This window comes from Stegodyphus dumicola, chromosome 2 (assembly GCF_044657685.1).
Source record: "Stegodyphus dumicola isolate Sdum_Otavi_A_Nest chromosome 2, ASM4465768v1".
Taxonomy (NCBI): Eukaryota; Metazoa; Arthropoda; class Arachnida; order Araneae; family Eresidae; genus Stegodyphus; species Stegodyphus dumicola.
Window position 1 is genome coordinate 175,350,212 of NC_140769.1, and position 121,692 is coordinate 175,471,903.

A 121,692-nucleotide genomic window follows, 5' to 3' on the forward strand; every position below is an offset into this window, starting at 1 on the left:
GTATATGAAAGAGGTGTGAAAAGGTTAGCGTTATATAAAAGAATAGCGGCATATAAAAGAATTAAAAAACGCTATAAAGCAGCTGGGTAAAGCCTGATGCACTCTTATATTAAAATATAAGGCTGCAGAACATCGATTGGTAATTATCTTCTTTTCGTGACACATAACATCATTAACATTTCCAGAATTCATAACCTTCATTAACGATTAATAATAAAATTCATATGGAAACCTATTTCCCGATCTGTCTGATAAAGCAAAAAAATTGAAATTATGCGATGATAATTTCGATGGTTAAGAAATCATATGTCCAGGGGAAAAAAATCGCTTAATTCTGAAAGAAATTCTAAAAAACAAAAATTTGAAAAGTATTTCTGGGCAATCTGGGGGCCAGATTGCTCATTATAGGTCCTTCTGCTCTATGGTATGATAAATACAATGTGACAAATTCTTTCTTTTATTAGCTTAGAAGCTAGGCTTTCTAACTCTTGTAGAGCTTCTTTTGAGATGAAAACATTAATTTAAGAGGATCTAGTCAGTAGTTAAACATTGATTAATCTAGTCAGTAGTTAAACATTGATTAATCTAGTTAGTAGTTAAACAAGCATTATTTAAAAAGAACTGAAGAACTTAAAATTAGGCAACACAGCAGTGTTATATTTGGCGCAGATTTTAATGAAAACTCTATCGATTTCGAAACCGATCAAGTATCTCTTTTCGTCAAGATCTCTTTTCGATCAAGTTCTCTTTTCGTCGGAAAGAAATATTTCTACCAAAACATTCAGGCTGATTGCCATCAAAATCAATAGAGTTTTGATTGAAATCTAAGTCAGATATAAGGTTTCTCTTTTGCCCAATTTTGCATTTTGCACTATCATGTTTCTCTTCTCTCTTGATTTTTTGTTTTCAAGAACCAAGCGTCAAGCTGATAGTCATTCGGCTTGGATTGCTCAAGCTTAATGACCAAACTAATTTCTGCTAATAGTTGCACAACTATTTTCTTATTTATTTAGTTTTAATTTTCATTCAAATTCGAGTATAGAGGTTCCTAGTAGCTTTATTAATAATTTAGCTTATTAATAATAATTTTTTATTAATAATAATTTATTAAGTAATCATTTCTCTTCGTTATTGTCAAACTGTATTTTTAGACTACTCAACTACGTTTATCCTTTTAATGCTGAATGCTTTACATGGAACAATCATACATATGTTTATTAATAAACGCATATAAAAGAGTAATCTAGTCTACTTATCAGAAATAAATATGTTTAATACACATTTTATTTGAAATTTTCTTAAAAACGCATTTATTAATTTATTGGAGGAATTAAAGCAACAAGAATCAATGTAAATTTGCAGAACTATTTCCGAAGGTTTAAATAAAAAGAACACATTCATTTGCGATATGTTTAATTCCCCCAGTAACCTTTATTCAGAGTGTTATTTTAACTCAGATTTTTATTAGTTATTAGAAAAGTAACGTATCAAATATCAGCTTCTAGTATAGTTTTCTGATTCCAAATACTTTCCCTCTTTTCTGCATACTTTTACGGTGTAACTGTAGTGCACTTGGCACGTATTCCAGAGGTTCAGGTTTGAGTCCCGGTGAGGGAATTGCTCATTTTTCATGTCTCCTGCTTCATAAATAATCTAATGTCTTTACAGTGTGTTAATGAAGAAAGAGTATGATTGTTTTCGAACCCCATGCAAAATTCACTTTCATCTTCATTTCATGAAGCACGAACATGTGATTTCATATATGCACGTTGTATTCTCAGCAGTTATTTATCCCAGGGTTTCCTAAACTGTTGGATGCGACCCTCAAGGAAGTCGCGGGACCTGCAGCAGGGGCTCGCCAAAAATGTTAGCAGTTTTGATATTTAACTTATTATAATAATTTTACAACTACCAAATACTTTAACACAATGTATCAGAAAATAAATAAAGATAAGACAATGCAGATAAAGAAAACGACGCATTCTTTTTTTAATATAAACGTTCATTTTCCTTGCATTGCATTTCGTCTGTTACTTATTTAAAAATTTCACATTGTTCTATGTCTTAAACTTAGAAATTAAAGTTAATGATCTAAAACTGCAGTAGTATATTACAGTACAAGTGAAAAATTGACAGTTTCACTCACGCGTGTGTTTGCGGAATACTTAAGGGGTCCCACAAAATTTTTGTAAATATTATGGGGTCCTGGCGGTCGCGAAAATATCTTAGTGATAAAAAGGGGGGTCGCGACTGAAAAAAGTTTAAGAAACCCTGATTTATACTTTGCTGCCCATGACATCTATTTGATAGAATTGTTAATAACTTGAATTTTGTTTATCTCTAGAAATGTTTATTCCGATACCTGATAAGATAGTTCTGAGAAGAATTGATTGCTTTAATAATTAATATGCAACAATATTTATATTTCACAAAGAAATGTGTTATCTAGTTACTCATTAAGGTGAAAAAGATATTGTAATACTGATAATATTATAACACTAATTATATCATACCGGCTTTAATTATCATAATGATATTAATATATGTCGAAATGATGTGACATATTTCCATTGACCCACATTTGAAAAGAATAACAATCTTTCTGCATCAGAATGAAATGCTATTCCTATCTTTTGCGCCTGAAACATAGATTTTTTCTTGACAGAATTTACATATGCACCATGTAAATTTAAATGCCACTCGAATATCGTAAGACAATAGTTTTAATATGACGCAAATTATTATTTTTAAAAATGAAAACTTGTATACATAATAAATTGTTATTGACCACTCGTAGTACGCGCCAAGTGTGCTACCATTACACTACAAAATCATGCTAGAAGGAGAGAGAAAATGCCTTATGTGTTCCCCCTTTTAAAGGGTGACTAGTGTTTAGAGCATTCAGTCGTCAAATCCTGGTGATGACGAATTATCGTCCACCACCCTTTTAGTTCGGGCGCCACTGTAGAGTCATTAGGTTTGTTTTGAAGCAGGAAATGTGAAAAATATGCAATGCTTCACCGAGACTTGAACCTAGATCTCTCGAATATGCGCCGAGTGAGCTAGTTACACTACGAAAGCATATTGGAAGGTGAGAGAAAATACCTTATAAACACATAGCTGTACGTTTTTACTTCTAGGTACTTCTATTTGATATGAAATAGAGCAAAAGAAGCAATTAAAGTCTTTTATAACATCAGAAATATCACTTACACTACTAAAAGGCGTTTATTTAAGTTAAATACATTGTTGTGAACGTTTACGTTAAGTAAATCGCTTTTTACTTATTATCGAAATATCGAATTATAGAAATATTTGTTCTTTTATACTTTAGTTACGTATAGGATGAACCAAATTTCAACCTTTCAAAAATTTAATTACCTTAACTCTTCTTACTATACCATTCACATCCTAACATAATTTAATTGAACAAATATTTTACTATATAAAAACTATGTCTACATTTGCTTCTCTTTGTTATTTTAGTCAACGTAACTTTCTAAAGAATTTTCGAGTCACGGTATTTCGTAATACTACCGTCATCAATATTGATGTAGTACGTAAAGGAATATTTATTTTATTTCATATCTGAAATTTCTTTCCCTTAAAACGTTATTTATATGCGTATTTTAATTTCTAGGGAAACTATCTCATATTTATGTTATACAGGTTTACGTATTGGTGTAGAAGTGTGAGACTTACTTTTTATTGCAAGAACAATTTTTAAGTTTAAAGAATATGTAAAATACTTTTATTTATATAAAATAAAACAGAAAAATCACTCTTTTTCTATGATAAACTAAACAATTTGAGTATTTTTATTTGCCAATGTTCATATTGCTTTCTCTTTTTAAAGTGAATTTATAAAATAATGATTTTTTACGTTATATCTTAATTAAAACTATTATACTGCCGTTGTTCTTTTTCCGAACTAAATTAAAAAAGAATTTACTTCTTAATGGAGCAAAATAAGACTCATAACATATTTCTATTCGACTGAATGAAGCTCAAAGCTTGTTTCTTTGTCGATATAAAATAATAATGTGTAGGTAAATAACATAAATCCATATGAAATAATGAAAATACATTATTTGTGTTCAGCAAACGAAAAAATTAAAAACATAAATAAATTAGCTGTTAGTTGTTATTAAGTTGCCAGTTGTTTGTTATAAAAAACTATGTATATAACAATAACTGGGATTCCAGAATCTGGAGTTTAAATAAATGTAATAAAGAAAACATAAACACAAATACATTTTTTCTGCTGCAATGTGCATACAATCTTATGATAATTGCTGGAGGAAATCTGCCTCGGCCTTTGAGACGAATATAATCTAGATATTAATAATTTACATTATTTTTCTACATTCACCAGGTGAAAAATATGATGTGTACATCACATGACTTCCTTGTACGGAATATTAAATTATACGCATTTTTTCCTGCATTTCATTTAAACTTATTGAATTCTACTTCGCCGATAGCGCGTAAACCACAATCGAATAAAGGCACTCTTTAAAATTCACTATATATATTTACCATAGCGACACTCTGCCACTAGGTTCACTTAACAGCGTTACATCTTATTTATTTTATAACTAAGAATGCAAAACGAATATAACATCTGAAGAATTATCTATTCGTTGCCACATGTTCTATTCAAATAGTTATAATAAATCCAAAACGATGTGTAAAAGATATTTAAAAAATATAAAAAATTTTAAAAAAAGTTTTTCACAGCAGTTTTTCAGCGCCGCTTATCTAATGCGCATGCACTACTCGTAAATATTCTCCTCTGTCCGAAACAGTCTAGCGGCAATATTTGCTACTAATACAAAGCACTTATTTCCTCGAATTTCGTTAGAGATATATTTCTTGTTCAATTAATTCAGTTCTTACTTCACAGCAAAGTAAAAATACATAAAAACTCAAAGTATCTTCATTAAAAATTGAAAGATACAGAAAAACATGAAACAACAAATACAGTTAAAGCAATTTAAAAAAATTACAATCAAAATAAGATTTTCTGCGCAAAAACAAACAATTCGGCCAGCAGGCAAAAAGGCAGAATTTTTAAGTGCACAAAAGTAAAAGTTTCCTTTTGGTCACACACGGCAAAAAGACACTGAAGGTGCAAAATATGAATTCACTATTCTGCTATGGTTCAAATGTGAACAAATATGGCTGTTATGGTTAAAACATTAGGCTTAGCCGCACTGAAACAACTCTTAAATTGTTGATAATTCTACAGCCATTAAATTGTTGATAATTCTTCAGCTATGCAGATAGTAAAAGAATAAAAACCCTTAACCGTAAGATAAGAACAACATAATTCAATCATTTTTAAAGCAAAAAATGCACAGTTTGCCAACATATAAGAATAAAAAGACAGCTCACCGAGCCGAGTAACAAAAGTGAGTATATATATTTATATACTTTTGTTCGTGCCGCCGATTGCAACAAAAAAGAGAAATGCATAACTATGTGTTATAGCAGTCCTATATACGGAATTTCAACGTTCTGAGGCTATTCATTTTTTAGCTATGCAAGATACATACATACGTACGTACGTAGAGACGTAACGAAAAAATCTCTTTTGAATCCACTTTAAATATTTTTGCAATCCGTTTTGGGAAAAAGAGACCTTTATTCGGTCCTTACGTACAGATGTCCCGCTATAATATCGTTAAATTGCATTCGATAGCTGTCAAAATGGATATTTTCGTTGAAATACGATGCCCGCAAATTTTCGCGATTACAATATATACTTTACTTCGTACAGAGAAATTGAAACAGGAATTATTTAAAAGAAATATATAATTTAATAGTATTTAATCATTATATTTATGTATTGCTTTAATGTTTTTTAGGAATGTTCACACGATTTTCTCAAAAATAGGAAAAATTGATTTTAGTGAAATCTTTTCTCAGTATCACCGGAATAAAATAAAGCATAATTAAGTGATGATATTTTTCCTATGTGTGCTATTTATTTCCTCTAAATGTTAAATCCTCCATATTGTGAGACTGTAACAGTGAGTATTTTGTTTTTATTTGAAAATAAGAGGCATATTATTCATATGGCTCCTTGCTTGCTTTCTTTCTGGCTTGTTGAATTCAAAATCCGTACGCTTCCTAATTTACATTCTCATGTTCGTAATTATATTCCATGAACACCTACCAGTAAATATTTCACATCAGGAAAAGGAAAAAAAGTATTTCAGAGGAATTAATTCTCTTTATCATGCATGCTAATTTATAACACATTCCAGGTATTAAACAGCCTCACTCCTTAATTTTTTATCTCCGCTTTTAACTTTTGATATCCTTTGCCATCACTTTTGTTCATTTATTTTTCCAATGGCGGGCACTTAGCCGACTTAGGCTAGGCCACTACTAAGACAAAAACTTGGTGACTATTTTATTGTGGAGGTGCCTAGTAGGCGGCCACTGTTGTCTCGTATGAAGGGACGGACAGTTACAACCAGGCCTTATCCGGGATTCGAGCACTTTGGTATTGCAGTGGTTCCCGTAACCACTGTACTGCCTGAGCGGCTCACTTCCCTATGAAGCAGGCGTTTTTGCAGGCGTTGATGTATGTGCTATGATAGAGGTCTTAAACTGATGGCCCTCGAAGCAATTTAATGCGGCAAGCGAAAACATTTCAATTATGAATTTGTTCTAAGTGTTACGAAGATTACAAGATTTTAATTATTTGAAGTCCGAGTTTAGATTATTTTCACGCCCATTAATAATTAATAAGAATGATGCATCAGAAGATAAATGGAGTTTATTAATTTAAAATGTAATATAAGTCTCATTCAGAAATCTAAAGCCACAGATTTCATTAACTTTCATTCGTATTTTTCAGAAAATACATTAGTTAAGAATTCTTGCATTAAGAATTGCGAATTTTTTCATTAAGAGTTTGTTAGGAAGTGCATTTATTGTTCTGCTAAGAAACGTTTTTCTAAAAATGTAAAGTTTTTCTAATTTTTTTCAGTTGAAATTAAATAAGATATTTAATGGTTAATTAAACATACTAGAATTATTTTAAATAAACAGTAACCTGAAAATTTAATATGTAGCTGTCAATATATTTGAATTACAAACTGTAAGCAATAAAAACGTCTTACAACTACCAAACTTTATATTTCAGACAGAAAATAAATATGCTTAATTTTTTTCCCTTTGCAATATTTTTATTGTTTATGTAAGATTTAAAGAATATTTAGCAAGCGAAATTTAAAATTGATTTAATTTTCTTTTTATTTTGGTAAAAAATAAAAATGTGGCCCGTCAGCTGTTTAGAGATCGCGCATGCGGCCTACTGGCAATTTAAATTACAGACCGTTTTCTTGACACAGGGTTCACAGGCTCAAGTATTATAATCAAGGCTTGAGAAACCTGGACGATCGCCTTTGTTGATAGTGTCTGTTGTGTCAGTTTGTGTAAAGAGAGAAAAAACGTTTTTATGAATTTTGTAAACTTTTTAATTATTTCTTTTGTCTATGCATTATATTTTCACCTCATCCAAAAAATAAGGCTTGAATTTATAAAAAATTTTAATTAAGATTTATTTCTGTTTTTCGTATTTTGTTTCCTTTTTTATTATTATTACTTGCCTGTTTTTAATTTGCGAAAATTATATACATAACACATTTTAAAAGTCAAAAATTTTATGAGATAACTCAGCTGCAAATTGTTGCTGAAAGAATTTTTTTTAATTATTTACTTCTATCTTTGTTGCAAGGCCACGTAGAAATCTAACAAAAAGAAAATCATTCCTGTCTACTGCCACAAGCTGCTTTGCTGTGAGCAAGTACTTGAAGGATTAAATCCCGCAAAGAAATTCGGATGCCAAAATGAGTGTCTCTGATGCATTCGAGTGCTTCCTTGATTGTCAGCTGACACCATTTTGTGGCCTTTTCATAAGTACTTCTTTTAATTATTCCGCTTTTAACCCCATGCTGAGATACAGATTGAAAAATGTCTATTTTCGCTTTATTTGGATACACTACTGACCTCATATTTCCGACCAGCTTGATGGACTGTATACATTTCCGGTTTACACCCATAACATGCCCGGAAGAAAAAATGCTATTTTTAGTAGCAACGCGTCAAAATTTTAATTCAATGATAAATAATTCCATTTTTCCCCTGCGCTTGTTAATATGATTTTTCTTACTAGATAAATCAATCATTAATATTTACCTTAAGTGCTCCTTTAAGGACAGCACTTTTAAGAAACGTAACCCACATTCAAGAAGTATTTTAAAACAGAAAATGTCTCAATGTTTAATTCAGGGATTAAACAAATGAATCTTTTTGTAGCTTTAAACTAATTAATTGCCAACCTACAGTCAGTCAACTCATATTAAACAATGATTGATTAACCAATTTGCAATCAACTAAACCTGTCTATATGCTTGTTTATTTCGCAACGAGTGAAAAATTACAGTCACAAACCGTCAGCGTAAACAAAACTGACCACGAAAAATTCATATTGTTAAAGAAAAAATACATCTCGAGATAACAGCAAAGGTGAGATGCTATATTATATTATTTCAGTGTCGTTTTGCCCGCAGCAGTACATAATTTAATTGTATGTAATATGTAATATATAAAAATTGCCCATTAAAAAATAAAAAAATCAAACCAACGTTTTTACGCTAGTTTGAACTCAATGACATTGTTCAAGTTCTGTTAGGAATACTGTTCTTTAATAGTATTAACAACTTAGTTTTTTTCATCGATAATGACATTTTCCCACCATCGGCCGAGCACTGGTAGTCGAGCGCTAAGTTGTTAAATACTGGTAATTTGGTCGAGGTTTTAATCCCGCAAAGAGGCTGGCTGCATAGGAGGTCTTCGTGATTTCCCCCATGTGTAACATGTTTACGACCCAGTTCCCCTCAGAAAGTCCTCCACGAAGGCATAGCTCCCCTTAATCAGATAGCCCTCGAGGTCTTTGCCACAATCAAACAAACCAAACCGCTAATGATATTTACTTTTGCAGCGTGTTATTTGTACCTTTAGTTCTGATTCAATTTAAACAAATGAACCTTATTCTCCAAATAAAACTGCATGAAAATACAAGGTAAATTATCAATAATGCTTTGCATTAATTATAAAATGAATTATTTTGCTTTTCTGTTTGTTTAACTGCCCTCGGTTTAAGCGTGATTTTTACTGTCCAAGGGCATGATACCAGTATTACGGCGTAATTTGGAAAGTTCATGTTCTGTTATTAAATTTGAAGACTGAACTTTTAAATTCTGAAAATTTAAAATTAGAAAGATCTGCATAGGTTATGCTTTCATTTCCAGATTCTTACAGTAATAAGGTTTCATATAGCTATATGAAATATCATGTTTCCTATAAATTGGCCTTTAATGCAAACAGCTGCATATCTAAAACTAGGCCCTGTATTCTATGGGTAATACATGATTGAGATATGATACAGCTTTTGATTTTAACTCATTTCGAACACCTATGCCTATCAGTTGCCTGTACTAATGGATTTGTTGCGTTAGCTATCGGGAAAGGTTAAAAACGTTTACGTTGAGCTTAATGTTTCATTTTAATGTGTTGCGTTATATTACGTTTCATTTTAATGTGCTTCGATCAGATTGTATTTACGCTTAGCTGAGATTTAGATCTCCGATTTTAAATATTCTCAAACCATCACTGTAGAATTTTTCCTAATCTTTTTCTCTTCGTCATAAAAACAGGGTGAGATAACATCAGGAACTTAAAATGAACTGTTTCTAAAACACCACACTGTCTCAATTAGTGTGGGTCTGACTACTGCAAAAAATAACTCATCATAGTTACTAATCTATCTATATTCATTTCCATTATATATAACTATTAATAATCATATTCGTTCTATCCGGCAGAATCTATCTACCATTTTATTATAGGTCTTACAGTAACACTACATAAGGAATGTAAAGGACGAAAGTGGTAACTGAAAAATATTTTTATGTTTTATGTTTTGCTTATTTTTTTAAAATCACATCTGTGAGATAACCACCGTGCTTTGTTATGCACTGAGGGAGTAGACGGAACTATTCATTGCTTTCAGCAGTATTTCAAGTGGAATTGACTTGACCTCTTCGCTGATGCGACGCTTCAGAATCTCTAAGCTGCCGACACGTGACGCAAACTTTCGGCTTTGAGTTATCTCCACAGAAAGAATCGCAAACACTCAGCTCGAGATATCTGGCTTGTCACGGTATATCTCCAAACTGTTTGCGAACACCGTACGTAACGTTGGCGTCGTGTCTCGAGCGATATGCGCAATTGCCATCTGACTGTAAATAAACAGATGACAAATCAACACAATGTCTCTATAATTCAGGAGTTAGAAACTCACCAGTAGGCCTCTTTAACGTTTCAAATTGACTGGGACTGTGTTTCCTTGATGATCCTCAAAACAGTAGGCTCAAATAATCCCGGAAGCCGAAACACCTCACCAAATCGTGATCTTTTCACTCTGAAGTGGTTTTCGTGAAGTTCTTATGTGGATTCACATTATCCCGTGCCGCATGTTTTGTTTATTGACATGGCCTGTTAGTTCAAAGTGCGCCTCATCCGAATCAGATTAAGGCGAATATCGTATTCTTTTCTAGTCGGTCAATAAGGTCTTTACTGCATTGTTTTCGGAAGCCATAGTTACGTTCGAATAATTTATGGGTCACCTGCATTTTGTACGGATGATAACTTAAATCGCTGTGGAGAATGTGACGCACACATCTTTCACAGAAGTGTTAAACTACTGCATGTTTGTTTATTGAACGCCTAGGACTGCTGTTAATAGCATTCCATACCCTCTCAAATGGTGTCTGCATTGTCGTCGGTTTTCCTAGTGGTTTCTTATTAGTGGCACTTGCAGCAAAAAGAAACTGATCAACCCATCTCCGAATTCTGTGACGTTCTGGTACTCTTCCATATCTCCCAATGTTAAATTACTGTCGAAACTTCCGATGCGTAGCTACCACACTGTCATCAATTTTGAAATATGCTTCAATCACCAAAAGCGAGATGCGTCTTGGTCCAATGCTTCATTGTATATAAAACAGTACACTTCCTTCTCCACTCTACCCTGCTCAGTTTATACTTATTGTGGGGCCGTAAGAGCTGCCAGCAGTTTAAAGTGGTAGTTTGCTTTTGTTGGACCTTAGGTAACTAATAATAACATCATCAGGCAAGTGATCTTTATTAACAACAACAGCAATAATAATAATATCACATATAATAGGACAAATGAGCAAAAAGGCTTCGAGTTCTACATTCTACGAGGTACTTTAATTTAGATAACATATGCTGGTTCCTTTTCATTCAGCTGAAATTTATTACTTCAGTGATAAATACGGCATAATAATATTAAATGGATTTTTAACTGAGTTCAAGTTGTGATGTCATGTCTTAACCGGTTTTTAAAGTAAGTCATTTGAATGTTTTATTTTAATTATCTTATGAAAAATAGTCATTTACTGATAATGGAATAAAACATGTAATTACAATATCTTTGCAAAATTTGGAGCGAAGACTCCTACAGGCCAGTTGAGATACGTCCTTTTCAAGGTACAGAAATCTTCTGTTGAGTTTTACGAGATGGTCTCTATAAAGTTCCAGGCACCTGCATAGCCGTCGGTCTTAGCTGACAAATAGCAGTTTAAAATGAGCAAAACACTCAAACAAAAGTCCCTGTTTTCTTCACAGCCTGTTTGATAGATCTTTTATCTACATAAATTGATTATCTAAGTTTTCTGTATGCTGAAATTGCGTTGAATATTAATGGAAAATGGCTAGAAATTGTTCTTAAACTCCATGTCCCATTTTGGGTATGTTTCTAAACTTCTTGCAGAAACAATAGCCAAGCATTTTGGGAACATTTATGTGAGCGAAAGTTAATTAAATTAATGTGTAATGTACCTTTAAATAGATAAAAAAAACACTGAAAATTTTTCAATGCTTTTATACTAAAATTTTATTTCTTACAAGCATTTTAAACAAATCTCACTAATCAATAGCAAAATCAGATTAAAGTTTTGCTGTTTAAAGAGCCAGATGTTTTGTTTACATTTTCATTTCAGCAAATTCCTTTCATTAAATTTTGCTGAATTATATACTAAGCTGCTTCTGTATACAGTTTATAAATATACATATAGTTAACCAGGATAGAACATTTATTTCATTGGCATGTCTGTATATATATTTATTATTTTAAGAAAATAATGTGCTTAAAATACTTTTAAATAATTTCATTTTTCAATTAAGATTTCAGAAAAATGTGATTTTCTTATTTGTGTGCACAATTTCTCTGAAGTCGCTCATTCGAATTTAAACCAAATTTGATTAATTGTATGAACAAAATACCTGTATAAAATACTCAGTTACTAAATAATTAAATTTGAAATCATATGGAAATGTTTATTTGTCACTTCTCATTGTCTCGGTTAAAATTATTATAATTCAGTATCAATACATAATTGCTACTATTAATTGGTAAGTATAATTTTATATGTATTAATATTAAAAAAATATTGGTATATCTGAAAAGAAATTTTAGCTAATTGCATAAACCCTGTATAAGTATAAAGTGACCAACTGCTGTGCTTTCAAACATTCTGAAAATAATTTTTAATATTATGTTAAAAATAATTGACATGAGGTATCAAAAATAAAAGTTGCTATTTTTTAGGAAAATACGCTGCCCTCCAAAAGTTAAGGAACAGAGTGTTTTTTGCATCTGATTTGAGAATAAAGCAACATAGAAATAAGAAATTTAGAGTACACGTTCATTAAATAGTTTTTTACTGAATGTGATATAGAATGTCTCTAAAGTTCTACACAAACATGAATTACGACAAAAAATTGCACTCGTGGCATAGAAATCTAGTCTAGGAGAAAGATTACGTGACAGTTCTTTAAGGGGAAAATGTGGCGGTAACATTACAAAAATGGGTTCTAAGAAGGAATATGTCCACCCCTAACTACAATACATTGGCGGCAGCGACGTTCCATTCGGTTAATCAAGTTGTCGGTCAGTGAAATGGGACGCAGTGACCAGACACGAAGTAATCCCTGTTCAAGTACATCAACGATCTTGGATGAGAATTTAAAGCAGCAACCTGTCTCCCAAGTTAGTCCCAATCAATGATCTCCTCTAAATATAACACACCGGTCAAAGTTTATTCATGGAAAACATGCATGTCAGTGTGACCACCGAGAGAGATCCCAAACCATTATTCCACCACCTCCGTAACGGTGTCTTTTTACAATGTAAGATTATTTGCACCTGGTGTGTTGTTCTTTCCAGACCAGCTGACGTCTAACGTCTTGAATCACTCTCCAGTGTGAGCATGAACTCGTCTGTGAAGAGAACAGGCACCAAGTGTTGACTGATTCAGGAAATGTGTTCTCTTGCCCAAGATAAAGGGGCACATCTGTCCAAGATAAACAGAACAGGCACCAAGTGTTGACTGACAGAACAGGCACCAAGTGTTGACTGATTCAGGAAATGCGTTCTCTTGCCCAAGATAAAGGGGCACATCTGTCCAAGATAAACAGAACAGGCACCAAGTGTTGACTGATTCAGGAAATGTGTTCTCTTGCCCAAGATAAAGGGGCACATCCGATCAATGGAACACAAACAACTGGCCGTCTTGCATACAGACCTGCATTGTGCAGACGACTACGCGCTGTAGTATCTCAGATTCTTGTTCCTGTTGCCACTAAATTATCTGTCATGAAGCTGGGGCACAGAAATGTTGCTCTTCCCTCGAGCCGAAAGAGATAAATAACGCTATCCCGCAGTCGTAACTCTTGATCTGCCTGTAACATGCTTCGGAATCCTCGGATTCAAACTCATTCCATAGCCGGTAGATCCCACTACGACAGACATTGAGATGACTAGCAACATCAGCTTATGAGATCCCATTTCAATCCATCCCATCGCCTGCCACCTCAACGAATCGGGAAAACGACTTCTACTGAACACTGATAGATTGTCCTCGATACTCTCAATGAAACTGCTAATAACAACTGAAGATCAATAGCGCGAACAAAACTTTCAATTTTTGCATCGGATCGGATCGGATCGTAAATTTAAAGTCTGGCCTCTACTACAAAGAGTAATCACCAGTAGATATCTTGGCTCTTGGGCTCTTACTTTATTTTTTTTCAGGCACACTGTCTTGTGTGCCGCGTCCTGGGGACGAAAAAACTAAGAAACACTGGTGGCAAATCAGGAAAATCATTCCTTCGTGAAAGTTCAAGCATTTAAACAAAGATGCTGAAATTAGTCCATATAAGCAATAATGCCTTCGTAAATACATGAGTAGCTACGTGAGCGTGCATAGAGCAGGAGAAACAAGTACATCGTAAAGTCACATGACATAAAGTAAAATTCAGGTTGATCCTTAAGCGGTTATGATGCGCAGCAGAGCGGTTATGATGATGAGACGTAAAAAGCTGATATCTAAAATACATGTAATTTTCAAAAAAATTTAGCTGGGATTATTCTAACTGAACTTCTGAGAGTAAGTAATTTCCACGTTCGTAAATATTTAAATTACACAGTTCAATGGCTTTGCAAAAATCAAAGTCCGTTGAAGAAACACGAAAAGCACATTTTAAAATAACACCAAACTTGGCTATACACAAAAACGGTGCACAGTTCGCTTTGTCAAGGTGATTTATAAAAATTACAAAGTCCTTGGTGCAAAACACTAAACACGAACTAGACAAAAAAGTGAGTAAATAAGATTCAATTTTTGCATTTTCTCAAACTCCTATATAAGTATTCATTTCTATAAAATTAAAGTGGTAGCAATTGTTTTTCAATGTGAAAGTAGTAGCTATTGATTGTACACACTTACATGATACACAGTAATTTTAAATTCACAGAATTCGGCTTTATTCCGAATTTAATTATTAATCCAATCAATCATTATATTATTTTGTCTTTTAGCTCTCACTTTTCTAAACTACTTCATTTACTTTAAAGTTATACTAATTAAAGAAATATGAAAAAATACGAAGTACACGATCCCGGTCTAAAATGCTGTCATTCTTAGCAGGTCTGCAGCTCTTACCCAGCTATGCTCGTTTTACTTATTTTTGAAAAGACGGCGAGTAATCGATCAGTCCAATATTATAGCACATTTTTGTCTCTTGATGACACTAAGTCAGGCAATGTGTCATTTGGATGATGAGGAACAATACTGTAGTGTTTTGGATTTGAAACGTTTCAACTTACCTCAAGGAAGCTGCCAAACGATAAGAAGCGGCTGAGATTCTAACACATTTTAGCTTCCTTCTAGTAAAATGCTTTCTCCTTATGAACAGAAGTTGAGAAGAATTATTTTATTTGTATGATACAGTAGATACTTGCCGTTAAGAATTCAGTGAGAGACAAGAACGTTTTCTCCAGGCAACAAATACTATTACTATTTTTTGCTTACAAATACTACTCCAATACAAATACTATTTTTTGCTTATTGCAAAAGGAAGTATAACTATTCTCAACCATTCACCATATGTGTCATCTGCGGATTGCTTTATGTTCCTTAAAATGAAAAATCACCTTCAAGGACACTCTTTTGAAAGCGTTTTAGAAGTTTAGGAAATCGTTCGCTCTTATAATGTCATAATATATAGAGAAAACGAGACCCTAATAAAGATGCTTTCTTCACGTTTTGAGCTTCCATGATTGAACGCCAAAACTTTGCAAACATATAACGTCGTTATTTCCATTCTTATGGAATAATATATCACAACCGTCAGAATTTGTACGGCATTTGTAATCTACTTTTTTCAGGCTTGCTTTGTTTCTTCAGGTTTCAGAGCCATGCGCATTGCAGCAGTCGAAAGAGAACATAACTGTTGCAATTGATGACATTAGACGCAGTTGAAAATTTATGTGTTTGGAAAACTGAAGGCCTGGATGCCAGTTGTCTGCTGGAAAGAAGCTGTCTTTTTTATTTATTGTAATACGATACCTTAGACATCTGCTAAGATATTTACTGCTACCACCAAGTTATTTTATCCTTTGTGTTATGTCCATGTCAAAACCAATAGCTCGAAGACTCTTAGGAAAGATATACCTTTAATATTTACTAAAAGATGTCTAAATTGCTAAAGATATTTACTAAAAGATAATGGAATAAGTGATCTACTCGTTATATTTCTTCTAATACATCTTTAATATTACCTGTCAGCTACATCAGAATTGAAAGGCAACAATAGTAATAAATTTCCGCAACAATTTGCTGACAAATTTATCCTATGTATATTGTCTCAGACTTTGCAGTTTCACAACATCTCTTTAATTTAGATATCATAGATATTCAAAAACGAAATGTGAAAATTATTGAGCTTCACAGTAAAGGGATGTTTGAGATAGAGGTTTTCATCATAATTTCTCTATATATGAGTAATTCACCTCTATGTCAATTCTGTTGTCGTTCTCATTGTCGTTTTGCTGTGCAGTTTGTTTACAGTCACCTTACAAAATTATTTGTCTTGAGTCTCAAGCCACTACCAGCCATCTCAGAGACATCATCGTTCGTGTTATAGTAACGCATTCAAAGGATATTCTTCATAACTGATGGGTCCAGATATGGGAAATAACGTAGATGGGGAAGTGATGTGAAGCCACAATCCACCAGAACAATTTGCATGGCAGGATGAAGAAGAAAACGTTTCTAGATACATAAATGCTCCTTTCTCAATTTTCCCCGGCCTCTTTGTTTCTATCATCTGCCTTTCTAATATATCAGAAATCTAATATACCAGTCTTCTTTGTATACCAGATTAAAATGATATTCCCGTTTGATAATGAAGCCTTTCATCACAAAATCAGTCGAAATTAATCCTTCTTTTTCTCCCTTTTGTACTCAGAATTTAAGTTCTCTTTTGTTCTAGATTAAAATTTCTGGAGATCAGTCGAGCCGACCCTTGTGCAAGGACAATTTTTGAGTCACAGTTTTTGCTTTACACGTTTGGTCGAAATCTGCAGTTACTGAAAGTACTCACGGGTTCATCTAAAATCTTTCGCATCCACTTTTGAAGTCGGCGACCTACGGTTTAGCAGTTGCCAAATATTCTGCCTCATTTCCAAACATCTATATCATGTCCTGGTGAATTTATGTTTCAGTGACCCCTTTTTGAAAGATGTACCGAATCATTGCTTTGTCAACCGTTCTTTTATCTAATATTTTATTCATTTTCCACTTAAAAAGAATATAAAGAAGACAACACGTCATTTTCATTACATTTCACGCAATGTGTTACAAACCACCAATCTAAAATCCAACAATTTATTAACAACTTGCGCCATTTCTTTCCTATGAAGCTCAGAACTTTTCACGTTTTCTTCGATGGCAGCAAAAATACATTTTATTCTTCACAAGTATTAAGAATAATGTAACAGATAATACTCAAAGATTTTATTTCATGGCGCTTTAAATAAAATCCCAGTTCTAAGAACAATGAATAACTTCATGTTTTCATGCAAATTTATTAAACTACACAGCTTATTTTGCAGTAATATGTAAAAAAAAGTATATGTTTCCATCCGAAACTCAAACTTTTAAGTCTTTATAGCAACCAGAGCAGATTTGAATAGTTTCATTCATTACTTTGGGGCATCCAGCTATAACAGTGCCCCAGTTGTGCTATTACGGGTTTTAAAATTTGTCCTTATCTAATGGACATTTTGACAGTCCATTAGATAAGCATAATTTTGAGAAGATTAGCATTACAGCGAAAATGAAACTGGGCATCTTAAAAAGAGACAAGAAAAAAGGAGAAAACGTTAATAAATTAACATGGATTTAGGTGCTAGATGAACTACTACAAAAAGATGGAAAAGGAAAATGTCCCAAATCGAGTCTTAGAGTGCGGAAAGAGTAAATCCTGATAGTTTAAAGGAAAGGAAATATATGAAAGGTGGCGAATGCGATAGAGTGAATGAGACATTTTATTTCTAGTTCAAACAGCAAAGGGTGAAAGTAACACCCATTTCAAGACACATTTTGCAAGAGAAAGCTCTTAAATTACATGAGGAATTTCAAGAAGAGTCCAAACTCACTGCTACTTTTGTCTGACTTGACATGTAGAAGAAGCTCTAGAGTATAAAACAAGTAAACTTTTGTGGGGAAAGACTATACACTAATTTGAAAAATGTTAATAAATTTAATCATCTTTCCATAGATTAACTGGAATGGAGGGTTACAAGTTTACAACTGTGGTATGCCTGATCTGAAATTTCAAATATTGCCTTTGAAAACGCTCGCATTCAATGAAGAAAAATCTGGTCAAGCTGTGAAAGAAGTAAAGAAAGAATCTCAATTGTAGCATGCAGCAACGTAACAGAAATTCATAAGCTCAGATTAGCGTTTATAAAGAAATGGGGAAAAAATCTCCAGAAGTTTTAAAACGTAAAATAAGCAGTAAGCAGTCTGATACTTTCAACAATCAATCTGTTTGGCACAGTCAATTCAGAGAGAATACCAGTAAATGGATGAATGTGGCCAGTAACTACTGATTACTGATTTTATCAGTAGTTACTGGTTACTTTGATAGAAAATTTTCTAAATCAAAAAGAAAGCATTTCTTATTCTCGATAGTGCGTCAGTCCATCCTGATCCGACATAGTTGCGGGACGAATGCTACAAGATCTATATTTCTTCTCCCTTTCAATTTGAAAGCATTGAAGAAAGAATGCAGTTGTAAACTTCTATCATCTCTGCCGCTCAGATGTTATAGTGGCTAGGAGAGCCTGACTGCGATACCGAAAGGCCTGGGTTCGAATCTCGGAGAAGGCATGGTTGTATCTGTCCGCCCCTTCATAGGAGGCAATGGTGACCCACCTATTAAGTGCCTCCATAATAAAGACATAGAATATTAGTATCACTACATAGAATATTAGTATAGATTAATGGACTCTGTTACAAAATTGTAACTGTTCACAATCTGCCATTGAAAAAAAAAGTTCTTTCATCTCTTGTCTTAGGCATAAAGGAAGGGTGTGATATGAAAAAAGAACTAAAGAAAATAGACGTGTTGGACTCGTGGGGCGAATATATGAATTTTCTCATGAAACCAAGCCTATCAGCCATCATGAGTTGCTGGAGAAAAATGCGGGGCCATTTAAGAAGAGAAGAGGTAGAAGATGAGGAAATAGTGTATTTATCTAACAAAATTCAAAGTTGCGAATAAGTACTGATGGTAATGGTAGGGAATGGATCTAGCAGAATGCAAAATGTGAACGTGTAGAAAATAAGAAAAAAAAATTGTTTCAGATAAATACAACAAGGATATAACTGAACGTAAATCAAATTATGAAGAGGTAGGAAAAGCTGAAGTGCATGAAGACGAAATGAATTACAGAGAGGCAGTTTAGAATCACTAGAAATTTTTTACTATGTATTCCCAGGCATTTCTTTACTTTTGTGTCTATGATTTGTTTTTAACTTTTAACAGTTATTTTAGATATGCTGAACTTTTCCATGTATTGTAATAGAACCTTCATGAGAGTAATATACGGTAAAATATTATGATTTGTGATTAATCTAACCTACCATTCCGTAAAATTTAATATTTTCGGTAACTTGCCATCCTCTCAATTGGCAATTATGCCGAGTTTGCGAGAATTTACTGTACTATTTCTTTCGAAAAAAATCGTTATAAAACACCTCCTGTATCCAACACTTTCGCTCACCAGACCTCCGATATGTGAAGGATGTAAAATCAGCATTGCAAGATCTTTTTTACTCTGAATGAAAAGAGCGTTGTCGGCGTGGAAGAAATTTACCACCAGAGATATGGCAAGATGCCAAACAAAATGAAGTAAACATATTAAATCCAAGATAGATTAGTTTTCGTGTTCTTTATTTTCTCTTCCCATTTAAAAAATGTCTGTGCTCTGAAATCCGTAAATTCTCTTAAAATATTTATGCTACTGTCTCAAGAATGATGTTCCATTTATTAAGTTTATAAAAAGTTCTCTTTTAAAAAAACGCGTTGAGATGCTTAAAATGTACTTTTAGTAAAAGAAGACAGATAATAAGGGCAATTAAATATTGATCACTAAAGCGCAGTTACTCAAATCCATCACCACTGTGTACATATATAAACATAAAAGTTTGTCCCGATACTAAAACGCCCTTTATATTCTTCGACGGCGAAGAAACCGAAAACGAGAAAGAAAGTAAAAGTGTGTCAAAATGTTTTCTATACTCCACCTTTTTTTTCTCTTCTCGCACTTGGATGGGCAGCGGCAAAGAGGGAGAATAATGTTATGTCATGAGCCACAGTCGTAGTTCTGAAGCATTTTAGGTTACGTCACTCGTATTGAATTGCAACCGGTCTGATGAAGAATAAAATGGACAAGCAGTTTTCTTTTTCTTCTTGCTTCTTTTATATTTACGTTTCGCTCTTTCATTTTTTATTTTCTGGTTGAGGTCTTAAGAGGTGAAGAGGAGAAAGTGAATTCCGCAGATTTGAATCTTGTTCCGGCGGGGAATCGGAAGAAAAACTTTTCCTCGGAGAAAGCCCGCGTGTAATTGTCGACGTCTAAACATAATTTTGTTAGAGAAAATGAGATATCTTGCCGGCACTTTTGTTTTTATTGCAATATTTGCATATGTTAGTACTTTGTGCATTAAAAATGATACAAACAACATTTGTCACCATCTTCGGAAAAGAAGCTTGAGTAAGTTTTTCTTTGTTTATATTCAATCTAATTTGTTTAAAGCTTTTAAAACAAATTTCCTTCGTTAATATTGCTTAGTGCTATATATTTTGCAATAAGACATAAATAATTATCGTGGAAATATTACGTATTACCATTTCCTTGTTAAAAATAATCGAAATTTCTAGAGATATGTAATTCCTTATCAGATATTTCTTGTTTTTGATCCGTTTCTGAATGCTTCTTTATAGAAACCAAAAATGTTAAAATGAATTAGATAAGATATGAAAAATTAAAGAACTCGGTACTTTGATACTTAACGAAAGTGCATCGTTTCGTGAAGAAAACTCATGAAAGTAAACAAGATTTCCATTAAAGAGAAGTGTGTTAAATGCTTTCCTTTAAAAAAAAAGATGAATTAATACAATGAATTAAAAAATGAAGGGCTTTTTCTCTCTAAGCCTCATTATATCATTCTAGCAAGAATGAATAATGAGGTGTAGAGAGGGGTTAGGCAAAAATGTAATCAAAGTTAAAATTTTAGCAAACTTGCTTTACTTTCTTTCTATGATTCTCAAGAATGTTCATATTAAAATAATCGACAACCCATTAAATGTTTTATATAATAATGGTAAAAATGAATTTTAATCGTTTTCTTTCTGGCCAGCTGCGAGAAACTTTTAAATAAAAGAATCTTTTATTCATTTATTTTTTTAAAATCAAAGTATTCTTATTATTCTCAGTATCACCATAGTCTTACTCTATTTCCCCTTCTCTTTTTTTTTTTTTTTTTTTTGTTTGTTTGTTTGCGTTGAACTAAGCATTTTTCAGTTTTATCTTAGAAATTTTATGATTGCTCTAGAATAATAATATGAACTTAGAGAACACAATTAGGATAGCTTTACCGGGTTAATATGCTTCTATTTCTTTTTTGAGCTCAAATTTTGAACTCCGAAGTTTTCAGCTGGGATAACATCCTTTGGATTAATTGAGCATAATTTAATAATGATTTCTCCACTAAAATATTTGGTCAGCTAAATATGAAGTATTTTATGTTATTTTAATATTGCCTAATTTTTTTTCTGATATGTATATTTAAAGTTGTCATTTTTTACAAGTATGAAATAAAATTGTTGTATACTCTTTTATATTTCTGTACTTTTGCTTTAAATAAGAGATTTAGCATTTCTATTTCCGAATTATACAGACCCGAGCCATATGGAGATTTAATTGGAAGAGAAACATGCCAATGTAATATTTAAAACCGGGCAAAAAGACAACCTTTAGATTTGGAACAAATCTCTAAAGATTTAGTAAGCTATTAAACATAGCTCAGTACTTTAGTTCTTCTCTAAAATACTAGCTGCTTGCGTAGACTAGATGCATGCCAGTATAGATTTTAAAACTAGACAAAAAAATGAAATCTTTGATTTTTACTAAAATTTAGATAATTTCGAGAGTTATCATACAGTTTGGTTTACGATACCATCGAAATCGATGGAGTTTTGTTCAAAAACCTACGCCAATCTGTTTTTCTGCCTAATTTTTAAACATGAGTTTCCTTTCATTTTTAATAATATAGGAGCAAAGCAATGCTCAATCAATAGAATACTATATGATAGTCTTCTGTAATTATACATTCTAATTTATTTTATCCAATTTCAAAAATTTGTAAATGTGGTTCTGTGGGTGTTAAAAATATATTTTATTAAAAAATATTAAAATATTAAAAAAAAGAAAAGAAAAGGGATTTTTAAGGGTAATTATTAAATGCTTGGATAATTCTAAACATTATCAGAACAATTCACTGGTTACAAATATTGAATAATCTGGAATGTTCTGCGTCTTTTTTTATAATTATAAAGCAATACAAAAACATAAAAATATTTCATGGAATGGCATTAACACCTTTTTGTTCGATGATTAATTTTCCATCTCTCTAGGATATTTTTAAAATTTACTTTTTAAAAAAAGCTCATTAGATTTACTCATAAAAACGTTATTAAAGCGCTGTTTGACAGTCACTAAAGACATCAAACCCAAGCTATTCAAAGAATTTTGAAATGAACTGAAGACATTAAAATTTAAAGACGCAAGATCTGGAGAATATGGAACATAACACGAAACATCCACCCATGTTCAGTAGAGTCAAGCAATATGATAATGGAAGACAAAACCTCGACAATTAGACAGTTACAGTTCTGGGAGCTTTGCTTCAATATCTACTTTTAAAACTGCCATTTGAGAACAGTATTTTTCGAAATTTATAATATGATTTGGTGACAAAAATTCATAGTATACAATTCATTTGTAATCTCACCGCATAAAACGTCCCTTTCGATGTTACTAAAGAAGATTAATTTGACTTTCTCCGTGATCTTTTTCTTGTAATGTTATTCCATTATTCCATTGTATCCATTTCTCATCTCTAGTAATGATCCGTTTCAAAAAACGGAGTTTTGTGTTTTTTTCCAGCAAATAGTCCCGTCCGAATCTTGAGCAAGCATGTTCTGCTCTTTTAAAGAATAGAGTACCCATACATCAAATGAACTTACATACCAAATTTTTAAATGGTAATGTACTGTATTTTTTTAGACTAAGTATTCTATCTGATAGTTTCTGAGCTGTGTCATTTTCAGTGACAGCTTCTTTTAATAGGTTCTTCTTTATTTAATGGTCGTCCAGAACGAGCTTCATCTTGAAGGATGAAATTTCTGTGCTTAAACTTCTCAAACCACCTTTGAACTGTGTTATCAGGAACTGGACTTCGTTCATATATAGTGCAATTGTTACAAGCAGTCTGACTAGCTGCATAATCTCGCAATAAAAGGATTTCTGAGTTCTCTAATCTTAGCCATACACTGAAACAAAAATTATGCTACAATACATGCTGGAATTAAACAATGAGTGCAGAAAAAACTATGTTAAAACATTTGCTCCGATTAAGGTCCCTCGTTATCAGCAGTAACAAAATAATTATAAGAAAATGCACATCGATTTGAAAAACCGCAGAACTTTCCGGATGACCCAATGCAAGATTTATGGATAAAGCGAAAACAAATTACAATTTTTTATGTCTTATTTATTATGCGTTGGACTCTCAGTGCCGGGAAGTTGCGTTGGACACATAATGCAGGGGTTCCTAACCCGCGGGCAGCATGGCGATCGCCGATCGTTTAATGTGTGCCTGCCGCTGTGCGATCACAATAAAAATGTTTTAAATGTTTTAGTTTTCAATAAAATTATATGTAAAAGTTTTCTCATTTTTAATAAAATAGAAATTCCTTACAACGCGTATACGAGCACAAAGCGAAATACAACAGATTTCGTTTTTTATGTGCTTGTATGTGCTCCATCCAACTATAAATTCACGTTGAAGACGTAAATGGCGCTCGCCGTCCAACAGATATTCTAGAATGCGCTGTGAGGGACAAAAAGGCTGAGGATCTCTGCCTTAATGTGATTACCCATGATAAATGTCACTTAAGTGAGTTTCTTTTAAGCTTTAAAACTTTATGGGGAAAATGATTAATAGAATGTTTATTGACTGCTGTTAATCTAATCAATCGGAGGCATTCAGTGCTGTTTATAATGTAAATTAAGGCAAATTTCTCATAATTAACTAAATATTTAGGTGTACCAGCTAAGATCTTGAATACCAGCAAATTACCATTGATCGAAAGTCTTATTTGTAGCATAAATTGTTTGTTAACAGGTATTATTAGATGAAAATTTCGTATAATAAAGAAATTTACATAAAAAAGGAAAGATATTACAAAGAAAATGAGTAACAGAAAATACTTTTATACTTAATATATTTGATGTATCATGTATATATTGCAGTGCTTGATAGATAATTCCTATATCTTTGCACATACATTGTTGACAAATGTGACACAGAATACTTTGAACTTTGTACTTATTTTTTATTTCAGATATTAAAATATTTCAATAGGTTTGTGTTTATTTAATGAGAACAAAAGCTAAAGTAAACATCTTACACACTTATTCACGGTTATCAAAATTATCCTTATGCTTTTATATATTTCTAGAATAGATAAACAAACGTCTGTAAATTTATCGCATTCTCGGAAGGTTAAAAAGAAAGGTCTAAATCAAAAGATTCTACGGGGGAAAAAATTAAAGCTCAGCCTTGCAACTGTAAGCATTCTTCGAGGACCAGTTATATATGCTGAGTTCATGGGGAAAATTCTGAACAAACAGCTTCAACAAAATTAACAAACATCAAAAATTAAATGAATTTACCAAAACTAGTAATCAACTGCTTTAAAATTAGGTAAGGAAACAGCTTTATTTTTGCGTAGATTTTGAGGGGGTCAGAACACAGGTCCCTCTTCTTCACAAGCAAAAATCATTTTTACTGTAACTTTGTTTTGCAACTGAGTGTTCAAGCGATTTAAAATTTATTTATTCCTAATTCTTTCTAAATAATCTATTGTAAGACTAAAAACCTTCGTACCAGGTAAAATCAGCGTAAATTAAAATAAAACTAAAAACTGTCGGTATTTGAATGTGAAACTTAAGGAGTAATATGAAGATTAAAGATTTGCTTTTAACTTGTTGTGCATGTAGTTTACGCAGGCGTAGAAACCATGAGTCATAATTCTATTATTGATATTAAAACAAAATTATCCCTCACTTTTACGCAGCCTCAATCCATTTCGAACCGCTCTAATTTATCTCCCATAACCGAATTCCATTTATTCTAGTTCAAAATAACAGTAACTGCTAATATTCACATCTTTTGTTTTAAGCGAGAAAATTAATATCAGACTTAATATATATAATTATTTTAAAATGTTTCTTTGATTTAAATGAAATAAAAAGTTAATATGTAGAGACATTAGGATTTTTTGGTAGCAAGAGAGATTGAAAAATGACCAACGCCTTCACCGCGAATCAAACCACGGACCTCTGGAATACGCGCCCAGGGTGCAGACGACCACACCACGAAGGCATGCTAGGAAGGCGGGAGAAATATCTTATAAATATACATTACAAATTAAAAAATAGTGTTAAATAAATTTGTAAATGGGCCTAGAAAGCGTTCGACAATTATCTTTCTTATAAGCATGAATAAAAAGCAGCTACTTCTTCTGTGTAGGCCTACGTTTCTTTGCTTATTCTTTTAAATTGATGCTTAGCCATAACAAATGCATCTTTTCTAAAAACAGATTAAACTTGGGTAATGACACACAGTTAGTCTATTGACAGGGACTTTTCTGTCTTTCTGTACGTACCATAACTATATACAATCAGTGACGTAGCACGAGTCTTACGATGTATGCCATGGTATTCTTTGCGTTTGCACTTTTTTTTCTTTAGGATGATGCATCATTTTTGTCCTCTGAATATACAGAGTCAGTTAATGTACTTTAAGAATGATTTAAACAAAGGATTAAATAAAAGCAGTGCTGCGAGTTGAAAATTTTTAATTTATTGTGGAGAATTTGCAGCAATAACAAGAGCAAATTTTGGCTACAGCGCATGTTTTGAAATAAGAAATATTATCTACTGCCATTAAATTTATTTTTTCAAACTCTCTCATGTACATAAACCGCGAAACGAACCATATGTTATTTTTTCTTTCCTTTCACTTTTTATTTTGCACCTCAAAATCTCAGTGAAACGCACTGCATTAAATTTTCCAGTTCTAACATAAGCAAAATTATTAATAAGGGAATTAAAACTGTTCTTCATTATTTTTACAAGGAATGAGCTGGAAAGGTACATACTGTTTCTAATGTTTCTAAAATGAAGTTTCCAGTAATAACAAAAAAACCTGGGATACAGAAATCAATTATAAACTCTGAAAACATATGTATCAGCAATAACCAAATAATTAAAATATGTTTATTTACGGCTTAAAAAATATAAAGTCTACTGCCTTTAAACAAAGCATGTAGAACGAGGAAAATCTACAGCGCTTGTACACCACAAAACGAGAGCTGAATGAAGCATGAATTTATCTAGTTGACTGCAACTGAAAACGTTTATTATTTTAAAAATAAGAAGAAAAAGATTTACAAATTTATTTTCAGTAATTCAAATAAAGTTTCAATGAACGGATTAGGGTTGCTGCGGGATTCTCCCACAGTTGGGAATTTAAAATAAGGAAAGTGGGCCTGGGTGCCGTACCGAAGTGCCTGGAATCGAATCCCGAAGAAAACGTGGATATTTGTAAATGTATAGTCTCTGTGCTGCAAGGAGGCACTCGAAATATGTGGCGAGCTGAAATTCCTCTCAAAAGGTTGGTAGTAGGGTAAGAGGGGTGGGATACCCTCGGAACCGTCAACCCCCCGAGGGTGCTTTCCTTCAAAATTGGGGCAGAACTGATTAAAGTCGGGCTGTTACCTGTTTGATGCCCAAGGCTTTTGCCGATGACACACGCAATCTTGCCTCCTTGCCACGATGAATTTCGTGTGCTTGTTCCGATGTCAGACAAGCGAGATCAGTCATAAAATCAACAGCATCATCATATTACTAGATATCTTATGTCTAATATTTACACTACAAGAATATATGCGCAGGATACCAGAATGAAGAAATTTTGTTTCTTTATCAGAGACTCTCAGATATTAAAACTGCTTTAAGACAAAGCCACTAGTCTTACCTCAAAAGCTACCACCACTTTCTTCATAAACAACGCTTTAGCATGACTTTCACGGGTATACCGTTTCAACATATTGCTGCAAAATTCTATGACATTTTACCTATGCATTATTGTGTTTTGGCTTGCTAAAAACAGCTCTTTCTAAGTGAAAACGTACCTTGGACTTCGGAAGATGGGGAAAAGAAAATGGAAAGCATTATCTCTGGAAATAGTACAACAAACCTTTGTATCCTAGGAAAAGTACTGACGATATGTAATTATGTAATTCAGAAAATCCCATCAGATTGATATCAAATATATAATAAGTTTTATATTTCAAACATTATATAAACTTTCCTGGAAGTATTGTAAAACGGGGAAGCTACACATGTGACTGACGCAGACGAATCACGACCAACTTATTTTACTTTGTTATACAATTCACCCATAGCGGTTAACTACTCATGATTGTGCGTGGTACCGAAATAAAGTATAATTAAAACATTTTTAAAAAATTTTCATTTGCATTACAATAAATATCTATTTGATCTCTAGAGGAACAAAATACCAGTTCTTCGTGATTTTCGGAATATCCGATCTGGAATACTTAAGACACTGTGGTCCAGATGTTTTGATAACTGCAATTCAACCATGTTTTCTTAATGATATTTCAAATCGATTCCAGTATCTAGGTGTCAGTGTTCAGTGTCTAGCTTTCGGAATATTTTTCTATACAGGAATAAACTGAACTCAGCGATATCGACATTAATCTGCATTGAACAAAAATGAGAGTCAACATTTCCTAAAAATATTTTCCAAATTTTCTAGGTCTCTGTTACCTCACCTCTGCTTGGTTGCATTGTGTCTTCAAATTACCTTTCCAAAATACGTGACATAAGGGCGTTTAGCATAATTCCGCCCTAAACCAGAAAACCACGCCTTCCCAAAATGCCATGGCTCTGAAACGTTTGTAGCTCTTTTCGGTATCAGTAATAGTAATCTCTAGATGAAATGGTAATTAGTACAGTGATCCTCCGTCTTAGAGCATTTTTTTAAATAGTATGCTTTTAATCTACGCAGTTCAAAAATTATACGAATGTTAAAAGGCATACTGTGATACTGGTAAATATACATGCGAAATATGTCATCTAGCAATGTTTAACTTACCAGACTGAGACACATATATATTCCTCACATATGTATCGGGATGACATGATATTCTAACAAAGTTTAGTAACCTTTACCTACAACCTTGTAGTTATCAGTGCAGTGGTCTAGGCATAAAAGGGGAAAACATGTATTCAAAGTACATAAATACTGTCTTTTATGTAAGAGTTTTGCATGGCACATAAACAGTTTCATAACTGTTCGAGAAGTTCAGGCGTTTGAACCATACATGGGAGGAGTAACTGCTTGATCGCATTTAATAGCATATAAATATTATTAACGTTTAAATTCATTTAAAATTGAGAAAAATTCAACTTTATATTGATACTGTAGTGGAACAAAATTAGTTTCTTTTTTAAAGTCAATGTTAACGTAAGGCGAATTTTATTTAATTTTAAATATTAAATTGTGATGTTTTCCTTCCGTATGAATATCATCTACTTAAAAAGCATGGAGCTATTTTTCGTTCCTCCAGAAACGATGCTTTTTGCGAAAGAAAATATCTTTGTAAAATTATGTTAAGGAAACACAAATCATGAGTCCTAAAAGAGAGGTGTACCTGGTTCGTTTTATGGTTTACCTCGATGAAATAACATACTGGTTTGCGACTGTCACTGATGATATCTTCAAAGTTGTATAATAATTTCAATGCTCTGTTGAAGGAAATAAATATCGTGTGGAGGTTTCCTTGGACAACCCTTTTCAGACTTTTTGGGTCCTTTAATGAAGGTAATTAAGTTATGGTCTAAAATGGTAATCATCATGCGCCCTGCTTAGCTTTTGTTGGCCGGGTTTCATTCATTCTCTAGGTCCTCCACCAGTTTCAGAAGAAATATATATGAGACATAAGCAAATTTTTGCTTTCATAAATAAATTCATACCAGATATCCAAAAGGAGAATACTGCGTTTCCAGAAGTATAAAGTCAATTTTAATGTTCTACAACAACTTAATTACTGAAATGCCTAACATAAATTCTCGCACACATTACTCAAGTTTACTCACAGTGTAAATATCATTACGCTCTTATTAGTCCAAAGGGACTTTGTCCCTGAGGGACTATTGTTTTCCTTTTGTGATTTTGCGTCGAATCACTCTGAATGTCCGTTTCACTTTTCAAACTGTTGCCACCAAATATTATCGCTCTGTATTATATTTGAAGAAATTAAATAATGAAGAATCTGCATAAATGTATATATGTTTCTCGCATTGTGATAAAACAACGGTACCTAGAGCCAACCAATTCTGAATGACGTAATCCTACTGCGAATATGGGCATCTGAAAGTCCAAATGTGAAATTTGAAATTTGGAATTTGTTTTATTACGATTTCATATTTTGTAAAACTTGAATGAATTTTTTATTAAAAAACTCAAGGATTTCAAAGCGAGCTATGGCAACGTTGTACAGGAAAAACGCTTTTATCTCCAGCGCCTGAGATTGTGTATCGGAAATTCTAAAGATATGCTCGATTTGAAATTACTTTGCGATATTGCTCTTGAACTGAATTTTATGGTTTAAGTGAGACGACCATGATATATAATAAATAAAGGTAACACACAAAATGTTAAAAAGAGCCCCTTTGGACGTAATTTAAAATCTGAAACCTTTCAGATTTTCTTTTTTTCTTTTACTTTCTTTTAATATTTTTAATTATTATTATTATTTCTTTTATATTGAATAAATGGAAGAAGTAATTTCTGGAAAAAATATATATTATTCTAAAATTTTATATTAGGTGCCATATGTCACCGTTAGCTTCATATAATACCAAAGTAACATTTTTGTTTTACTTTTCTAAAAAACATAATAGTGAATTACGTCTATTGCATTGTGTAAGAAAGTGAAATATTGAGCAGCATATACGAAAGCTAACGTACACTACCATAATTATGCTTAACACAGAAAACTTCCTGTGTTTTCATTTATAGTATAAAGCAATTTCTCTCTATAGAGATGTTTTCTCACTTATATAAGTTTCATGACGTTCTACCTTGAGTTCAGCTAGGTTTTTAGTACCTCAAATTATTTGCGTACCAGACGTTGTTTCATATACGGTAATTGTGTTAAACAATACGTAGGGCAGAATTTCTCGTTTGACAAAATTATTTGTTTGCAGCATGCTTACCACATTCGTGACAGTTTGGCGTTGGAGTGATCTCAGACACAATGGCTGGCGTGTCACATAGCAGATGTTATTACTAGAATAATGCTTCATGTTAGCATTATTACGAGAAACATGTTACAAAGTGCTCTAGAACATACTATTGCGTGATTTAAAGTAATTTATTAGAAGGCGGACTACACACTAAACGTACTTTTTCTTATAATTATTCATATTCTATGCCTTCTTTTTCTCAAATTTAAGACTATTTTATCTGAAACACCATCTGATTTACTTTTTTAATTCATTTATATGAATTAATTATTCAAATATTTTATTTCATTCGCTCTTTAAATTCAAACTCAAGATTAAGAAAACGGCTTTGAAAATTTCGACATTTTAATTCGTTAGATAACATGTTTTCGTTTATTACAGAGTTATTACAGTTTTGAGTAATTATTACAGAGTACTACAGTTTTGAGCAAAAATTAAATTTATACTTTCCAAATACATAAATACTAAAATTTTCATCATCAAAAAGAGAATGCAATACTTTATCAAATTTAAAAATGAATTTTTGAATGAAAGTATTGTATGTAAATAAAAGCATAATATATGCAGTTTGCGAAATAATCATTAATTTTTAGCTAATTAAAATGTCTACACAAAATATGAAAAAAGATGTATTTGAAACATAATAGCATTTTTTTCTCTTTAATAAGATGACCCACTAGCACCTGAGGGGTAAATTGGCTGAACACTGATAGTACGGTCCGGGGTTTCTAATGTTGGCGAACGGGATGGATGCACGGACGTTTTCATGTTTTTCCCAACTTTACACGTTGGGAAAAGCATGAAAGGTTTCTAAGAGAAAAGGTTGAAAAAGGAAAAGTTGAAAGGTTTCTAATGGAAACGAACCAGTTTCCCTTAGAAAGTCCTCTAAGAAGGTATTTCTCCTCTTAAGCAGATAACCTTCGTGTTCTTTGCCGTAATCAAATAAACCAAACCTCTTTAACACGATTTCAATTTTCCGATTATTGAGTCGAATATTTACAACTTCTAGTTTGTACGCTGTACTAGATTCTATTGTTTTCCATAAATACAGTTGTGCATAATCTTGTTTTTGACTTGTATGGTATTGTCAGATTTGTATGTCTGTGTTATAGTTATAAAATATTTCTCCCTCCTTCCTAGTGTGCCTTCGTGGTGTAGCGGTTCTGCACGCTGTGCCGGTATTTCAGAGGTCCGCGGTTCGATTCCCTGCGAAGGCGTTGCTCATTTTTCATCTGTCTGGCTTTTCCAAAAATCTTAATGTCTCTACAGTGGCGCCCGAACTAAAAAGGGGTGGATTTTGATTTTTCCCCACCCAGGATTTGGCGATTGGGTTTCCTAAATACCCCAGTCGCCCTTTAAAATGGGGAGTATGTAAGGTATTTCTCCCTTTTTCCTAGCGTGGCTTTGTGGTGTAGTGGTTCTGCACGCTGGGCCGGTATTCCAGAGGTCCGCGGCTCGATTCCCTGCGAAGGTGTTGCTCATTTTTCATCTCTATGGCTTTTCCAAACATCCTAATGTCTATACATAGTTATAAAGAAATTTGACAGTGAAATTACATCTTCAATCTTCAAGACATCATAGTGCGTATTCAGTGTATCTTGAGAACAGAAATCATAATTTAGTTTCTCGGTTAGCTCAGTAATTTATTTAAATGGGCTTCCTGCATTAGCTTAAGATTTCTTTAGTGTTTCATCTTCTTCTAAACTATATTCAGGTATTCCTCTTTAGCTATGCATTGGGTATCGAAACGGAACACTGTTCACCAACTTATCTATTCAGTCTTGTATCATGCTCAGATATCCTAAAACATTTTATGATTATTTTTATTTTAACTTCTATTTATTTAAGATACTGTTCATCCCCCGAGACGTTTTTGTGTATGTATAATTTGTTCGTGATCCGAGATAACACAGCATCTGGACAGAACTTCGAATCATACAACTTATTCCACTGCAGATATTATATAAAACATGGAGATGTGCTATGTATGTACAAAACTTTATACATGGCATGTACAAACCATAAATAACTGTGCAATGCAGACCGTTTCTAGCCATCTCTTTTTACAGTCACGTGCAAAAGTTTATGACCAGTAGCCGTTTTTCTGTATTTTAACATATTGCATCCTTTACGCTAGTGATTACGTCATCTTATGCGTTCATTGCAAAATACACTTTCTACTGCTATAAATATAACGTGGCTACTACGGCCATGCTTACGGAACAGCTTTTGAAAATTTTGCGTTTAAGACAGTAATTTATTTAGGCTAGTTTATAATTCAGCGTGCCTTCCTATAATGAAAATTGAGGTAGAAAAATGTTGTTGACGCTAAGGCTAGACTAGCAGGTAATCGTTCGTACTAGTGGAATTTTCTAAACTCTCTTTATATAATCCGGGACCACAAGCGTAAATCCACGAGCATTTATTCTAACTAAATGTTGGGAAATTCCCAGTTTTTGATAATGAAACACAACATTTCTGAGAATGCACTCATGTTACTAATTCAGCTCCTTGCAATTTGTCTCGGCTTATTTATATGACATACTGTTCTCCTTAGCTCATTATTTATTACGCTGAAATTAAGCTCACTAGTCATATTGAGAAGTCATAGACTGGCCGGTGTTTCTCCGTACATTTCAATGTTCGAAAGTCAATTTTCCGTTTAAAATCAGTTTATAATTTTTTTAAAAAAATAAATTCTTGTTTTGGCTACTCTCTTAACTGTTCAGCTGTGCCTTAATAGACTCCTCTCGCCTTGATGTTCCTTATTAGCCCAAAGAAGCATTTGCTCAGAAGGACTATTAATTTTGTTTTGGCATTTTGCGTCGATTCACTGTAAATGTCCACATGGCTTTTCAAACTGTTGCCACCAAAAATTAACGCCCTGTGTTATATTTAAAAAACTAAATAATGAAGAATATGCATAAACGTATGTATGTTTCTCGCATTGTGATATAACAAAGGTACCTAGAGCCATCAAATTTGGAATAACGTAATCCTCCTCCGAATATAGACATCTGGAAGCCCAATTATGGAATTTGGGGAATTTGTTATTATATTAAATGCATTAAAGAAGTATCTAAGAGCTCTCAGGGTAACCGCAACTACTAAGATTTTCGTATTACAACTAGTAATGTTTATAGTTTTAGTATTTTACTTTAATACTTTAGTTCGTTTAGTGTTATATCTAGTATTTTCTTCCTTCCAAGTAACAACAGTAAAATTATCATGAAAATGTTAATTACACATATTAAATTATAGCTCATCTAACGAGTAGCAGAAGCTGGTATTTAACAAAAGAAATCAGTTTTAACTGTACTAAGAAGTCTCTATTCTTCTTAACATTAACTGTGCCAAAAGTTGCGAATCCAAATTTAGATTACTACTTTCGATTAAACGTTGCCTTTTTTATTTACTTAGTATCGTCTTCATTTTCGTTAAACTGGCCTTTTCATTACTCAAGCACAAAAATAGAACTGAGGGAATTATAAAACATCATTTTAATATTTTTTGCTTAACTCTCGTTGACAAGTCCTGGAACGAAGTGACGTACAGTTCGGCCTTAAAGAAACTAGGCCAGATTGTGTTCCAGCCAAAACTTTTAAGGGCTTTAAATAATGACGACTCTTATCTGTGGTATTGTGTCTATAGGCTAATCCATACACTAGTAAGTTTACAATTAAACGGTGAAAGAGGTTTTAGAGAACCATGAAAATGAACTCGGCAAAAAATAAATGGGACCTTCAAAAGCAATTACAAAGGGCGATTGTGGAGGATTGCGCTCGGTGATAGAGGATAAAAGAGAAGATGTATTCTTTGATCCGTAAAATTGTGCAAATTGGGATTAAGTGGTGCAAGTTTAATGCAGTGAATATTATTCTGATAACACAGAAGCTGATACTACTCTGATAACGCAAGCTACAGCAGAGAAATTTTAATGACACTTTCACTTTCCAAATATTTTAAAGCGTAACCTCATTGGACATATTTTGAAGAAACGAATGCCCATTAAGGCTCAAGCAAAGTTGAATGGCGTTAAGAAACAAAGAAGGGGAAAAAAACGCTTCAGAAGAACAGTTATCTGATATTCTCATAAAAGAACCTTCTCATCCATGCAATAGCATATATTTCCTACCCTCTTCTTCATCAATATACACTTATATTGTCTACATTCATTCATAAAGTTAAGTTAAAATCAAATTATATTTTCCTCTACAATATCTGTTTAATTTTATGTTGACATTTTTTTCTTGGATATCATAATTTCAGTTAGTTTTATGTTATGAACTTGTAAGCCAAGAACTATTGTAAATTTTAAGTAAGCAGTCACTTGTCGTCCAGGAAAGAATAATTCTATTTTACATTATATCCTACGAAGAAATTAGTTTTGAATGATAAATGGCCTACATGAATGAATTAAATTCATAAAGCAAGGTTTCATTGTCTTTCGTATGCATTTTCTTTGCAACAATATAGCTGCGGAAATCCACTATGAATTATGGCTCTTGGACTTACGATACTAGGCAGATTACTTTGTAGTCTTTTTTGCAGCTTATAGCAACCATTACTTCTGGTGAAAACATTTCTATGCATTTCCTACGTTAAGAAAGTCTTATTGCCTAGGATGTTAATACATTTGCTAGGATTTGCCGTAATCGAAAAGAGGTAGCTGAGCCTCACCTTAATGTGCCAACTTTATTACCACCGTTTAGGTGCTCTTTCGTGCGTTTCCAATACAAAAGCATCCCTTGGCAATACTTTTCGACTGCAGAATGAAGACATGAGATGTTTGAATTTAACAAAGACATATCTATGTGGAAAATGCGACTGATTGCAGGCTGTAAACTAACTAGATATTTTTCAGTGCTTTACAGTGTTGGAAGTTCGTCATTTAAAACATTGTTTGCCGACACATTTTTGACTTCAGCTTTTAAGATGTCCGAGCTCAAGGATATGATGAAGTAGAAGATTTTGTTAGAGGATATGAGTAATTATTTCCCAAAGAAATGATCCAACTTCTTCGTAGATTTACTTTAGTTTGGGCGCCATTGTCTACAAAGAAGTTTATTTGATTTAATTCATTTAGAATTTTTTAAACCAGAAAGCGTAAAAAATGAGCTGTGCTTTCGGCGAGATTTGAACTCTCGACTTTCTGGCTGCTAGCCAGACGTGCTTTTCAGTTACAGCACGAAGGAGAAGGGAGGAAATGACTTACATAGTTTTTAGTTAAATGGTCATTGAGTTACGTTGAGGATAGTTTTAACATTGTACGTCGCTGTAACTATTACTTACTTCTTATAAAATTAGATCATTATTGATGATTTTGCGTCATTAAAAGCAAGAAAAATTAATTAAGTCTGACAATTAGTGACATTTATATTATTAATAAATTTTGTTCAAATAATATTACTCAAAATATTTCAGTATAATTTTTTTAATTTTGAAGAAGTAAATTAGAAATGCGTTTCTCATTTTTTCTATGCTCTCGATTCTTATTAGTTTACTGAAAATAAAATACTACTATTATGCTTTGCTATATGTTACGGTATTATATATGTATGCTATTATAAGTTATGATATTGTGACTTGAAATATTTGTCCTTAAATTTATTGGCCCTAAAAGTCTGGAGTTATGGTCAATTTTAATTGCACATAATGGCTCGCACATTTTTGTTTACCTTAGGTGGAAAAATATCTAGGCAAGATTCTGCATATTAGTTTTGCACATTTACTTAAAATTAAATTACCTCTAGAGTTATCTTGCCTGTCTTACCTGTAGAGTGTGTGCTTTCTTTAAAAATTAATAATTAATCATCTAGAATCGCTCCTTTAAACAGTTCCGAATTAATAGAAATACTTGGGGAACTAATTCTATTAATTCGGAACTTCTGTTAAGCATTTCTTTCTTCGAAATAACCAGTGCTGTGAAAATAGCCTGGTTTTTATGAAGGCTGTGATGCTCAAGTTATTTCAGAGAGAATAAATAGTTTTTCGCTAATCAGGAATAAATTCGGGGATATTACTTTTCCCTAATTGATAACTAACTTAAGGCAGCATAAAGCAGTTGAAAATGACGAAACATTTAGTTTCATTTCAGATAGATGACATAATAAAACCTGTGAAATAAAAAACGAGTAACTAGTTTTTTTTTTTTTTTTTTTTTTTTTTTTTTTTTTGTGTGTGTGTAATTAAAGTATGAACTTATATAATTACGGGCTTAGTCATAAAGGGTAATAGTTACAAAAAATCTGATATGTACACCACATGACTACCTTGTACGGAATATTAAATTATGCGCATTTTTGCTGCATTTCTTTTAAACTTATTTCCTCGAAATTGATTAGAGATATATTTCTCATTCAATTAACTCAGTTCTCAATTCACGACAAGTAGATAAAACACATAAAACCTCAAAATATCTTTATTAAATTTTAAAAAAATAAAACACCAAATACAGTTAAAAAAATTAAAACACATTTTTTACAGTCAAAATCAGAATTTATATGCAATAACAAGCAATTTTGCCAGCCTTTCCACAGAGCAAGAAGGCAGATATTTCGGTGCAGAAAACGTTTCCTTTTGGTCCCACTTGGTAAAAAGACACTGAGGGTGCAAAACCTTCTTAATTCGCTGTTCAGCTAAATTTCAGATGTAAACAAATATGGCTGCTATAGGAAAAAATTAGGCTTAGTCGCACAATCTTAACCGTGTGGTGTAGTGTTAATGCTTCAATGGTGTGGTGTTGAACTCCAATGAAAACGCTAATGATAAAACACCACATGAAAATTTCATTGGACGCCCAAAAAATGGCTACAATCAACAAGAGAAAGACCTAAATCCTTTTTCTTAAAATCAAATTCTATACATTTTAAGTGCGAGAGCAATACGTGGCTCTCGACACATTAACATTGCCAACAATTTAATTATTTTAATAACAACTTTTCTCTGCTTTCAAAACACAAGCGGTAACCATTTAAGTGATAAGAGAGAAGCCAGTTACATTACCCTGCACTTATTTCTAGATAACATAAACGCATAAATACAACAAAAATAATTTAAACTACTCCTAATGTCTGCCTCATACAAAGCACATTCCTCAAATTTTTCAAAATGCTAATACTTAAAATAAAACATTTAATTGTAACATTTTTTTTTTTTTTTTTTTTTTTTTTTTGAAAATGAAACACACAATGCAAACACTTTTGAATCTACACAAATATAATTCCAAAACTCTACAAAAATCCTTTTCACCCAATTTCATTATTTTTTCCTTACTTTGTATCCACTAGTGATATTCAGTCACTACACTAGGGCACGACTCGAGCCATCTGCATTACCGTGTAATTTTCCTGGCCTATGAACAATTTCAAAGTTGTACTGTTGGAGACATAATGCCCAGCGAGTCAAACGAGAATTTTATCCCATCATTTTATTTAAAAAAGTCAACGGATTATGATTCGTCTGGATCTTGAATTTTTGTCCGTCTAAATAATGATTTAGTTTCTTCAGTCTATAAATAATGGCCGCTAGTTTTCTTTCACTGGTGCTATAATTTCGCTCCGCTTTAGTAAACCTTTTGCTAAGATACAGTATAGGGTGTTCCTCCCCATCCTGAATTTGAGACAACACAATACCTGCACCATATAAGCTGGCATCTGTCTGCACAATAAATTCTTTACAATGATCTGGTGCAAATAAAACCAGACTTTTTACTAGTTTGGTCTTCAGTTTATTGAAAGCCTCGTCGCACTCCTTTTGTCCAAATCACTTTTTCTTTTTTGTTTTTCCTTCAAAGCGTCTGTCAAAGGTGCCGCAATACGGCCGTAGTCTTTTATGTACCTTGCATAGTAGCCTACAGTACCAAGGTAGCTACATATCTGTGTTTTAGTAGTGGGGATCGGAAAATCTCTGATTGCTTGAATCTTGGCCTGACTAGGCGACCTTTCCTCAGACCCTACTTCATGACCCAGGTCTTCATGACACATGGTCTTGTGCGAATTTGCATTTCGAGGGCTTGACAGTCAATTTAGCCTCCTGAAGGGGACTTAAACCCACATCCAAATCCTTCATATGCCTGACCCAAGTCGGCGAAAAGACTGCGATATCGTCAATATACGGTATAACAAAATAGTCCAGCCCTCCTAAAACTTGACCGATCAATTTACAAAAATATAAAGGCACATTTAAAAGCCCAAACATCATTTTCTTCGGGATGAAAGATCCAAAAGGCGTCACAAATGCGGCATACCTCTGTGCACGCTCTGCGAGTGGTATCTGGAAGTATCCTTTGGTTAGATCCATGATTGTGATAAATAGAGCTGCGCTGACTTTTTCTACCACTTCTTCAATATTGGGAAGAGGGAAAAATTCGGTCATAGTTTTTGAATTTAATTTTCTGTAGTCTATACAAGGACGAGGATCTTTTCCTGGGACCTCTACCAAGATCATAGGCGAAGCATAATCAGATTGCCCGACTTCTATGACTCCTAACTCAAGCAACCGCCTAACTTCCTCTTTTAGGATGTCGCCTAATTTCCTCTTTTAGGATTCGGTAAGGCCTTACTCTAACCAGAGTCTCATCCAACAATTTAATATCCATTTCGACCAAAAACGTACAGCCGGGGTCGGACGAAAGCACCGCTCCATACTCCCCTATAACTTCCTGGAATTTTCCTATTTCCTCTGCCGAAGCTCTTTCTTCTAGCTTACTATCTCCAACTATTTTCCAAAAATCTACTTGAGTTGGATCAGCCAAGACATAAGGAATATCAACTTCTCCCTCGATATCCTCCATTATGAGATTTGCAAACTCAGGGCACTGATGATAAGGTTGAATCAAACTCCCCTGACAAATGGTATCACTGTTATGCTTACCCGGAATCTCTACGGTATGGTTGGTTTCATAATTCACACTATTTACTTTCACATCTTTTCCGTTTTCTAAGCACAAAGCTTTCGCTACTGTTTTCAAAGTGAAATGCAACCTTTCAACAGAATCATATGAATTGTAAACCAAATAGAGGCCTTCATGACAGCACCCAAAGTCAGTTATTGCAAGTCTAGGGGAGGAGGGTCCATACTGGAAATCTAATAAAATATTGTCAGTCTGTAAATCCTGATGAGTAATATCATTTTGAAGCAAGTGTACTAAAGCTCCCAAAAGCTGAGTAAACAATAGCAATGCTGTGTGACCAGAAACATCTATTCTTTTCAAATATTCTTTTAAATTGCAATTGTATCACTTCATAACAAGAAATAGAGTCATATTTCTACCGCATCCATTACTCAGAAGGCGAACAGGAAGGGCTTATGGATAGTTAGTGAAGGAACCAGGAAGCAGAGGTGTTTAATCAGCAAAAGCAAAATACGTTTAAACTATATTTGGATGAGGTCCCAATTTCTTTTTCCTGACTTTATGTTTTGTCATTTCACCCAAAGAAAACTCTCCAATGGCTGGTAATGTCTCCTTATACATTGCACGCCATATAGCATATGCATTTGATTCAGCATTATAATTGAACATCACTTTTACAGCAAGACTATTTGGAAGCAATTTCTCAGAAGAAAACGTCTTGATAGAAGTGGGTTTTTCGAATATCGAATTCTTCAGATCTTGTTTTCCTTCAGTATGCGATGTAATAAATTTTGTTTGGTGTTGAACATTATCATGAGTTTCAGTTGCTTCTGCTTCCGAGAATTCTACTGGCGAAACATCGCAAGGATAGACCTTTCTTCTAGACTGATGTCTGGAATTTTAATGGCCTCCTCTGCATTACTACTTAACTTCCTTTCTTCCGAAAGCTCATTATTCACAGCCTTTTCACTTTCTATCCCTTTCTCTTCTTCCGATCTGCAATCTAAGTCTTCTGCACTCTCTCTCTCTAAACTCCTGCACGCATGCGCCTGACTACGAGTTTCTACAACATTCAAGAGAACCGGTCGTTCCCTAATTGCATCTATCAACTGTGCAGTTTTATTTCCTAACAAACAGTAGTACTCTATATTTACAAGAAAAAAACATTAGTAATTCTTTAGCCCACCTCTGGCCCTAATGCAAGCTATTATCCGGCTGGGTATGCACTCATAGAGTTGGTGCATGTCCTCCTGCGAGGCTGCTTGCCGTACAAGTGTCAAATGGCGAGTTAGACGTGCTCTTTTGGGGATAGACCTAGGGATCGTGGCATTCTGACTTAAAGACACAGGGACAAAATTCATAGACCCTGTATATAATATATATCTGTCATCGGCAATTCAGCCCATTTTTATGTATGACAGCTCCCAACCTCATTAACGCGCCTGCGAACCAGATGCCCGAAGGAGAATCAATGCAGCATATGAAATAATCGGCATGCATCCTGGATCTCAACTGATGAAATATACTTGGAACACATTGGATAGATGTGTTGCTGTTAAACGACAATCTTTGTTTAAGGAACTTCAGGTGCAACGTCCTACCTGAAAGTATTCCCTAAAACTTCATTGAACACCTCATTAATTTAATCCTACGCAGGTGTAATGTCGTCTTCCGTGTTCAAGGGGGTTACAAGTCTTATTACTCAGAAGACAAATTTCGTCAATACTTATTTTCAATTCTCCAAAAGACATCAGCAGCAAAGTGTGTTACTACACTAGATAGGTTTCTTATAAATTTGTCTTTCTTTACTTTAAAACGGGTTTTTTCCCTTGCATGATACTTTACTTTCTTGTCCCTTTCTAAAATATATTTTTATATTATGATGCAAAGAATTTTTAAAGTTCCATAAATTTGGCTGTCTACTGGTATAATTGTTTTATATCAACATCAAAACTACTATGCTCAGTATATGATAAATTAGGAAGTTTAAAGTTTTAATTTTTTATGGACAGTAAGAGCATCTGTTGTAAAAGAAGTTCTCATCTGTTGACTCACCTAAAGATACACCGATTAGTATCTTTAACTGAGCATTCTTGAAGTCCTTCTGATATGCAGGAAGCATAATTTACACCCTTCATTTATAATTCAGAGCATCAGGTATAAATAAGAAACTGAATATGAATTATTTGTTTGCAATAATTGCTAAATAAAACATTTACCGTCACACAAGGTAGTTGTTACTTCTATTAAATTTTTCGTTTAGTAAAAATCTCAGGTTATAATAATCTTGTGATTCATATCATTTTGTCAATTTAAATTATATTCTTTTTATGATCTACATATCAATGATAATAGTAATGCACATAAAGTCTAGAACTTAACGATGCATTGTTCTCTGCATAATAGGATGTATAAGCCAATGACAATACATAAACCAAATGTTGCTTATTCAAAGAAAAGCGTGACTGTTGAGTTTTACGGAAAAGAAGTAATCGTTTTCCGGGAAGGTTGAATGAAAAATAACAGGGGATTTTGTACCATTATTAGGGATTTAGATGAAAGATTGGGCATTTGTTGCTCTTTTGAATTTGAAAATGTTTGCCATCAAGTGTTTACAGGGCTATACAATATAATGCTTCGAACTCTACAATAATTCTTGCATAGGATAAATGTACCTATCAAGAATGAAAAGTGGATTCAAATTTTTTTAAACATTTCCTTCTACTGAGGCATTTTGTGAAATATACGTACATAATATGCGGATATGAAACTGTTAGTGTCCTCTGCTTTTTATAGCTGTAATAAGGAAAAATTTATTTTAAAAATATATATGTGTTTTACTCTCATCTGTATATTTAAAACCTCTAATAATATGTAATGGATATTTTAAAAATATAATTTTCAAGATACTGATACCATTGCTAATTATGGCTGAAGAAAAAACTCGGCAGGAGAAAATTGAAAGTGGAAAAAAATTGATTTATCGATTTTAAAATAAATTATTTAGAAATGAAATTCATTTCTATTTTCGGGTAGTTATAGTATTTTGTTTTTATCCTTAAGGAGTATTGTTATATATCTAATTTTAATGTTTTTATTTTATAGTTATACTAATTTGCACGTCTGAAATAATCTTTTTTATTAAACATACATATATAGCTTTGTATACTTGCTATAAAATCCGCTTGCAAATCTGCGAAATGAAATAGAATTTGAAAATTAATTTAATCTTCTAATAATGGCAAAAGTTAGATATTATTATATTTAATTAGAGAGGACAGAAAACAAAATTTAATTAGTTAATTATAGAGTCATTAGTTTGTTTTAAAGCAGGAGACGTAAAAATTATGTAGTGCCCTCTCCGGGCCTCAAACTCTGGACCTCTCGAATATGCGTCGAGGATGCTTCGAATTACATCCCGATGGTATGCGGAAAGGAAGGAGAAAATACCTATATACTCTTTCTTTTAAAGAGTGACTGGGATTAAAGGCTCTATTCGCCAGATCATTGGGATGAGGAATTATCGTCCACCACCTTTTAGTTCAGGTGCCACTTGCAGAGCCATTAGATAATTTTGAAGCAGGAGACTTGCCGGGACTTCGACTCCTGACCTCTCGAATACGCGTCTAGTATGCTTCCAATTATGCCACGATGGCCTGCAGAAAGGAGGGAGAAACTAACTTATATAATTTTTTTCAATAGCTTATAATTTTTTTCAGTAGCTTATGATACAAGATTTAATGTATTCGTAATGTTATCAGAATAAAATAACATTTTCACAATGCTATTTCTACGAAGTTATGCATAGGTAGATAATTTTCTTGCAATTATATGTGAAATTCTTGTATTTTTCTGTGTAATGTAACGCGAAAACATTGCGTAAATTGGTATCTCTTTAATTTGGGGAGACATCGCCAAGCTGGCAACGGTTTTGAAGACTTATTTTTTCACCCAAGTTGCCGAGAAATAGCCAAAAGTTGCCAAACTTGGAGACCGTTTGGCGACATTTTCGTCCAGTCCCTGCCTTACCATAATAAGTATTGTAACTGAATAAATGTAATACAACCAGTATATTAGCTGTAACCGAAATTCGTCCTTCATATTGCTTTCTAGTAATTTCTAGAAGCGGGGGCTGTGTGATCACCGAGGCAAGCGGCAGCACGATCGCTGCGCTCCGTAAAAAAGTGAAAATTTTTCCCTTTCCTCTTGGTGATTATCAATTAAATTTCTTTGAAAAATGTTTATTTTTCCCCTACAAAACCTATATCATTCCAATGAATTTCGGCTCCGATGTTGACGAGAATAAAACAGCGGACAATGTAAGGATGTACTCCAAAAGCCTGGAATTTTAAGATAAGTACTTTTCTTTCATCTAAACTAAATCAAATTTCTATAAATAAGTGCCTTTAAATCAATAAATCTTAATTTTTCATCAGTTTAAAGCATTAAAAAATACTTGAAATTGCCATTGCTTGTGGCTTCCTTTGTGTATCAACTCGAAACAGACGCCAGCGTTATCAGTTCACGTCTGTCAACACTTAAAAAGCCCTTAAAGAATCTCGAGAGAGGGAAAATTTGGGGATGAGAGGGATAATTTGGGCATCGCGCTATTTCCCTCTCGGATCTTCTGGATTCTCTTTTCTTTCTAGATCGCTTGAATATAGTTTCGCCTTTAAATAATATTATACCTCACCGATTTTTTCTCATACTGTTCTTTGCTATCTGTTAAATGTCCATATGTAAGGGATGGTTTATTCTTCACCGCCTTAAATGAATTTTTAGAACTATGAGCTTATATAAATAACAGTGTGCCTCATTGTGTTATATTAACATTATTTAACTAGTAATAAATTATGATAGTAAAATAATTAATCTTGTAATAAATTATGATAGTTAAATTAATAAATACTGTTTAATTTGTGTTTTTAATACATATACTCAGTTATTTACACACATAAATATATATATATCTATATTTTATTTTATTTATTTATTTATTTATTTATTTTTTTGGGTGTATGCGGTTGTGGTCTTGTATTGTATATGGTTCTATGTTGTTAGTCTGCTGCTGCTTTTTGAAAAATGTATGAAAATGTTGAGAATGAAAGTAGCATAAGTTACTTTGGTTAAATTAATATATACTTTTGTTTGATGACCTTTGTTGATATCTCAGGATGCAAGCGTACATATTACTTTATATTCCATGCTAAATACCTTGATACGAAGCATTTTAACACCGTCAATATTTGTTTTTTTCCCAGTAACACATCTATTCACCATTACCAAACACACTCACTACACAAACACACCTGTGAGACACTATTTATTGTAAATGAAGACAGTACCTCCGGGTTAGCTTTCTGCTTAAGTACGCTTTACTTTGCATTGTGCTTCTTAAACGTTCTTAGTAATTTAAAGTATAACTACTAATTGTACTCTGTGATACTGTAAACACCTGTATGAGTATTTCTGTGGAAAATTCCAGAACTTTGAAGTGTTTTTATTTGATAAGAGTAAATTTTATTAACCTGTCATCGGACCTGTAGTCATTCGATCTATTACGAAGCCAACTGCATGTTTATATTTTAAAAAAATACAACAATACAACAATAAAAAAATACAACAGAAAAATACAACAATTTCACATATAATTGCAATAAAAAAATCTATGTAAGTCCAAAATGTGTAACAGCATTTTTGTTATTGTTATTTATTTTTGCGTTCATTTAGTATTTGTTGTGTTTAACTTTGTGACAATGTAAGTCGCGCTATGCAAGTTAAATTTGTCGGATTAGGTTAAAGAGATGTCCTTATTCAAATTATTAAAATTTCATTTCAGCAAACTAGCTTAGCTGGTTAATTGATTCAAGCAAAGCATGCAAGGGCTATTTCCATGCGGACACGGGTGTTTCCGTCAAAGACATCGTTGGTTATTATTTGAAATTAACCAATTATTATGATTTAGATCTTTACTACAACTTCCCCATTTCGTTTCCTTACCAGAATGTAAATTGAGTTAGAGAGTATTTAAGCTGAGGTTTTGGGATTGTAAGACAAAGCCTGTTTCTGCCTTTCGGGGAAACATTACTTATTGAACAATGAAAACAATACTTATTTTATCTCTGATAAATTTGTAATTATACGGTTTTGCGTTATTTGCTGCTGACATTTAAAAGGCTGCGTCGGTTAGAGTTTTGAGCCAACTTAGATTTAAATATAATTGTGTAGTTTTTGATTACTAACCTACGTATTAAATTTAAAATTTGTACTTTTACATTAGTTGTATTGTCACAAGCGTTGTTCGATCCTGTTAGCGCAAGAAGTGAGTTTATGGCCGAAGATATGTATGGATAAAACGTTTTATTTTAAAATCTTTCCAAGACTTTGTAGTTAATTTCAGGCATAATTCGCTTAAAATCTATTTGGGTTTGGAACTAGTTTATGCTCCCCAGCAAGCCAGAATCTATAACCTTCCAAGGGAAATTTGCTAGAATCCACCGCCCAACTTACAAGGTATTTCTCAAGCCTTCGTGGTGTAGTGGTCTGCACGCTCAGCGCGTAATTGAGAGATCTGCGGTTCGATTCCCGCCGAAGGCGCTGTTAATTTTCATCTTGCCTGCTTCTCAAAAATCCCTAATGTTTCTACAAACAGCCGTTCATGTGAGCTTGAAACCGGGACGAACTAGCATTTTTCAAAGCGTTTTAGAACGAATACAAAGGAGATAGAATTTGTTTTCATTTTACATAAAGCACGTTCATTTTTAACATATAAATCCTTTTTTAGTTCCTTTTTTAGTTTTTTTTCCTGATAGATTCTGGCTTGCTGGGGAGCATAAACTAGTTCCAAACCTAAATAGATTTTAAGCGAATTATGCCTGAAATTAACTACAAAGTCTTGGAAAGATTTTAAAATAAAACGTTTTATCCATACATATCTTCGGTCAAACTCAGTACGTTTAAAGCTTTCACAGAAATACTGTAAATTGTTGTAACATTTTAAAATGTCGTACACCTCTAATGTTTCGTACATTGAATGAGTGGCAGTTCGGCATGGGCTCAGATCTCTGCGAAAAGATTTATTGCAGAGCAGTTTTCATGGTTTCCAATCCATGTAATACACGTGTAATGTGAATACAAGTTGTTTTCCTAAGAAACTTTCCCACGAACGTTTCGCTCCTGTTAAGGAGAGAGGCTTTATGTAAAGTAATCGAATCTATATTAAGAAAAAAATTGAATTTTTAAAAATTTTTAGTAGACGATTATGTAAGCTTCTCGAAAATTCTAAAGTATGAAGGATTTTTTTTTAAACGTACTAGAGGATATTTCAGATGTTATTGTTTACACACGGCCAATAAACTTTTGCCTTACGAAAAAAAAAAAGAAGCTGTTACTGTTGCAACAGACATAAACTGTTTCCTTTGTATAGAGCTGTAATTTATATCGTCACCTAAATGGATAATGCTTACTGATGCTTACTTCCCTACCGAAATACCCGAGTTCGAATATCGGAGAAAGCATGGATGTTTGTAAAACGTATAGTGTCTGTGCAGCAAGGAAACTCCACAGTTACTTAAGTTGTTAGTTAAGGTAGTTAGTTAAGGATTCTTAGGCTACTTGCTTCAACCTGTAAATCCGTGTGTCATAGTTAACATTCAAGCATAACGCATACTTCCTAAATATACTTTGAAAGATATATAGAGGCTATTCGTACATTTTTCAGACGATTTTGCTTTGTTGTACAAAAGTATCTTCTGCTTGAAATTATATTTTTAAAAAGATAAATTATCGTCTGTTGCTTGATATTTTGTCGAGCAAATGTTGTTTTGTTACACAAAATGTCGCTCTCAAAGAAGCGATGGATGGAAGGCTATGCTTGTGTTCTTTCCAAAGAAAATTATTCGTATCTATTTACTAAAACAAGCTGTGAAAGCCATGGTTTTTTGGTTTCTAAAGCTGCGATAGGTAATGTTGTCAACAGCAAAGGATAAAAGCATTCAAAATTTGGCTTTAAGTGGAAAAATTGTTCCAAATACGTATCCAAGGAAAAAAAACGGAATATTTCGAATGTTGTAATATTAAAAGAAAATCCGCCAAGTCAAAGGAAAACTTCAAAATCGTTAAAATGCTCAGTGTCAACTTCAAAAAAATTATTAATGCTGATTTGAATCTTAAAAAGGCGAAAAAACGTAATGAGTATCGTCTTTCTCCACGACATATAGCAGAAAGCACTGCAGAATTTTTTAGAAGAAATATTTATCCGGACAAAAATGGAAAACTTTGTCACATTAGATTAATCTTGGGTGTACTTAAATAACTTCAATAAAAAGAGATCCATTTATTATCCTCAAAGAGGAGGAAAAATTCTTAAAACATGGTTCAAGGAATCTAAACAAAGTTTTTCTAAGGGATTTATGATTATTGCTAGTCTTTCATATAAGAGCAAATGAAAAATAAAGAAAGTGGAGAAAAATTTTAAGATCAATTTAACATATTATCAAAAACATTTTTATGCCCAGTTTTCAAATATGAAATACCTTCTCTTTACCCACAGTGCAATCAATCAATAAAACTGCATGAGCATAAAGCAAGCAGAGACGCGTCAAAATCTACTGTTAATTTTCTGGAGAAGAAATGGAACAAGAAAAGGGTGTCAAGGCCCTGCCGTTCTCTCATATCCCTTCTAAATTCACTGATCTAAATCACCAATGTATTTTTGCGCTTATGGACTTCTAAAAAACGGATCGGCCAAACGTCGACCTACAACCTATTAAGACTTTGGAAAGCTCTTCTAGGGCATGGGATAAAATACCTCTTCCGATACTATAAAGGCTTTATTATCTTGGAAATTACGGTGTATAAAGATATGGATGAATAAGGGTTATAAAATGGGACATTTAAAACATAAAAAAATAAGGTAAAATATTTCTGTAGTTTCAATGAAAATCGTCTAAACAATGTGCGAACAGCTGCTGTAGTTGTTTAGAATTAACCGTTTGAAAGCCACATATATTTCTTAATGACGTTTTCATATGTATAAACGGCAGTGAAACTTCATATTATTGTCATATTTAATACATGGATTTTTAATGCCCTGTATTATGTAACTGGGCTATAATCTGTGCACTGAAGTAAAGTTTAATTTTTTAATATTCGTAATTTTTACTTAAAGTAAGAAAATTTCCTTCTGGATTGAATTTCATCAAGTTTATTTCCTAGAGCTCGGAATTCCTAGAGTTCCTTTGAGCATATTAATCCCATTATAAAAGAATTCGAAATAGATTTGTTACAGATTCACAAATTTCATGCAGAAAGAACATGCGTTATGTTTGATTTAGTTTTTCAGGCAGTGAAGTCTTTAGATCATCAGTGAAGTCTTTAGATTCTAAAACATCAAATTGCAAGGCACTTGACAAGCTGACACGTAAGAATTAAAAGCAACCTGGAAAGAGAAATCTTCCGACTTCTTCCTCTGTGGCCTCCCGGTTTTAGAAGGAAAGCCTGTAGGAAATTCTTAATAACCTTTAGACTTTCAAGGAAATTTGGTTTTGAAATCTGGCTTTACCTTACATAGCATACTTCGAGTGGCCTCTTTCGCAAAGCCTCTGTATAATCAGCATATTTTTGGCCTTCGTTAAAAATGATTTCTTAATTTTTCCGCTTTCATGTTTTAGGATGATTCTGTTGTTCACTTTATCAAAATTAAATTCATATATATAAAGTAAAACCAATACTTTCATTTTGTAACACAGATTCATTTAAAAGCAGAAAACTGAGTACTTAATAGCTCATGCTCAGATTATTGTAAGGCATACTTAAGTGCGCCTATTTAGAAAACTACTATAAATGCATTTAACACATTGTGGAAGAAAGCTTGAATAGGTACTTGGAACTAATGTAATGAAGACAAAAAAGGTTTTTAAAGAAAAAGAAATGTAGCATCAAAATATACAACAACTGTCTATGAAAACGGAATAAAACGGCAAATAGTATTGCAACGCATTCATACCTTGGGGCTCTAACTGCATAAAATATTCATGTATATAAGTATCTGCCTGTTATTTTTAGATTTTTTAATTTTTATCTTATTTTTTGATTTTGATAGCAGTCAGTATAAAAGAAGAAATGAAAAACCAGTTTTTTAAATATCGTGTTGTCTTGTTTCTTATTTCATGAACAAAAACAGTGTGTATTATATGGAACTATTATATTTAACAAGTATATTCATGTATTCTAATTTAAGTTTCTATATCCCTTTTACCTGATTTCACTAGAGCAGCCAAGGACGCTCAATTGTATTTTCTAAAACTCAAACTGCTCATTTCGACTTCTCATCTAAAATACGACTGAGCGTGAAAATAAAATGGGTCGATTGAATTGCAAGTAAGATTGTAATATATGTAAACAGGTCTAATCTAGGTCTAATACAGGTAAAAAGGTCTCTCAGCTAACCGCAAAAAATATAACCTAAAGCTTTTTTCCAGTAAATCAACATTATTTTAATAATGATTCGGTAAGTAATATGTATATGCATGTCATATTAATTCCGCTGTCTGTGAACCTTAAATTTAACAAGAAAACCTTAAATTTAAAATCTTTAGAAATCTTTAGAAAATATCTTTAGAAAAATTATATTAAACCCTATTATTAATTAATCAAAAGAATCTTGGTGCTTTTATTACCAATGTCAATTGTATGACGAAAGTCAGCACAAGCCTCGACTTTCATCATGGCAAGGAGTCAAATGTGTCTGTCATTAACAACAGCCTTTGAGCACCATATAACTGTCATTCCGACTTTAACTCAGTATCGCCCTAAATTTTGAGAGAGAACATCTCGGAGAGTCGAATCAGAGGGTCTCCCACCCCTGACCCCCTAACCATAAACCTCTCAAGAGGACTTCCAGCTCGCCGCATATTTAGAGTGCCCTATTCCGCAAAAACACTATACATTTACAATGATCCATGCCTTTTCCCGGATTTGAGCCCGGGCCCTTCAATATGGCAGTTAGAGTCAAGAGTCACTAATCACTATCCCGGTTAAGCAGCAAAACCAAACGAATTTTAAAATACCAATAGTTTCAATCAAAATATTTTCAAAGAATTTATGTCATTCATTGGAGTATTAAAAAATAGCAAAAATCCATATAAATTTATAAGGAAAAACTCGCTAAATTACAGTTGTCAGTCTAAAAAAAATATTCCCATCCAAATTTTTGTTTATCTTGCTAGGCTACATTTAAACCATTATAATAGTATAGACTGGATATATTAACCCAGTTGAATTAGACATTCTTATCAGAAATCTTATAGATTTAATAATTTTAATCGGTTTTTTAATAATCTCTTTTCTACTCTTAGGAAAAAAAGCCCATTTTTTCTCAGTCTGTAAACCTTTGAATGAAAGAGCTATTTTGTATTGTTTAGTCTTATATTACACTCTTTAAAAAAAAAAAAAAAACTATTGAAAAATTGCCGATAGATCTGCATCGGGCATTGAAACCAGATCAGCAATTTTTCCGAATTACTAATAACAGAAAAGGTCAGCAAGCTTACAATTCTTTAGCTGCAAGAAAAATCTTGAAGTGGATTTAGAATTGGTTAGGATTCTAGAACTTGAAGCAGTTTATAGAAAATAACCCGTTGTTTATAAATTCTGTGCCTGACTGACTGCCTGTTTGTTCCTTCATAGCTTGAAAATTACCTTTTTGATGAAATTTAATACACATATTCAGACCTGCCTCACTTAGGTTTCTGAATGAAAATTCTGGCATTTTAGCTCTTTCTCTAGTAGCCGATCTACACCACTAAAGGAGAAAGTGGTTAAGCTCTCATTCATAAAGTTCTCGCAGGCTTTGCAAAGTTAAGCTGAAAGCTTCTGTTATCTTCCTCTACGATTATGTAAATGAATTCTTTTATTCTTAGCTGCATCAATAGCAGGCTATTCCATTCACACCTTTAATTGTTTTATTTATGTAACCTTTATTCCGCTGTGACCTACTCACAGGCAGGGTGATAATAATTCCTGGTATTATCATCTTCCATTCCCCGTATATAATTTATTGTTATGGAAAACGGGAAAGATCTGAATTAAAATGTGTTAAAAAGTTAACAGGGCGTAAAATGCCAAAACAATGAATATGATGAAGATCAGCAGAACTTCCGGGTAACTTAGCCTTTGAGAAATACCTTCACCGCTACTGACTGCAACTGCAACTACTTGATTACCATTGAAATATTTTCATGAATATATATACAATGTTAATTTTAAAAATAATTATGGTTCAAATAATCATATGCATTAAAAATCATTGACAAAGTTTCACCTGTTTCGAAATAAAAGTTTCAAGTCAAGATTTAGTTTATAAATGATAAATTAACAGAAATAAGCAAACATGGATTTAAGTATTTATTTTAATTACATTATTCATTTATTTGTTTTTCGCTTAGTTTATATTATATAGTGTAAGGAAATACTTATAAGTATTACTAATACTAAAATATAAAATATTGTCTGATCCTGTAATATTTCAAAACGTATCTAGGCAATCTCCAAATTCCTTCCTTAACAAATAACTGAAGAAACAAAAGGGTGTAGAATTAGAATATAATTTCGATTTACGTTTGATTCAGAAAAAAATGAAATTTTAATAATACTTCGAATTTTTGATTATCAGAACAAAGGGCGTTAGCCCAGAAAAGCTATTAATTTCGTTTTGGCATTTTGCATTGAATCACTAAAAAAGGCGTATCATTTTCAGATTGTTGGCACCAAATATTATAGCCCTGTATTATAGTTAAGGAAATTAAATAATGAAGAATCTGCATAAATATATCTATGTTTCTTGCAATGTGATAAAACTACGGTACCTAGAGCCATCAAATTTTGAATAACGTAATTCTTCACCGAATATGGGCCTTAATTTGGGAAGCTCTAATTTGGAATTTGTTTTACTATCAATTTTATATTTTGCTACACTTTAACGAATTTTCTATTTAAAAAACTCAGCGATTTCAAGGCGAGCAATGCCAACACTGTACGAAAAAAAAAAAAAAAAGCATTTTTATCTCCAGCGCGCGCGAGACTGTGTATCGGAAATTCTAAAGATATATTCATTTTAAAATTATTTTGCGATATTGCTGTTGAATTGAATTTAAGTGCCAAGAATATGATATTTAATAAATAAAGGTAATACACAAAACGTTAAAAAAATGCTTCATTGAGCGTAATGTCTTTGGGCCTTATTAAAGTTTAGACTAAAGCTAATTTCAGTCATAAAATATTTTTCTGTGTTTATTATCTGATTTATAATATTTGTCATAACTAATAATGAAACAGCATTTATACTTTTTTATTTCAATTTAATTTGCCTGCCTTGAGCTAATACCAAACCTTTTTTCATCTCCAAACGCATTGTTCCGATTTTGATAGACACTTTTCTCTGCCTCTGAATGGCAACAGTCTGAAATTGAGAACTTGATTTTTGATTTATTTTGATGCAGCTTGAATGCTGCCGATGAGGTGTTAGATTAGATTATATAATTTGTGATATTCAAATAAATTCGCTTTTAAACTAGATTGGGTATATTTGAATACAGTATTATCACTACTTCTTGAATTTTAGATACTGCCAGTCTTAAACAGAATTATCGCAGAACTTCAGAGACACGCAGTGCCATTTAGCAACAAGAAGAGAAGAACGAAATTTAATCTGCAAATAAAGCTGCAAAAATTCTCGATGTAGTTATTTGACAAAATTAAATAATAAAAAACAAAATCTGAAATGTTTCAGATTTTAAATTACGTCCAAAGGGGCGTTTTTTAACATTTTGTGTGTTACCTTTCTTTATTAAATATCATGTTCCTCGCACTTAAACCATAAGATCCAGTGCAACAGCAATATCGCAAAATACTAGTTTTAAAACGAGCATATCTTTAGAATTTCCGATACAGAGACTCACGCGCTGGAGATAAAAATGTTTTTTCTGCACAACGTTGCCATTGCTCGCTTTGAAATCCTTGAGTTTGTTAATCAAAAATTCGTCAAAGTTTTAAAAAATAGGAAATCGATCATAAAACAAATTTCAAATTTCAAATTTGGTCTTCCACATGCTCATATTCGTTGGAGGATTACGTTATTCAAAATTCGATGACTCTATGTACCGTTGTTTTATCACAATACGAGAAATATACATACATTTATGCAGATTTTTCATTATTTAATTTCTTCAAATATAATGCAGGACTCTTAACATTTTGTGGCAACAGTTTGAAAAGTGAACCGACATTTATGAGTCCGACGCAAAATGCCAAAACGAAACTAATAGCCCTTCGGGATTCAAATCCCTTTGGACTAACAATTTTTATAAATTCTATTTTTATTTCTTTGATTTACAACTATATGCCCTTTCTTTTAATTTATATTGTTAAAATTGCTTAGGTTATCTTGTGAAATTCTCGTGTGTCTAATACATACATTTGGTTCGTCAAATAGTACATATAATATATGTTTGTAACTTAGGATTCGGTTTTAAATTGCTTTACAAATCATAGCCATCCACAGCTTCAAATCAAAGAATAATTAAATTAAATATTTTGATTTTGATTAGTGTTTTAAAAATGAAATTAGTATTTTTGTGTATTAACAGTTCGTATAAACTTTGTGAACCGTTTTTGCATCTCCAAACAGTAAAAATATTTACAGATGATAATATCCGAAGTAAATCTGGATATCGAAATAAAATATAAATAGTATGGCGAATATTTAAAAAAATGTTTAGTAAAGCTTAACACTGTATAAACGTATGAACATTGGTCTGTTGACTGCGTCGATAATACAAACATTTTCATTTTCTTGCTATTTCTAACACAAGATTTTTAATGCCGTTCCAATATTAGTTTTAAAGAAAAGATAAATTGGTTTAATTTTCTTAACTTATTGTAAATTTATTTATATTTAAACTCAGATTTTAATTTAATTGTGAAATATATTTTGATAACCATGCAGATGTAATTAAAAAATGTGGCTCTATTGAAAATGTTACACTTCAAATCATTTTCAACTGTTTGTTATTTTTTATGCTATATTTTTGTTCAGTTTCGATTTATATTATTCCTGTTAGATAGCTTAACAACATTATTGATTTAATTATTATATCTTGATTATATACACTAATCAAGAGATAATAATTAAATTTTAATTAAATCATGAAAACTGGTAACTTCAAAACAGGAAATAACACATATCGAATTTAAAATAAAAACGTTTTAAAACTGAAATAAAAACAACTTTATATTAAAATATGATAAAACATATATAAAAATTTTTTGAAAATTCCTTATGCTTTTCCTAGACGCAACGGAAGAATTTTCAATGAAACTACATTTCTGAAGTATACCTAGATAATCGCTAATACAGAAAAATTTTCTAAATAAAAATTAAAAGAAAATACCAATAAGGATCACTTAAGGGAAATTAAAATAATGCACCAAATAATTTTTTTAAAAGTTTAGTTAATTAATCAGCCAGGTATAACATGCTCCGACGTGACCCCAAGCTACAAATCATAATCATTTTAAAAGGATTATAAAAATAATACTTAAATAAGAGAGACACTTTTCTCTGCCTCTGAATGGCAACAGTCTGAAATTGAGAACTTGATTTTTGATTTATTTTGATGCAGCTTGAATGCTGCCGATGAGATGTTAGATTAGATTATATAATTTGTAAAGAAACTAGAATAACTATTGCGTAAATCAAAAGAAATCTGCTAAAAAAATTAATGAAACATCAATTTAATTTTAGAGTACAAAAATACCAAAACCATTGGGGAAAACAAAAGCAATGTGCTAAACAAATATAAATTAAATTTCGACACAAGAAAAAGCATAACTGTTAAAATGCTTTAAAAATCAAAAACAGCTATTGTAAAACAAAAGCAAAAAAAATTAAGTAAACATTATGTGGAAAAAAATTTCTTTAGAAGAAATTAATCGAAAGTATAATAAGTAAAATTTAAAAAATAATTAATGTAAAAGGTTTCCTAATTTGGTAAAACATTTTCCGAAATGGAGGAAAAAAATGTATAAAAAGGCCTATAGCCTAAAAAGGAAAAGAAAACTATAATAAAAAATTAAAAAGGCATTATTGCCCAAAATTGGGGCAAGTAAATAAAACAGAATTAATCAAAAAAAATTAATTAGAATGAAAATTAGAAAAGAAAAATAAAACTTGAATGAAGCAAATTTATCAACATGGGGCTATTTACCGAGTAATTGACATGGCTATTTACCGGTTATAAACCGAGTAATCGAGAATCCTGTCTTAAAAAAAAATGTCCAGTTGAGCTGCAGCAGGAAAGCTTAAGTAAATGGAAAAACAAAACGAAAGTACTGAGTTGAGGTGAAAATATTTAGTCTGTAAAAATAAAAAAATGTAAAATGGTTGTAGATATTAAACTTATTGTAAAATTGCAAATTTAATTAGCATCAATTTCGTAAAGTTAAATTTAAAAAATTAACTTTTAAAATATTTATTTAAAGTGAGAAAGTGGTTGAGAGAAATTTGAAACTTAAAATTTAATTTTTAATTTATTAGTAGAAGTAAATGAATGTTTAAGTGTATTAAAATACATTTTTAAATGTTTGTAAATAAGAACTTGGAGTAATATGGTAATGGAGAGCAGGAAATGATTTCAAAAGGAAAAAGGTGAGTTAACAGTAAAGGTACTTCACCTGCACACTTGTTTTAAGTAAATCCTACCGTAACTAAAAATAAATTCAAATTAACATGACTTGATAAGTAATTTTTGGAATTAAAATTGCGTGAAATTTAATTATTAATAAGTGTAATTTTAAGGTATTTTATTTCTTGATTTATGTCATCAGTTGTAATGCCTGTATTTTTAATTCTTTGAATCTGCAATTAGGGTAAAGTTCACAATTTTTTAATACTTTTTTTCAAGTCAGAAGATGTTCTAAACTCTTTCTCCCAATAAAGAAATTGCAAATTTTTCACATACCTAAATTTATTTTGGACACCTCTCAAGCTTGGTTTCCAGGTTCTTACTTTTTTTTACTACCATAAATTTATTGCATTTTTCCTATAGCACCTGATATATGTTTGAGGTGCCCGCCTCCCTTCGAATTTTTTTTTTTTTTATTTGAGAATTATTAATTCACTGTTAAATTCACTGATGCCTTCTCATTGTCAGATTCTTCAGTTGATGAAATGAGAATTTCATCTAGTCCTTCGATAGCCATAATATGAACTTGCAAATTCATTTAAAATCTTGAGTTTGAGTTTAATTTAAGACAGATGCATAATTTTAAATGCTTTTCCTCGTAATCTTTAAACAACATCCAGAACATATCGCATGTATGCCGCCAAATAAAAACATACTTTTAAATTAAAAGTCTAATCCCATGCCTTCCTATTTTTAAGCCATCAGCAAACAAATTCACTACAATTTAAAACAATTTCCTGCTTGACGAACCGAATAATGTGGTAGCAGTTCTAATAATGTACCAGCAGTTTCGAATAATATGGCAGTAGTTTCCTTTTAACTGTATGTATAACCCGTATATATAAGTAGAAAGTAGTAAACTAAATATATATATATATATATATAACCCGTAATCCTATTTGTTATATATATATAATCCTATTTGTTATATATATATATATATATAACTCATAATAACCTCCGTAATGAAATTGGTGATTGTAAGCTGAGCATTTGTTTTGTAATGTGATGATGTCTTTTCAGATAAGCCTTTCGTTGTTTCTCTTTAAATTGCATGTTATACTGGTACTTGCCTCTATATGTTGCTTACTTTTTAAATTGCTTTTTTGTTACTTTTTAATCATATTATGCTTTTTCATGTACTTTTTTACGGATTTAAATAATACAAAATATAGGGAATTGTTTGAGACCTGCACCATAGTTTCAAATTACATACCGCCTAACATAAATGATATTTTTCCTGTTTTTGAGGCAGTGTATTTGTAAGATCAGCAGGTGGGAATCCTATTTGTTTCAACATTTATTTTGACTTTGTGGTCACTCTGAGGTTTATATTTTAATTTTTCTAGGGTTTGGGATTATTTTTCATGTAATTAGAGCTTGTATGGGAAAGCAAGAGCCATTTGAAAGATTAGAAATAATTTATGCTGTAGTTGGTGTACTGAACTGCCGTAGTCGTACCGATGAAAATAAGAATTATTGTATATCCGTAGCGTGGAGTTCATTTCCTTCACACACATGTTACTGTCGATCGATGCATAGATGACACTCTTTTATTGTTTGTTTAACAATAAACTTTATTACAATTATTAATTTAATTATTTATTACAATAAACTTTATTACAATTCAAGAAAACAATTCTTGATTATTATACATTATAAGTACAATCATGGATAGGTAAGTCCGGCATTGTCTCCGCCGGATGAGAAAAACAATCTCTGCATAACAAAAAATGGCGACGGCCTTTCAGCCAAAATATATCGGATCGTCCCCTCTGACATCCTAGGTCAAAAGTCCCCTTGCCCTCCCTATCCCTTTTCGTCCTTTCTCTTTACTTTTTATTTCTTGTTTTTTATTACTTCCTGTCCAAAAGCCACCCGGGACTCGCCAAGGATAACAGAAGGATAACTCCGTCGGACTAATCATTCCTCTGGCCAGGTTTTCCCTTCTCCTTCTCGGGCTATGGGCATTAACAGTTGGTATTGGAGAAATCGGATTTGTTATATGAGCTCTTCATATATTTTCTGTAGGAACAGGTGTTGATACCCGAGCATACTTTAGAAAATAAAGGAGGAGTAATTTTCGTAAATAAAAAATAGTAAATAAAGAAAGAGTAATTCTGATATTTCTGCAACCGGTAATTACATCAACCGAGTCTAAATAAGAAGACCAAAAACGGAATAGCGGTAAAAAGTTCCTTGAACTGCTTTCTGATGACCCGCCTCCAAGATAGACTATGTATGTCACTGATGTTTATGTCTGCGATGATAACCAGTCTTCCTGATTTAATTAACTTTCTTTTATCGCAAAATTAATGTGCGAATATAGAAACGCAAAATAAGAAAGAAAAACGAAGACGAGCCCTAAAGAGCCCTAAAGAGAAAACGAGCCCTAAAGAGGCTACGAAGTTCTAGTTAAAATTCGTATCGTTGGCAACTGGAGTTGAAGAAGATTATTCCCTAACAAAATCTAACGAAGGGCTAAAATACCCTTTTATTACTCTCAAAGAATAATATATCAGATCGTCCGTCTCGGGCTTATAGGAGGGCCTCCACTTGGACTTAAGTTGGAAAATAAGAAACTAATTAAATTCTAACTAACTAAAACTTAGCCGAAGCTGTACAGAAATAGCTACCCGAATTGGTCATTATTTAAACCTCTTTAGAAGATACGAATAATCACGTAAGGCTACGGCCGGAACGTAAGTAAGATAGGCTTAAAGCAACGACGTGGTCAGACGGCAGAATGCGATGTACTGACAACTTCCGAGCTCTTCTACGGAAGTAACTGAACGCATTAAATACTGTTTCTACCTCATTTACATGTAACGCGATACTGAAAATTCATTCTGGCAGGGAGTTATAAATGGGTAACAAGATAATAAAGGAAAGAGTTTCAAAATTTAAATTAACTGTTATAAAATTAAAATAATCCGTACAAGGCCTACATTAAAAATATTTCAATATTATTACGTCTTAACTACGGCCTGATTATGCAACTAAATCAGGCCGTAGTTAATCAATTCAGAACTTCTGATATAACATAGTACCTGGGATTTGAATTAATTTTATTTAAATTCGTGATGCATTTGCAAAACTTTAAGAATAATTCTGTGGGAAAAGTTTTCGTCAAACGGCCGTGAAAGATAGCTTAACGGTATTTGACGCACAATTGCATATTTTATGAAAGGGCATGATATTGTTTCCAGAATTTGATTCCAAGTCTGAAGTCGTATTTAAATAACAAATTTTGTAAAAGTCGCGCTAGAAGTTTTTTAATAGCGTTGAACGTTTCAATTTTGTAAAATTTATTATTTGTGTATATTTTATCGCATTTCTCAATTAATTAAATTTCTTTTCTTCTCTTTGTATAAATTTGAATTTAGACTTAATTGACAAAAAGGTATTTTAACGTATTGTTTATTTATAATTTACTTTATAAAAGTTAATTTTTAAAACAATTCCGAAATTTTATAACGAAAAACCATCCAAATATGCATGCCATATTAAAGTAGACATTTTTTAAGAACTATTAAAAAGAAACTGAAAATAGATTCCTAGTATTTACATGCTTCGAAGGAACGTTTCCCCTTTTTTTGCCTTTCATTTCCTTTATCTAATTTATGTAAAAACTTCTAGAATCAGTCATGCTTTCTGTCTCCAATATTATGATGGCAAACAAATTAATACTTAATTCCCCCAAACAAAATTAGCATTTTTTCGCTTTTGTTTTGTGTTTTCGTTTTTAGTACATTTTGATTATTTTCCATCGCAATGATGTTTCATTTTTATTTTTATATTTTAAAAATGGTAGGGTGATTTATTTAATAGCCATTGGCTTTGCGCAGCTTTAAAGGCCGGAAGTGTTGGCAATTTCATTATGAAAGCACCTAAATAGGTGGCCACCGTTGCCACCTATTGAAGGGACAGACAGTTATAACCATGCCTTATCCGGGATTCAAGCCCGGACCTCCGGGATCATTACCTCAGTCAGGGTCACTAACCACTATACCGGCTGTGCGTCAAAATAAAGAAACATACTCAAATAAATACTTCTGGGATACGAGCCGTATTAAATTAAATAATTAAAGCTATACCGAAATCTATGTTACAGTATTTTCTAGATCAATCGAGTTCGAAGAGAATGACACAAAACGTCGAGTTATCGTAATTTGATTTAGATTGGATTGCATTCGACTCTTCAAGTAAAGCACACGTAGGTTACTTGTCTAAGTTTTCTCCCATTTTTGACCAACAAGTAGAAATATATTCCAGGGTTCTTCTTCCCTTACCACAGCCTCTGGACAGGTATTCTAGCTCAACAGATGTTAACTGTCCCCATGCCACAAAGTATTACAGCCGCAATCGTCCATGCTTTACCCGTGACCTTGAGAAACTGTCAACCTGCGATACTATTTACTATGTTACTATGTATGCGATACTATTTACTATTTTATAGAACTCAAAATTTCTTAAAAGGTTCAACTAAAGGTTATATTCGATGTAACTGAGAAATAGAAAACTAACTATAATTAAAGAAAGCTTAAAAACTTTTAGAAAATGTTTTAAATTTTAGAGAATTGGAAGGAGAGCCTATGACGAGATTAGTTGAGTTATTGAACTGCTATTACAAAAAATCTGATGCGTACACCCCATGACTTCATTTAACGGATTACTAAATTATACACATTTTTCTCGCATTTCATTTAAACTTATTGGATTGACTTAAATCTACTTAGTCGATAGCGCATAAATCACAATAAAGGCACCTTTAAAATATACATTTTTTTACCATAGTAACACTCTGCCGCTATGTTCACTTAATAGTGTTACGCTCATCTTAACTCAGAATGCAAAAAATTTATATCATCTGAAGAATTATCTAATCGTTGCTACTTGCTCTATTCAAAAACTATAATAAATCTGAAACGATGTATAAAAGAAATTAAACAAACAAGGAAAGAAATAGTTTTTCACAGACGATTCAGTATTTCTCATTCAATTAAGTCAGTTACCACTTCGATACAAGGCAAAAATACATAAAAAGTAAAAACATCTACATTAAAAATTACGAAGTAAATCTTAAACACTTATTTTCTCGAATAAGTTCCAGAATGGATAAAGCATGATTTAATTTGCAAAAATAAATGAAGGCGTTATCTTTGTTGCTGCGAAGCTTAGTTTCTCTAGATTGGCTAAAAATCCACTATTCTGCTAAGTTTCAAATGTAAACACATATGGCTGCCATGCTAAACAAAAATTAGACTTAGCCGCACTTAAAAAGACTTTTAAATTGTTTATAATGCTACAAATATAGCATACAGATTTACTAAAAGCATAAAATCCTTAACTGGAAGATAAGAACAGCATAATTCAATCATTTTTAAAGCAAAAAATACCCAATTTACAAATATATAAGATTAAAGGAGATATATATATATTAAATATATCGGCCGCGCCAAAAGTATATATTTATATACTTTTATATATACTTTTGGTACGGCTGACTGCAACCAAAATACGAGGTGCACACATCTACATGTTAAAGCAGTCGTACATACATAATTTCAATGTTCTGAGGCTATTTGTTTTTGAATTACGCGAGTACGTACGGACGCGCAGACGCCACGAAAATTCTCTTCAGAATTCATATTCAATAAGTTTTGTAATTTTTTTGGGGGGAAAGAGTACTTTATTCTGCCTTTACGCGCAGATGTCATGCAAAAACATCGTTAAATTGCATTCGATAGCTGCCAAAATGGATATTTTCGTTGAAATATGATACCGAAATTTTTCGCGATTACAATACTTCCTTTCTACTTCGCACAAGGAAATAAAAATGGAAGATTAAGTAAGTAAAATAATAAGATTAGTCATTTTCCATCATGATAAGAGTATGATGGCTGAAAGATAGAAACCATACTTTCTTTTTATAACAATAATATGTTGTTCCAGTTTCACATTCTTTACTTTTTTTGCAGTATTTGTCGAAAAAATTGCTTGCTATCCTGATTTGGGATGTTTTTCAAGTGGCCCGCCATTCTATCATCCAATTTATCGCCCTCTCAGTGTACCACCGGAGCCACCAGAAGTTATCAGAACAATGTTTCTGTTATTCACTAGAAGAAACAAGAATCGACCAATATTTCTGTCACCACGCCATCAAAAAAGCGTGAAAAAATCAACGTTCAACCCAGACTCTTTAACGAGAATTATCGTCCATGGCCTCAATGACAATTTAGCTATAAATACTTGGGTTTACGTAAGTGATTTTATAATCTTAATAAATATAGATATAAAAAAACAACAAAACGTGTAATTCTTTTAAAGTATAACTAGTCGTATATCTGTTTTATCGTGTTTTTTTGAAATTTTCTAACTTTAAATGTTAATAGAAAGTATTAAGATTCATTATATATGAATGTATGCATGATAGCTATATAGTGAAAACAATATTCTAGCTATAGTGAAAGAAATCATTTAATGACCCTGAATATAATGTTCAAAATTTTAATTTGCCCATTTTCATGTGCATGCAACGTTATATTAATATGCTTGTAGGAAACTTCAGAACATACGAGAATTATGTTCAACGAGGTTTATCAATGGCTTCGATCTTTGTTCAAATGTTTCATAATTTTCCTAGAATTTCTGCTCTAACTGAAAAACTATCAATCCTTAAAATATTCCTTTTTTAGATATTAAGGTAGCGGGAAATGCTATTTATTTTTGCCACTACCTGTCTAGATAGCTGCAGCATCCAACTCTAGGAAGATGAAACACAGAAGCATAACTCGAAGGAGAAACAAGTTAAGTTTCAACTAAATTATGCAGAACGTGTTTACACATTTTTAGAAGGTTAATGTTTAAAATGTAATCAGCATTTAAATGTTCGATCTGGTAGCCTTTTCTCTGGACTATAAGTTTGCATCGTGATTTCCATGATAGATGGACTTTACGTAAAATTTTGTGGGATACTAATTCCCATTCGTTTTCCACTACTTTTCAGAATCCATCAATCGTAGTGGGTTGTGCTCGGAGCTCTTTTCAAGAGACTAAAATTGCAATAGTCGATAGGTGAAACGTCAGGGAGCTTCGCAGAAATATGTTTAATATATATATAGATATGCAATACTTGTATAAGTCTTCATTTTTTCAAAGAATGTAGTGGTACTTTTCCAAGTATGACCTTGTGTCTTTGTCTTGATGAACTTTCACTCTTTGAAAGTCATTGGAACAAAGAAGTGGAATTTCTTCTCCAAATATCGGACTTAAAACCTTCCCTGAGCTGATTGTAACGTTTATTACTTTTAATTTCCTATTCTAAGAGAAACTTGCGACAATCATAAATAGCCCCACTGAATTTTTTTTTTTTTTTTTGAATTGATGGAACCAGGTCTGTACATTTTTGCTCGTTGTTTTCAATATTAAATAGGCCTTTTTTGTGGCAGTTATTTAGATAAACCCATATTTCATAAAGGGCCACAATGCATTTCTATTTATTCCTGCTAAATAATTTTCATACAGAGTTCTACAGGTATTATGTGTTGAGCCATATTCCTCCGTAAAAGCTGGTGAATGTTACATCTTTACTTTCTCTTAACTTCTAAATTTTATTTTAGTACTTTGTTTATTGTTGCTGCAGATGGATTTAAAGACACTGCAATTGATTTAGAATCGGCGGATGTTTTCCTTGGTACTAATGATTTAACTATAGAAACATTGGAAACAGGGCGTACCTTTTTAGGGTCAATCTAAAACTGTATAAACACCCTTTGTACATCCGTAATCTCGCAAACAAAGATGATATAGGAACGCAACAAGCGGTATGTTTATTTTGAAAGCTGTAAGATCGTTATACAGAAGTTTCGAAATTATACACCTTTATGGTGGACCAATTTGATGAGCCCTTATGTGTGAGGCCCCTCGTGGGATTCGCTGATAAGCTCTGGTAAGAGCGGAATTAATTTCCGCTGTAAACCAGAATATGCAACCAAAGCATCAGAGCATCGAAATTATAGTTACAAAAGCTGCAAACATATGGCACTGTAATCGCAATACGTATTGCGTATAAATAGCACTCCGAAAGAGGTAAATATCTCCGCATCATTACTAACGCACACTTCTACGTGCGCAATCAAAAATTGCACGAGGGCCTCAATATGGTAACTATTGATAAGTTTCTCATCAATATAAACTATAAACCAAAACATCGTAGACAAAATCATGGAATAACGCAAGGAAACAATGTCATAAAAAATATCATAAGCTAATAGAAAAGCAAGGAGAAAATATCGCAGTTCTAAAACATTTTAGTGTAAAACATCGTCGTAGAAAATATAATGATTGAAAAACTTCGCAGTTCAAAAACATCGTCACATAAAATATTGTCTTAAAAAAAAGCCTCCGCAAATCATGGCATGTCGATGACATTGTAGACGGTGTATTATCATATTCGCTTCACTAATCCAACAGTATGAAGAGACTTCTGCTAATCCAATTTTTTTAAATCACCGAATAATTAAATAATGATTTTTAATAGTTAAGTTTGTAAGACTTTCACTACTGTAATTCTCAGTTACTGTAGAAAGTGACGAATCTTGATAACTAGTTAGCGAATAATCGCTTAAATTCGTGTGGCAAGAAACAACAAGATGGAAGGGTAAACTAACCCTTTATTATTCCAATAAGATTTAACAAAACTCCGTCTTGGAGTGTACAATCAAAGCCGACACTTGAGCTTGAACTTAAGAGACTAAGAATTAAAATAAAACTAAGATTAACTAATGAAATATAACCGAAGCTATCAAGTTTCTAATGCAGTTAACCTCTTAAACACCAGATGACTGCGAAGCTATCGAGGGCCTGAGAACGGCCGAGCGTATAAACAGCTTTGAGAGAGAGAGAATGGCCAAAAGACAGATGCGCGTAAATCAGAAACTCTGTTTCTCTCTCTCTGCAAGTAAACTTCGCGGTTTAAATACCGCTCCTCCTCATTATGTATTCAGACGTGATTCGAAAACTATGTTCTGGCCGGAAGTAGTAAGTTGAAGTTAAGAATTTGACAGGAAAGGAACTTAAAATTTAACTGTTAATAAAATTAACATAATCCTTACAAGTTAACAATTCTGTTAACTGTAGCGATATGTAGCATTAATTTTACACTCGTTTGCAGCTTTTGAATGCTTAAATTTTTAATTTTATTTTTCAGTAAAAACCTACTAGTTAACTTAAAAATAGAAAATATAAAGGTAAGAATATTCCCCAAATCATTATATGAACCTGTATTTAAAAGTTTTAAAGTCTAAAAATAAATGTTTGCGATGACTTGTAGTTGTTTCATTGTTACCTGCAAGTTATTACCGATGTATTATACCATGATGTTTTAAAACTGCAAAGTTTTGTCACCGCTTTTTTTCCTATCACTTGTTTTAGAACTGCAATATTTTCTCTTTGCTTCCTTCTCTATCATGATGTTTTTTACTGCTATGTTTTCTTCTTGTAGTGTTTCCTCCGCAACGTTTTCGTCCGTGATGTTTTTTTATCTGTAACCAATAGAAATGGTATTACAAAATAAAAAGTTTATTTAAAGAAGGAATTTTAAGAAACCTCTATAAAACAATGTATTATCCAGAAGAGACAATGGGACAACCATACGTTATGAGAAATTTATGAAGCTTCCAGAATCTGCTCCCTCTGATGAAAGTACAGCTTCCGAATCTTTAGATGAAATTGAAGTTTCTAGTTCTGCTGATGACTCCGCTACCCCTGCTCCTGTTTGTTTAGAAAATAACACTGAAATAGCACTTCATAAAATAGCACATAAAAAAGCTCTAATGAATTTGGTGATCTTCTTCGATGACTAAATTCTAGATCACGTGACGGAATCAGGCTCTCTTTTGCCTCTGACGCTATGCGTGAGAAAGCAGCTGGCAGAAAGAAAAATTCAGATGTCGAATTCCTGAACGTATAGGAAACTTTTTAAAGTTCCAAATAAGATTATAACTTAATGGATGTAGGGTGAGCATTGCTTTGCAGTCCATCAAACATGAACTTCGCCAAAAGGGATTACCCATCACAAAGTTAATTTAGTTCTCCAAATTGCGGGAAAACTAGCCAGGTTGACACCTTTATCCCAGAAGTTCCTCGCACAGAGGCGCGACCAAAATATTATTTATGACCAAAATATTAGTCACATGATGGAGGAGGTCATTAAAAACGAAGAGAGATGTTAAAAAATCTGTGAGAGAGAGAAAATTCCAGGCGTATGCGCAGAGTTGGAAATTTTCTTATCTGCGGAATCGTGCTATGAAGTAGAAAAACGAAGTCTTTGATACGAGAGTAACTGAATCAAAATTTCTGGAGAAGTGGTGCTTGTAACATTTCAGACAGCAGAAGCAGCCGATCTGGCCGTCGCCAATTCGATGATATCAAAAACATGTAGTTGGATATTTTCTGTTGTGCTAATGTCTAATACTGATCTCCTCGGCAGCAACTGATTTCAAATCGAATTCTCCTCCAAGGAAACGTACGAATGCCATGTCCCTCATGGAATTAATTACTTCTCATCTCCTAAAGAACGTGCGTTTTTATGTTGTTGTGTCCAAAAAAGCCACAACTGGTTGGTGCAAAGCAGGGTACTTCAACATTACATCGAGGTAGTGCGTTCGGGCTCCGATCCAGTAAAAGCTTTTACTCTAGACTTTGATGCTAATTCCAGTTATTTCCTGACTCCTTGGAGTCAGGAATTACTTTTAGAGCCCTCCACAATGCAGATTTTTAACCTTTTATATTTTAGCTTTATATGATGAACAGATTCTCTTTCAACAGCTGCAGTCTCCTTTTCACGATACGGACTTAGTACTACAGTGAAAGTATTTCTCATTTCTATTCTGTCATCATGATATGTCTCTGCGGTGAATTCCATCAGACATTACTAGTCTTTAGAGAATATTAGTTAGAAAAACTAGTAAAACGTGAACCCAACAATAGTTACAAAATTATAAAGATATAATTTTTATTCAAATTATTTTGAACAGTCCTACTTTTATATTTTGTATTTTGTATTTTATGAATTAATTTTGCTGCCAGTTTCCTTGCAAATGCAAAGAACTAAAGTGTTGTATTAGTCTGAGTACTTATGCAAGATATTTTCTTTCCATTCTCTTTTGTATTTTTTCTAATTTATTTTTCTCTTCTTTCATTAATTGCAGCGTATGAGAGATGTTATTCTGGACAGAGCCGACGAGAACGTTGTAATTGTAGACTGGAGTGGATCCAATAGAATACCTTATACAATTGCTGTCGCTAACTCCCGAGTTGTTGGTGCTCAGATAGCACAATTCATCAAGTTCTTGTATGTAAGTTCAGATTACATTAATTAAAATGCTCAATTCCTGTATCTTATTAATTTGCTTTTATCTCTCTCATATATGAATACATCAATAATTTTTAAACTTAATATACATGATATATATGATAATGCTTATTCTTGTGATTTCCAAAACAGTCTGAAATATTTCATTAATATCCAAAAAATTACTTTTATTTTTTTTTAAGAACCATCAACTGCATTTTGACCACTGATTTGTGTGATCCATGTATTGGAGTGGGTGATCACTCATTTCAACAATTCTTATAACTATCAAAGATTTTTTCTTGCAGATATCAATGATAAATTATTTTATTTTCTCTCACCATGTCTTTCATGCTTATTGTATATCCACTTTCACATCTCAAGTTCTACCAACTACTGTGTTACGAAAACTGCTATTTTTGTTATGTACTGTCACCCTTTAAAGTTAAGACTATTACGTCTTGTATAAAAATTAATGTTTAAAACTATTACATACTTTACAATCACAAAATCAGCACTTTTTGAAGCAGCATTCATTTCATCTATTTCCTGAAATGAATACTCAAAAACGAGTGGTAAGTTTTTGTAAAACATCAATTTGTAATGAAAATTTAAAATATTATTCTTTCTAGCACAAAACATTTTTTTCTTGAAAGTAAAACAAAATTACTATTCTGTTCCCGAGTATATAATATTATAAAATATTTCTCCCGCCTTCTTAGCGTGCCTTTGTGTCTGCACGCTCGGCGCGTATTCGAGAGTTCCGTGGTCCGTTTCCTGGCGAGGGCATTGCTCTTTTCAAGTCTCCTGCTTCCGAAATTACCTAATATTTCTGCAATATTTAGTAGTAAAAACCTTTTATGGTTTGCATCAGTGGTTTTCAAACATTTTGTAGATTGCACTCGTTGACATGATAAAAAATCTTAGTACCCCAAAAATGAAATTTCGAAGAAAGGTCTCAAACACAGTAACTACTAGAAATGTTTTGAAGCAGCTTTCACGGATTGAAAATGTATACTTGTGCTGAAATATCTGAAAGCAATTTAGAAATTCTATTTTTATTATCCTAACATACCTTTATTCAAAATCGTTTATGATCAGTTAAAGAACCAAAACAAGAACATAAACTTTTATAAAAAAAACTGTTACATAGCTGTAGATATTCTTTCTAAAAGAATATATAAAGCAGAACTCAAATTTTAGGGTCCAATGTTTTAATCGCATTCGGGAAATAGGAGTAAATCCATTTTACTTCCTTGTATGAAGTAAAAAGGAAGTATTGTAATTGCGAAAAGTTTCAGGCAGCATATTTCAAAGAAAATATCCATTTTGACCCCTATCGAATGCAATTTAACGATGTTTTTGAGTAATATTTGTAAGTAAGGATAGAATAAAAGACGCGTTTCCTCCAAAAAAATTATAAAACTGCTTTAAAATGAATTCTGAAGAGAATTTTTCGTGGTGTCTGCGTACGTACGCACCTACGTATGTATCCCGAAAAACTCAAAAACGAATAGTCTCAGAACGTTGAAATTTTGTATATAGGACTGCTATAACATGCAGATGTGAACCTCGTATTTTGGTTACGATCGGCCGCACCAAACGTATATAAATATATTTATATACACCCAAGTCTTACCGACTGATATTATTCAAAGCCCCTACTGTCGCTAAGAATTTTGGACACCCTACACTTCTGAGTCAGACACGAAAAGAACACTTTGCCAACTCCCCCACTAGAAAGAATGTAAGTTACTTAATACCTTTCTGGCCTTTATATCTTCATGTACATTCACTGATCTTATTTATATTATTTTCTATATTATTTTTATGTTTTCTTTGATTTGTTTTTACAAAGTTTGCATTATTTATCTTTTTTATAATCTTCTATGTTTATTTCAACTTTACTTTGATTTCGATTTCATAATGACAATTTCCAATGTTTAATTTCTTCAAATAATATAGTACTCAAATGCATAAAGATGATAGTGTCGGGGACGATTACTCGAGTTTTACAGGATTTCTCTACAGTAATTGATTTTTACTCCAAATTGAATTGACTAAAATGCTTCATGAGAATAAGTTCTTTGAGTAGCAACTATTCACGGAAATATTTGGCCTGACTAGAATTGCCGGTTTGGCTTTAACTTATAACTCGAGTAAAGACGAAACACTTTCATATTTACGTATTTTTATCAATTATTGTTCATTGAACGGGAGTTGGTTTGTTCCCCTTGAAAAGTCAACTAATTTCCGATCAATGACAATAATTACATGTTTTAATTTTTCCTTTTACAATTGTAATATTATTCTTCGTGATGATTTAACTCCAGTCTCCGTTAAGACATTATTAACATTTTGCTTTCAAATTACTTCAAAACATCTTTCAAAATATAATTTACCAGTATGGATGCACACTTTTAAAATAATTCTACTTTAATTAAACTTAGGAGATAATATAATCAATTAATCAATACTGTTTAGGAAATAAATTATTATTAACTAACTTTGCAGCAATTGCGCAAGTAATAATAACTTGTATTCGCACTAAATGGATTTAAGTTCATACAACATTATATATATATATATATATATATATATATATCCACTCTGCTACCCGGCTCAGTGTGCTCAGTTTCTTTACTCTTATATGTTTGTAAATTAAAGATTTTTTTCTTTAAATATGATTGAATTATGTTGTTCTTATATTCCAGTTAAGGTGTTTATACCTTTAGGAAATCTGCAAGCAATATTTGTAATATTATTAACAATTTAAAAGCTGTTTAATTGCGGTTAAACTTAATTTTTAAAACATGGCGGACATATTTGTTTACATTTGAAATAGCAGAATAGTAGATTTGTTGCCAATCTAGAGAGACTAAGCTTCGCAACTAAAAAGATAACGTCTTCATTTACTATTGCGAATTAAATCATGCTTAATCCTTTCTGGAACTTTTTCGAGGAAGTAAGTGTTTAAGATTTACTTAGTTATTTTAATATAGATATTTTGAGTTTTTATGTATTTTTGCCTTGTGGCAAAGTGAGGACTGAGTTACTTGAATGATAAATACTGAATAGTCTTTGAAAAACTGTGTTTTGTTTGTTTGTTTGCTTGCTTAATTTCTTCTTTTATACATCGTTCTAGATTTATTATAGTATTTTAATAGAACATGTGGCAACGATTAGATAATTCTTCAAATGATATAAATTTTGTGCATTCTGAGTTATAATATGAACGAAATATAAACGCTGTTAAGTGAATCTAGCGCCAGAGTGTCGCTATGGTAAACAAATATACTGAATTTTAAAGAGCGCATTTATTCTATTGTGGTTTATTCGCTATCGACGAAGTAGATTTAATTCAATCCAATAAGTTTAAATGAAATGCAAGAAAAAATGCGTATAATTTAATATTCTGTACAATGGAGTCATGTGATGTACACATCAGATTTTCTTTCGTAAAAGAATTGCTTGTATTGTTTAATATAATAGGCCTGGATCTCTTTATCCTTCTGCAATTTTCAAGGCTACCCTCTCCAAATATAGTCTGCTATTACTAATTTTTAGGGCACTTTTTGGATGAATGCATGATGATATCTCGTGTCCTTACGCCCAGATATTGTAGAGGAAAGTATAATAAAAGAACATGATTAATTATATAAGATAACCTGTGATATAAGAAATCACCTTTTAATTTCATATTGAAAAGAAAATATCTTTTATTACATTACTACTAACGCTGCCAGAAAGAGCCACCGATCCTAGAACTTGGTTAGTATCCTGGCGTTTAAATACTGTTTTGGAAGCGAAGCACTCTCTTCAAAATTCAGCCAAAATTCAGCCAAGGATAGGCCTGTGATAAAATGGCTATCATTTATCTAAACCAATAGTTGCCAATGGAATCGGTAATGACCCCTTAAGGTTGATGAAATTTCATAGGGGGTCAATGATGATGAAGGGGTCTTTAACCGAGTATGCACTAGAAATTGATCAGCATAATTAAGATCCGATTCATAAAAAATATTAATAAAATTGATAATTAATTGTATATGGATATAAAGCTTACAGAATTTGACTTACCAGTGCGCGCGCTAAAGTACACTAATCTAATAAACGAATGGCGCTGCGCATCTAACTACGTTCTACGATGAATCTAAATGCCACATCTAAATTTCTATAATTAGTATTTCAGTGATAATTCTATGTTCAAAATACTCAATCTAGTTTTAAAAAGAATTTATTAAAATACCAAACAAATTAATCTAATCTAATGTTATATCTCATCAGCAGCATTCGAGTTGCATCAAACAAATCGAAAGTCAAGCTCTAACTGTTGCCATTCCGAAGCAAAGAAATGTTTCCATTCAAACCGGAACAGGGAGGTCTAGACTCTTAACAGATGCAAAGCGAATTATCTCTGTGTCTGAAATTAACTGCAAAGTATTGGACAGGTTTTAAACAAAACTTTGTAACTATTCCTATGCTCTGTTCATAAATCCTTTTAGAGATAGCCGGCGTTCGTCCTTATAGTAGAACAGATACAAAATAGAAAACATACATCAGAACAAAACATACACTGAAACAAAACACCTAACATTTACTAACATTTAAAATTAATGTTAAAGTTACAGATTCATAATAAAGAAGAACCTGTTCTCATGGTAACTGGAGGTCGAATGACTGTAAGTCGTACTCTTCGCCACTAAATGGCGTTTGATAAAATAGTTTAAATGGTGTAGTAACGTGGCCTCGAGAGGCAGAAACACTCTGTCTTACAGTCCGAAAACCTCAGCTTAAATACTCTCTACCTCATTTACATTTCTGGTCAGGAAACGGAAGAAAGAGGTTATAGTAAATTCGGAAATTATAAATAACTGGTTAATTTAAATAACCTTATAAGCTGTATCATGTAGTAAGAAAGAAATCATGTAAAATAAATAAAAAGAAAAAATAAATGATTATACACTCTTTTGCAAAAAAAAAAATCGAAGCACCATGAAGGAAGTGGTTGTTTTTGATGAAATTGAATACGTATATAGCTCATACACAGATAATAAAATAATTAAAAAATCAAGGTCATAGTACCTGTTCATGGATTTCACTGCTCACATATCACCCATTGAGTGTTCAAATTAGTAGTTGGTCGAATCACCCCTGCCGGCAATGCATGCTTGAATTCGTCGGAGCAAGGAGTGGTTGAGATTCCTAATGTCATCCTGCGACACATTCTGCCAGGCATTCATCAGTTGTCGCTCCAGATCTGAAATATTTTGTGGTGCCCGAATCTGGCAGCCTACCATGCCCCAGACATACTCGATTGGTGAAAGATCTGGTGATCTTGCTGGTCAAGGAAGAGTATCAACCGCACGGAGATAGTCCAGAGATATGCGAGCGGTATGTGGCCTGGCATTATCTTGTTGGAAAATGGCCCCATGATGACGTGCCATGAGGAGCAATGCAACCGGCCACAGGATGGTATCAACACATCGTTGAGCTGTTAAAGATATACGGAGGATGACTAAAGATGAGCTGCTGTCATAAGAAATAGCTCCCCACACTATCACAACAGGGATTATGGCTGTATGCCTTTGTAAAACAAAGGCTGATTAGGACCTCTGACCCCGTCCTTTCCAGACACGAACACAGTGGTCTGCTTCAAGAGTAAAGCGGGATTCATCGAACACTATACGATGCCAGTCTTATGACAGCCATGATAATCGGCTGCGGCATTACTCCAGACGACTCCGCCGATGTTATGGAGTCAAAGGCGAATATCTTAAAGACCACTGTGAGGGTAACCCCGCCTCAGACAAGCGCCATGAGATGGTGCACGGTACCACGGGAGGTATACACGTGGCTGTAGTGCGTTGAATAGTCGACAATCATACCATTTGGGGCGGTTCGAGCATGGCGAACAATCATCCTATCTTGCTTCGCATTTGTGCTCCTTGGCCTTCCAGAGCCTTAATTTCTTCGGCAATTTCCTTGTAGCAACCATTTCTGCCAACATCTTTGCATAGCAGTGTATGTACGCTGCAGATGGCGACCTATTGCCGGTATGACCACCCAGCTTCACGCAACCCTACAATGCGACTACGTTCGAAGTCGTTTATTAGAAATGCGCCCTATGATTGCAATTCCTGTTCATTTGCCTTGAAACTTTGATCATTTGCATGTTCGATCAAAATATTTTTGTATACCACATTTTGTCACGTTCACAAAAGTCCTTCTTGTTGCTTCGATTTTTTTGCAAAAGATTGTATATTTTTTAAACCAGCAATATTTTTTAAATATGTAATTTTAATACAATAAGCGATATAAAAAATAAAACGCAAGAACACAAGAAAACATAATTAAAAAATACGAAGAATTCAAAACTGCAACGAAATCAATATGTTTTACCTTCGTTTGTCACATTTACATTATCTTTTAATATTAAACATTACATTAATTACATTAATATTAAGATTAAACATTACATATTAAACATTACATTTTAATATTTAAACATTACATTATCATTTACATTATCTTTACAATATTTTTTACGATTTCGGTTTATTCCCAAGCAGGTAAACTTCTCTTTTTGCTTTGATTCAAGCAACGTTGATCCCGCTTTTTTTGCAACGAATAGGGAAAACGAGTTTCCCCATGCTCTACGCGTATAGCATTTACATAACCAAAGTTAAATTCATTAATAGTTGTCAATCCTGACATTTCTAGCCCTTTTTTTAGAAATAAACACTTCTTTTGGGCAAATATATAAATTATTACATCAATAAATAATTGTTGAAATACATTTTTTTACATTTTCTCCAAAATTTAAAAGGCAAGGTTTACGTTGTTTACACACTTGAAATGCTTGTAACTTCTTTAAAAACTAGAATAGTTGAATTCGGTTTTTTGCATACGATGTAGTTACGTATATGAAATATTACGAGAGTAAAAAATCAAATTCAATATTTGAGTTGATTTTTAGCCATTTTAAAGTGCATTGTCCCCTTAAAGACTGTCCAATTCAAATTATTATTAATTTGAATTGGACAGGAATTGGTCCCCTTACCTAGATCTTCAAAAGGGATTTTTCAGGCTCTCATATCATTAAATAACATGAAATTTACAAAGTAATGGACCGATTGGCACAACATTATTTGCTGAAGGGCAAAGAAAAAAAAGTTGATTTTATAATTCAAACACATTAAAAGTCACAGTTAGGGGAGCCCTGAACGTGCCTGCTGCTTGAACTGTTTTGTGCAGTCTCTGCAGAAAGTCGTTTGGACGGTTAGAACACAAAGATGTAAATTGTAATATAATAAATACAGTTACAAGTATAATTAAAATGTCGGTATAAAAACTTACCTGGAATGGAGCTGTAGAACTAAGATCTCATTGCAGTATTACTCGATACTACTCATTGTTCATTAGTGCACAGAAATATAATAAATAAATTCGTACGGAAAACACAAGTAATAATATTCACTAAATACTAACTAAAGATACGCTGCACGAAAATACTCTAAATAAGCATATGCAAAAGTAGTGACACACTAGTGTTAATCAGCGAAGATTCTTGGAAAATAAAACCTGTCTTGAACCACCCTTGTTCTGTAAAGATAAGAGTATAAATAAATACTAATATTTTGCACACAAAATGACACAGTTTATGACAGCTCTCCAGTACATAAGAACAGGACCGGATTTAGATTTGACGAGATCCTAAGCTATTTGAGATACGGAAACTTTATGACGGATATGAGTCCATTTTTACTTCCTTGTACGAAATAAAAAGGAAGTATTGTAATCGCGAAAAATTTCGGGTATCATATTTCAACGAAAATATCCATTTTGACCGCTATCGAATGCAATTTAACTAAGTTTTTGCGTGTAAGGACAGAATAAAAAACTCTTTTTCACCCAAAGAATTATAGAACTGATTTAAAATGACTTCTGAAGAGATTTTTTTGTTGCGTCTCTACGCACGTTCGTACGTACGTAGGTACATATCTCGCATAACTCAAAAACGAGTAGCCTCAGAAATCTCAAATTTTGTATACAGGACTGCTATAAGATATAGATGTGCACCTACTATTTTGGTTGCAATCGGTTGCACCAAAAATATATAAAGATCTCTCTATATATATACATATATCCACTCCATTACGTCGCTCAGTTGAGCTCAGTTTTTTATTCTAACTTTGTAAATTATGCATTTTTGGCTTTAAAATGATTGGATTATGTTGTTCTGGTTAAGATTTTTATGCCTCTAGTTAACCTGCATGCAATTATTGTGGAATTATCAATAATTTAAGAGTTTTTAAGTGCGGCTAAACCTAATTTTTGATTACCCTGGTAGCCAGGTTTATTAACATTTGAAACTTAGCAAAATAGTGGATGTGTTGCCAATCTAGAGAAACTCATCTTCGCAACAACAAGTAACATCTTCTTTTATTATTGCGAATTAAATTATGCTTAATTCATTCTGGAATTATCATTTAGGTTATTAGCTTGTTTTTGCGTAGAAACTGTAATTTTAATTGTAAAAATTGTTTTAACTGTACTTGTGTTTTATGTTTTTCTATATCTTTAAAATTTTAATGAATATATTTTGAATTTTTATGTATTTTTGCCTTGCCTCGAAGTGAAAATTGAATTAAATAGTAGCGCGTGCTCTTTAGGAAAGCGGCGCTGAATCGTCTACAAAAAACTGTTTCTTTTTTATTTGTTTAATTTCTTTTATATATCCTTTTAAATTTATTATAGTATTTGAACAGAACTTGTACTAATTTTTTAGATGATATAATTTTTGTGTACTCTGAGTTATAAAATGTATAAGATGTAGCGCTTTTAAGGTGAACCTAGTACCGAAATCTGAAGTTTAGTGAAGTTAGTGGACTTTAAAGAATGCATTTATTCTATTGTGGTTTATGCGCTATCGACGAAGTAGTTTTAATTAAAAATTCGTTAACTTTTAATTCGATATGTCTAAGTGAAATGCCTGAAAATTGCGTATAATGTAATATTCCGTAAAAGGAAGTCATGTGCTGTACACATCAGACTTTTTCAGTTCATAAATAGCTAACAAAACGGGTTCTGCGTTTTAAAAATGTATTCTAAATTTTGATATATTAATTTGCTTTTAATTATTATTATTAAATACCTCAAAGAAGTTATCTATGGATTTCCATAACCATATTTCTATGCTGGCAAATTAAAAGTTTTTGTTTGGTTTAGTTTCTTAAACAAAAATGCTTTAAAGTTTCAAAAATATGAAATAAATAATCGAACAAATTCGAAATTCAAGATACGGGCTTCCAGGTGCTCGTATTCGGGTGGAGGATTGCGTTATTCAGAATTTGATGGCTCGAAGTAACGTTGTTTTTTCATAATGCGAGAAGCATACATATATTTACGCAGACTCTTCCTTATTTAATTTCTTTAAATATAATACAGGGCGATAATATTTGGTGGCAACAAGCTGAAAAGTTATACGGCTGTTTATAGTGATTCGAAGCAAAACGCCGTTTCGAGACTAATAGCCTTTCTAGGCTTATGCCTCTTTGGACTAATAATTTGTAATGCATTTTACCTTCAAAACACACTGTAAAAATAATTAAGAATTTATTATTAAAAACTAATAATCATTAATAATTAATATCTGTATGATGCAAAGGTTATTAGCTTGTTACTTTTACCTAGAAGTAGAAGAATACCACGTCAATCTCCCAAATCCCAAACAGTTCCTTCAAGGAAACTAATGGCGGTATAAGATTAAAAGCTTGCCGAAATTTACATTTTAAAAACAGATATTTAGTGCAACTGATTTTTGTAATTTAGCTCTAAAATAAATAAATTCTAAATAAAAGATATTTTGCTGTAATATACTCAATTAATCTTTTCTCTTGTTTTAATAAAGAAACAAAAATTCCTTAATAAATTAATTCATTTTCAGGTCTAGAAACCTTTTCAAGAAATCAAAGCACAAAACCATTTCCATCTTTTCTTTCAAGTTTTGATTGATATGGTAAATTATGGTCTCTTTCTACTGTAACACTGAGGTCTATTTCTGCGATAACGATGTTAAGGAAAATTTCTTTCGAAAGGAAAGCAGCATGTCTAGTTTCAGGCAATTTACGTAATAAACCAAGCCATTGGTTTGAAGGACTTTCAAGTACTTGCTAAGACGTAATGATTGTCGTAGTCAATCATTTAGGACGACATCAAAGAACAGACAGAAATTCTGAATAGGTACTCAGAGGAATAAATGAAAGACTATATATCTTCCTCTTAGAAACTTTCTAACGATGTCAATCAAGTGTGTTAACTTCCTACATCAAGCTTTATGTTTAAACATTATTCAAAAAAGTATTTCCTGATAAAACTCTAAGTCCAGATATTACAAGCAAAAAGATTCTTCGATTGATTGATTTAGGTAGTTCTTTTTTCTCTTAAGTTTCGATAAATGTACAAGCAGTTTTACTCTTTTCCTAGCTTCATTTCTACTGGTCTTCTAGCTTCTTTTCAAATGCTTTGTGTAATGATGTTCTTCTGATAGAGATAATTTTGACTACTTAACAGGAAAACTTTTATTAGAATCATCCTGAAATATAAAAAAAGCTATTTTGGGTTGTTCGGAAAGTAATTTCGTTTTTTCCCAACAGAGGGCTTAATCGCAGTTTTTCACAGCCAACTTCACGCTTTAGCCGCATATTTTGACAGATAATATACAAAGACTTGTTTGTGAAAAAGTTCAATTGTTTTTACTCAGTAGTTTTTGGTTGGTGCCCTTTCAAATATGGAAATTGAAAAGCAGCATTTTCGGCCTATTTTACCTTTTTACTATAGAAAAGGTTATCAAGTTCAATGTTCCGTCTTACTTTCTTTGGGAACATGCAAGGACCTGACTCGGAACAGGGAGCTTACTAAAGCTATGTTCAATAACTGTGGGAAGTAGACAAGATACACAGGAAGGGTATACAAAACCCTTTATTTTTCACTCTTTACAATAATTTCCGTACTTCGGAATACAGAGACCAACTACTTGTGGTCTGAACGTAAGAATATAAAAATATAACTAAACTCTAACTTAAATTTGGAATAATCAACAAGGGCCTACGTGTAAGATTGGCCGGATATTAACAGGAAGCCGTATGTAGTACAGAGAACTGTTAACACTACAATACGTTTAAAATTATCACGAGGATTAAACCTCTGGCCTGGAAGGCAAACATCAACCGACTAAAACTTCTAAGGCAAGCGGCCTGCTTCGACTAACTCCTTCCTCTCTCTCGCTTGGCAAAAAGCCACAACTTAAGTACTTGGCGTTCGCCAGACAAATTTTGCATAAATAAGTTAACGCTTTTAATTCTGGCCGGAAGTAGAAAATAAGAAGTGATAGTAAAGATTTAAAATAAAGTAAACGTTAGTAAAACTTAAGATCCTTACATACTTCCCGCCAGAGTTAATTAGTTTGAAACCAGACCTCGTAACACACCCTATCTTCAACTCTAAACCCTGAGGTACTATTCTGAAAGTGGCTGACTCTGAAGTGTAGCGTCAGAGAGCCTAACTACATTCATTCAACCTTTAACACATATTTACCATAATTTGGTCTTTTTACAGTCACACGAATAAAAAAAATTTTTTTGGCATTAATTTCACTTTTACCATATCACAGTATTTCTTAACATTTAAAATAACAGTTCACATTGTATATAAGAACATGTTAACATGCCGTTAATTTTACGCATTTTAAAACATACATTAATAGTACATAGTTAACTTCTATTCTTTTCTAAGCAAGTGCCAATTCTTCTACATTGAAATACTACATTTCAAAAAGTCTTTCAGACTAAAACTTCTTTCTTGCCAGAATGTTTTAAATAAAATTTATACAATAACTTTTACAATATTTAAGTATTTACACATTCCTATTATACATCAACTTTAGTTTTACGCGCGAGTAATTGAAAAACATAATACCAAAATCGGTAACAACTCATTTCTCGCCTTTTTGGCGATAAAGGTAGACCTCACATGAGGTAAAACTTCTTGAAACATTCTTCTTGAAAACTTCTTGAAATCTGCCACTTGCAGTAAGAATGAAAGATTAACTTAAGTTTTCAAAGTAACATAAAATTTTTACTTATCTTTGTGATATTCGGACATTCTTTTCTGAGCCCAGTCCTGGAAGGTAGCGCAGATTCTCGTTTGATTTATCCTCCTTCTTGTGCGGGCTCGCCCTTCAGTGCCTTCCTCTAGAAACTTTCTTTTTCCTCCAGTTCGGTCACCCTTGAATACCTTCATTTTCGCCTCTGCCTGTGGTCTTGGCCGTTTGATGGCAGCTGGTCTTGGCGGAACCGGGACACTTCTTTCGCGTTCCTGCTTGGACCTCGTTGCTGGCCGTTCAAATTTTCCTTGTAACTTTTCCTCCGCCGCTGGTGGCCCTTCCGCAGTTCGGCGACATTTGCTGCGGAGAGTCCTGTCCGATGGGTTGATCTTCCGTTTGGGAGCCGGGTTATAGTTGCTGTCATTTCTCCTGGTTCTCTTTGCATACGTCGTTCTTCTCCCTTCTTCATTCTGGGGGTGATCGTGAGCTCTCTTTTCTGGACGGTGGAACGGCTTCTTTTTCTTGCTACCTTCAATTTTTCCTCGGGGAAACTTTCTTTTCACTTGCTCCTGCCTCTTAATGGCTTGCCTTTGTACTTGTCGTTTTTCCACCTCTGGAGCTTGTGCCTGCGGTGTCTGCCGTGCCGGATCCTGCAAAAGATCTTTAAAAATTTTCATTTTATTACGATCATAGTAGGGTTTGATTTGATCAATGTTTGCGGAGCAGGTTTCACCATTTCTAGCTTTTAACACTACTACAGCGTGAGTTATTTTTTCTATGACATATGGTCCTTCAAATCGTGGAAAAAATTTGGCAGTTTTATCTTCTGGTGCTGAAGAAAGTGAATGCTTAATTTTTAAAACTTCATCGCCTACTTTATAAGTTACTCCCCGTCGTTTCAAGTCATAATATAGTTTTTGTTTTCTCTGCGCTACTTCAGTATTCTTCTTTGCTTCCTTAATTAGTTTTTCTATATCACCCATTTTAAATTCTGGGGCTCTTTGTTGCACATAAAATAATTTATCTAACGGCGTTATAATCTTTCTGCCTAAAAATAACTCAGCAGGAGTTTTGCCCGTTGTATCATGTTTTGCGGTCCTAAGGGCGAAAGCAAATTCATTGACATAGTTATCCCAGCTTTTATGAAAATTTTTAACATAACTACGGATAATTTTCACTATATTTCTATTGACCCGTTCCGCTATATTTGATTGCGGCCGATACGGGACCATTTTTAAATGACGTATTCCCAATTTTTGGCACATGTCTTCAAATATATTACTTACAAATTGAGGACCATTATCCGATATAACTTTTAGGGGCGCCCCGTATTTTAAAATATATTTATTTAAAATAGAATCAGTAACTAATTTCGCGGAGGCTCGTTTTAAGGGAACAATTTCGGTCCACTTACTAAAATGATCAACCAAAACAAGGAGATAGCGACTTTTATTTAACTGACTTTTTGGGAAAGGGCCCAATAAATCGATGCCAATTATTTCATTTGGAAATTCGGATTTAATACTATTTAGAAACCCGGCCGGGCGGAAATTAATATAATTAACTGCTTGACAGTTGGGCAGGACTGGACATACGCCCTTCTTAACTTTTGCAGTTCAGGAAAATAGACTGCCTCGCGTACGCGTTGGATAGTTTTTCGAATACCAGCATGAGAAGCTAAAGGGCTGTCATGCAACTCCTGCAGGATATTTAATCTAAGACTAGCTGGGATAACAGGTCGAAATTCGATGTTGGAATTCGTAGTTTTTGTATAAAATAATAGACCATCTATTAGTTCGTAATGGGCCGCCCTATTTCTTATCGCCACAATATCTTGGTGGCTAAAATTTTCAGGATCCTTTAAATACTCATAAATGCTTCCAAACTCAGGATCCTTACCCAGTTCGGTTATTACAGTTTCTCGGGAATTTATTGTACATGCTGTGAGCATTGCCACCTTTACAGTATTACTTTCTTCATCTATTTTAATTCTGGATAGGGCATCTGCTACGATATTTTCCTTTCCGGGGGTATGCTTGATTACCAGATTATATTCTTGTAGCTAGAGTGCCCATCTTATTAACCTTGGGGATAAGTTTTTCCCTGAGTACAATCTAGTTACCGCCGCATGATCAGAGTACACTGTTATTGGCGCCTTTCCAAAATAGACTCGGAACTTTTGCACTGCTAACAGAACTGCAAGTGCCTCTCTCTCGGTCGCGGAATAGTTTCTTTGTGTTTGATTTAAAGTTCGGCTAAAAAATGCCACGGGCTGCTGATTTTGTGAAAGTACCGCTCCTACCGCATAATCCGAAGCATCCGCTGAAATTTCTAAATTCTCATCCTTTTCAGGAAATTTCAACACAGGGGCTTGCGTTAATGCTTGCTTTAATTTTTCGAACGCACTATTGGCTTCGGCCATCCACGAGAATCTTGCCTTTTTCCTTTTTAATTTTAACAATGGTTCAGCAATAGCTGCAAAATCTTTTATAAAGGACCTATAATATGAACAAAGTCCTAGAAAAGAAGAGAGCTTCTTCGCCGTGTTTGGAGTCGGATACTTTTGTACAGCAATTATTTTTGATTCGTCTGTCTCGATTCCTTTCTGAGATATTTTGTAACCTAAATATTTTAATTCAGGGGCTGCAAATTTGCACTTTTCGACATTAACTTTTAGACCGGCCTCATTTAATAAAGAAAACACCTGTCTTAAATCCTGTACATGTTGGTCGAGATTATCACTAGTAATAATGATATCGTCTAAATAGATAAATGTAGACTTTCCAAGAACAGACCTTAACACAATGTCCATACATCGCTGAAATGTTGCCGGTGCCCCTGAAAGGCCAAACGGCATACGCAGGAATGCCTAAGTGCCAGACTTGGTTATAAAATCAGTCTTAGGCACGTCCTCAGGCCTAACCCTTATTTGAAAATAACCAGTCGTTAAGTCTAAAGTCGTCATATATTTGGTCGATGTTATGTTCCTTAGAATTTCTTCAATAATAGGTAACGGATATACCGGATATTTAGTTATGGAGTTTATTTTACGGTAGTCAATTGCGAATCTCCACCTTTTTGGATGTGTCAAAGGATAGTCATTATTTTTCTTACATAAAACCACCGGGCTAGCATAACTACTTGAGATGGGCGTTATGATCTTTTTGCGTAGCATATCTGTGATATGCCATTCTATAATGTTTTCCTTATTCTTATCATACCGGTATGCTTTGTGGCGAACTGGCATTGAATCTCCGGTGTCAATACTATGGTTAGTAACCTGAGTAAATCCTGGAATATCACTAAATAACGAAGCAAATTCACTTACCACTTGTCGGATTCTTCGTTGCTCTTCATTAGACATGTGGTCAAGGTTTAACATCGGCGGTTCAGCCTTTTCTTCTCGAACTGGTTTCATCGTCAGCTTAAGGGACGCTTCATTAAAATCCAGCATTGCTTGTGCCTCTGAATGAAAATCTATTCCTAAGATAATATGTGCTTGCAGATTCTTTACTATGAAAAACATAACCTTTACTTGTTCGTCCTTGATACGAATGTATAGCGGTAATTTACCTATGCACTTACATCTTTCTCCTTGCGCAGCTAACACTGTCGTATTATCCGAATTAGTATATATGCGATATTTACAAAAATACTTCCTAAAAAAAATCTTCTGCCACACAGGAACACTGCGCGCCTGTATCCAGGAGTGCGGTGGCTGGGATATTATTCACCAACACTTCAATCTTCGGAAGAGTCATTTTTCACCATTACTGTATTTAACTTGAAGGAAGAGGGGTTTTCTTGGCCTTCGGATTTCCGCACCCTTCCGTCAGCAGAAATCCGTTTTAGTTTAAATCATTTTTCATTTCCATGCTTTCCTTCTTTTTCCACTGGTCTTGAGACTTTTTTCCTGGATTGCTATTGAACTGTGGACGTTCGCCGGCTGTTTTTGAATGCTCGTGTTTCCTTGCCCACTGATTCGCTTTGCTTCCGTAGCCGTGTGCTTGACTTTGCTGTGGTCTTGGCGCACCAAATTGGTTTCTTCTTCTTTCAATGTCCGCCGTTCTTCTACTTTCAAACTGGATTGCTAGCTCAAATAACTTTTCCAGTGTAGTCGGATTCCTTAATTCAATAAAGTCTTGCTCTTGGGGAAGTAACCTCGGCAAAATCACTTGAATTATCTCAGGATCCGGACGGTTTACATACAAGAGTTTGAAGACGTGAATTTTTCTTAAAATAAAGCTTGAGAGATTTTCGATTCTTTGCTGATATATGCTGAAAAGTTCCGTTTCTAATTTCGCACGATCCCTTACGACAGGGAAGGCTTTTACTAGGGCAGTCTTGAAATTTTCGTAAGTATAGGTGGGACTTCCTGCTTGATCCAAGAGACTTCTGCCTATACATTTGAACCAGTTAAGCGCTTGGCCCCTCAAAGCGCTGGTAGCTAAGGTAACATTTTGAAACTCGTGCACGGGGTAGAGCATGAAGTGGTCATCCAATTTTTCCAAAAAACTGGTTACCGGTGAGTTTCCATTAAATGTTGCTTCTGGTTTTATCGAAGCGCGCATGGTCTGGACAATGTAACCAAATCCTTCCAGGGCGGCAGCTGGCATTTCTGGATTCTGAGCCGCTTCTGCAGGCAGCACAGGTTCGGCCATGGTTATTCTTCTTCGTTGGGCGCCACTATCAAGTTCAATGTTCCGTCTTACTTTCTTTGGGAACATGCAAGAACCTGACTCGGAACAGGAAGCTTACTAAAGCTATGTTCAAATACTACATAACTACTTGAGATGGGATACATAACTACTTGAGAATAACTGTGGGAAGTAGACAAGATACACAGGAAGGGTATACAAAACCCTTTATTTTTCACTCTTTACAATAATTTCCGTACTTCGGAATAGAGAGACCAACTACTTGTGGTCTGAACGTAAGAATATAAAAATATAACTAAACTCTAACTTAAATTTGGAATAATCAACAAGGGCCTACGTGTAAGATTGACCGGATATTAACAGGAAGCCGTATGTAGTACAGAGAACTGTTAACACTACAATACGTTTAAAATTATCACGAGGATTAAACCTCTGGCCTGGAAGGCAAACATCAACCGAATCTATTCCTAAGAAACCTAATTATTCCTAAATCTATTCCTAAAACCTCTAAGGCAAGCGGCCTGCTTCGACTAACTCCTTCCTCTCTTACGCTTGGCAAAAAGCCACAACTTAAGTACTTGTCGTTCGCCAGACAAATTTTGCATAAATAAGTTAACGCTTTTAATTCTGGCCGAAGTAGAAAATAAGAAGTGATAGTAAAGATTTAAAATAAAATAAACGTTAGTAAAACTTAAGATCCTTACAAGGTGAAATGGCTATTTAAGCAAGGAAAAAATATCTGATGTGTATGGAGAACGTGTATTGACAAAGTGGCAATGCCAAAACTAATTTGCAAAATTTCAATCCGGGAATTTTGATCTTGAAGATTCACCACATTCTGGAAGGCCAGTTGAAGCTAATGAAAACACAAAAAAGGCATTAACTGATGCAAACCGGCGAATAACAACTCATAATTTCACTGAGAGATTAAATTTATCGAATTCGATCGTTCATGATCATTTGAAACGCCTAGATTTAATCTTAAAGCTCAGCATATGGGCTTCTCGTGTTCTTAAGCTCCCTCCAGAAAGTTTCAGACCTTGAGAACGTGGAGCATCTTCAAAATCAAAATGGCCGAATCGAAATATAGACCAATTTTGCCACTGGCATTCTGTCCATACAACTTCTCGATACACATCGGTTAATTTTTTCTTGCTTGAACAGCATTTTTACCTTTTCGATATTAAAAATGTAAAGATGCCAAAAATGCTACTTTCACTTTCCATATTTGAAAAGGCAAACACTACTGCGTAGAATCAATCAAACGTTTTTTAGAAACAAGACTTTCTATATCAGCTGTCAAAATATATAATGATTATGCTGCTTAATTGTGAAGCTGGCTGTGAAAAACTACAATTAACCCTCTGTTGGGGAAAAAAACGAAATTACTTTCTGAACAGCCCAATATATTGAAAAGTGTTGGCCAATTAAAAAAATTAATCTAATATTTTAACACCAATATATGAGCTATTTTCATATAAATAAAAGTAAAAAATTACAATAAATAATTATAAAAAAAGGTTAATAAAAGTAATGAAAGCTACTTTATGCCCTGGCAAGTTTCAAAGTTACGTCCCGCTTCAATTCTTAGATGAAGTTTTTCTGAAAACCATTAAGCTTTTACTATGAGGTAGGTAAAACTGTTTCTTATTCCAGCTTTTCCATTCGGATTCCGCGTTGCAAAGGAATTACGACAGGACAGAATGTGAAGTGTTTATGAATGACACTCCGCCCTTTAAATATCCTTTTATGACTTTACTTAGATACATCGTTTATGTTACTGATACATCATGCAGTAAACATGATTTTTTATGATATACTAACGATTGGTGAAGCATGCGTTACCGTTTCATGAAGCTTCTTTCTATGAATAACTGCCCCCTACCACCAAATGGATTCTCATTAACTGTCGAGAAGGGGGGGAATAGAAAGTAAGACTGAAATCGCTAACTTTTTGATAGTCTCACCACGAAGGACTGCAGAAAACATTTTATGTGCTATAATTTCTGTTCCCACATCCTAAATGTCTGATGTGAGAAAACTAAAATGGGACATCGCGATTTTGAAGTATACATACTTGTTTATTTCCCCCTCCTTTTCGTGCTTTCATGTCCACCTCTGTAATTGACACAGGAATCTCGTGACGGATAATCTATAAAAGCAAGTTCAAGCATTTTTAATTAATTGAATAATAACGATAATGCATTGAGGCTCAGAATTTTTGCAAGATCTTCTCGAGAAATCTAATATATATTTTATATTCTTCGTAACTGTTTTCCTCAAATGTTGAAATAATTTATTCAAAATGAAGAATATACACTTCTGGCCACCGTAGATGCAACACCCTGAAGGAAGCATGCAAATACCATGAAATTTATAACATGCAGTAGCGGAGGTCGCCACTTCAAAGCGCTATTTAAGGGTTGGAATTTTCGACGATTTCAAGTTCGGCAATTGTGTTTTTCTTTTGGTTTTTTTCAAAAAAAAAAAAAAAAAAAAAAAACGATCAATTATGCCTTGTAGTAAACAGCGATCATCGTTTGATCAAGTAATCCGAGTTCGACAGAGGAAGGATAGTGGCCTACCGAGAGTGTAGATTATCTTTCAGAGAAATCGGTAGTCGTGTTGGAAGAAACCAAACAACTGTAATGCAGGTATGTGACCGTTGGATGCAGGAGGGTGTGACGGACTGTTCGATCGCATCCACCTCAGTGCACCACTTCACGTGATGACAGGAACATTGGGCACATGACAGTGCCGGATCTTAAATAATGAAAAGCCTTCATAAATGTATGTATATTTCTCGAACTGTGATATACAACGGTACATAGAGCCATCGAATTTTGAATGAAGTAATCCTACCGCGAGTGAATATTTGCAAGTGAAAGCCCAAATTTGAAATTTGTAATTTGTTTTTTTATCGATTTCCCATTTTGTAAAATTTTAACGAATTTTGATTAATAAACTCAAGGATTTCAAAGCGAGCAATGGCAACGTTGTACAGAAAGAACATTTTTATCTCCAATAGGCTGGACTCTATATCTGAAATTCTAAAGATATGCTCAATTTAAAACTGTTTCGCGATGTTGCTCCTGAACTGAATTTTATGGTTTAAGTGCGAAAAACGTGATATTTGATAAATAAAGGTAACACACAAAATGTTAAGAAACGTTCCTTTGGACATAATTTAAAATCTGAAACTCTTCAGATTATTTTTTATTTCCTTTGATCTATTTATATAGCTTAAAAAAATATCTGAGATAGTTTTAAAAATTATTCTAAAAATTTGAACGACTATGAAGGCAAAAATTTATGGCAGATTTGGTTTTGTTAAAAATCCAGATTTACATACATTACTTTAAACCCTGCTTGACATTAATAAATGATAAAGGAAAGAAAACTAAATACTAGCTAATAAATTAATAAAAGTACAAAAATATCATTTGTTAGGAGAAGAACACGTGATTGGTTCAATGTACAAAGTTACAAAGTATGGTGCGTACACATAAAACACATAAAAATAATCTAATGTGTACACCATACGATTTTCTTGCACGGTCTATTTAAATTATGCATATTTTTTCTTTTATTTTTATGCAAATCATTTTTAGCAGTACGAGTAACAGCAAACATGATAACATATTTACTAACGAAATTTAAGAGTATTAACGTGAAACATATTAACTAACGAAATTTATACGTATTAACGTGAGTGAAAACGAATATCCTGGTGTTAACACAAACCTAGCGAATGAATAACCGCAACTAGTCACAATTGAGCTCACGAAGTGGAAAACGCTCACTTTTAAGTTGATAAAAACTTCTGTGAGGTATTGAAATGTAGGAACAAAAAAGTATTTAATTTATGGATGTCCAGTACTGGTTCTACTCTTGTTTCTCTTATGCTAGAAATGTCAGCCATGCCATTTTTTGCGTGACATTACCTATGTTAGCTTGCGCCAGCAGACTGCTCTCCACACTTAATAACCAACCAAGTGACTTGTAAGTTTCTGTTGTTGTGAACATTTTCCAAACCATAGTGAGACATAATATCTGTAACTTACTTTACGGGCTATGACACTAAAAGACTTGTAAATTACTAAGCAAATTCGTGATTGAAAAACTGTCGTGATTATCTTGGTTTCCACCTAAAACATCGCGTCAAAAACGTCGCCGACAAAACGCGACAGAGAAAACAACGCAAGGTCAAAATGGCATTGTACAAAACTTCGTGGGAGAAAAGAATCCAAGGAGAAAATAACGCATTTCTAAATCATTGCAATGTAAAACACCGTCATCGAAAATAAAAGTGATTCAAAGACATAGCAGTTTTAAAACATCGTCGTAGAAACTATGGAGGTAAAAAATAAAGCACCTACATTGCATAACCATAACATCGCAGACATATTCAAGCTTTAAAATTTGGGAATGGGACAATTCGCCGTGGGGCTAGTGACCCGGGCTAATGATCTGTGCTAGTGACCCTGGCTAATGAGTTTTACCTCCATATTTCATACTTTTTACTAAACGTTTTTTGAGAAAAGCAAAAAGGAAATTTAGAAATTCAAAAAAATATTAGTAGAAAACTAATGCTGCGGATAAGAGTTAATAAAGTTTTAAATTTAAATATATATAACTATCAATTGTCATTATTTTATTAATATTTCATATAAAATTTATAGTTTTTAGGATAGCACTGATAGTTTTTAGTTGCACTGGTAGTTAGTGATACAGTAATTAATCTCTTTTTAAAGCTGTATTGCATTGGTCGACTTACGGAGATAGTCTCAAATGATTCACAAGAATTATATATTATTTCTCAAAAAAATCTGTATTTAAATTTTCTGTTTATAATTTTAAACTTAAATCTTCTTAAATCTTCCCAATGACTGATGTAAAAGCAAAATAGTTTCCTATAATAATCTTCTGATGAAATGGCACGAATCTTCGAGAGGTAGCGTCGCTGAACACTAATAGTTTGACCAGGCGATCGAGCTGAATGGCCAAAATTTTTGTGGTTTTCCTAATGTATAATATGGACATGAGCCAGTTTCTGAGAATATTAAGGTTTTTTGCATAATTCAATAAATCCAAATCCTATACTGAAATATTATGTAGGTACTCAGTAAGATAGTTTGTCATAACAAAAGAATCAATATTCAAACGATTAGCTACAAGCTATAGATACAAATGGGCTAATGAAACTTCACGAATACCAATAAATTGAAACAAAATAAGACTTCATTTTTACTAAAAAAGAATGCGAGATTAACAAAGGTGAAACAAATAATTTTACAACTTTATTTAAATAAGCAATTTTAATATAGACAACTTCAGGCAACTACTCATCTTTCTATTTCTAATCTTTTTTTTTTTTTTTTTTTTTTTTTTTTATATATATATATATATATAATTTTTTTCACGAAAAATACAACTTAATAAAAGATATTTATTACATGATTACTTTCAGTAGTACTTTAATACTGTATATAAATCTAAAATTCTATTAACTGCCAAACTGCCAACGTTCTATTCATTTTCAATCTTTGAACGCTTGTTGTTGTTTAAAGAAGCTTATAAGTTAATTCCAAAACATGAATATAAAAGCAGAAATGCTCCTCACACTTTTCTTTACTCACAAAACATAAGGCGAATATTCATTTACAAATTTTAATATCTGACATACATTTTGTACGACGACATTTTCGCCTTGCGTTGTTTTCTCTACGATATTCTCGAGCGCGATATTTTTTTCGCGATGTTTTTTCCTGCAACCTTTGCTTTAGTTTAAAGGCTTCATAGAAAGAGTATGTTCATATATTTTTCATTTATTTCGTTTTCTATGTACCATACAAGAATAGTTTTGTAGTGCATTTTTCTTTCAAAACAACCTTTAAAATAATGAAGGAAACAATATTAATAAATCTAATAAGCATTAATAATTAATATCTGTATGCTCCATAAATAATTAGGAAATTAAATTTTTCATCTTATTTAGAATTTGCATCTTTACATGAAAAAGATTAATTTAACATTAATAATTTACATTTTACCTCTTTGTACTGCTAAAATATTTTTCTATTTCGATTGCTTTTAAATTAGCTACAAAGTTCTTGGTATTATAATGAAAATGGAATTTCATTCTATTGGCTAAGAATGTACTCTCAAACACATGTCGAAATAATACTGTATATAATGTATAAATTTTTGTTGAAACAATATTGTACATGTTATAAGCAATATTGTAATACATATGTTGAAATAATGTTATACATATTATATAACATATCGTTGAAATTATATTGTACATATAAAGGAAAACGTAAACAAGTCTTTAATTATATTTATAATTTTAGAAAACACTAGGAACTAGTCCTGAGAGTTTTCATGTAATTGGACACAGCTTAGGCGCACACATAGCAGGTTATGCTGGAGAGCGACTGCACAAATTAGGAAGAATTACAGGTTAGTAATCTCTTCCTTTCCACTTCCCTTTAAACAACTCACTATTATTACAATTATTTCAGAGGTGAATGAAAAGGTGCGATTCAAGATTTCGAATCGAGATCACTATGTAATAAATGGGATAGGTAAAGGTAGAAATAGCCGAGACAGCAGTTTCATCATTGGTCGTAAAGGTATAGTCCCAATGCACTAATTAGGCAGCTCCGACCCAAGACTCCGGGTGATGAATCTGAGAGTTTCCCCTTCTCTTCCCCAACAACCAAACCACTCGAGATTACTTTGGGCTCGGAAGAATTTTAAGCGCCCCTATGCTACAATTGCTAGCAGTCTCGGCCACTTGCAAACCTCCATGTCTTTTACGGGATTCAAACCTCGTCCCAACGATATGGCAGCAAGCATCTCTAATCACTGTACCAATAAAGGTTCGGTGATTAGAGATGCTTGCTGTACCAATAAAGGCATTCAAGAATGTTTGGAGAACCCCTGCTCTGTGGAATTTACAGTAAAGGTAATTGAGTTTATATTAGTGCAGGTTTGAACAGCGCTGCTGCATTTACACGCAAATTTATATCAGAAAGAATATTGGAAATATTTTTGCAGATTTGAGTAGTTAGATTAAATTATAGAAAATCTGCCCATGAGCCCAGCACTTCTAATTTTAGAAATTAAGCCTTGCGGAAACAATAGTAATTACACGAATTATTTCCTCACTGGTCATAGGCTCTTCCCTTTATACCTCTGCCGCTTTCGCTTGAGAGAGGTGGCAACTGGGAATGTTGGGAGGAGGGCCATTCAGACTACTTTGTGTTCTCCTGCCCATACATAGCACTTAACAGACTCAAGCAAACAGAAGCCAGATACTGGTCAGATCGGTTACAGAATCTACAAAGCAACAGAATTGCCCAGCGGAAACTGAAAACAATTATTGACTACTGTTTTAGCATTTACTCTTCTGACGCTTGAAGATAGTAGCCATAAAGTACAAACTTGTGTCGTACCTGACAGACATTAGGTTCTAACAACGCCATTTCTAAGTATAGGTTTCTCAGAATTAGTCATCGCACTATCATTATGGCATTAACTCTTCAAGTGGGGTGACTTCGTGGTTTTCTTCAAATGTAAAGTGAGTGCGGCAATTTTCACTTAAATGGTTGCCTCAGTTGTTTCACTCAATTACAAGCGCATCCACAACATGTAGTTTTGTTTCCACTTACATAACACCAGGACTTACTGCTCAGGCAGTCCTGGCTGGGGCCCACCAGCAGCCGAGCGGTAAAGTCGCTGAACACTAGTAGTTCGGTCCGAGGTTCGAATCCCGTGAACAGACTGGCTGCATGGGCGTTTTCGTGGTTTCCTTCGTGTGTAACGTGTATACGAGTCAGTTTCCTTTAGAAAGTCCTCCATGAAGGCATCCCTCCCCTTAGGCAGATAGCCCTAGTGTGCTTTGCCATAATTAAATAAACCAAACCAGGCAGTCCTGGCTGACTTATATATTCTACTAGCTCTTGGAAAACATATTATCCTAGGTGGAGACCTAAATGCACGACACCGCTCGTGGAACTGCTATAATTCAAATTACAGTATACCAAACCAGGCAGTCCTGGCTGACTTATATATTCTATTATCTATTGGAAAACATATTATCCTAGGTGGAGACCTAAATGCATGACACCGCTCGTGGAACTGCTGTAATTCAAATTACAATATGCCAAACCAGGCAGTCCTGGCTGACTTATATATTCTACTATCTCTTGGAAAACATATTATCCTAGGTGGAGACCTAAATGCACGACACCGTTCGTGGATCTGCTGTAATTCAAATGACAATGTACCTGTATTTTTCAATTTAGCCAATACGGCAGGATTACGCATAGCAGGTCCTTTTGGTCTAACTCAAAAGGTAATGACTAACTTGAAATTAAATGAACTTAAATTTAGCCTAGCGGCCTCACAACTTAATTACCGCGCGGGCTGTCTCTGATTCGTAAACGTAGACATAAACAAGCCTAATGCCAAGAATAGCTCAACACCACAGAAGTTTAATCGCTAGGAAATCGAAGATAGCAATGTGTCCTCCAGTCAAAATGTGTTCTTAATTCCCTTCTAAAAGCTTCCCTTAAATGCTAACTTCTTTCTACCTCATTTGAATACACACGAGCTAGATCGTTTACATTCTGGCAAGGAAGTATGAGTTGAAAGCAAGAGTGATAGAAAAGGTTGATTAAAAATAAATTAACTGTTAAGTAAATTAAATAGATTCCCACAACCGTTTATCGCTGAATGAAATGGATAGTCGACATCAATACCTTGGTCAAATACTTATGAAGTTATTCGCCCATTATAAAGGGTTCCTTTCATCACCTCTCTGGCGAAATTTCAACGTGAAATTCTGATGCTATGTCATCTGAATAAGTTTAATATAACAAACTAAATATAGCACATTTGACTAAATACATTTTAGCTTTAGTATTAGTTTTCTAAAATCTTTCAGCTTTAACAGCATGAATAAATATTTATGTTTGCGTTAGTAAATGAAGCTCTAAAGGGATAAAATAATTATATAAAAATTTGAAATAATTATTTTTCGTTTTTTTTTCTGAAATTGAGGCATAGTTACAAAATTCTGTCCTTTAGAATAAAATCTTTTGCGGCGGTCTTCGACCCCATTGTACATAACATAGCCAAAACTCCCTTCGTATGGACAAAGGCTTAATAGAGATAAATCAAATCAGAAAATCAAATCCAAGTAACTAGTGGTTATTATTCTGATTAATTTTGGCAATTTTCATTTAGGACTCGATCCGGCTGGACCTTTCTTTCGCAATGTTCCGGACAAGGTGCGGTTAGATCCAAGTGATGCTGTTTTTGTTGACGTCATCCACTCCGATCCGGGAGTGTCTGTCTTTCAAGGTAAGATATAAACATTATTAAAGAAAAGCAGAAATGGCGGATTAAAGTAATTTGTTCACAACTTATTATTTGTTGCCAAAAATCTTTTGTGCTTAAATGTTATTTCATAATGATAATAAACAGTATAATGTAATCGCTTACTTTGAATAAATTAAGTTAAATCTAATATCTATATATATATGTAAGAAAAATAATATGAAAACGATTAAATTAACAGCGTAGATTAATTTCCCTTCTCTATTCTAAAAATAGCAACATCTATTTGCACTGCGTCATTTCGAGAAAAATCTATGTCATATGACTCTTACATAATTCTGGTGATGCAAATTGAACTAAAACTCAACCAGCCAATGGGAATTTTACAGCAATATTAACTGTCCAATCAAAATGCTTTGAAAACCAAAATTAACTCAGTCTGACTTGAGATTTCATCCTGATCATTACGCACTTGCTCTCCAGGCTTTGGCCTAGCTAAACTGCTGTCTGTCTGCTGCTGCTTTCTTGCTACAAAGTTACAATAAATGCAAGCCTTTTGGAATAGTCACATTTAATCTGCCGACTTCTGTGTAGCCGCAACAAGTTGCAGAACATGAAACTGAAGATTTAATCTGCATTCGCCCGCAATTTCCTGGTCATTGCTTCCTGCTCCTGAATATATTACATATATATAATCTGTAATCTTATACTGAAAATATTTAAAAAAATAATTACGTATATTCTTCTATATTTGTCTGACTACCTGTAAAGGAACTGTTGATGAGCTTCTAAAAAGACAAAGCAAAATTCCAAGTTACTACTGAACTACTTTAAATAGGACAATCTCTGATTACTATATTTGAATATGAATCCCAATTTAAATAATCGCAAGTGGCGGCGGTTAGTTATACGCACAAATGGTATTTCCTGTTTCATCTAAAATTCAGTAAAAAGTTTATTTTGCTTTACAATCAGATTTTCCAATGTTTCGTAAACATTTAACGTTAACTTAATGCAAATTCGTAAACTTACAGGACAATGCCTTGCGTGAAACTAATAATCTAATCTCTGCGTTGGGCATTGATTAATTCCCCTTGATTGCCTTTAAAACTATATACATCATGCTTCAAAAATAAGGGTACCAACTTTAAGAGAAGGCAGAAATAGAGTGCTTTTATATAGAATGTATGGTTTAAAATAAAAGATAAAGGCCTCAAAAGACGCTTCTCGTAAGACAGCGGCAGTTCCGACAGCATGAAAGCTCCATTCTTCTCACACATTCACATGTAATAGTGTATTTAAGATTCAGTGCACATGTGTAGATAAGTATGAATAGACAACACGTCCAGATTCACATGTTACTGTATCTTACATTTTGTTATTCTGTTTCATATCCGACTCTGTTTATTTTTCTAGGATTTGGCACACATGAAGACGATGGAGATCTTGATTTCTATCCTGGCGGTGGAGATCCTCCTGGGTGTGAAAAGACAATAATACGGTCTTTCAAAGAAGATATCCCAACTGAAGGTTCGCAGTTTAATGCTTTTAATTGATGTGCACAAAGTGGTTATTTAAAAGCAACTCTGAAGCTACTCAAGAATAATTAATTTATTAAAAATAGACAAGGGCAAAATTACTTCCTCTCTGAAATATTTATATATAGTCTTATCATGAAGTGATGACAGCTGAAAAGCACTTAAAGGATTGTTATTTAAAATCTTCATCACAGCTGTTTCGATGGCGGATACATCATATAACCTATTTCAAATAAAACAATTGATTTTAGGAACAAGTCATAACATACAGCTAAGCAATCACATACAGCTAACATACAGCAACCTAATTTGAAAAACATTCTTGCTTTTCAAATAATTACATAACATTTAATTTTAATTATATAAAAAACATTCTTATGTTTTTATGTAATTAGGTTGTGATAGGAAATCCCTTTTATTCAAGCTAAGAAATACATTCCATTTTTATCCATATCTTTCCGAATAATAATAACCCTCTCATGAAAGAGATCACTCTGAAAAATCAGCTGCAGTCTTCTTGATAGTCTGGTTTCACGATGATGACTGTAAAAAAAAGAGACCTATAAATGCAACATGTTAACCACCTACTTGATAGCAGAATTGAACACATTATTATAATATAATTATAATTATTAAAAATATAGAAAGTATAATGTTATTCTTATATTTAAGAGAATTTAAAAAAATAGAAAAGATCTTTTTTAAATATCTTTCATAAATACATAATCAATTCTCGTAGCCTAACGCATAAGTTATCAGTTTACTATATGGGGAATTGCAACTTCGAATCCCTTGCTGCTTCACCTTACACTAATGTGCTTTTGGTATCTTGAAAAGTGTTTTTTCTGAGCACAAAACCACCACTATTGATGGACTCAGTAAAGCATCGGAAGAGAAATGGAAATCATAACCGTTGGAAAGTTTATGAAAAGCAATTCTATGACGGAAATCACTATGCAGACTTATAATCCAGAAAAAAAGGATATTAGATCGAGCATTTAAAAAAGTACTGTGTAGATTTTTAGACATTAATAATTGTTCTAAAACTGTACACCGTCTATATTTTCTTTTAATGTTAATTAGAATAATCGCTCAGTACAGAATTTCATTTAGCACCAACATATTTTCTCATGCGAGCATCAATAATCTGTTTCGGAATAGTCCTGATATAGTTCCCTATCAAATTGCAATTATCCATGGCTGATAAGTTTCAATGCAGATAAACCGGGATGAAACTGATGCACTTCTCTACTTAGCCGTTTCTGAGAATTCCTTTCACATTACTAATAACAGCAGAATTCCTTCTGAAAATCAGAGAAAACTTCCAAAATATTAAGTTAACACTTAATTTAGTTCAGTGTCCGCCTTTTGTCCCTAAAGCAAATAATTATGCCATCTTGACTCAGGAAGGAAAGGTAGTTAACACTAAATAAACCACTTGAACAAGTTCAAGGAATGTAGAAATTTGCAGCCAGCGTCTGCTTCGCCTACGCAGCTATCGATGAAAGATGCTTAACGAAACGAGGCTTTTGGGGGTCCAGCATTCGATCCGGTTACGGCCCATTGGTCCTTCGACCACCAAATCAAGGCCATCTTGATGGAAGGCGAAGGCCTTGCCCAAATGGCCTTCACCTTCTATACTGTTGCGGCCTTTGCTTGTCCTTCTCTATTGTCACTTTTCCGTTGAAACGGGAATTTCCTCTGGCATCGGCCAGGTATATGGGGTCCGTTCGGCTGTTCGGACCCTGCTTTCAACTGTCAACAACTGTTCCCGTCCATCACTGCATGGGTTTTTAGTTGACTGTCCATTCTGTACTCCTCTCTTCTCCTACCGGAGTGTTTAGTTATTGTTGTCTCACAGTAAGGAAAATTTTTCTTTACTCTAAAAGGCAAACCACTTCTTCTAGAAGGTTTCGAATTTTTTACATAGAAGGTATTTTAGCTAATATTTTGAACTTCTAAAAAATGGAAGTCAGATGAAAGAGCTTTAGTCCAACATTCTAGAATATTCTGTGCCCTTTTATTCTTTGATATGTTCAGGGAAAATAGTACTTTAGGTTTAAATTTGATTATTTAAATTCCAAACAGTTAACATTATTATTATTTGCTTTACATATTTACATAAATGGTAAGACCGCTCAAAATTGTCAGTTCTAAATGGATAGGATTTTGCAAATGGATTGTCTGTAAGAGCATTCGAGGTTTTTCCAATGTAATAAAAATACGATCCACTGTCCCATTGAAAATTATCCACAATGCACTCTCTTGTTAAACAGTAAAACCTAATGAGCTATCTTGAATTAAAATAAATACTAAAGAAAAATAATAATACAAATTCTTTTATGGGATGTGACAGTAAAATAATATTAATAAATAATAAAATAGATTCATTTAATAATTTTATTGGTGCGAATTCTTAGAATAAAATATTAAATGTATAACAATTAACTTGAAAGCGTATTTGACGGCTAAATGTTGTCTAATTATTACCCTGACTACAATAAATTTACACAAATGAAAATTTAAAATTCAACTGATTTCATTTGCGCAATCCTGGTGGATTATATCTAAACCGAAAATTTGCAAAGCAAATTGTCGATTACTTATCGACCTTAACTTTCTGAAACTTATCTAACTCTTTAGAAGGAAATTTATAATTATCAAAATCAAATTCTGTAGAACAAGACATTTCTCTACAGGGTGTTTCTGAATTCTACCGACGAATTAAGAAGGGTGATAGTAGGCATTAAAAGGTTTAAACATTGTCATAGAACATTAGGTCGCAGACCAGGTTTAGTGCGAGAAAATTGCAAAAATAGTTATAAAGGGTGTGATGTCGAATAAAACAAAGGAGGCAATAATAAGTAGAAAAACATTTATTCGAAATGAAGTAGGATTACAATGCATCACAGTTTAAAGTTAGAAAGAAGAAGACGAGAAGTTGTGTCCGTGAAGGACAGAGGACAGACGACACTGATGGACGAAAGATTGCCAAACATGTTCAAACATACCCGTTGTGCTGGCGATGTCTTTTGAAACGGCGACGATCCGTGCTGTCTGATCCTTCAGTGTATCCACAGGTGTCTGATATAAAAGGTCACTACTCGACCGTTAGTGCTTCTAATCCTTGCATTCGTTAGGTCACTCTCTTCATCTGGCTCACTGTCCTCTTGACGTCTTGCGATTTTCACCCTCTAAATGTGGGTCGCCAGACATTCTATGGTAATTTTTCGCTATGAATTTGTCTGTCGAATTTGGAAACACCCTGCAGAAGAGTCGCTTATCAGGATCAGACAGCAGTTAAAATCGAAGTATCCTCAAACGAGTGCCAATAGTTTGAAACAGAATCAGCTCTAATACTTACAAACAGCAAATCAGCTAGTTGCTCAACAATATATAAACTGCAGTTAATTCTAACTAAATTTTAAATTCTCTTACCCTTGCTTGCACTAACGTCTGAGCTAGACGATCAGATTAAATATATAAGAATCAGATTAAAGATAGAACACTCTTAATATTAAGTCTGGTTAATATTAACTGTGCAAGTTAAAACAAATGGTGCAACTACATGGTTTTGGTCTAAATGAAGTATAAAATTATTTCTTTTTTTAACAGCACTTGGCAACCTGATTGCTTGCCAGCACTTTCGAGCTTTCGATTTCTTCATATACTCCTTCAACCAAAATGGATGTTTATTCGTTGGAGTTGAATGTCCCTCCTGGGCAGAATTCCTGAAAGGTCAGTGCGACTGTGGTCCTCATGGAGAAAAATGTGCTATCATGGGTATTTTTGCTCCCACATACACATTTCTAGATGGAAAGCATTACAGTGACAGGAGATTCTACTTGAAGGTTGGTCCTGAAAGGCCGTTCTGTGGTTAGTAATGGTAACCTTTCTTTAAATCTACCTCTTTAGAAGGAAATTTATAAAAAACAAAAACATTTTTATTGTTAAAGGAAAGAATTTTTAGGAAACATTATTATGATTGTTTTTTTACTTGCTCAATCAAATGAAATCTGTGAAAAATCAAAGTGCTGCTAGAGCAATTTTCTTATATAACTTAAGTACAATGTTACAGGCTCCAAACTTCGTTAGGTATTATTCTTTAATGAGTATTTTTTTAATTTAAAATAAATTATCTTTAATTTTTATACAGTTTTGGCCTTATAAGGAACTGCAAAAGCTTCGTAGAAAAAGAGATTTGGTTTATCAGGTTCTCATTGATAAACACAAATTTTCAATTCTGATTTACTCAGATCTTTTTAACCATAATCGAGTATAACCGCAATCATTTATACCAGGCTCAGTTTAATAAACATAATCCAGAATTCTGTAGGCTGTAACATGGTACACGGATAATTAAGGTAGCTTATTTGTCACAATATGCATTTTTAATATTCCTTAGGTGACCATTCAACATATTGGTCAATATCTCTTACATAAAATTCAAACAAATTCGTAATAGTCATATAAAATTTAACCTGACTTCGGATTTAGTGGGAGTTCTTTCATAATGATCATACATTCACTCCTACACATTAAGCGGAGAAGATGAGTGACATGAGCACCATTCGGGGTTCCGGGAAAACTGAAAAAATTAAACGATGCTGAGGATTAACGCAATCTACGCTTCACTCAGAGCAAGAGTACAAAGAGAATTAAATGCACACTCCTTAACATAATCTTATGTATTTAACAACAGCCCTGTCTTCTTCATCACGCTAAACATCAGACCAGAACATCCTCTTTGTTACATATCGTAGATGGACACTCATCGTCCGGATCTTCGCACAATTGTCGTAATCGGAATCTTTATGTCTACTAAGACTGTGCACACATTCCCGTTCTTCTCTTTCATTATTCACTAAATAACAGTCTCGAACATCATTCAAGGTGTGACAAATGCAGTATTTCGCTGTGGCGAATACACGTGGATAGAAACATCGCACCCGAATAGTTGCACAACATAACAGCCGATATTCTAAGTCTGGAATTTTTCTGTTCACTCATTAAATATCAGTCCATCATAGACGGGAACACAGCACAGAGATCGTCGTATCGGTAGCTGAGGCTTTACGTCTTTTTTAAAGACGTGAATTAACACTTTCACGTCCGTTTCATTCATTATACAATAAATGTCACTTTTGAAGGTACAGCAAATAACTATTTAATTCAGTTGATCGTTTGCAACTTAACAATAGTTATCAACCTCTTCTTAAACATAAGTATCAAAAGCGAAATTCCACTGCTCAGTCGATGTTTTAACCTTGCAAATTACTCAGTTTCTAACGACATATTTTATCTCTCTATCAAATCCACATTGCGTATTTTTCATCATTTCTTCTTCGTTTTGCCGAACTCCTTAGAACCTCTCAAATCTTTCTTTTATTCCTTTCGCTCCTCTATTTCTTCCAATTTCTATCAATATCCTCCTCTTCACCTTCTAACCTATTTATCACTTAAAATAATTTCTCACAAACCACACCTCACATCTTCTTACATTGATTGATGCCAGTCATTTAACTATTTTTTCCAAAACAATTGCATACCGCAGCAATTTAAATTACGCACCGAACTTTTCCTCATTTCCTCATTTCGCTGCATGAAAAAGAGATAATTTTTGGTAAAACCTTTTTTGGTACCAAGCTTTTGTAGACAGTATGTTTAGATCTCGTTTCCTCAACAGTCCAAGGGTAATTTAAACTATATAATGGCGCCTTGCTTAATAAAGAGAATATTCCAAAGTTACTGCTTATGTCACTTTCAGTCTTTATGGCTACGTCTGCAGTGTTTATGTTACGCTTAATTATCATTTTCCAAGATGCAATAATTAATGCCCTTTCTTTCCTCGGCTTTCCTTTCGTGCTCACCAGTCGCAGCGTTGTTAGAGTGCATTATGTATGTATTTTTGGCTGTGTGCCAATGCTAGGTTTACACTCAATCGGAATATAATGACTACTGTCGCTGACTACCATACAGAATGACCCGCATTCGAATCCTGGCGAAGGATCCCTTAGAATGTTTGTAAGCCTATAATGACTGTGAGTCAAGGGTGCACTCAAAATATAGGCAAGCCAAAATCCTTTCGAGCGGCTAGTGAAAGGAAAGAGAGGTGGAGATCTTGCGATCGCACTTTGGAGTATTTTTCCTCAGAATTCCATCTCGAGCGGAAGTTTAGAAGTTAGAAAGACCTGGCGATAGCTACCTGGATATTCGCCCTTGCTTTAACCTGTACCTGCTCGTCCTTTCTTCCCTGCTCAAACGGTATAGCGGTATAGTGATTAGTGACGCTGACTGCCATATCAAACCGCCGGGGCTCTAATCTCGGAGAAGGCATGAATATTCGTAGGCGTTATAGTTTGTGCTATAAAAAGAGTGTACTAAAAATACAAATCTAGCCGAAATCCAGTCGAGAGGTTAGTGAAAGGCAAAGTGGAAGTCCTTCGGACCGACCACCGAGGTGTTCTTCCTTGTAATTCTAAAATTGGGTGGCAAGCTTAACAGTTGGCGAGGCCGGGCGATTAATAATATAACTATAGGAGTGCACAAGCATAAGCTTTGCTTCAAACTGTTCCTATACCTGTTATCTCTTTCATGTTCTCCCAATAAGCATTATATTACTATCCACTGTGCAGTGAATTTATGATATATCTAAATCTATAAGCACAATATAATGTATTAAAAACAAATGCATAATTTAAGTATATTCGCAGGTCGCATAAAATTGCTACCCGCAGCAATTTTAATTATCCTGCCGCCATTTTGAGACTGCTGCTATAATGTATGAAAACATTAATTCCTTGTATTAGGGCCGAAAAATGTGGTGAAAGAGACAAATGCAAAAATGCGCTATAATTAAGGTAGAAACGGTTATTGTACTAATGCAAATACATACGTTATGTAAAATAATATGTCAGAAGTCTATAACCACATAATTGTAAAAAAAAAAAAAGAATTTAATATGTTCCTTAATGAATATGAATTTCTGTTAGTGGCTCAGTTTTCAATAAAAAAATTTTAAATAAATGAGAAACTTTTCGTCTGAGTAGAAATTATAAAACATCCATCGTATTTTAATCTTTTTAAATGTCTCGGCTTGTTAGTGCTTAAATTTGGATCCAATCTTGAGTAAACATTATCCGGTGTACAGATGTTTTGCTTTTCCATGAGTTTACAAAATTCTCTATATCCTTTAACTAGCATTTGGTTTATAACAGTTCAGTGAAAGACAAAAAAAAAAAAATATGTATACATTGAAAACTAAGAAATTAGGAATGCATATTACAAATCGAAAAATGTTTCATTGTTCTGTAATCAAAAATGGTGGCAGTTATATTCACAGATATAAAAACTGTATATATTAAATTCATAAACTTGATTACGTATGTAATTGAAATTTATACGTGATTTTTTTAATCTTTAAATTACAAAAATGATGAACAAATTAAAATATATAATTACTAATTCACCAGTCATAACTCTGTATACTTCATTAATGGCAATTATTATTATTCCATGAATAAAAGCATGAAGATTTTATACAGAAGCAAAGAAGTGGTTATGCAGTTTATATTTAAGTTTTTGTAATAATTTCTTAAAATTCAAATGTTATATTTTTATTAAATTATACTGTTCGAAAACTGATTTGTGAAATGCAACTAAATCATACGTATGTGTTTTCCCTCACAAAAAATATTTACAACTATTTACACTTTCGGTAATGATAAATTAATCAATTAATCACTAGTTTTAATTTCATATTCTTAATTATAGCTTATCTTGCTTTGCATTGTATTATTACCATTTCTATTTCTACTCCATTGCATTGTGAATGTTTCTACACTAGACTTTTATTTAATTTTTAGTACACCAGTATCAAATTACAATATATCTCCAAACCCTGAACTATCTCAAGTCTTACGGATTTGAAGCTGCACAAGCAGAAATAACAGTTACAGGAAAATTAGGAAAGTTAAAAGGAAAATTATATCTAGGGTATGTTTCAGTTTTTCCTTTATATGTTCTATCATAATGTGTAAGATTCTGTACTGTGTACTTTTAAGTTACAGTTGAATGTGAAAAATCTTAAGAACTGGTAAGCGAATAATCGCTTGAGTTCGTGCTGAATAACGGCGAAGCTATCAAGGGCCTAAAGTTCGGCCGAGCGTAATAATAGCTTAAGAAAGAGTAGCCTAAAAAGGCGGACGCGTGCTAGCCAGAATCACTGGTTCTCTTTGACGAAGACAGTAGAACTTCGCGGTTAAATACTTCTCTTCAATTTGAATTCAAGCGCGAATCTAAAACTGTGTTCTGGGCGGAAGAAGTAAGTTGAAATTCAGGAAGACAGGAAAGGAACTTTAACTCAAAATTTAACTGTTAGGAAAATTAACATAATCCTTACAAATGCTCTAAATTTTCATGTCGCTTTATGTAATTAAATTCATATTTTCTTGCATATTCAGAAGAATGTTTTAAAGGTGAAACAATTATGTAATTTATTATATATGGAGTGATTATGCCAAATGATGTTTCTGAATGCTGTACTGGCTTTGCAATTCGGAAAAGGAGAAAGAATTTCACAAAATCGTCAGATGTGTTATATAGGCTCTTTGTTTTTAACATTCTTTGTGTTACGTTTAACTGAATCCATTGAATTTAAAATCGCTTGACTATTGCATATTCTGTGTTTCAGTTTTTAAGTTTGCTTGCTTTATGATTTAATAATTTTTTATGTGTTGACGAATAATACCTGGTGTCTTTTTTAGTATCCATCTTACTGAAACAAACCAAGTGAAGAAATTCCTAATGTCTTCAAGTCATCCAGTCGGCGAAATCCTGTCAGCTATTGTAGTTATATCCCAAACCCCAGTTTTGCACACGGAGGGACACTTCTCAAAGGGACATTATGAGAGTGTAACTGATACAGTAGTGGACAAAGTGAAGATAAATTATCTTTTCCCTTTGTTAGTATCATTTTAGTATTACTTATTTCTATCGCTTTACACTTTCTACACAATACTTTATTAAGAACTCAAAGTATTATGTATTTAATATTGATATCTTCTGTGCATAATTATTCTATGAATATTCTTATTTTGCCCATGAATCAAACATGAAAACCTCTTTTCACACTAGAAATGTCTCCGATTAATGTATAAGATGTTAATTATCTCATCGTCCAACGTTTTCCCTGTTAATTTTCTCATAATCCAAAGTTTTAACACTTTTCCACTTACTTATGTTACTGCCCTATGTTGGCAACAATTGTTGAATTATATATTACCCTTCAAAAATGAATTGTTTCTTTTCGCATATTGTAAATGCCTTGTAAGTGCGCTTTTATTTATAAATGGAGTTCCACAAATGTTATATTATCTCGCATGTAAACCTTCCGGTTCAATATATATTTCGTAATTTTATTACCTTGTGAGGTATTTATGTTAACTAACCAGTCATTTTATGTTACGAGCCTTTATTGTCACTTCGTTCTTTCCATTTTCCTGCCAGAATGCAAATTTTAGCTCCCGTGTATTTAAGAAAGCGTTTGAGGTTGTTTTATTCAGAGCTCATTCCGCCTGCTGAAGGCCACGTTAGTAGTTGATATTCTTCGATAGCGTTCCTGTCAACGGCGTTAATGGCAAGGGAAAGCAGGGTTGCCACATTTGGCGAGAAATCGCCTATTTGGCGATATACCATGGACGGATGGAGAACCTTCTGTAACGAATTCTTACCAGTTTAGGCCAGAATGTTCTCAAACACAAGCCGAAAGCTATACAAACCCTGCTGGCCCTCAGTCAGAGTGTGCCTCGTCTAGCGAGTTGACAGCCGAGCAGCGAGTTCTGAGTTGGTCGTCGAGTGCATCGAAGAGTCTCTTAGTGTATCGCGGTTAGTGCATCGTCGAGAGAGTGTGTTAAGCTCCGGAAACGACTGAACCGAAGAGTCGGGAGCTGTGCTCTGTGTGTCGTCGAGAACATCGCGAATTGTAGCGTGGAGAGTCTAGAGAGTAAGTGGAGTTCCGAGAACGATCGAACCGAGTCGGGAGCTGTACTCTGGTGCTTTGCAGTGAAGCTGTTGTCTCTACCGTTATAGCCTGATAACCTGAAGGTTGTGTCGCTGATTGTTCCAGCGAGTGTATAGTAGATCTTCGACGAGTGTAAAACGTGTTTTGGAGCTGTCCTGACAATACTGACCGATAAAGTGTGTTTCGATATTCCATCAAGTGCTGTCGTCGTTATTCACTCCAAATCCACGCGAACCCTGTACGAACGTGAAGGAAGAAATAACACAACTGGTGTCAGGAAAGAAAAAAAACACAACAATATCCATGCGTAACCTTTGGCTAATTAAGACTTAGTTTTAATTTACAATTCTACTTTTCGAGTGCACTCCATAACTGTTGGCTGGTTTGTAAGCACCGGCAGTACCTTCTGTTCACCTAAATTGAGATGTTAATAAAATTATCCTTTACACAATTTTAGTACGTTATGTTTGCTTATCTAGACATAGCGAATAATCGCTTAGCTGTACATCGGAGCCTTGACATGGTGTATGCTACCAGAACAAGTGAGACCCTACCACCTTAATTCATATTGTGACGACAAGTATGCTCTTTACTGACTGTAAATGTGTAATATACGTATTTCTGCTAAGGGAGCAAATTAGTCGATTTGAAAAATAAGTTTGATAATCCCCTTAAATTCATGGGAAATAAATTTATCTGCTTAAACAACTTTACCCTTATTGTACTGATGTGAATAAATTGAAACTTCTGGAAATTTCTATATGACAATAATATGGTTAGATAGCGTACTTTAATGTTTGAGCAACATTATTATTGCTGGGAATGAAAACCAAGTTAGGTTACCTATCGAACCGTACAGAGAACGTTTCAAACATGATTGGTACGACTAAATATCACTTTAACGATTGTAATTCAAGAAATTAATCAAGTAACATAAACGCCGTAATGATTTTAGTCGTGTAGTATCTTTTAATAAAATTTTCGAAATTCAATTTTTCTATGTTCATCGTAAGAAAATTCTATCAATAAGACAACTGCTTCTCATACACTTCCCATAATTAATCGAAAACTTTTATCCACTTACGATCAGGCCCACCAACGGCCGAGCGGTAAAGTCGCTGAACACTGGTACCTCGGTCCGAGGTTCGAATCCCGCGAACGGGCTGGCTGCATGGGCGTTTTCGTGGTTTTCCCCATGTGTAACGTGTATACGAGCCAGTTTCCCTTAGAAAGTCCTCCACGAAGGCATCCTTCCTCTTAGGCAGATAGCCCTCGAGGCGTTTCCATAATCACACACACACCCACTTACGATCAAAATTAATCGATATATCATTACTTAAAAGCTTAACGGAAGAAATATAAGTGTTATAAAAGATATTTAAGCACATTTTATTTTCAAATGAATGTTTCTCAAATATAGACTTTTTGCTGGAAAAAGATTATATTTTCGCAGGATGCTATTTTTTAAATTATTTATTATATTAAATTAAATTTCGTTAGTTTATTATTTTTTCCCCTTGCAATGAAAGTAGTTTCAGTTATCTAATTTCAACAAATTTTTAATCCAGGTTTGATGGACCATGGACCTGTTTTTTCCTCCTTAAAGATCTTTCTAGGAGAATATTATTTATTAACTGAAATTTTCTAGTAAAAGGCGCGTACAGAAATTTCACTTTTGTATGTTTTTACTAAAATGTGATCCGTGATCAAAATCGTCATATTCAGGAAAAAACTGGTCCATAATATTCGAAATTTGTATTAAACATTTGTTGAAATTACTTTACTGAAACTATTTTCATCGCAAGGAAAAAATATTAACAAATTAACATAATTTAATTTCATTTGATTCAGTCCTTATACTTGAAAAATGAGTCTAAGTAATTTTTAACGCAATGTTTTTAAACACTTTGTACAAAAAGTTGAAAATGGCGAGTATGCTCGAAATATTAAAAATGACATGTCTTATAGAGCATATTATTTGTATATTATATTATTTGTTGTCCATAATGCCACATCAATAAATATCTCAAGGTTGCATTATAAAATTTAATTTATTTGAAGAAATTTGAGTCAAGATTTTTTTTTTCAAATTTCAGGCCAAAGGAATATACAACTTCCGTTCTCTGCAGGACTTCAGAGCATCCCCATAACAGTGCTGGAAGAAAGTTTGAGCTCTCGGCTGAATTTTGTTATTAGATTCACAACCATTGCAAGAACTGAAACTACTTGTTAAGCAACAAAGCAGGCTAGTGGTTAAACCATATTTATGGCCAGAATAATAATTGTCTGCCTCTTACCAAAATGGATACATGTCGGTTAATTTAAATGTTTTTCTTTCATGAATGTAATGTGAACATGAACAAAAGAAAGTTGACTACTATGTAAAAACATGCATTATCTTCAAAAGAAGTGAACCATTATCCCAAGCAAACAAAAAATTGGGATATTAGTGATCATGGCTTTCCTGACGTAGAATATGTAGGTGCCATTTCCTCTAGAATGAAGTTAAGCCAATGGAATAAACTGAACACTGTAAGCTTGCTCTTACGAAACACTGCAAGCATATGTTTTACATGCATTAAATTATGGTTGCTGTTATATAAGCTTAGTTATATATAATATTTTAGACTAATCTTGTGTGCATTTTTAGTTCTTTGTCCAAAGTAAAAGAAGCACTGTAATCTCGAAAAATTTTGGGCATCACATTTCAACTAAAATATCCTTTTCGACCGCTCTCGAATCCATATGAACGTGTTTTTTTTTTTTTTTTTTTTTTTTTTTTTTTGCTTGACATCAGTACGTACAGATATGATAAAGGATTTTTTTTCTTTTCGAAACGGTTTGTAAGATGGGATCAAAATTGATTCAGAAGGAATTTTTTTTCGTGACATCTGTGCGTACGTACGTTCGTATCTTGCGTAACTCAAGAATGATTAGCCGTAGTACGCTGAAATTTTGTATTTGGGACTGCTGTAACTTCATTTGTGTACGTGCCTTTTTTATTGCAATCAGACACACCAAACTTGTATATATACATCCACCCTCTTACTCGGGTTGGTAAGCTCTGTTTATATATATATATATATATATATATATTGGTAAATTGTGCATTTTTTGCTTGAAAAGTGATTGAATTATGTTGTTCTTATGTTCTGGTTAAGGTTTTTATCTTTAGTTGATTTGCATGCGATAGTTGTAGAACTATCAACAATTTTAAAATGTAAGGGGCAGTAAACCTAATGTAACGGCTATTTGCTCACATTTGAAACGCTTAAAAGCATAGTAAATTCGGTATGTTGGTGCGCTAACTTCAATGTCCTTTTGCTCAGTGGGACTGAAAGTTAAATTTAAATTTTTGTGCACCGAAAATTTTTCTTGTCTCACCATTTGCTGAATTGTTTGTTTTTGTGTCGAAAATACAATTTGAATTACAAAACTTTTTAAAGTGTTTTTAACCATATTTGATATTTTAGTTCTTTTTTTCTGGGGGGTACTTACAGTTTTTAATGAAGATGTTTTGGGGTTTTACATATTTTTGTCTCGACGTTAAGTGAGAACTGAATTTATTGAATGAGATATTCATCTCAAATGAAATTTTAGGAAATAAGTGTAAATGAAACGCAACAGAATATTTGTATAATTTAATAGGCCATTCAAGGAAGTCGTGTGGTGTCTACATCAGATTTTTAAAAGATAAAATCATACAAAATAATTCATGCTTTTAAAATTGCAACTGTTTGTGACTAATGTTATGTCCCATACGAACATGCAACCAGGAGTTGGATAGTCAAATTTGTTATTTAGTTTCTTTCAGAAGGGAAGCCTAGAAACAGCGTCGTGAATAATAAAAGCCAAAAGCACGATATTCCAGCGAGATATTTTATGTACTGGAATGATTTCTATTCTAAGGACATTAATGCTAAATTTTTCCCCTTTTAACTAACATTTAGCGTGAATCGGTTACAAAGGAACTGCGATGTATCTAATATATAGTTGTGTACAGTTCTAAATTGAGCTTGGAACGTCATTAAGCACGATGAGCTTTCAAAGAGCGTTAAATAAATACTGAGAATTCGATCCCAGGCGAATGGGCTGTTACATGATTGAGTTTGTGGTTTTCCCCACTGCTTAACGTGAATACGAGCAAGTTTCCCTTACAAATTTCTCAGTTGAGGCAGATAACCTTTGTGCGCCTTGCCATATTTCAACAAAATAACCTAACTGTTGTTCTGGAAATGTTGCATTCTAGGCATAACGCTCATCCATGCAGAAGTGAGGTGGTACTCTATCGTTTTGAGATCGCATATATGTTTTTAAGTATACTGAAACAGAATTCACTAGTTCTGACAAAACATTTTGTGAAATCACTCGATACGTTCTTCCATCAAGTTGCCCTTACAAAAGGTAATGACCAATTAAATAATCATAGGCATCTACAACTCAAGTATGCTTCAGAAATGCTAACTGGTACTATGTGGATACGTAGCGTATGGTATATGGATGTTTTCTGATATGAGATTCTGTGGTATGGGAATTACTGGTTACCCTCACATGAGAATTTTAGTAATTAATAATTTCCTCACGGGCATTTTGACGCAGATCTAGGCATATGCATCAAACTCTGGCTGCGCTGCAATCTGCTAAAACAGCCAGCAGGCAGAATCGATAGGAAGCTGATAATATGCATGTGTCAAGGCTTTCCCCTTTGTGCCTCAGAAGGATGTAATTGTTCGTCACATAATTAACCCGCATCGTATATTGGGCACACTTACAAAATAGGAGATTTCTTGAGTGCTATGTTGGGGACGATCTCCAATCCTACGCAAAGTATTCTCTGTAAAATGGGATTTCTCTGACGACTTGAACGCCTTACGGACTGCTATAACCTGATAAAAAAGTGAAAAGTGGAAAGTTCTCCATTGTTGTCACTAAGGCTTCCTTTGCAATTCCGTTTCTAGTTCGATCCATGCAGTATTTACTCACCTTCTCTTGATTCGTAAAATAACACATCATCAGACCAGAGACTGCATGTTTTCACTTGAAAGTACCCTCTATGATCTCACCGCTTCAGTTATGCTCATGTGTTATTAGTACGATGAAATGTGTTTTTAGGTGTTTTCTATCACCCCTTAAAATTTTGCATTACCCCGTAAAGCTCAGAGTTCTCAAAGCTGAAGTATCTCTACTGAGAGTTCCTAGAAGGACAAACTAGAGCCAAATGCCTCAAACTTGACATGTATGCAGTTCAGGCAATGGAAAAAGAAGACGTTTAACAACAGCAATAGTTCAAAACTGTTGCGAAAATATCACTTGCATTATTGAGCTATTAAATTCTAATTTATAACTTGTATCATTATCAGTTCAGAAACAGGCTGATTCATTTATTTCTTTCGTTTCATCAATCCACCCCCTGACAACGATGCTGTGAAGGAAACAAATAACTTTTCTTCTTTTATTGAGTAAATAAGTAAGCAATAATCGCAGACTAAGACATAGTAAGCAATATAATGAGCTATAGTAAGCAATATAGTGTATTTATGCTGTACCAACAAAGTATGCAAAACGTTTCAAATAACTTCGAAAGATGTCAGAAGCACTGGCAAATATATTTGTTGCCAATACATTTGGATAATGCTTAATTCTAAACAACAGCATTATCGACTTAACATTTTTCAAGACTTCTTAGTCTTAAATTCCTAATATGTCTACATCTATCAGCCAAACTATAAAATGTTAAATGAAAGTTCGTCTCCAACTTGGATTTCACAACTAAGGGTCATTTTGCAGTTGCCTTTTATTGATATAGGGAATTAAAGAAAACGGTTAATACACTGACCGGGTTATTCAAAGAATCCTTATTCCACTTCGAGCAGCCCACAATGACAATTTCAGAATTTTCTTCGCTTAAACTCTTACCATTTAGCATCATATTAAACAATATTAGATAACATATGGGTTCTAACAGGCAATAATTTACTTTGTAAAACCAGTATCTAAACTTCTAATATTATATACAAACAGCATAGTATTACAGATATTTTTATGATCCTCTTCGTTAAATACATTTATTTTTCTCTAGCTCATTTTGTTGTAAGGTGTAGAACACATTTGACATCTAAAGTGTATATATATATATGTAACTAATTGTTTATGTGTTTACAGATATAATTTCTAGTCAACAGACAAGCTATATTTTGCGGAAAGCAAAATTTATACACCATCTTGCAGCTGATTGGGATGTTTATCTTTTAAACCGCTGTATAATTAAACGTCGCTTATAAATATAATTGCAATGTTTACATGCTTCAGGTATCTTACGCATTTACTTTAAAAATGCATAATTCCAGTCAATGACTTGAGGATAACTTTTACGAATATTCATTTTTGATTTAACCATTCCAGTTCAACAGTTTGTTATTAGTTAGAAGTGAATTTAAAGGTTTGAATATCCAAACAATATTTCCGTTTCTTTCATCTCTAGACGTTTATTCAAGTATATATGTTATGTTATTTTCAAATTATTTTGCCCGAACACTTACAAAATGCTTCATTAAAATCGAATAAAAAGGAACAAAATTCAAAAGAAGTTGTTACATGTTCTAAATTTTTCAATTTTTCTAAATTTCTCATTTTCATTCTAAATTTGCTTTATTGTAAGTGATATTTCTCCAACTTAGTATACTTCTATATGTAACATATTTTATTTATTCTTACTGTACAGTATGCCAAATTATCTGTATTATTAAACTTTGTATGAAAGTTTTACTTCATATTTATTGTGATAACTATTTTGGTACGAATTTAGTTTACATAGAAATATATGTATACACATTTTTTAATAATTAAAGCAATTTTTTGTCTTTGTTTCAATGAGTCTTCAGAAATGCATTCTTCAGAAAGTTATTCGATTCAAAGAAATAATTTTATGTATTTTAACATAATTTTTATGCTACATTTTTAATATCTCATTAGGAGCAACCGGGAACAATTTTTAGTATTTCCATAAATGTTCCTTAATATATTCAAATAAAAATATTAATATTTTTCATAAAGACTATTGGAATTGGATTATTATTTAAGTTTATTTGAGAAGCTATATGTAATACAAAATAGAACAAAATAAAAGAAATATTTATTTTCTAACCCTTGCGGTTTTGAATATGCAGGAATCCCGATTTGGATAAAGAGTATTTTCACCTAAAATGGAATATCTAGAAAAAAAAATGCCCCTCTAATTAATGGTTTAGGGCAGTAAAGTGTTGCTTAAAATAACGGCTTACATATTCCATGTAAATGCAATCGAATGAACAGACAATTGCTGAAATATAATATCAATTAAAATACAAATGAATATTTAAATAACTTGGGTTACGTGTGATTCTCGAAATTAATTTTAAAACCATTTGAATAACAAAGAATCAATTGATTGTTAAAAAGTGATATAAAAATCTCACAGACTACCAAATCAAACCAAGCATGCTCTTCTTCAAGTATCAATTCTTTTATATCTTTAATCACGAAAAGAATCTTACGTGGTACTATAATTAGCTAAACTTATACCTATGAGACACCGGTGTTGAAGTAAGACACTTAAGATTGGCAACGATGTGAGTTTTCATTAAATTTTTGTATTCTTAAGTGACATGTTGTTAAGAAGTTTCGAGACTAAATAATTAATTTAAATAATTGCTGATAAAATATTTATAAATATACTTGAAATAGATCACGTTTCTTGTCAAATCTAATGTTTTAGTGATCCGAACTGAAGTCTGAAAGCTTAGGTTTTACATTTTCAAGTTGTCAACTGTTTACTTCAAACTAAGAGCATTGTTAATAATAATGAAAGTTCTTATAAATAAGCGATCACCAATGCGACCATCATTTACCAAATTCCTTTTTTAAACCTTTAGAATTCTCTTCGCTTTTGGAAAAAAAACACTGTTAAATTAGAAGAAATCAAGAGTACATTTTCTTCTTTAAAAACGTTATATTCTAATTTAATAAAAATAGTTCATGAAATATTAAAATTTCTGTTAAAAGATGAAAAAGAAACTCAACAGTATGATGTCGAATTAGAAGTTGTAGAGGTATACAAGTAAAAGTGTGACGACGTACTAATTCAGTTAAAATCTTTAAATGACAATTTTGTTTTGCTACAGACTTCCGTTACATTAAACTCTGAAAAGCCTATGTGGAAACCTGCCAAGGTAGAACTTATGAAATCTGGAAGGGAATTTAAAGACTAGTTTTACTTTTGGAGCCAATTTAGAAGAATCTATGAAGATAATAAAATGGAGTTAGTAGATAAATTTCAGTATCTGATCCAAGGCGCTCTTCCGATCCTAGGGCAAAAGAAATAATATTTAGTTTTCCACCAATGACCGAAATTATATGAAAATAGTCGAAAGCTTGAAACCAACATTTGGACAGGAGTACCTCACCAGAGAATTTTTTGTTCAAGAGCTTTTAGGCTCGACTGTAAAAATGGCACTAGTATAAAATCAATAAAAAACATATTTAACTACGTGGTAAACTGGAATCTCATTTAAGGTCCTCAGAATCAATAGAAATGAATTAGGATAAATATTCTCCAGTGCTTTTTACATTAGTTAACTCGTGCATTCCTGAATATATACTATGCGTCTGGCTGAAAAATTCTCCATTATTTCAAGAAGATAAAATTTGTAGTTGCGAGATTTGAAGGGATACTCAGTTCATTTGTTTTTCATCTGAACGCAGTCAACTGGCGATAAGAAAATATTAAAGTAGAATCAAGTTTATACCTCATAGGTATTAATTATTAATTTCTGTGTTTCTCGTGTTCAAAATTTGAATTATTACCTAATGAGGTATAATAGGAATTATACCTCATTAGGTAATAATTCAAATTTTGAACACGAGAAACACAGAAAGTAGAAAATTATTTTTTATTAGCTGCAAGAAATAAAACCTATCGTGCGTTGATACAGACACTATCAAATCTCCATCAACGAGGGGTGAAAAGAGGGTAAGAGAGGGATTTTGCAGGATCAAGTCTATTTTCAGTTAACTGAGAGAAGGCAGCTTCCTCGCTTCCGCTTCCAGTAGCGATTCTACAATTTCCCACTAGATGAACTGTGCCATCCAGAAAACGACCAACAATTCCTTTCAACAAAAATTCCACAAATCAGGTGGTATAATCCTGCGTAGAATGAAACTAAAGTTAAAACTTCTACTGCCTGAGCAGTTTGACTTTCGGCTCTTTCTACTACTAAACAATTAGTAAGATTTGTTGGGTTTACTGGCGCGGCGCTTTATAATCGTCAAAATGTTGGCTTACTCATGTTGGACGCGGCGACAGCGTCTGGCATGAAGGGTTAATTTACAAATTCATAAACATGAATTTCCATAGAGAAATCATACTTCCAATAACGTCCTTTCTTAAAAATAGAACATTTACAGTTACTATTGGTAATGCACAACGAGATTTACGAAAATTTAGAGCTGGAGTTCCACAGGACTTTGTCTTAGGCCCTATCGTCTACCTTTTCTACGTGATGGAATTTCTCAAACCAGTAAATTATATAAATTATTTTGTGGGTTATTATGGCTATTCATACCGCCTTGGCAGTCAAATCAACAAACGTAAACCATGCAATCCTATGTTTCCAAGATTTAATGCCAATAATTGAATACTGGTGCACAAAGGGGAGAACAGCCATCAATGTCTACAAATATCAGTTTTCAATTATTCGTAAGAACCACGTGAAAATTTTACCTAACAAATCCTTGACTCTTTTTTAGGAAATTATTCCAAAAGTTCGCAAAACCTATGAGACCTTATTATTAATTTAGAAGTCAAACAACAAAAATCAGAGTTATATTTTCAAATTTTCACAGGACTAGTTTCGATGGTTTTACCGAACCATCATCCTCAACTGCAAAAGCGAAAGAAAAAGCCTTATTATTATTTTTAATATCAAATTTAATTGGAAGTATTTCATCGAAAATGTTAAGAATAAAGTAACAAAAGTCATCAGCTATCTTTTTCAAATTATTGGCAATTATTGCAAAATAGACTTAAGAAAGAAACATCTAATTTATATTTCAATTGTGCTTCCAGTCCTTACCTACGCTTCACCGGCTAGGACTATCTTTACCAAAAATGACCTGCTGAAACTTCAACACGTGCGAAGTAAATATCTGCGCATCACTACTGACGCGCACTTCTGCGTGCGCAGTCAGAGGTTGCACGAGGAACTCAATATTGACTCTATTGATAAGTTTCCCAACAACATTAACTGAAATTTCTGCAAAACAGCTATTACTTGCAACCATCTAAAGAATTTTAACTTTTTTCGATACGAAATTCTACAATAGGATAAAAAATTACGGCCTCCTGCTGCACATGGTCTAAGAGATTTAAATTTTCCAACGTAAACTCTACACAATCAACGCTGTATTTCTATATATTGCACATAGTTATTATTCTGACCGAAGTTCTTGTTTGCATTTTGTGTACCTATTTTTATCTCTCCTATGACTTGAATCTCATCTTCCAATCTATTAGGACATTAGTTTGATCTCCCAGACCTGGGAAAAATGTTCTCTCGTCCACATTTATCATTTTTCTCTTCTGGGAATCTCATTAGGGGTATTTTTACGTGAAGAGCGTTTAGGGTAGCATATTTATTGAACCTGGCAGACTGCGAAATTTGCAAAATCACGGCATAATATTACAAATAATTCCAGATGAGGTTTTAGACAAAGGCTTTTAAACATGTCTACATACAACATTTTGCCTGTTGCAGTGTTGTTATTTAAAGATACCTTGGCTTTGCAATTCACACACGTAGTGATATTTTACATCAATGTAACTGTGTATTTAATTTAGTTTCCTTTCTAATTCTACGTAGAATTTTTGGTTATACTCTTTATTTTGTTAACTTCAGGAAGTTTGTAGTTTCCATCTTTTTCTCTTTCATTCTCGAATCCTAGATTAAGCGGATACTTCTCCAAGATTTTGAATGTTAATATATTCTTTAAAAATTAGTTCAACTTCTTGAACTGGGTCACGCTTATCATCCATGCATACGTCATCAACGTATACGATTATACAATTTCTAGTAGTTTCCTTGTTCAATGTGAAGAAACATGGATAAATGTTAAATTTATGTGAATTTAATTCAATTGAAATGATGTAATTTCATTAAGTTAAATTGAGTTTAATTCAATTTAAATAAAATTTAATTAATTGAATTTTAATTCAATTTAATGTGAATCATTTTGAACATGGATCAGCACTTCCTTGGGTATGTCCTTGCTTGATCAGGATTTCAGCTATCTTGTAATTACAATTTCTGGCTACCTGTTTTAGCTCGTAGATACTTTTGTTTAATTTACAGATTTTGTATGCTTCTCCCGACGAGACGTAACCTTCTGGTTTTGCTTCATATATATATATATATATATATATATATATATATATATATATCTTTTTAGTTCTTTGTATAGAAAAGCTGTTTTTATGTCGAAATCGTTTATATGCATGTTCTTTTGAGCTGCTATTACCAAGATAATCCTTATCGTTACTGTATTTTACGACTGGCGCGAACGCTTCATAGTAGTTGTACCCAAATGTTTAGTAGTATCCTTTAAGTACTAGATGAGCTATGTATCTAATAGCATTACCTTAAGCATCGGATTTTATTTTGAATCTTCATTTCTTTTCTAATTGATTTCTTTCCTTTGGGTACTAGTTCCCATGTTTTGTTTCTCTTTAATGATTCCACTTCTTCTTTTCTGGATTTTAACCGCAAATCCTTTTCTTTGTTTGGAAACTTTTGATTTCTTTGTTCTTTGTCATGTATGAGAATCTGTTTAGCAGAACTCCCTTAGTCGTTCTGTAGGATCTTCTCAGTAACATAAAAATTTCTTCTGTTTCGATTCCTCCTTCTGTTGTAGCATTTTCACACGATTCTCTCGATTTATTTCCTTTAAAAGGCCATTATATGTACTCATTCTGATCATTTATTTGATGAGGTAGTGCTTCCTTTTTGTTTCATTTTCATCGAATATTACACTTCTTATGATGACAACATTATTTGTGTGTGGCATATAGATTCTTTATCCTTTAATACGAGCGAGATTTCTTTTTCTACTCTTTCATCCGGTTTACTTCTTTTCTGCTTTGGAACTCAGCAATAAGCTGTGCTGCCGAGAACTTTGATCCGTTGTAGGTTCGGCTTTTATCCCAGAGCTCTTATGGCGTTTCTTGAATTGATCTTGATGACAGTCTGCTTTTTAGATAGAATGGTTTTTAATAGAAAATTAATCTGGAGCTTCTTCTCAAAATTTCCTTTTCAGTCTTGAATCGAGTAGAAAGCATCTTGTAGTTTCCATTACATATCGATTTTTCCTTTCTGCTCGACCGTTCTGTGGTGATGAACATGCTATAGAGGTATGGTGCTCGATTCCCTCTCCTTTTACATATACTTCGATTTCTTTCTTTGTGTAGTCTCCTCCACTGCCTGTTTTTAATTCTTTTGATTTCTTTCTGAATTTATTCTTTGCATTTATATAAATTGCCTTAACTTGGAGATAGCTTCATCTTTAGTAGCTAGAAATTAGACCATTGTGTATTTCGAATAATCGTCGATGGATGTTATGAAGTATTTCTTTCCTGCTAAGGATGTCGGGTCAGTATGTCCACAAATGTCAAATATGTCAAGTTCAAACTGTAGTTATTTAGCTTGACACAAAACAATACCGACGTTTTGCTTCTGATGCCCAACATTTGCATTCTTTATCTTTTCCAGTTCCTCGGTCGATTCTTATTTCAATTGCCAGGTCTTCATTTTTCAGTCTCTTGATTGATAATAATTTCTGTGCCAAAGATCCATGCTGTTTTCACTTCTTTTTGTAACCGCAATATCGGCTTTAATAAATATTATGGTTTTAAATTTCTTCATTATTCTGCCATTATCTTCTCTGAATTAAAATATAAAACCCTTCTCTGCGATTTTCCATATGAGTATTCGTTCTCCTTTGAGAGCAGAAACGTATAAAACATCTATTAGTTTTATTTCTATTTCATTATCTTCATCACCCAACAATGTAAATATCCTTCACCGATGCCTTTGGACAATATTCGAGTACCATTAGCAATTTTTAATTACTCTGTTTTGCTGCTATCTAATTTCGTGAAAACGTTTATATTATCGGTCATATGACCCGTAGCTCATGAACCAACTGTCCAAATTTGTATTTTAAAATTTTCTTTCTTTGGTAACTTCCGAATGTATAATTTTCAGTCTTTTCAAACTTCTTATTTCTATTTTCATTTCCATATGAATCCTCGTTTACGGCTTTGTTTGTTTGTTATAATTTCCTCTATTTACTTGCTTTTCCTTCTTGAAAAATGATTACTATTGATTTTGTTCTTTTCTTTGTAGTTATTTAAGAATATGCGTTCTTTTTCTAAATGACCTAATTTTTTACAATATTTGCTTCTTCGCTGATTGAAAGGTTTGAAATATTTTGTTGAAATTCCTTTAGTAAGCAGCTGTTCATTTCGACATGTTTGTCTGTGTTGTGCTGAATTTATCGATTTCGTTTTTACAAGTTCCAACATCAGTTCTTGGGCGTGCTTCTGAAGCTGAAATAAAATTTTTGTAGCTTTTGGTAAGCCGCTTAGTAAGAGTGCTGCAATATGACTGTCTTTCCTTTTCTTCTTTACGTATTCCTCACAGTTCGTCTACGATCTGTGAAGAATCTGTTCTTCTACGTCTACGTTTCTTTGATGTGTTTTTCGAGCTTGCACTCGTTTTCTGCTTTTAACGCATACAATATTTTAGAACATATAGTTTGCTGCAGAGAATTTTCTTTACTCTTCCCATATTTCTTAGATGTTGTTTTATTTCTTTATATGTACGATTTGGTTGCCTTCTATGAGTAGACTTACGGTAGTCTGTGTTTGTTCATATCGTTTTGTCAACTTAGCGATGATTCAAATAGCACTAAGGCTGCGATATGTAAATAAAATGACTTATATAACAAAATCATTTATATATATGACTTCCTATGTGTACCTTTTGGATTGTTCGGGAGCCTAACGATATTTCAGCGGACAATGGATATCATTCTGACGTCGGTATTAGGAAAACGTGGTTTCTTACATCTCGATGATGTAATTGTTATATCAGAGTCAGTGACCATGTTAAAATATACAGATGAAAATAAATATTGAGAAATGTAACTTCGCTAGTAAATAATTCGCTTCGGATTCAATATCACGTAGGAGGAGCTTAAGACAAACAAGTCCAAAATTCTCGAGGTGTAAAATTTTACTTCCTTTAAGATAGCGGAACGTTTAGCACCAATCGTCGGGTTATTTCGCGGCCTTCGAAAAATAAGGCCATGCAGCTTTCTCATGACGAAAGCATGAAAAATGCAAAGAAATCTGTTCGCTATCACTGGGATCGAGTGACCCACAGAGCGTTTATTTATCAGTTGAAGTTAATTTTGTTTTACCCCGATGTAAAGTAAATTTGTGATTATTAAAAACGTAACATTCTCTTAACATTTATTATATTATCATGATAAAAATTTTCACGGGGGTAATAAATAATTATTAGTCCAAAGGGGTAATTTGCCCAGAAGGACTATTAATTTCATTTTGCGTTGATTCACTACAAGCGTTGTTTCACTTTTCAAATTGTTGCGACCAAATCTTATAGCCCTGTATTATATTTAAAGAAATTAAATAATGAGGAATCTGCATAAATGTATGTGTGTTTCTCGCACTGTGATAAAACTACGGTACCTAGGGCCATCCAATTATGAATAACGTAATCCTCTTGCGAATATGGACATCTAGAAGCCCAAATTAAAAATTTGGAATTTGTTTTATTATCGAAATCACATTTTGTAAAATTTTAACGAATTTTTGATTGACGAACTCGAGGATTTCAAAACGAGCAATGGTAGCGTTGTGCAGGAAAAATATTTTTATCTCCAGCGCGCGAGACTGTGTATCGGAAATTCTAAAGATATGCTAGTTTTAAAATTATTATGCGATAAATCTCTTGAACTGAATTTTATGGTTTAAGTTCAAAGAACATGACATTTAATAAATCAAGGTAGCACACAAAAGGTTAAAATAAGGCCACTTTGGACATAATTTAAAATCTGAAAGATTCAGATTTTTTTTTAATCTTATTTTATGTTTCATAGCTTGGACAAACTTTCGAACACTATCTCAGAAACGTTAAGATTTCAATTTAAGCAAAACATTGCTTATTATTTTCACTTTCATAAACATAAAAGCTAGGAATAAAAAGAGCATCCCCCCTTATTTTCTTACACACATTTTTAAATAATGTATAATTTTCTTCAACATGGCGATAAAATAAAAGAACGAACATCTTTTGTTATCACATTTTTTTTCTTTTAAAACGAAATCTAGTGCAAAATATCTTTTATAAAATGCTGACTGTCAAAAAAGCCATATATCATTACTTATTTTTTGATATAAATGTCTTAAAATTTTTACTTTTAATGGTAATTGTAATGTCTGTTATTTTAAACTCATAAATCAAATGATGCAATGACAATAATAATGTTATTGCTAAAATTATCATTAATTCCATATTCTTATGGAATAAACTATATATCCATTTTTAAACTTTAAAACTTTTAACTTTTGCTTAAAAAGTTGAATTTTAGTTTTATGTACAATCATAAATTGATATCCATGTGTTCTTGTTTAGGATCAACACTGCCTTAAATTAATTTTCAAATGATATTTGGGTGTGAAAGTAAAATGTACCCATATTGCCTCAAATATTTATTCAGCTGAAGGCATACGTAGAAACACATAGAAACAAAAATTAGTATATCCGGATTAAACCGTTTTGCAGTTTAGAGGAAAATTGAGATATGTACAGTTACAAATTTAAAAACAGTCTCTTTTTCGTTATTAATGCAGTTAATATAATATAGTATATTCAGTGCAGCAAAGGGTTTCAGTCTCATGACTTCATCCTGATTGCAGTTAGCATGTTTCATTTCATTCAAGATTCCATTCAGTATATTTAGAAAAGTTACAAGTGTTATGGAAATAAACTGGAAAGCAAACGTTCGGTAGATTTTTGAGCCGTTACAAAAATACCGTTACAAAAACCGTTACCTTACAGACGTTACAGAATAAGTTATGTGTGTTATAACAAAAATAAGTTATATATGTTATTTACTGCAAACATGATTCGACGTAAACATAGAGTCATTAGGTTGCTTGATGCTGGGGACATGAAAATGAGCAATGCTCTCGCCGAGACTCGAACTGGGCCTCTCGAATATGCGCCCAGTGTGCTACCGTTACACCACAAGGGCATACTCGAAGGAGGGAGAAAATATCTTATAAAGTGGGGATAAGGTATAA

At 33.2% G+C, this 121,692-nt stretch overlaps 1 protein-coding gene across 1 annotated transcript; it reads left to right on the forward strand.

Moving 5' to 3' along the window:
- The first annotated feature begins 20,341 nt into the window (after positions 1–20,341).
- Positions 20,342–111,506, forward strand: LOC118186971 (pancreatic lipase-related protein 2-like). The gene is made up of 10 exons (XM_035357136.2): positions 20,342–20,731; positions 62,224–62,504; positions 67,456–67,602; positions 90,719–90,827; positions 93,621–93,737; positions 95,130–95,243; positions 98,867–99,127; positions 103,117–103,246; positions 104,017–104,214; positions 107,369–111,506. The coding sequence occupies exons 1-10, from the start codon at positions 20,617–20,619 to the stop codon at positions 107,466–107,468; spliced, it is 1,572 nt and encodes a 523-aa protein (XP_035213027.1). The 5' UTR covers positions 20,342–20,616; the 3' UTR covers positions 107,469–111,506.
- The last annotated feature ends 10,186 nt before the right edge of the window (positions 111,507–121,692 follow it).

Excerpts from the sequence above, each read along its gene's own strand:
- LOC118186971 (XM_035357136.2), top strand. The coding sequence starts at position 20,617 with ATGAGATATCTTGCCGGCACTTTTGTTTTTATTGCAATATTTGCATAT. Across the intron at positions 90,828-93,620 it reads CAAATTAGGAAGAATTACAG|GACTCGATCCGGCTGGACCT; the intron begins GTTAGTAATCTC and ends ATTTTCATTTAG. Across the intron at positions 93,738-95,129 it reads GGGAGTGTCTGTCTTTCAAG|GATTTGGCACACATGAAGAC; the intron begins GTAAGATATAAA and ends TTATTTTTCTAG.